The 144,179-nt window shown below is 42.5% G+C and overlaps 2 protein-coding genes across 2 annotated transcripts; both read left to right on the top strand.

The window, feature by feature from the left end:
• Window positions 1-23,118: 23,118 nt before the first annotated feature.
• On the top strand, window positions 23,119-85,727 carry MCCC2 (methylcrotonoyl-CoA carboxylase 2). Its single transcript, XM_030193304.1, has 17 exons — window positions 23,119-23,344; window positions 32,906-32,972; window positions 33,273-33,357; window positions 35,831-35,932; window positions 36,574-36,701; window positions 44,804-44,916; window positions 57,557-57,670; window positions 64,690-64,754; window positions 67,118-67,217; window positions 67,354-67,449; window positions 69,205-69,277; window positions 71,328-71,404; window positions 82,335-82,401; window positions 82,508-82,664; window positions 82,911-83,025; window positions 83,722-83,807; window positions 85,513-85,727. The coding sequence occupies exons 1-17, from the start codon at window positions 23,219-23,221 to the stop codon at window positions 85,628-85,630; spliced, it is 1,689 nt and encodes a 562-aa protein (XP_030049164.1). The 5' UTR covers window positions 23,119-23,218; the 3' UTR covers window positions 85,631-85,727.
• Window positions 85,728-97,185: 11,458 nt separating this feature from the next.
• Window positions 97,186-113,558, top strand: CARTPT (CART prepropeptide). The gene is made up of 3 exons (XM_030192304.1): window positions 97,186-97,440; window positions 100,472-100,555; window positions 113,200-113,558. The coding sequence occupies exons 1-3, from the start codon at window positions 97,291-97,293 to the stop codon at window positions 113,305-113,307; spliced, it is 342 nt and encodes a 113-aa protein (XP_030048164.1). The 5' UTR covers window positions 97,186-97,290; the 3' UTR covers window positions 113,308-113,558.
• The last annotated feature ends 30,621 nt before the right edge of the window (window positions 113,559-144,179 follow it).

Genomic DNA, 144,179 nt, shown 5'->3' with positions numbered 1-144,179 from the left:
TTTGGCTTCTTGTGCAAACTAGAAATCATTTTTTTTGATTTCCTAGAAACTTTTCTTTTCCTTCTCAGTCCCATGTGGTGTCAGTTTTGATTCTCTTTCCGGAACAAAGCTTATTACATTACTAGTAACTGTCATATTTGATATATATACTCCCTCTTGGGCTTCGAATCTGCCTTTGTAAATCTATTAAACTTTGCCCGAAGAGGTGTAAGTTCTAAACCCCTTTTTCTCACATTTTTTTAATATCCTTATCCTTATCTAGGCTACCGAAAACTGCCATTTCTTTCTGTAGCTTTTAAAAGGTTTTCCCTAACAAGTGCTGTAGTTCACTATCTCAAGGACATGAGAATCTGGGAAGCTTGCCCACTTTAGCTGCCTTATCAGTCCAGCAACTGCTTCGGCAGAGGAGGCTCTACAGTTCACTTTTAAAGGCTCAGAAAGTGATTTTTTTTCTCCCCCTTTTCCGTTCGTTTTTTTGTCCCTGTTCTATGCTGAAGTGGTACAAGTTAAACAGTCATTTACACAGGTATTCTTTTTAACCTCTCACTGCCTATCCTCTGTCAACTGTATTGCTCCTAATCCGTCTAACCACTCCCTCTCATATCGTTTTCATATCATTCAACTCCGGTTTCCCCTCGAACTTGGTACAACTTTTTCTTCAACATATTCTGGACTTATGCTAAGGGTCCTTCCCTTAACGCCGATGAGATTATCTGATTCTCTGGTATGTTTCCTTAGCAGGTACTCATAATTGTAAAATGACTTATCTTTTCATGCCTCATGCTGCCAAGTCCGTTATTACGTGCAACTCTGAGCATGTAAGATGTACGGATGTATTTCTGCTTTCACTTTAAAATTATGGCACTGCATTTTAGTCTTACTCTGCATTCTCCTTTTATCAGGGTATACTTTTTTCTCTCCTCTTTTTGTGTCATTTTATTAGGAGTTGTCCCCCACCTCTCAAATTTTCTGCTCATACTGCTTTGACTTTTGGGCGTTTCTTTCTCTTTATCTCATTTCCCTTAAACAATAGACCGTCTGATACTCTAATGCTTTCTCATTCTGTCTCTGAGCCGTGATTTTAACCCCGAGACAGGTTTTTCTTCTTTTTGTGCTGCTAAGGACAGTTTGATAGACCTTATCGTGCCACACCTTCAAACATACATTACTTGGACTTTCCCCTCTAAAAAAAACCAGCTTTCTCCTTCTTTGTCCTAGTGTGGTTTCCTGTGATCACATTACAATGCTTCTTAGCACATAAATCCTGTGGTAATCGTTAGGAAGCCTTAGTCCGGAAGCTAAAAATTAACCCTTACTTAACAGAATCAGCAATATGCTGGTAGTAATGAAATTGCCGTTTGAGAAGATGATGGCTGCGTGCCATGATAATACAGCGTTGCTTCACATCTCCAGTTATTTCCTGTTGGTTCTTTATAACCCAACCTTCTCTTTCCTTCTAATGCTGCAGCTGTCCTGTTTGTCATCATTTAGACACATAGTCACTGACTAGCATGTATGTTTCATGTCGTATCATTTTTGGTGTAAGCATCACATGTTTTAATTTGTTTTTTTCCCTTTCACCTGTTTAGCCACAAGAGCTTTCAAACTGTCTTTTTCACTTCTGACCTAATTGAATGAATGACATTGTGCTTTATGTACTACTTTCCCCCGTGGACTTACATGTGTTCTATGTTGCTCTAAAATATTTCATTTTTTTTCCTCCCCTCTTGTATTTCATCACCTTTGAGATATGCTTTTGGGGTATGACATGCTATACTTTTGTCATCTTCTTTTCTCCTCGTGTCACGCTATAGCATTGGCTTGGATACCAATGCCTGGGGCTTACATCCATCGAAGGTGACCCTTCAATGGATGACGGTATCGCAATTATTAGATTTTAAGCAGAACCCCATTCTATTTTCGGAATGGCCTGCATTCACTGAATTGGACTATTGCCCATATAGAAGTTACCGGTACAGATGCGCGCTGGGGATATACAGAGACGTCTAAAATCCTTTAGTTGCAATTTTAGACAGGTTGACTGGGGCCCTATATTTTTGTTCTCTTCTAGACGAATATTTAAGCATCTATTGGGGGTTAGTGACAAAATGGCGAGTGTATTCCATGTATGGCGAGTGTATTCCCAATATTTCTAACCGGCGAAAACCAATTAGATCGCTGCCCTTTAATTTTAGAGAACTTATTTTCGCTGTTCGCTAAAATCTTTTTTAGAGTTTTGCTTCCCCCACTTTTGGGGTTTTCAATATGGCGAGTGTTATCCCATATCAAATTCATGGCGAGTGTTATCCCATATCAAATTCATGGCGAGTGTTATCCCATGTGCGATCCAAGGCGAGTGTTATCCCATGGTCAATTTCTATAGAAGCATACTCTGGAGGGCAGTATTTTTAGAGTAGGATATATATAGTAAGTGACACAACTGACTCTTGCACTATTCTCATGTTCATGGCTATCATTTCTTTGTTAATATAACCTGCGGCAAAAGCATTGAGCTTTCCGCCAATTAGTAATTTCTGTTCTAGGTTCCGCTACTGGAACGCTCTTGAAGACGCGTGAGTATAAAGGTGTTTTCTATACGCATGATGCATGTTTTCCTTTGAATGATCTTCCTTTGCACGTTTTTATATATATATATTTATAGAGGTACCTATTATAATTCTTTGAACTAGGATCCAACTTGAGATTTAATTTGCCATTTTACACTGCACACCTCCACCTATGTGGATTGCTTTCCCCTTATTCCTAATTCCATTATGTCCACTCAGTCCTCCACTAGCCCCCTGGAAAGAGTTCTCAACTTTTTCCCCGCTGATAAAAAAGAACTTTCCCGTTTATGTCAGACCTGGCATACCGTTTGGTCCGCCTAAAGACCCGGGACTGGAATGGCCAACAAAGGGCTCATTGATCAGGGTAAGCTCCAAGCCTTGGTCTGCTACTAATGAATCCAACAAAACAGGAAAATCTAGGGAGAAGCATTTAGCTGCTATTAATAATTTATACTTATTGCACAAAACCAGCATGACAGAGCCCTACGAAGTCTGATTGCGATCAAGCCCCTTACCAAGAGGCAATAACACCTACTGCCCCACCACCTTATGATGCTGCAGGTACTACCAAGCTTCTACCATGTGCAGTGGGATATACCCCAATACCCCCAGGATATTGTGATAAACCTCAGCTACAGATTTCTCAGGGATCTCAGACACAAGATCCCCTTATCTCAGGCATCTCAGACAGTGATACCCTCGCTGCCTGCGGTATCTCCCTGCTCCTATAAGATTTGACCCCACCTACTACCGTGCACATTGCCGGTTGTAGTTGATCTATCTCTTCCCTCATCACAAAAAGACTCAATTCCTATATCTCAGGGATCAGTCACAAACTCAGACGCCCTAACCCCTTCCAACAATCCCAAGTGAGCCACGACCACCTGCCCAATTACCTACTAGTTACTGCTACTCCAACGATGCAAGCAACTAACCCAGACGCTAACCCCACCACCCCTCATGTATATCGTTCTATTGGAGGCTATGAGATTGAGATACCCCCAATCATTATTGAGCAATACCCTTGTGTCCCGAACCCATCGGTTCCGGTCCACCGTCCAGACCCTGCCATCAATCAAATTGATGTGGCTGCCCAGACCTCCACTTGTCCTGGGCTAGGATCAGGATTGACCTCACACATGACCTACCTACTACCTACCATATGGGGCACACAACTCAGAACATCACCTCCACCACTACGTTTGGACTCTTCTGTCCAAACTGGTCCCTTGCCCGCTGAATCCCTACAGTCTATCTCTATCCCAATTGCGACAAATGGGTTTCATTCCATGTAGTCCAGCTACACAGACACGGACTATTGTCAGGAACTCTATGATCGGGGTTTCCTTAAAAGCCCCCAGGCTCCGAAGTGACTCTTCCATACCCTACTCTAGAACCTGAGTGTTCTACTCCTCCTGGATGGGATCAATTGGGGCACGCCCCAAGGGTAAAATTCCCCAATAGCAGAGGATCTGGCTCTTCTCCGCCGTCGCTCTCATACTTCCAGCCAAACCAGGTACCGGGGGTCTACCAAAGTAATATCTTCTCCATTAGAAGAAGCCTGGGAAGTACTAAAACAACAACTTCCAAGTAAATCTGATTTGCAGGATATTCGAAACGAACCTCCCCCAGTACTAAGTTTCTCCTCCTCGATGGAAGGAGATTCTTCTCACCTTGACCTACCCAAGCCCCTTCCCTTGACACGCCAGTCCCTTCAGGTGCAGGCCGTCTGCCGTCACCCGGCCTCACCTTAGCCACTATAGGAGATGATCTCGTATACGTTTCAGAAGGACTTCGTTCCCTACGTAAATCCATGTCGGCACCCCCTGACACTATCGCATCTGCTACATTAAAATCCGAAATACCCCAGATACCCCAACACATGATGTTATTTCTCATCATACTAGACAGCGTCATCCTCGCAGTTATCTTACTGATGAGGGATCTAGCCGCTGCCTTGCAGTCATTAACAGTCCCCGTCACCATACAGGTCTGAATATCAGTGCAGAACCTATCTTATCTAGTCCGCCTAGCACACCTGCCCAATATGTGGCATTACATGAGAACTCATGGCATTATGTTCAACCATGGGTTGATGACCTTGCAGGATGGTCTGAGGCAGCTCCAGCCCCAGTCCGCCCTCTTCCCAGCGTGAAGGATCCTTACGATCATGACAAGCTCTCACTAGTGAGGATCTTATTTATGATCACCCCTGACCCCTCATTGGGATCAGAAAACAACACTCTACCTAAGCCAAGGCCTTCAGGTTTGGAAAAAGTATGAGAATCAGTTTCCCCAACCGCCTCGATTGATCTCCTTAAATCTTCATTGGTTAAACCTCTTGAGAAAGTAAAACTTTTCCCCTGCTGAATAAAATGTCAGGTGTGTCCCTCATACGGAATACACCCCACTTTCAGCTGTTGAATTAAATAGCCTCATACTACAGCTCCCGGATATTGCACTGGGAGGCAACCGATGGTTAAAGAATTACAGGACATAACCTGGGGACTACTCTATCAGGTCGGCGATATGAAAGCGCTCCTGGCAGAACCCCACACGCTAGTGTCACTGACATATTCACTCAATCGGGATATGCAAAGTTTGTAACAGATACCCAGTATGACGGCAACCCTTTGACAGAAATTCAGACCAAAGTATTTCAGGAAATCCGGACCATGTATCCGACCTTAAAGACTTTTCAGTTATCACTTCCCAAAGATGGGAAATGGATTCAGAACCTATTGAGGCTTATTTACTGAGACTCCAAGACCTATATAAAGAAGAGACAGAGGAAAAATTCGACTCTGATAATGCCCTCCCAGTATTTTACCATTTACTTAAGGGTACCTTACCTACAGAGATTAGAAATAAGCTGGAAAACACAGTGGGTCTCCAATTAGAAAAATGGCCTAAAATTCGTGAACATATCCTACATCATTGTAGGAGGCTTATTAAAAGCAAACAAGATGAAGAGCAAAATCGCAAAACAATACGTACTAATCTAGACGTATTGCAGACTGAAGACCTTAAAGATAAAAACACCTCTAAGAACTCTGACCCTAATAGCAATACTCCTGAGACCTCTCCCCCTGTTATTGTTATGTATGCTGATCAACGCTATGACAATAACGGCCGAAATCAAGGCCCACGGCCCTACCACCCAGACCGTAGAACTGATTACCCAGAAGAACGGGGTCGACGCTCTCTACCCCAGCGAGGTCCCCCAAGGGGCCCTCTTGGGGATACTAGGCGACAACGAGACTATCGTTCCCGGGCCTAGCCCTGATCGCTATCCTGATGTGCTCTGTTATCGCTGCCAACAATACGGTCATTATGCTGCTGAATGTCTTCAGACACAGCCATATAGATTAGAAAACCGCAGGTCCGTCAAAATCCCCCAGAATGCCAGTCATTCCCTTTGTGGAACCCGGATCAACGCCGTCCGCAGTGACCTCTGATCTAGGGATCAATATTACCCACCCCATAATGACTAGCGTTACCCCGAACCCGATTTGATTTTATTGCTCTCAGTTACTTATACTACTCAGCTCCTCATTTAGTATCCAGAAACCATTTCTCTGTATATGTATTGGTGTGATGTTTCTATTTCTATTACAGGTGACATGTTTTTATTTTATATTTCTCTGGTTTAATTGCAAGTGTATATTTATGGTACCATACAAATGACTAACTGAGTCAGCAAGTTATTATTTGTTTTATGCATACCTTCCCTGGGGAGTCATTATCAACTGCAGGGATGAAGCGATCCCCAGAGGATATCTTTAATGTCTATTTTATATATATACCTGAACTGACTGATTTATGCCATTTTACTTTATACGAGATCCCTTTTAAATAAAAGCTGTGTATTGCTCATTGTTTAAAATGTTTTCTGCTTTAGCTGTAGCTGTATAAATTGATGTGACATTCACTTCTTTAATTTTTTTATTAATATAAAGCCTTCATTTTGAAATCTCTCTATGATATGATGTGACATCTGAAACTTTTCATTATTTCCTTGTCTAAGAAAGAAGAAAGATTTAATATAATGGATATGGAATGACGCTAGAAATGTCCCCTTGAACTGGCCATTTGGGGGAGCATTTTGCGCTGATCATAGATTTATAGTATTCTTGGACTGAGAATTGGTGAAGCTTTCGGACATGAATAAGGAAAATTATGCACTCCACTTTTTACTTCCTTTCTATTTACAACAGGTTAATCACAATAACCCCAACTATTGCTTTTTTTTATCTGTCTGTCTTCACTGCGAGTGATTGTGAGACAAACTGGTGTAGAATTATTTGGGTGCACGGTCCCTGGAATTCATGCTTTGTGTATTTAACTACACCTTGCTTCAACTAACTCTTGCCGCGTAGGTGGATTTGTCTTGAAGCGATATGCTTCTTCCTACTTCTTCGTCTGATTGAAAAGGTTACTTAAACTCTATGTGAAGGTCAATCACTGGTGTCTGCACTTTTGAATGTTTTTTTTCATTTGTCTTTTTTCAAGGAACCTTTTTCTGGCATTGCCTTCTGAATATGCCTTGCTGCAATTCAGATGTATCATATTTTGTTTTTTTTATTATTAAGCCTATTTTTATCTTACACCTTCAGGGTGCTTTTTTAATTTTTTTAATTTTTCCATTCTCGATGCTTTGGTTTCTTACCAAGCCTCTTTCTGGCCCCCATTTATACCCACGACCCTCCTCCTAGCATTCTGACTTCTTTCAATAACTTAACCACATAAATTGCACTACTGGTCTGTTTAGGTTTTGCCTTTCCCCAGATGGATACAGGAATTCCGTTGACGTCCCTCACCGAGGAGACGACTGCTAGCACAGAAGAGCTACCCGATAATGTATCTGATCTGAAGGCTATGTTGCACCAAAGAATCGCTAAATTAAAACACAATGCACAGACCCCAACATTACCTGGTGTGAGAAACGAGACATTATTCAGCGTGAGTTTCGACAGATGCATCGATTGGTCCACGAGCAAAAGAATAGGCTCTCCACTTACTGGAGTTACAAAAAGCTTTGGGCTCTACCCTTCTTTCTTAATCATCTAACTCGTAAGTCCTGCTGGCCTCCTGCAGCTGAGGGCTCAACCCTTGGTGAATGTTAGTCATCGCAGGTGAAGATTCCATACCTATTGGCGATAGATTTCAATGCATTGCCCGTGCCTTTTGACTATTTATTTTTGTGCACCATAATCCTGACCCTCCATACCTCAATAACTTGAACAATCAACATCATCTCTAAATTTAAGTTTTTATTGTTTTTTTGGTACCCTTTTCTTTGTTCCATATACTTAACTATTGTTATTTGTTCAGTTCTTCGTAGTAATTACCAATCTGTCTTGCACACTATGCAAGCCAGAAGTGGGGATACATTCTGCAAATCCCAATTCCTAGTATTAAGACTGTCACTTCTACTGATTCCTTGCCCAAGTCGCTGTGAAAATCCAGCCCTGTTAGATCTTCCAGATCTCCGTCCAGATTCTTCAGCGCTTCCACCGCCTCAACCATGATCGATGAAAGAGACTTTAGAACTGATACTTAATTTGAGAATTACTGTTGCTGTTTATGGACATTATAGATTCATATTATGTTTTATTTTCAATTTAGCAGTAATCCTGTCTAGATAGTGAAAAGGTTTTATTTCCTTTATTGTTCTAAATGTTTTTCCAAGAGTTTCCCCGTTATTTCTGTTTATGTAATTTAAATTGAAGTCGATATTGCTCAGATACAAGGGTAACATCAAACCCTAATACTGGCTCTGATATCATAATGTAGGTGTAAACCCTGTTAGTATCAACCTGTTATGCAATTGTTTAACTTTGGTGTAGGCTTACTTGAGCTGCATGTCTTTCTGTAGGTTTGACTAAGCTCCAAGAGGGGTAACGGATATATACAATGCTTCCCATACTTCCAGGTCATTATGCATATGTCAAGATCCATGCATGACCTTGGTTAATATAAATTTTCCTAGGATTGACCATTTTTGCTGTATAAGACAACCTCATACCTGCTATCCTCTTTTTAGTGCTCATGATTGGATGCCAATGATGAGTACTAGTAAGGTCCAGGAATCCCGACCTGTTTAAGGATTCTGAATACCTACAACCTTAAACAGCCTATTAGTATGATCCACCTGAAATTGCTATTACCCGCATACCTATATTTCATGGGATTTTGTAAATGAGCTCATGGATTAGTCCCATTCATAAAACATTTCTCGCTACAGGTTTGAGTAAGTCTCAACCGAAACTAAACAAATTGTACCAGTTGATCTTAAGACTCAGATAATTTGATGGCCTCATAGAATACCTTCTGGAACGGATGGTACCAAGGTACGTTAACCCTGGTGTCACCCTATGGGATAGGGTGAAGAGGGGAATGTTAATATGGCCTGGCTTTAAGGCTACCACTGGAATAGTGATGGCCAAAGCTATGCAGCCTAAACAACTGAAAAAGTACTGACTAGGCCAAACAAGTAAATGATTTAATATTTGAGAATCTGCAAAAAGCAGGTCTGAACAATGAGTCCTGACACAAATTGGTACAATTTTTAATTCAAATACAGCACCTGTAATGAAAGAATGATGGATCAGATGAATAAAATGGGGCTTATTAATTTTGTATAAAATGATACAGAGGTCATACAGAGTTCTTAAGATGGTGTGAAAAGTATTGCGACAGGGAGTGAAACTGGCATCTCGACCGTGAGATGAGAAAAAGAACTTGTTCCCAAAACATGCTGATAAGACCGCGTGGGAAAGTATCATCTCAGAAAGTGAGAAAGATTAGGAGCAAGGTTTCTCACCATTCACTTCTATGGAGAGGTTTGTGTATAAAAGAGGGGAGATTTTGCCTTAGTTTTGGTCTCCTCCCCAACGCTTCTCTCAGACGGCAGGGCGCTGTGCAGATAAACCCAGAATCTGATGTCTGTATTTGTATCAACTTGAAGACTTGTGTTTGGGTAAGAAATAAAATGTACCTATCTATCTAAACCTATCTCTGTCTCTATTTTTATTGATTCTATCTTCTCTTTACCTAACATTTAGCCTACAAGGTAGATCACATACAAGTGATACTCAGTTTTGGACAGAAAGCAGTAGTTATGGGAATTAGTTTTCAATTACGGCTCCTAATGCCTTGTGATTGGGTGACAATGGAGGTTAGAGAAACTATACAGAACCTGATGTATGAAATAAGTACCTTTAGTCCCCCGTGTGACGGAGTCAGAAAGAGGTCTAGAAGAGGGGAAATTGAACACCACTTACGAGTCAACTGGGAAATATTACAGCTCAGCCTCTTCACATACACAGCAGCAGCTTCAGTGCAACACTGAACCGGCACGGGCTGCAGCACACGTCCTGCTTGCACTGCGGGGCCACAGACACTAACAGTGGGTGCATGGCACCAGAGAGCGAGGGGGAAGGGGCTCCAGGGATGACAGATGGGGGGAGGGGGTCCTGAGAACTGAGAGGGGGTCCTCACACCAGTGAGGTGGGGATGGAAGGGGGGTCCTGAGACCATAAAGGGGGGGAAGGGCATACAGGACTAGGGGGAGCGGCAGCGACCTCGGGGGGGTATGGAGGGGGGAGCACTGCCTACGATGACCTCGGGGGGGGGTTGAGGGGAGGAGCGCTGGCACCCTGGGGGGGGGGGTTGAGGGGGTCACAAGCACCGCTTTGACGAAAACCTTGGCTAGCGCCCGTTTCATTTGTGCCAGAAACGGGCCCTTTTTGACTAGTATGAAATAAATTGTAAACAAATTATTGCTAGTGAAAGTTCCTTTTATTCAGGAAACCGATTACTGGGAGATAGAAATACAAAGCTCATGTTAATTTAGCAATGTAATGCTCTGGCCTACCATAAAAGCATAACTTTTATAGGGTTTCAGAACAAAGAAACATCTGTGAACTTTAAACTAGAAAGGTGACTATAATTATCAGTCTTTCTCATCCTGAACATTCCTTTGTCACGTACATCAACAGCTTCATATGCATTGCTGTCACTTTGAATCAGGAACATAAACTACCTTTAACTTTTCATTGGCTGATTTAGACTAAAAGCAGTTTCCTTATTTTCCTAGTACTTCTAGCTTACAATTAACCCTTACATTACCTACAGATACTGCTGTAACAATTCACACTCATTTAGGATTGCTTCTGGATCTAAAATTAGATGTTTCTGAACTGGTTAACGATGATTTCTGTTCTGTTCGTGGATGAAGGACCAGAAGTAGGACTGCAGAAAACAAATGCTAATGAGAATGGATGTATGATAGACCAGGAACGATTTCCAGAACACTATGATCATGAGGCGCTGTCTAAACCTAAAAATATACAAAGCAATGGGGCCTGATGGGATACATCCGAGGGTACTCAAGGTACTTGGAGCAGTTGTGGCAGCTCCATTGTCTGACCTTTTCAATGCTTCTTTAGAGTCTGGAGTGGTCCCGGAGGACTGGAGAAGAGTAGATGTGGTCCCTCTGCACAAGAGCGGAAATGAGGAGGTTAGTCTGACCTCAGGGGTGTGTAAACAAATGGAAATGCTTTCTTAAGCAGAGGACTGTGACGTTTCTAGAATCAAATGGACCTGCAGGACTGAGGCAGCATGGTCAGAAATATCTGATTGATTTCTTTGACTGGGTGACCAACCAGTTGAATATGGGAGGGGTACTAGATGTGGTTTACTTGGATTTTAGCAAAGCCTTTGGCACGGTTTCCACACAGACAATTGATAAATAACTGAGCGCCCTCAGTATGGGCCCTAAAGTGATTGGGTTAAAAACTGGTTAAGTGGAAGGAGACAGAGAATAGGGATAAATGAAGGAAAAAGGATGTTAACACTGGTGTGCCGCAGGGATCTGTCCTTGGGATGGCTCTTTTTAACATCATTGTGAAGTGATGTTTGCTGAAGGATTGTCTGGTAAGGGTTTTCTCTCTGTGAATGATATCGAACTCTGTAATAGAAGTGTAGATAGCATGAGAGAGATCTAGGAAAGCTTGAAGAATGCTCCAGAAGTTGGCAACTAAGAGTTAATGCTTAAAAAAGCAGGGTCATGCACTTGGGCTGCAAAAATCCAAAAGAACAGTATAGTATAGGGAGTGAAGTACTGTGTACAAAAGAATAGCTGGGCTTGGGGATGACCATATCTGATGATCTCAAGAGGGCCCAAGCAGATAGAAAAGGTGACGGTCAAAGCCAGAAGATGCTCGGGGTGCATAGCGGAGGAGTGGCCTAGTGGTTAGGGTGGTGGACTTTGGTCCTGGGGAACTGAGGAACTGAGTTCAATTCCCACTTCAGGCAAAGGCAGCTCCTTGTGACTCTGGGCAAGTCACTTACCCCTCCATTGCCTCATGTAAGCCGCATTGAGCCTGCAATGAGTGGGAAAGCGCAGGGTACAATGTAACAAAAAATAAAAATAGGGAGAGGAATGACCAGCAGGAAAAAAAGAGGTGATAATGCCCTTGTATAAGTTACTGGTGAGGCCTCATTTAGAATACTGGTGTGCAATTCTGGAGACCGTACCTTCAAAAAGATAAACAGGATGGAGTCTGTCAAGAGGGCATATTACAAAATTGGTCAGTGGTCTCTGTCATAAAATATATGGGGACAGACTTAATAGACTTCATATGTCTAATATATCAACGTGTAATTAAACTCTGTAAGTCGTTGCCAGAGAGTGTGGTAAAAGCAGTTAGCTTATCGGGGTTTGAATAGCTTCCTAAAAGAAAAGTCCATAAGCCATTATTAAAATGGATGAGAAAATCCACTGCTTATTGTGGGCTAAGCAGCATAAAATGTATTGTACTGTTCTGGGACCTTGCCAGGTACTTGTGACCTGGATTGGCCACTGTTGGGAACAGGATACTGGGCTTGATGGACCTTTGGTCTGTCCCAGTATGGCAACACTTATGTATCTTAGTTGCACATTAGAATTGAACAGACCCTCACCTGATACAAAATAGTGGGACCACAAATAAACATGCAGACAACTGAAATGGAGACCCTCATCCCCTCAAATCCAGACTATAAGCAGGGCAATTTGGTTAAAAGAGAAAACAAATGTTATTGTCCTCTGTACTCTGCAAAATAAAAATAGAATAAAAATTTACATTTTACAAAGTAGGCACATCTCGTCCTTAAAGTATAAAAAAAAAATTTTCTGTATATTCTTCCTTTGTTGTCTGGGAATTTTATTTTTCTAATTAGGCTGGGCCCAGTCTCTTTTCCACTTTCCATGTGCCAGTCTTCTCACAAATTCTTTTCCAGGTTGGCCTTTCCATTCTTCTTCTCTCAGCTCTGTCTTCTTCCTTACCTTCTTTACATCTGGCTGGCACTGATTTCGTTTTATGTTTCCCCATACCACACAAACATTTGCACTTTTCTGTTCTCTGCATTTATATGCACCCATTGGATGTTACTCTCATTATCCTTTCTCTCACCCTCTAGTCTCCCTTTCACTTCTCATCTACCTATTGGCTTTTCTTATCTCTTTGCATTCTCTTTCCAACATTCCCATTGCCCCCCCACCCCAACCTCTGTATGCACCTCTAAACCCTCATTCACCCTCCACTGCTCCTATCCCTCACTAGGTCTCAGCCTTTCCCCAAACTTCATCCCTTTTTCTGCCCATCTTCTCTTATCTCTCATTTCACACTCTCACTCATTCTCCCAACCCATCACATATCCCTGTTCATAACTACCAATTGTCAAGAACTCACTATCCCCTCAAAATTTCCACTCCATCTTTTTCTATCTATAATTCCCTGTTCTCTTCCTCAACCCTCATTTCGATCATCAAGTTCCATTCATCATCTGCTCTGTTTTCCTTCTCTTTCTGCCCCCTGGTCCCATCCATATTCTACTTTGTTCCCCTTCTCCCCCATCCCATTATCAGTGCTGCTCCCCTTCTCCCCCTCCCCAAGTGCCATCCATCTTCTGTTCTGTACCTCTCCCCCCCCCCCCCCCCCAGTGCCATTCAAGTTCTGCTATTTCTAGATCTCCTCTCCAGTTGACATTTTTTCTCACTCCATGTCCACCATCATTCCCTCAGTTCTTATCTTTCCTATAAAGCATTTCCCCTCTGTGCCTCTGTCCCCCCCCCCCCCTTCCCTGCATTCAGGTATTTGTCATCCTCCCTTCCCTTACTCACAGTGTGGCATCTCTTTTACTCTTCTTCCTCCTCGCCAGTCCTCCAGTGTTTCTAAGGCTACCAGTAGCATCAACAAGCAAATTGCCTCTGGCTGACCCCGAAATGTTCCCTCTGGTGTGTCCCGCCTCCTCTGACATGTCTACCTGTGTCAGCGTAGGTGGGACACACCAGAGGGAATGCTTGTGGGGCCAGCCAGAGGCAGTTTGCTGTGCTTATTGATTCTGCTGGAAGGCATAGAAACACTGGAGGTCTGCAGAGGAGGAAAGGCCAAGACAGATATAGGACTACGCAGGACAGGGGAAAGTGGGAGAAATGATGTATCACGTGTTGTGCAACTCCCCTTCTGACTCCATAGTGATGCGTAGGCCAGTGGTTCTCAACCTTTTTTCAGTCAGGACACACATGATGGATGATGCTCGCACACATGATCCTCATGGACCCCTTGGTCTGATACAATATGTAAACATGCTCTGTGTCCACAAAAACCTTATCTCCCCCACACAGGTGCAGATCATAACTAGCACATTTTCTCCATGGAAGTTAACATACAAAAAAAAATTTTTTAATGTTCAATTCTCACAACATCTCAATAATAGCAGAATAAATCTCTCTATTACCAGGCACATTGTGAAATAACACAAAACCTGAAAAAATCCCTACTTGATATACATGTAGCAAATCTGCTATAGAACAGTAGCACTGATTTAAACAAGAATCCTACTAGCGTGCAGCATTACAAATATTAAATGGGGCCCTAGAACACCAATACATCTACTACTGGTAAAACAGAATAAGTGGACTGCTACAGAGTTGTACACAGAAACTACGTGCCCACAGAATTCCACACCCTGGTCACACGCCAAATACAGAATAAGGGATCACAAATTAGAAATATAAAAATAAAAATTGAGTGGGGACCCCAAGAATTCAAACTAAGCATGCTGCACAACATAGGAGAAATGAAATCACAAATGTAATTCCTCTTGTACTGAAAAAAAAATTGCAAAGACATCCGTGATGCACATTTATCAAAGCTAACATATTCCAACAAATAAATTCAAAACAAAACCCTTTTTTTCTACCTTTGTTGTCTGGGTATTTTACTTTTTCAAGCATGTTGGTCCCAGTTTCTTCTTTTGCTTTCCTGTCTGTCTTCTCTCTTTCCAGTGGGTGCAGACCATTTGTCCTTTCTCCACTTTCCTCTTCTATTCCCTCACTATATCTGTCCTCTGACACATTTCCTCTTCTCTGTTTTCTGTCTCTCCACCTCAGATTTTATCTTCTCATTCTTTAGGCCTCCACCTATATTTCACTTACCAGTACCTATCAACTTTCCATCTTCTCCTCTCACCCCTACCTCTCCTGTCTCACTCGTTCCCTGGCCTCATATTCCCATCTCTTTCACCCACTCCCCCTTATACAATTCTACCCTCTGTACTTACCATCCTCCTGTCACTCATCTCTCCTTGACAACTGCCATGGTCTCGCCCCACATTGTTACACCATGCCAATATCTCCCTCCCTCTCCCTTCTTACACCCTTGTAGCCCTGCATCTCAATGTCCCCCCAACCCCTATCCTCCACCACTATGGTCCAGCATTTCCCTATTCCCTAGTCCACCTCCACCTCTATGGTCCAGCAATTCTCTGTCCCCTCTCTCCCCTTTTCCTTCTTGTTGTGCCAGGAGACATGGCTACACAAATCCCCAATGCCGTGCACCTTCCAGGTTGTATAGGCAGCAAACTGCACACCAGAAGTGAAAGCCTGCTAAGTGTGGTTTATTGTGTACACAATCCAGGAAGGAGCAAGCAAGCCATCAGGGTTTGTGTAGCTGCATCTCCTGTGGGTCCAGCATTTCTCCCCTTCTCTTACTCTCTCCATCCTCCTCCTTCCCATGATCCACAATCTTCCTCCTCTCTTCCCGCTTTCCATCTTTATAACACCAGTCTTCCCAAGGCAGATTACAACAGTTTAGCATGAACCCATCAGGAAACAGGATATCTTCACTGAAATTTGCCAATCTGTATTGTATAGAACAGTGTAGAAAATGAGTACAAAATAGAGAGTTTGTTAGTGTTGTTTCTACCAGCTACAATAATTTTAAAGATGTTTTAGTGATATTTAATTATTTCATGATATTTATATCTATATAGGGGAAGCTTTCAAATAAATTAAAAAGCTGTCAAATAAGTAAAAAAAATATTTCAAAAATCTTTTGCTCTCCACCTTTTAAGGCACTGCCTTTCCAACTGGAACAGCTTTTGACTTTTTACAGATGGACCACACATAGGCAGTCCCTTATTTCTAATCTTTTTGCTATTGTTTTCAATAGCATTTACTATTGTTTGGGTCAAAAGTCTAGATAGCCTCCCCCTGTCCCCTGTTTTATCTAGTCTCCTTGCCTTCAACCCCCCTTCCCGAGTCCAGCACTGCTTTCTGCTTCCCTTCTCTCTCTTCCCCCGAGTCCAGCACCGCATTCTGTTTCCCTTCCCCCCCCCCGAGTCCAGCACCGCATTCTGTTCCCCCCCCCCCCCCCCGAGTCCAGCACCGCTGTTTCTCCCCTCTTCCCACCCCCAAGTCCAGCACAGCTTTCTGTTCTCCCCCCACCCCCCACGGACCGTCAAACCTGCTTTGTTTAGCAGCCCCTGCAGCGATAACATGCTATCTGAGCCGGCGTCAGATCTTTCCCTCTACCACGTTCCTTGCCTTTAGCTCAGACACAAGTACTTCCTGTTTACATGAGGGGTAGGACTCATGACGCAAGCAGAGGGAAGGATCTGACGCCGGGCTTAATCAGGCAGCGTGTTATTGCTGCAGGGGCTGCTAAACGAAGTAGAGTTGATGGGGGGGGGGGGATAGGCGTGCTGTGGAACAGTGGGAAGCCCTCTCTTCGAGTCACTTCACTGGCTTCCTATCCGTTTCCGCATACAGTTCTAACTCCTCTTATTGACTTATAAGTGCATTCACTCTGCAGCTCCTCAATACCTCTCCACTCTCCTCTCTCCCGACATTCCTCCCCTGGAACTCCGTTCACTAGGTAAATCTCTCTTATCTACACCCTTCTCCACCGCTAACTCCAGACTCCGTTCCTTTTATTTTGCTTCACCACATGCCTGGAATAGATTTCCTGAGCCAGTACGTCAAGCTCCATCTCTGACTGTCTTCAAATCTAAGCTAAAAGCCCGTCTTTTTGATGCTGCTTTTAACTCCTAACCTTTATTCACTTGTTCATAACCCTTATTTTATCATCCTCACTTTAATATTCCCTTATCTCTTGTTTGTCCTGTTTGTCCTAATTAGATTGTAAGCTCTGTCGAGCAGGGACTGTCTCTTCATGTTCAAGTGTACAACGTACGTCTAGTAGCGCTATAGAAATAAGTAGGAGGAGGGGAGAAAATTACCGTAAATTTAAAAAAAAAGTGCAGACCCCGCAGGTTCAGAACTGCATAGGTGCTATTTTTTTTTTTTAATGTGTTTAAGGGAGCAACTGCTCTTTCTGCGCCCCCACTTAGCTATGCCACTGAATCCAGCCCATGAGCAGGATTTGGGGGCAAAATGAAGTTTGCTTAAGGCCAGGGTACTGCTCTGTAAGGTACACCTGTGGAAAGAGGACAGCCATAAAGGACTGTGCCTACTGGTAGTGGAGTGATTTGGATGGAGGAGAGAATAACCCTGGGGTTACATACATCTGGCTGGCAAGATAAGCATCAATGGGAGACAGTGGCATACCAAGGGGGGGGCGGTCCGCCCCGGGTGCATGCCGGTCAGCGTCGTTGGTTTCCATGCTCCCTCTGCCCTGGAACAGGAAGTAACCTGTTCCGGGGCAGAGGGAGCATGGAAACCAACGACGGTGACCGGCACGCGGCACCCCCCCCCCCCCCCCCCCCCCCCAGCGGCGTGCACCTCGGAACGCCACTGATGGGAGAGACAATAAAAACTATCAATGCATTTCACAAAAATATCCCCTGTTATGTAACCACAATTGGAAAACCTCTTTTCAGGCTCCAAAAAAAAGGGCTCGCACTCCCCTCCCACAGCCCCACTGGTTTCAGTCTGCTGGTAACAAATGAAACTTACTATCCAATGACTGGCTGTTACAAAGCCGGGGTACATGTGGGTATTCTGTTGTTCTGTCGTCATCGCCGTGTTCTGGTGCTCTGTTGCTGCAATGAAACAACATAAAATAAAACTTCATATGTTGCAAACTGTGTACCAAGTTTACGAAGGTTGGAGGCTACCGTGACAATTATTGAAAAATAAAGGTGAATAAATGATCAAACGAACTTTTTGTTTGTATGTTTCGCACCCATACTTACTATTGAGAAACAGGCTGCCACACAGGGTGCGCACTGGAGGGTGTTATGTTGTTCTGTGCTCCCGGCTGCGGGTTACAGCAATCCTGCCTGCAATTAGATGAAAAAGGAAGCAGGAAAATGTAAATAAGCCTGTCTAGAATAAAGTACAGAGACAGGTCGACGGGCCACTCAATAACCCGAGATACTTACTCAGAAAGAGAGGCCCTTGCGACCACGTTTTGGCCTGCAGACCCTGCACCTAGCAAAAAAAAAAAAAGGGGGGTAACGGTATGCACAGTGTGCCAAACAGTAAAAACAAGGAATTTACAAAGGGCATTAAAATCCTGTGCAGAAAAGAAGAGGCCACAGACATTACCTATCGGAGGCTGAGAAAAAGAATAAACACGATGGCCGATGGGAGACAATGAAGGGAGCGTGGAGGTACACCTGTCTCGAAGCCTGGAAAAAAAAAAAAAAAAACACAGTAGGCTACAGTACATACATCTGGATCGTTTAACAAAGAAGTGAGTACAAAACAAGTTATTAGGATACTATACTTACTTGCAACTGCACCGTTGGTCGTCCGATGCTGCAATGGACTCCAGGCTGTTAAATTTTTTTGGAAAACAACACACACATTAGACGAACACTTTAGAACAGAGGGGATATATAATATGTGTTTGTGGATAACATATATGCAAGGAAAAATGAAAGAAATATACCATTTGCAGTGCGATAACCCCAGGCGGAGTCATCGCGCAGTACAGCACGCTGCATCCCCCTGATCTCCTGTTGGAGATCCATAAACATCTGCCGTTGCTGCTGGGAATACGCTCTGGTAAGATTGCACTGTTCGCGCAAAAGAGCGTTGTTCTGGTCCAATAAGGCGTTTGTTTTATCCTCCGCATTCTGCATTTGTGCACAAATGGCAGTTGTGGAATGACGGACACGTTGTGCCACTTTTTCAAGCAGTACGTTTATACCCTCATGCCCTGCCTGTCCCACAACTTGCATCGTACCTGCCATTCCTCCGCCGGGGTCCGACAAGGAGGGCCCATGGGCGATTCAATAGAAGAGGATGGGGGGGGGGGGGTGGTTGGGACACCAACGAGGTCTAGTGTCACAGTTTCAGAATCCTCCCCATCCTCTACTCCCACTGTAGGGGTCATCAACAGTACACCTAACAAATACAAAGGAAAAAAACATTACACGGAACATGTAAGACACACAGTCAACGCCGACGTTAAATCTTTGTTGTAAACAGGAAAAACAAGTCTGTACTCACGTGCTTCCTCTCCCTCCTGTTGTGTCGCACATGGTGTTGCACACCCTGCTAACCATGTCGAACATCCTGGGACCGGAGGCTCAGTGGCACATGGTGTTGCTGAGAGAAGATATGATAGAGGTATGCCAAAAATGCTTTAGATGGCCGTGTACATTATAAGCGACTGCTGCCGTAAATAAAAAAACCAGCGAACAGTGGTCCTACAAAAGGTAGAACACAATAGAAACTGCGATACAATACTTACGTACGTGGAACTGCATCACTGCTACACCAGGAAGGGGAAGAGTTGGAGTGACTTGTACTTTGCAGAACATCACAGGTAGTACTGGAAGGGGCAGAGGGGGGCAGGCTTCTCATCCAGGCTGTTATACATGTCAAAGAACACACGCTTGTAAATGTGGTTGCCATGCTCGAAGGATCATGACAATAATCATGTAGTTATGTCCCCTACAGCAGCCCACAGAAAATCATCAGTACTCACCACCTTCTGTGTCCTCAGATAATCTTGAATGTTCTAGATGTTCACCTACAAACGAAGACAAATACAAGGTACATTCAAAACCACCATCACAAAGAGGGTTCATACCCAAACACACCACGACTTAAGCGCAACAGTAAAATATTCAAGTTCCATACCATCAATTGTATTTTCCGACGTGTCGTCACCAGTGCATAGTCCAACCACCTGTTCACGACCAAGGGTGGCCAACACTGCCTCCTCCAGGGGAGTCATCTGCACGGCACATGGAGGGCCACCACCTGTCCCCTTTCCATGGTTCCACTTGTTCCGAGCCTTGACTTTCACCATACCCCTGAAGTCCTGCCAACGGTGCTTGCACTGCTCTAAAGTGCGTTTCCACACACCAAGAGCATTCACCTCGTCCACAATCCTCCCCCATATCCTGTTCTTCTGTCCAAGCGTCAACCGGGACTTTTTAAAGAGTTGTCCAAATTCGTCACATACACCGCGAATCAATACTTCAAGCTCTTCCTCCGCAAATTTTGGAGCACGCTTACGCTTGCCATTGACATTAGGGCCCTCAATTGTCTCCTCATCCTCCTCACGCCACGACACATTATCCTGCATTGCTTCATGAACAGAAAAAAAATGTAGACCTGAACAGACAAATAGCAGAAAACTCTAATTGTACCACATTCATAGGCTGTTTGGAAGGCCATACCTACCTATGCACACTCTGTATATGAACGAATGAACAGTGGAACAACGCAGAACACACCTTGAAAAGAAAAAAATGTAGACGTTAAACAACAAATAGCAGCAAATCGCAATCAATGCATTTCATACCTATAACGATTTTTGGGAAAACAAAAAGGATGAAACCAAATGTGGCACACACCTTACAAAGGGGAAAATAATTTATTAACGGCAAATGCAGTGAAATCACGGTTTACAACATCAGACGCTCATGACGACATCTTACCCACCTTTGTTTTAAAAAATACAACGTTGCACAAAGGAAGGAGAAAAGCGAGAAGAAAAACGAAGCAGGGCAGTAGCCTGGTGATCGCCTAAGCTGCAGCGACGCGATTCCTACACGCTGTGGATACACGCTGCGGACGCATTTTAATGACGTCAAGATGGGTCGCATATTACCCACCTCGATACCGTGTGCTTTACGAATTTGCAACAGCGCATGCGTTTTCTGCTCCGCTACGAAACTGTCATGCATCCGACTTTTGAATTACGAATCGGAGTTTGCAGGTGGGGTTTCTTGGTGCATTCTTCATTTTTAGAAATCGGTAAGTGCTTTAACGATTTAGATTTTTTTACGTTTGGTTCCTGCATCTGCCTCTATACAGTGGTGGAAATAAGTATTTGATCCCTTGCTGATTTTGTAAGTTTGCCCACTGACAAAGACATGAGCAGCCCATAATTGAAGGGTAGGTTATTGGTAACAGTGAGAGATAGCACATCACAAATTAAATCCGGAAAATCACATTGTGGAAAGTATATGAATTTATTTGCATTCTGCAGAGGGAAATAAGTATTTAATCCCTCTGGCAAACAAGACCTAATACTTGGTGGCAAAACCCTTGTTGGCAAGCACAGCGGTCAGACGTCTTCTGTAGTTGATGCTGAGGTTTGCACACATGTCAGGAGGAATTTTGGTCCACTCCTCTTTGCAGATCATCTCTAAATCATTAAGAGTTCTGGGCTGTCGCTTGGCAACTCGCAGCTTCAGCTCCCTCCATAAGTTTTCAATGGGATTAAGGTCTGGTGACTGGCTAGGCCACTCCATGACCCTAATGTGCTTCTTCCTGAGCCACTCCTTTGTTGCCTTGGCTGTATGTTTTGGGTCATTGTCGTGCTGGAAGACCCAGCCACGACCCATTTTTAAGGCCCTGGCGGAGGGAAGGAGGTTGTCACTCAGAATTGTACGGTACATGGCCCCATCCATTCTCCCATTGATGCGGTGAAGTAGTCCTGTGCCCTTAGCAGAGAAACACCCCCAAAACATAACATTTCCACCTCCATGCTTGACAGTGGGGACGGTGTTCTTTGGGTCATAGGCAGCATTTCTCTTCCTCCAAACACGGCGAGTTGAGTTCATGCCAAAGAGCTCAATTTTTGTCTCATCTGACCACAGCACCTTCTCCCAATCACTCTCGGCATCATCCAGGTGTTCACTGGCAAACTTCAGACGGGCCGTCACATGTGCCTTCCGGAGCAGGGGGACCTTGCGGGCACTGCAGGATTGCAATCCGTTATGTCGTAATGTGTTACCAATGGTTTTCGTGGTGACAGTGGTCCCAGCTGCCTTGAGATCATTGACAAGTTCCCCCCTTGTAGTTGTAGGCTGATTTCTAACCTTCCTCATGATCAAGGATACCCCACGAGGTGAGATTTTGCGTGGAGCCCCAGATCTTTGTCGATTGACAGTCATTTTGTACTTCTTCCATTTTCTTACTATGGCACCAACAGTTGTCTCCTTCTCGCCCAGCGTCTTACTGATGGTTTTGTAGCCCATTCCAGCCTTGTGCAGGTGTATGATCTTGTCCCTGACATCCTTAGACAGCTCCTTGCTCTTGGCCATTTGTAGAGGTTAGAGTCTGACTGATTCACTGAGTCTGTGGACAGGTGTCTTTCATACAGGTGACCATTGCCGACAGCTGTCTGTCATGCAGGTAACGAGTTGATTTGGAGCATCTACCTGGTCTGTAGGGGCCAGATCTCTTACTGGTTGGTGGGGGATCAAATACTTATTTCCCTCTGCAGAATGCAAATAAATTCATATACTTTCCACAATGTGATTTTCCAGATTTAATTTGTGATGTGCTATCTCTCACTGTTACCAATAACCTACCCTTCAATTATGGGCTGCTCATGTCTTTGTCAGTGGGCAAACTTACAAAATCAGCAAGGGATCAAATACTTATTTCCACCACTGTATATGTAAATAGCCCTGGGAAGTACAGTGGTAAAGGTGTTCCTCAGGAAGGACAGAAGCCTGAAATTGAGCTACAGCAGTGTTTAATAAAAACTGACTAGTAAGAATCTGCCTGTTGCGGAGTTAAAGTTTGTAATTAAGCCTTCTGGAGTGGTCAGGTGCTTCCTGGACTGAAGAGTTGAGTGGAGCCCAGATCTGGGAAAAGTGTCTCTCAAACCCCCCCGATTGGTGTAATGGTTCTTTGAGTAGCTGTCAGCGCTATTGCTTCGTTATGACTGCAGCTGCTCTTTGCAACCGCCTCTCCTTGTCTAATAGTGCGGCCCACCCTGGTTCTAACTTACGAAGAGCCCCAGGGTTTTCCAACAGAAACTGCAAAGAGCAAATTAGACGGCAGAGGGCGCCCGACGGTCCCAGGCGCAGGACCACAGGGAGGGTAGGAAGAGCAGGTCCTCCCGGGCTCAGCTGAGCTACACAGTATCTTTGCTGTAGTCATGCGGCTGCTTCTGCCCAGCCTGCGGTTCTTGCGTCGCCCGGCGACCGTCCTACGGCGCCTCTACCACGGAGACCAGGTGGCCACGGTGGGCTCGCAGCCGGATCCCAGCGCCTCGCTCTATCAGGTAGGCCCAGGCCTCCGGGGCCGATCCGGAGAGCGACTCCTCTGTGATTCCGTATTCAGGAGGCCTTGGCCTTAAGCTGGCAAACAAAAACATACAGGCAGCGCGGTGTGCAAACGGGCAACCGAAAGTAAGCCGAGCCTGCCTGTGCAAGAGTCAACATCTGCTCCCAGGCTGGCCCCAGTGAATGCCTTTTCGTGGGCTGTCTTGTAGCTGCTACTCTGTGAAAAGCCCGTTTGGCAGGTTGGAAAGCATAAAGAAGATCAGTACCCCGTTCTTAACCGGTCTTATTTAGAATTGGAGTTGTTTTGTTTAAGGGACATTTAAACATTATTGAAAGCAGAGCTCTACAAGCAAGAAGCAAGATTGACACGAGTTGATAGTAAAATGTAAAAGATGCAAACAGTGAAAAAATATTCTTGATGTGTTTGTGGCTAACTTAAAATGCAGTGAAACTTTGCAACTTATGATTGACCTACCTGGCAGGCAACTTTTAACACAAGGAGAGATTAGTCCTTTCTTGGTCTCCTTGACTTGCCTTGATCGTTCTTTAAGCCAAATTGTCCTTGAAATGCACTAAATCGTAACAAAATAAATATATCAAATAGTTTTTTAAGATAGATGTTTCAACGCCAAATGCAGTATACCTTTTTAAAAGCTTTGTTGTTGTTACACAAGCTCTCCACAGCATACAAAACGTTAAAAATAAATTTTGATCTTGCAGAAGTATTTCAAGAGATAAAATACATTTTGAAGAAGTCCTTCTTTTTCTTTTACAGTTTCTCATGGTCAATGTACACCTTTTAGCTTCTAGTACAGACTTAAATTTTTAATGTGCATAGAATGGAGACAGATGACCTTTTGCCATATGTGCTACAGTCCAGAAAAGGAAACAGGTTAGTGATGTGGCAGAAAATCAGCATTCTATGCGTTTATGGGCCTTAGGGGTAATTTTAAGAGGTACTTATGCAGGTAGAGCATCATTGGGTTGGTGTGGTGGTTGCTGAACAGTAGTATAGGCCTAGCAGTGCCCTGAAATTCTGGTTGCTGAGTTCTGCAGGGAAGGAAACCAGAGATATGAGCGCTAGTACAGCACGGTTCTGGTTTGGGTCCCAGGCCAGCTGTCTGTCTGTTTCTCTGCCCTCTCCCAGCTGATATCATGGGGCAGACAGCCAATCTAGAAGAAAGCCCCTATGATGTCAGCTGTGGGGGCAGAGAAGCAGACAGCCAATCGTCTGGGCAAAAGCCCCTATGTTGTCAGCTAAGGGAGGGGGGGGTTTCATTATGGAGAAGATTCCCAAGCAAAAATCATCCAGAGCAGTATCAGGGAAGGTAAGTAAGCTACAGGAGGAAGGTGGAGCCATCATCAGAGCAATGCAGGGGAAAGGGGACAGTGGAGCCAGCAGTTCTTTTTGGGAAAGGAGAATACAGCACAGGATTTCTGGGCATGTGCAGAACATGGACACTTACCAAGAGACTGTTCAGCGCATGTTCTAGGTGCTTTCACTACTAAGCTGCTTGCTAAATTTATGTGAATTTCGTTTGAGCATTGCTCGCAGTTTCAAAATCAATAACTTCTACTGTGGAACTAAATGGACACGGTTTTTAACGGGGGGGGGGGGGGTGCTTTTAAGCATTGGCCCCTGAGTGTCGTGTTCAGTCTGAAGTTCTTTGCTGTACAGAGTCCCTTGTGTATAGTACTCTGTGCTTGATTTGTGCAGTTTATTTTTTGGTAAGGCTGCACCCAGGCCTGATCTCTTAGCCCTCAGCTGTGGCCACAGGCAAGTGGAGAGTTGTTCCTTTTGTGACTCCTTGAGGTCGTGCATGCATAGAGGTCCCTCCTTCAGTACTTGGGCTATTCATGGCTGTTTCACTTGGCAGACAGAAGTGGAGTGGAGTGGAGCTGTACTAATTTTGTTGATGAGGTAGCTTGGGGGGGAAGCCCTTGGACTGGTGCTGTGTATGTTCTTTTCAGGGGGTTCAACAGTTATAGGCTTGCCTGGATGGCAGTGTGATCGTTGCCTTTAGATAAAGTCTAAGTTGTTAGTACTGTTCCTGTGCTCAAGCGTAGAATGGTGAATGCTTGAGGTCTGGGACATGTTGACTTGTGAAGAAGGTTATATTGGTGGTTCTTCCCACTGAATGGTCTTGAAGCTTTGGTACACCTCGCTCATCTGGACTGGTCTTGCAGAATGGTAGGAAGGTGAAATTTTGTTCCTTTCTATTAACTTAATTAAATCCTGCTAAACCAGTCCAGAACACACCTGGAAAAACCACAGCTGGCCTCTCAGTATTGTCCAGTGTCTGGGGGAACCTCCTGAAGGTGGTTTTGGGGAAAGAATTTTCCAGTCCTAGGAAGTCTTCAAGCCTAATGGTTGCTCTATGAGGTTCCTCTATGAGGCTGATCTGTTCTGTGGTTCAAGTGTTTCAGATCTGCTTTGACAATAGTATACTGGCAAGTTTCATGGCTGCACTACTCCAGTGATGGTGTAATTGAAATGTTAGTGTTCTCTGCCTACATCTGCTGGTTGGGAAGCTTAACCTGCTTGTCTGGACTGGTCTAGCAGGAATTGAGGAAAGGAAATTAGCAGATAAAATCAAATTTCATGCAGATATCACACTTTATAAAATAGTTCTGGCTATATATTCTTAAACTTTTATGAATATATCTTGTATATGGACAAGTTTATCCAACCTGAACATGTAAAATAAACTTGGAAATTTGTGTGGACCAAAGAGTAGGTGCAGATTATGTGCGAACTTCCCATGGGATAACTTTCAAAAGGGAAAGTATGTATAAGCACCGCCATACTGGGAAAAGACCAAGGGTCCATCAAGCCCAGCATCCTGTCTCTGACAGCGGCCAATCCAGGCTTCAAGAACCCGGCAATCCCCCCCCCCCCCCCCCCCCAAAAAAAAAACCCATTAATAATGTTCAATGGACTTTTCCTTCAGGAATCTGTCCAAACCCCCTTAAACTCCATAAGGCCAGCCGCTGCCACCACATTCTCCGGCAACGAGTTCCTGAGTCCAACTACACGCTGAGTAAAGAAAAACATTCTCCTATTTGTTTTAAATCTACCATATTCTAGCTTCATCTTGTGTCCCCTGGTTCTATTATTGTTTGAAAGCGTAAACAAACACTTCACATCTGTCCGCTCTACTCCGCTCATTATTTTGTAGACATCATATCACCCCTCAGCCGCCTTTTCTCCAAGCTTTCCATAATAAAACTGGTGTAACTTAATGCACATATCTGCTGCACATGTTAGGTGGCATGTTAACAAATTTAATCTCTCAGGATATCCCAGTGGTTCACAAACTGTGCGCCGCAGTGAACTCTCAGGGGTGCCACAGCGCATCTCTGCCTACTTTCCCCTCCCGCAGGTCTGGCATCTGCTGCTCCCTGCTTCTTCCCCTGCCGCCACTGCAGTGGTTGCAGCTTACATTTTCAGGCATCTGCGATTCACACAGGCACTGCAGGGACTTCCCTCTGCTGCGTCTGGCCCTCGCAACAGGAAGTTGCATCAGAGAGGGCCGTATTCGGCAGACTGAGAAGGCACTGGAGTGCCTGTGTGAATCGTGGACGGCCTGAAATGTAAGCTGCAAGCACTGCAGCAATGGCGGGGGAAGGAGAAGGAAGCGTCAGTGATCCTGAACCTGCAGGAATTTGGGGAAGGTGTGAGAGGTCTCCCTTTCCCTGCAGCACCCCCTATGTGGCGGGGGGGGGGGGAGTGGAGACCCATGTGGCCCGGGGGGGTGGGGGGGTGCCACGAACCGAAAAAGTTTGGGAACCCCTGGGATATCCAATACATGATGACTTGGATGCCCCCCCCCCCCCCCCCCCTCAGGGTCTGTCAGTGCTGCCTCCACAGAGCCCCAGCCCAAGGAGCACCACACTGGACCTGGGAATTAACCTAATTCCTCAGTTTCCAGTGAGCTGGCTTGTGTTTTATTGAAAACTTTTGTAGCTTTGTTTCACATAATTGTAAAATCATATCTGGAAAGCATTTTCTGTGCTTGCTTTTCCATTCCTCCTCTAGCTGAAATCATTTTCATGCACCTTTTCTGACTTCTCGTGCTATTTTCCCTGTTAGTCACTCTTATTTCTATCTAACGCCTGCTTATCTGTCTATATACACCATGCTGTCTGTTAAGATGTTTTAATTTGTGTTATGTTGACACTATAATACTGTGCCATAATATATACTGTTATTTGTATCTGTTTACAACTGTAATGCCTATGTTCAGTTTATTCTTGCTGTACATCACCTTTGATGAATTTCTTCAAAAAGATGGTAAATATAACCTAATTATAATTTCTGTAACAGTTTTTTGAATTGAATATAGATTTGTCATGATATGGAATGTTTTATTGTTTTACTGGGGAACCCTATGGGGAGGAGTCACATCAATATAAATAAACTTTTTATATGTACACGCAATTGCTCATAAAGTACCCAGTTGAATCACAACTCCATCCACATGCAGTGCAAAATACACACTGAGCACGCCTGCTGTTGAAGGGTCATCATCACCTCCTTTTTCCTACTGGCCATTCTTCTCCCTATGCACCCAGGCATCCTTCTTGCTTTCGCCATCGCCTTTTCTACCTGTTTGGCCACCCTAAGATTATCACATATGATCGCATCCAAGTCCTGCTCCTCTTGCACAAAAGTTCTTCACCCCTAAACTGTACCGTTCCCTCAGGTTTTTGCAGCCCAAATGGATGACCCTGCATTTTTAGCATTAAGTATTAGCTGGCAAATTTCAGACCGTTCTTCAAACTTTGCTAGGTCCTTCCTCATGTCATCCACACCATCAGGGGTGTCTACCCTATTGTAGATTTTGGTATTATCCATCAAACCTTACCAGAAAGCCCTTCAGCAATATCGCTTACAAAAATGTTAAAAAGACTGTGAACACTGACAGTGGATCAAGCTGTAGTTGAGATGCAACCAGTAGCTGAACAACTAACAAAACATTGAAAATGAGAAGAATCTGAGGCAGGGTTTTTTTTTTCAGACTTAAAGAGCCAGGAAATAGCTTGAGTGATTGACATACATACATATTGAGCTCCGACAAGGAATTCTGCTCGTCTCTTATTACCTACTAGCAACAGAAATGGCTGAAACTGACGTATGTTGCCTGCTCACTGCTTGTAACTCCTACCACCAAGCACATCATCAGAACATTCTTTTCAGTTGCAGGACAAACAGTTGAGGAACATAGAATGGAACTGAGCTGTAGATGATTTATTATTTTTGCATAGTTTGAAATGATTGTTAAATATGCAAAAACAATATTATTTTATATATATGTGAATATACACAACTCCTCCACATATATTCAGAATTGGCTTATAGTATCTACTTGTTATACTACTATCATGTTTTTCTTTTTCATTTCGACTACACAAAGACTCCAGTGTTTTTTCTTTATCACAAAAACATTTTATTGTATTGCATTGCCCGCTAACCTCACTAGCACTGCTGCCTACTATTAAAACCTCACACATTCACTCCTCCGCTCACCTTGCACACCTGTATTTAATTTAAATACAAAACAGTTGATTTTACATTTTAAACTGCATACTTACACTGTTTCGTATTGTGCATATGTTTTGCCATGCTTATACATTATATCATACTCAAATAATCAAAACTCAGTCCTGCCAGCAAAATGGTCCTTTTCCTACAAACGCCACGCCTTCTGCATGGACGCAGTGAAAATGTTTCCACATAAACGCTGGATGACTGTTCTTCATGAACAAACTCTGTATGTCCGTTAAACCTCCGTTGGCTGTTCAAATACACCACCTCCCGTCATTAGTATGCATCACAATACAGGTGCTGTGTGCTCGGTGACTAGCTCAACAGTCCACCATATGTTTCATGTTATGCCGGCTCCTCCTTTTAATAGTAGGCAGCAGCGCTAGTGAGGTTAGCGGGCATTGCAATACAATAAAATGTTTTTCTGATAAAGAAAAAACACTGGAGTCTTTGTGTAGTCGATATTAAAAGTGACTCTGGAATTAAAAGAGTTATCCCCTGATTAGTAATTTTGGTTTCTTTTTCATTATCATGTTACCCAAGATCCTTCTGTAACACTAAATGTCTATTTTCTAATATATTTCCACCGCTCATGATGTATTGTAAACCACATTGAACTTGCAAAGAGGTGGGAAAATGTGGGATACAAATGCAATAAATAAAATAAATGTATTTATTAACGTGGACTTTGAGGAAACAAAGTTTTGTCTATTTTGTGTTAAATTTAACAAGTTATAAGATGCATTTTTTGTTCTATTGAATTTACAAGATCTTTTAAATGCGAGTTGGATACAGGGATGGGAAAGAAAACCGTGGGAATTGTTTGGGATGGTACCAGTATGATGAGAATGTGGTGGAGATGGAATCGTATTGATTAGGGATGGGGACCAGATAATGTTCCTGTGCACACCCCTTTGCTTTTGAAATAAAATTTGCTTTACTTCTAAGGGGGGCTCAAATAAAGTGTGCCATGATTTCAGCTTTACTGACAGTGTCTAATCTGAGAATATTGGTATTGTGGTAGTTGCTGACCCTAAAATATCTCAAGATTTTACTGGATTAAGAAAATTCCCTTTTAATCAAATTATTGAAAAAAAAAAATAAAAGGTACTCTGTTGTATATATCTTGTCTTTCCCATCCTAACCTGCCCATCTTTCTAATGAGTGTGCAGAAACAGAGGTAAAAAAAAATAATAAAAGGGTGGATGTTTCTGCATGTCTGAATTTGCTTCCAACATTTTAGTAAAGTAGCTAGAAACAGATGGGCTTTCCCTTTTCAATGTACTTCAGTATCTGGAAGAAATAAAAAGATGTCTAAGGGCCAAGATGATACCTACTTACCTTCTAATCTAACTCGAGCAAGGGACATTCCTTCTTTAAAGTTCTGACTTAATGCTCGTAAAGATGCACTTCAATGATAATCCAAGACATTTAGTATAGCCCATCCCCTTAAGGATCTCAGGGTACACATAATTTCAAATGCTATTTTTGCTCTTTTTCTTTGCCAAATAATGTTAACAAATATCTGAATATTATGAAAAGAATGACCATGAATGCCAGTTGGAAGTTGCATAAATATAAACACCAACTGTGATAGTGCTAACTTTTTTTTTATTTTTAAGCAATTTTAACATAATTTTTCAGGAAAACTCTTGATAAGAAAAGAATGAAATATCACAAGAAAACAGAAGAGTTTTTATACATTGTAAATTGCCAATACTTTACACATCGTGCAAAACTTCACTCCCCGTTTATAGGAAAAACAAATATCTGGAACTCAAAAATATGCAAAGTAATAAGTAAGCTAATACATATTGTTATGGAGTAGGTATTGAAAGCACAGGTGAAGGGGGAAGTAACTTCTAGCCTAGAGTCCAAAAATGTCATTAAGGGCTCCTTTTACTAAGGTACGCTAGCAGATTTAGTGCACGCTAAACACTGAGATGCCCATTGTATTCCTATGAGCGTCTTAGTGTTTAGCGCACACTAAATCTACTAGCGTGCCTTAGTAAAAGGAGCCCTAAATGCATAGGTTCTACAATTTATTTATTTATTTATTTTTTTACAATTTATTGAATCAAAAGCCAAGAACAAAAAACAGTAAAATATCATTTCCATCCAAGAAATTGCCATGGCTTTCCATTGTACTGGGCCTTTCTTAAGTTTTTATAGCATTTATTTATTTATATCCCACTTTTAATAAAGTGTGTTAAAATAAGCACATTTACAAAATATAACGTAAAGATAAGAAATAAAATCTTATCATCCAGAACAGATTTGCCCTATAATGGAGCATCATACATTTAAAAAGCTTTCATAAACAAATATGCTTTCAAAGACCTCTTAAATTGCTGATGATTCAAACACAGTCTCAATTTTTCAGGTAAGTTGTTCCACCTATAGAAAAAGGGATAGATAAATTATTATTATTATCTATTAAGTGGTTGGAAATCACCACAAAAGAGAGAATTTTTTTGGTCTGACCTGACCTGGCCGTCATTTATATGGATGGTATTGGGCTATTTACCAATGGCCTGATACTATCCATATCACTTATGTTTTTTTCCAAATAATTTTTATTGACACCAAGTACAAAGTGACAATACAATCAACAAACTGATTTCTTTTTTTTTTTTTAAACAAAGCACGAGAGCAAGGTGGCCTGGCATCAAGTGTCGGTAACATTTTTCTAAACCCAACCCCCCCCCCCCCCACCTGCCCAACTCATCCCTTCACCCATCTATCAAAACCCAGCTACACGGTTAAGCATTAAGGGTACTGTTGCATGCAACAGGGGTTAAAGAGCCTGAGAAAGGTGCCTAAGTCCAAAGGAAAGCCTCTCAAAGTCAGATCTGAGATCCCCTTGCGCTCCAACGCACAGACGTGGATCATAGCAGCTTTCTAGTGAGAAACAGTGGGGGTTTCCGGGGATTGCCAAACTTTCAGGATAACTTTCTTTGCCATCAAGACTGCACACCTTAAAAAAGTGTGCAAGTCCACTGGGGGCTCCCCTTCAACTAGAAGATTGAAGGGGAGCCCCCTGGTACTATCCATATAATTTTTAAAAAGTACAAATAGTCAAGTTATACTTTTGATAGCAACTAGTACTTTTTTTCATCTTAATACCCGTGGAGATCTCCTTTTCTGGAGCTGATGTCAGCAGACATTTAAACCGTGTTTATAACATTTCAATAAAGTTTAACGATTTGTGTGAAAATAATATTAAAGTATTATCATGCCTATAAAAACTTTTGGAATAGTGTAGAAACGGGGTCAATCAAAGGGTATCTGATGTCCTAGGTGAATCTTCAGCTGTGTGGCCTCTCTGTCTCCCCCGTAGTCTAACATCTTCCTTTCTCTTCCCCATACTCTCTCCCACCCAAAATCTTCCCTTCTCCTTTCTCCCCCAGGGTGTCCAGCATCTCATCTCCTGTTCCTGCTCTCCCTCCCCACATGTTTAGCATCTCGTCTCTCCTTACCTCATCCCCTCTTCATGTTCAGTGTCTTCCCTTTTTTTATCAGCTGTCCCTGTCCAGCATCTCTCCCACATCTTCCCTTTTTATTCCAGAGCTTGCCCCTTCCCTCCCTCCACTGCTGCTGCCACTGCCACCTCCCTACATCTGCCCAGGCCATCCTTAAGCACTTGAAAGTGGTGTGCACATCATGGAGCCTCTGAGTGCAGGCAATGTGCCGAAAATCTGTTGTGTCCCACCCCTTCCAGCTCAAACTTTCCTTCTGGATGGGGGCAGGACCCAGTAGACCTTGCGCATGTGCCATGACTTCAAGTGCTTCAGGTCATCTGGAGCAGTGGTAGGGTGGCAGCAGAAGAGGGAAGGCATAGGCCCTGTTCTCATGCCACTACCCCTACTCATGAGTTCCATCACCCTAGGCGGACACCTATTTGTAGGACCAACCCTATGAGGGGAAAGGAGCAATATCTTGTTATTTTTATGTAGTTTTATTGTATATATCTTTGAATGCTTTCAGTGTAATGTTTCTGTGTTGTTCTTAGGAAAACTATGATCGTATGAAAGCACTAGTTGATGAACTGAAAGAACGGGCTGATAAAATCAGATTAGGTAGGTAACCTAAGGGGCTCATTATGAAAACACTTAGACTTACAAAGTTCAATAGGTTACTATAGGGCTCATTTTCAAAGCACTTAGACATACAGAGTTCCATAGGTTAGTATAAAACTGTGTAAGTCTAAGTTGTTTGAAAATACTCCTCTAAACATACTAACATACCTTCATTTTAAAGGATACTCCTGTTTTTGAAGGAAGATTGTAATTGACATGTGCATTTATATTGGATGTTCATTTATTCATCCATATACAATTCTTACTGATTCCGTTCTAACTAATGGACATTTGTCATAGGAGGAGGAGAAAAGGCAAGAAAACTTCACACAGCAAGAGGAAAACTGCTCCCCAGGGAACGGATTGACAGACTCCTAGATCCAGGGTTTGTATTCACTCTCAGTGCTAAACTTCGTTGATGTAGTAGCAGGCAGAAAAGCAATTCCTTTCTAGAGGAACTCAGACAAGACTTCTTAACACGTTTGTACAAGCTTCGAGAAATAAAGCAACACGGTGTTGTGTATTAATACAGCTCATATAGAGTCCTTGTGCTTATGGGGTAGGGGATTGGTGAATGACATGAGTGTCTTTTTACACCAGTCTGCAGTGTTTGCAGCTACTGCCATTGCAGTGTGGAAGATGGCAGCAGCTTACTCTAACAGAAAAGATTTAATTTAAACAGAGTTGTAACGATCTCCCACAGAGAACAGTATTAGCCAGCGAGGTTGTGATTTAGAACAATGGCTTCCAAATCTGATCTGTTCTGCTTTTTTTAGGATATCTACAATGAATTTATAACTTACTTTTCATAATTTGTTTCATTATAATCTCTCAACCTCCTCACCCCACGCACACAGTTGTTGAGGGTTACCAAGAGCTATATTAGTTGTTACTGGCTTAAAACAATCACTGGCTTAATTGACTGGTAGTAGTAATAATACAAGAGTAACTGATGCCCAACATGTCTGTACTAGTTTTGTATCCTAGGCCTAAGCTGAGAGTTTGTAGCATGAACTAAGGTCTCTGATATAGAGAATTACAATATTACTGCCATTTACTCAGATACAAATTGACCTGTCTAAAATTAGCCAGCTCAATGTAGATAAAAAGCACATGTAGGGTTCATATACTCTTTTTGTAAGAAGGAGGGGAGGCATTTTGGTCAGAATGGCTAAATAGTGCATGCAGATTATATTTTCAGATCTATATGCATTATTTCCATAAAAATTTCTACCTGTGCAGATGTAAAACTACATACTTTATAATTATGGCACTTTTTCAGAGGGGAAGTACCCTCATACTTTCTTGAAAATTAGGTGTAAGGTTCAAAGGTACAAAGTACCTATTAGCACCTAGATGAACAGTTGAAAATAACTTCCTTAATGAATAAATACTTTTAGGGACCAGAGAAAAGATGACATTATAATCAGAAAGTTTTTAGAAGTCTTGATAAGATTGTACACTCTGCCTTTTCCAAGTTCATGCTCAAGAGGTGTTAGTCACGTACACAAGTTATATCCCATCCCCAGTGATCTTAAAATCCAAATTTAAACCTGAGTCAATGGAGAATGAAGTGACTTGCCCAAGCTCAGGAGGAGAATCGGTGGAAGAAGTGGGGTTTGAATCCTGTATTCTCTGATTTTGAGTGTGCTGTTATAAGCTAGCCTATCCCTTTCTCCTTTGAGAGAATGGTTTTGTGAAATGCATTGTATAGATCTCAGAGGACAAGCAGGTCGCCTTATTCTCACATCTGGGCGATGTCATCGATGGAGCCAGGTGCAGATGCTTATTAGCAAGTACAGTAAAAGATTCTAGCAGCATCCGATAAGGCATTTACTGGTGCCTTCCCGCCCAACATGCGACTGGGGGTCCTCTTGTTTTAGTTTTTCTGCAGAGCTGAGAGGATGTGCTTTCTCCCTCATTATGTGCTTACCATTATTAAGAGTGCCCTCTCATGCAGGTATTCTTAATTTTCTCTTCATACTTTTCTCAATTTTTGTTTTTTTTCCCAACCCCTCTATTTTTTAAAGACCTTTTTCAGCTCTTTTTCCTTTATTTTTGGGTGTGGCTGCATGATTAGGCCACAGCCTTGTCCTCAATTTCTCAGTTCAAGATTGAGGAGTTTAATTTAGCTGAGATTTTTTTTCGATGTCACAGAAGATCCCCAGTGGCTTCAAGAAGTGTGCCAAGTGTAGGCACGTGATTTCTCACGGACTGTAGGGGTATTTTCTTGCTATCTCACTCTTGCTGGTTTGAGGCCCGCTTGAGCCTGGACCATCTTTTGCTGATTTAGTATGAATTCTACAGCCTGTGGCCTGAATACATCAGAAACCAGCTTTCTGCAATGGAGTACTGCTACTTGGCATAGCTATGATGACTTCATCCAATGACATGATGTTTACTGCAAACTAGCCTCCAGTTATCTCCTGGGAAGCGCGGAGGAGCGCACCTTACAGAGACACAGAGTCTCTGGGACCATCTGTGAACCATGAGGGAGTGTGTTACCATCAGACTTGTGACTGATAAAAGACTCTTAGCAGGAAGCACAAGGCCTCCTCTCATGGTCATGCCGTGGTACTCCATTTATGATTGGTCCATATGTGTCACCTGGACCAAGAGGGATGCCAATGTTGGACAGAAGAGAAGACGATTTGCCTGGTGTATACATGTCAGAAGAGCTAGAGAGTCTGATCTGCCAAAACACCGGTGAACTGAATTCCTTGTCAGCATCCCCATTGGGCTCCATCAGATGATGTCACTCAGATGTGAGAATAATCAACCTGCTGTCCTCAGAAAACACTAGCTACAGGTAAATATCTTTGCTAAACTTTTGTTTGTTTGTTTTTTTGTGCCTTTAGATCACCCTTCCTTGAATTCTCCCAGTTTGCAGGTTATCAGTTGTATGGTAACGAAGAGGTACCAGCAGGTGGCATTATCACAGGCATTGGACGTGTCTCAGGGTATGAATATGTCTAAATCTATACTAGGGCTGTACCAAATATTTGTATTTGATTCAATTCAGCCCCAAATACATTACTCGTATTCAGTCGAATAGCGATTTAAGTTTGAAGATGAATAATCTGGGGCTCTAATATGCTAAATCCTACTGAAATAAACACTTGATCTCTGATTTCACATTGCTTCTTTTATTATTTATGTTAAAACTGAATGCTCTTTATTCGTAGTCATCCGAATAGTAAAATATGCTATTCGTTACAGCTCCAATGTATACGCTAAATTTCTGAATGATAAATTTCTTAATGTAAAAGTTTTTGGCTAAGTTGTTCAGCTGTCAGTCTAGACACTGTGTTTTTACTGGTACAAATTAGTGATCGTCCCTAGGGCACTTCTGTGAACGTGGCAATCAGCTTTACTAATAAAAACTATCGCCTGCTTTATCTGTCTGTTAAATTGCCTCTCAGGCTCAACTGTATAAATGATGCTATCAAGGTACGTGATGTTACCGGCTCTCTACCCTTTCCTATCAAACTGATTTTGGCATTTTCTGGGTTTTTTTTTCCTGGTTTTGATGTGTATGCTTCTCTGTTATGCTCTCAGGAACAGTGGTATATCAAGTTCAATAACCATATTTACATTTCAGAGTGGAGTGCCTCATCGTTGCAAACGATGCCACTGTTAAAGGTGGTTCCTATTACCCAGTTACAGTTAAGAAACACATTCGTGCACAAGAAATTGCACTGCAGAATCACCTCCCATGTGTGTATTTAGGTAAGTCTATTTGCAAGTGTTAGCAAAAGTTACTGATAAGTAATTATTAGGAGCTTTGACTTCTTTAATCAGTAGATTGGCATCCATTTCCCTGTATGCCTTTGAAGTAAATAAAATATTTGTCATAACTCACAAATGTTTTTAATGTAAACAGTTTTCATTGACTATATGAGCATACAGGCAACCATGAAACAGGGATGGAATTCAATTTTAGGCTGACAAGGAGGTTGAGAGACTGTCCGGTGTGAGATTATCCCTTGATAAAGCTATAAAAGCGAAACAGGCACCCGTCGGGGTTGCAAATACACCGGGACATATAGATAAGTGTTGTAGAGTTATCTCCGCTAGCACTGAATGATAGGTATAGCCACCATAATGGACATTCGGATAAGAGACAGAATGTGTGGAACTTATGAAGTGTTACAGCAATATAGCTAGCAAAAGAAAAAATTAAAAATCATAAAAAAACAAAAAAAAATTAAAACCCAAAAAATATAACGAGAGTTACTGATATGTTAATTTGTCACAAATAGGGGTTCACCTTATTGGTGATATTAAAGTAGGCCCGGTGACTATATGAGACTTTCCCCGAGAAACCTATTTGGAAGTTTTTTGTTACTTTTGCCTTAAATTCTACTACTTTTTGTATTGTACATGTGGTATTACTAGTAGACCAGCGTCACAGTAGTTTGACAGTATTTCTAGGATAAGCAGCATAAAATGTATTGTACTGTTTTGGGATCTTGCCAGGTACTTGTAACCTGTTTTGACCACTGTTGGGAACAGGATTTTGGGCTTGATGGACCTTCGGTCTGTCCCAGTATGGCAGTACTTATATAATTAATTCCTCCCCCCCCCCCACCCCCATTGCTAGTGATAAAGGGCACCAAGATCCCAAATCCCGATCCGGCATATACCCCTCCTGCCTGCAGAGGAGAGGGAGAGATGCCAGATGGTGATTTTGGTGCCCTTTATCACCAGTGCCTCACCTGATCCATAGGTTGAGCCAACCCTGAGCACCACAACTGTAAAGATCTACATGATCATGTGGCAGACATTCAACTTGTTTGTAAACGGGGAAAAGTCTCCTAAATCAAAGACAATTCTTGCACGGTTCAAGAGCTTTCTTCCCAACAATGACCAGACATTCCAATACTACAGGCCCTATATAAGAAGCAATATCCACAGCAAGTTTTTCAACAGTTCTACCCACAAGGGCATAGCAACTGTATGCCAGACCACTGTGCCAGCACCAGCCAGCACAATCATACCCTCAGAGACAAAAGCCTGAAACCCAACCCCTATTTATGACTATACTCTTATAAAACCTTTGTGAGAACACCCTTGTACTAGTTTGCAGATTTCTTTTATTGTCAAATATTTAATATAAAAATGACAACAGTGTGAATTAGGCTGCACAATACAATAAAATAAATTAGAGGGCAGGGTTAACTTTTTGGTGGGTCCTAGGCAAACAAGTGATTCTCCGAGGACAAGCAGGCTGCTTGTTTTCACTGATGGGTGACGTCCACGGCAGCCCCTCCAATCGGAAACTTCACTAGCAAAGTCCTTTGCTAGCCCTCGCGCGCCCGCGCGGCCGTCTTCCCGCCCGAAACCGGCTCGAGCCGGCCAGTCTTCTTTTGTCCGCACTCGGTACGGTCGTGTTTCGCCGTGTCGGGCCCCGGAAAGTTGACCTCGCGCGTCCAAATTGTTTTTTGAGCGTGTTTTTTCTTCGGAAAAGCTTTTTCTAAAGTCGGGAAGTGCTCCGGAAACCCTCCACCGGGTTTCGTGTCAATCCTCCCCGTACTTCCAGCTTTTTGCCCCGGTAAGTTTTCTTTCGTCGTCGGGGTAGGCCTCTTTTTGGCCTCGGTCGAGATTTTTCTCCCTCTAAATTTTGGTGCTTCAATTTTCGCCATTTCGGCTTTTGATTTCGCCGGCGTGATTTTTCCGTCCATGACATCGAAGCCTTCCAGCGGCTTCAAGAAGTGCACCCAGTGCGCCCGGGTTATCTCGCTCACTGATCGACACTCGTCGTGTCTTCAGTGTCTGGGGGCCGAGCACCGCCCTCAGAACTGCAATCTGTGTTCCCTGCTTCAAAGGCGGACTCAGGTAGCGAGACTAGCCCAGTGGAACGTGTTGTTCTCGGGCTCTTCGTCGGCATCGGCACCGGGATCTTCGAGTGCATCGACGTCGTCAGCGTCCAGACCATCTTCCTCGGCCGCCCTTGCATCGAGCGCATCGAGGCATCGGGCCTCTGCATCGGCGCCGAGACATCGGATAGCTGCATCGACGTCGGTGGTACCAGGACCTCGTCTGCTGATGTCGTCGGACGGTGGTGCATCGGGTGGAGTGCAGGTGAGGGCTGTCCATTCCCCTGCTGGTGGCGGTGAGCCCTCGGGTGGGTCTCCTCCTACCCTGAGGGCTCCTGCGGTACAGCCCCCCCGAGATCGACCCTCTTCGGTCTCGGCCCCGAGGAAGCGACGGGTGGATTCGACGTCCTCCTCGTCGGTGCCGGGGAGCTCCGGTGACATGCTTCGGAAGAAGTCGAAGAAGCATCGACACCGGTCCCCTCCCCGCGTCGGCACAGAGAGCTCTGGGTCGCCGAGGGAGTCGGCACCCAGCAGGCATCGGCACCGAGAGGACCGCTCACCCTCTGTTCAGGAGGTGTCGATGCGCTCCGCTCTGGACAGCCCGGAACAGCCTCCACGCCCGGAACAGGTACTGACGTCGACGCCTGCATCGACCTCCATGCCTTTCTCTGCAGCCGCTCTGAACGAGAGCCTCCGGGCTGTTCTCCAAGAGATTCTGGGGGAGCTGTTGCGCCCTACCCCTCCGGTACCGGCGGTGCTTGCGCCTCCGGTACCGTCGAGCGTGGCGCCGGCTGGCCCATCGCCCGGGGTGAGGTCCCCGACGTCGGTACCGCGTGCGGTGCCGACTGCGGCCACCTCCCAGGAGGGCTCCCCGACTACGTCGGCGGAGGGAGCTTCGCCGATGCGGGCGAGGGAGTCTACCTCTCGACGCCCCCATCGTGGACGTGGCTCCACGGAGTCGAGCCGGGCCCGGTTGCAGACGCAGGTCCGTGAACTTGTGTCTGACACCGAGGGTGAGGCCTCGTGGGAAGAAGAAGAAGATCCCAGATATTTCTCTGACGAGGAGTCTGAGGGTCTTCCTTCTGATCCCACTCCCTCTCCTGAAAGACAGCTTTCTCCTCCTGAGAGTCTGTCTTTTGCTTCCTTTGTCCGGGAGATGTCTACGGCCATCCCCTTCCCGGTGGTTGTGGAGGACGAGCCCAGGGCTGAAATGTTTGAGCTCCTGGACTATCCTTCTCCACCTAAGGAAGCGTCCACTGTTCCCTTGCATCATGTCCTAAAAAAGACATTGCTTGCGAACTGGACGAAACCTCTAACTAATCCCCACATCCCCAAGAAGATCGAGTCCCAGTACCGGATCCATGGGGACCCAGAGCTGATGCGCACCCAGTTGCCTCACGACTCTGGAGTTGTGGATCTGGCCCTAAAGAAGGCTAAGAGTTCTAGAGAGCATGCTTCGGCGCCCCCGGGCAAAGACTCTAGAACCTTAGACTCCTTTGGGAGGAAGGCCTACCATTCCTCTCTGCTCGTGTCCAAGATCCAGTCTTACCAGCTCTACACGAGCATCCACATGCGGAACAATGTGCGGCAGTTGGCGGGCTTGGTTGATGCTCTTCCCCCTGAGCAAGCCAAGCCTTTTCAGGAGGTGGTCAGGCAGCTGAAGGCGTGCAGAAAATTCCTGGCCAGAGGAGTTTATGACACTTTTGATGTTGCGTCCAGGGCCGCTGCTCAAGGTGTGGTGATGCGCAGGCTCTCATGGCTGCGTGCCGCCGACCTGGAGAATAGAATCCAGCAGCGGATTGCGGACTCGCCTTGCCGTGCGGATAACATTTTTGGCGAAAAAGTCGAACAGGTGGTAGAGTCTCTCCACCAGCGGGACACCGCATTCGACAAATTCGCCCGCCGGCAGCCTTCAGCTTCTACCTCTACAGGTAGACGATTTTTCGGGGGAAGGAAGACTGTTCCCTATACTTCTGGCAAGCGTAGGTACAATCCTCCTTCCCGACAGCCTGCGGCCCAGGCTAAGCCCCAGCGCGCTCGCTCTCGTCAGCAGCGTGCGCCTCAGCAAGGCCCCGCGGCTCCCCAGCAAAAGCAAGGGGCGAACTTTTGACTGGCTCCAGCAGAGCATAGCCGACATCCAAGTGTCAGTGCCGGGCGACCTGCCAGTCGGGGGGAGGTTGAAAGCTTTTCACCAAAGGTGGCCTCTCATAACCTCCGATCTGTGGGTTCTCCAAATAGTCCGGCAAGGATACACCCTCAATTTGGCCTCAAAACCTCCAAATTGTCCACCGGGAGCTCAGTCTTACAGCTTCCAGCACAAGCAGGTACTTGCAGAGGAACTCTCCGCCCTTCTCAGCGCCAATGCGGTCGAGCCCGTGCCATCCGGGCAAGAAGGGCTGGGATTCTATTCCAGGTACTTCCTTGTGGAAAAGAAAACAGGGGGGATGCGTCCCATCCTAGACCTAAGGGCCCTGAACAAGTATCTCGTAAAGGAAAAGTTCAGGATGCTTTCCCTGGGCACCCTTCTCCCCCTGATTCAGCAAAACGATTGGCTATGCTCTCTGGACTTGAAGGATGCCTATACACACATCCCGATACTGCCAGCTCACAGACAGTATCTGCGATTTCAGCTGGGCACACGCCACTTCCAGTACTGTGTGCTACCCTTTGGCCTCGCCTCTGCACCCAGGGTGTTCACAAAGTGCCTAGCTGTGGTAGCAGCGGCGCTTCGCAGGCTGGGGGTGCACGTGTTCCCATATCTCGACGATTGGCTGGTGAAGAACACATCCGAGGCAGGAGCCCTGCAGTCCATGCAGATGACTATTCGCCTCCTGGAGCTACTGGGGTTTGTGATAAATTACCCAAAGTCCCATCTTCTCCCAGTGCAGAAACTCGAATTCATCGGAGCCCTGCTGGATTCTCGGACGGCTCGCGCCTATCTCCCAGAGACGAGAGCCAACAACTTGTTGTCCCTCGTCTCGCGGGTGCGAGCGTCCCAGCAGATCACAGCTCGGCAGATGTTGAGATTGCTTGGCCACATGGCCTCCACAGTTCATGTGACTCCCATGGCCCGCCTTCACATGAGATCTGCTCAATGGACCCTAGCCTCCCAGTGGTATCAGGCCGCTGGGGGTCTAGAGGACGTGATCCACCTGTCCACGAGTTTTCTCGAATCCCTGTTTTGGTGGACGATTTGCTCCAATTTGACTCTGGGACGTCCCTTCCAAATTCCTCAGCCACAAAAAGTGCTGACCACGGATGCGTCTCTCCTGGGATGGGGAGCTCATGTCGATGGGCTTCACACCCAAGGAAGTTGGTCCCTCCAAGAACGCGATCTACAGATCAATCTTCTGGAGTTGCGAGCGATCTGGAACGCTCTGAAGGCTTTCAGAGATCGGCTGTCCCACCAAATTATCCAAATTCAGACAGACAATCAGGTTGCCATGTACTATGTCAACAAGCAGGGGGGCACCGGATCTCGCCCCCTGTGTCAGGAAGCCGTCAGCATGTGGCTCTGGGCTCGCCGTCAGGGCATGGTGCTCCAAGCCACATATCTGGCAGGCGTAAACAACAGTCTGGCCGACAGGTTGAGCAGGATTATGCAACCTCACGAATGGTCGCTCAATTCCCGTGTGGTGCGACAGATCTTCCAGGCGTGGGGCACCCCCCTGGTGGATCTCTTCGCATCTCAAGTGAACCACAAGGTCCCTCAGTTCTGTTCCAGACTTCAGGCCCACGGCAGACTGGCGTCGGATGCCTTCCTCCTGGATTGGGGGGAAGGTCTGCTGTATGCTTATCCTCCCATACCTCTGGTGGGGAAGACTTTGTTGAAACTCAAGCAAGACCGAGGCACCATGATTCTGATTGCTCCCTTTTGGCCGCGTCAGATCTGGTTCCCTCTTCTTCTGGAGTTATCCTCCGAAGAACCGTGGAGATTGGAGTGTTTTCCGACCCTCATCACGCAGGACGACGGGGCTCTTCTGCATCCCAACCTCCAGTCCCTGGCTCTCACGGCCTGGATGTTGAGGGCGTAGATTTTGCCTCTTTGGGTCTGCCAGAGGGTGTCTCCCGCATCTTGCTTGCTTCCAGGAAAGACTCCACTAAGAGAAGTCTCTTCTTTCATTGGAGGAGGTTTGCCGTCTGGTGTGACAGCAAGGCCCTAGATCCTCGCTCTTGTCCTACACAGACCCTGCTTGAATACCTTCTGCACTTGTCTGAGTCTGGTCTCAAGACCAACTCCGTAAGGGTTCACCTTAGTGCAATCAGTGCATACCATTACCAAGTGGAAGGTAAGCCGATCTCAGGACAGCCTTTAGTTGTTCGCTTCATGAGAGGTTTGCTTTTGTCAAAGCCCCCTGTCAAGCCTCCTACAGTGTCATGGGATCTCAATGTCGTTCTCACCCAGCTGATGAAACCTCCTTTTGAGCCACTGAATTCCTGCCATCCGAAGTACTTGACCTGGAAGGTCATTTTCTTGGTGGCAGTTACTTCGGCTCGTAGAGTCAGCGAGCTTCAGGCCCTGGTAGCCCAGGCCCCTTACACCAAATTTCATCACAACAGAGTAGTCCTCCGCACTCACCCTAAGTTTCTGCCAAAGGTCGTGTCGGAGTTCCATCTGAACCAGTCAATTGTCTTGCCAACATTCTTTCCCCGTCCTCATTCCTGCCCTGCTGAACGTCAGCTGCACACATTGGACTGCAAGAGAGCATTGGCCTTCTACCTGGAGCGGACACAGCCCACCAGACAGTCCGCCCAATTGTTTGTTTCTTTTGACCCCAATAGGAGGGGAGTGGCTGTAGGGAAACGCACCATATCCAATTGGCTAGCAGATTGCATTTCCTTCACTTACTCCCAGGCGGGGCTGGCTCTTGAGGGTCATGTCACGGCTCATAATGTTAGAGCCATGGCTGCGTCGGTAGCCCACTTGAAGTCAGCCTCCATTGAAGAAATTTGCAAAGCTGCGACGTGGGCTTCTGTCCACACATTCACATCCCATTACTGCCTGCAGCAGGATACCCGACGCGACAGTCGGTTCGGGCAGTCAGTTCTTCAGAACCTGTTTGGGCTTTAGGATCCAACTCCACCCCCCGAGGGCCCTGTTTGTTCTGTTCCAGGCTGCACTCTCAGTTAGTTGGTAAATTTTTTAGGTCAATCTCAGTTATGTCCTCGCCGTTGCGAGGCCCAATTGACCAATGTTGTTGTTTTGAGTGAGCCTGGGGCTAGGGATACCCCATCAGTGAGAACAAGCAGCCTGCTTGTCCTCGGAGAAAGCGAATGCTACATACCTGTAGAAGGTATTCTCCGAGGACAGCAGGCTGATTGTTCTCACCAACCCGCCCGCCTCCCCTTTGGAGTTGTGTCTTCCCTTGAAGTGTATTGTCTTGCTACATACTGGACTGGCCGGCTCGAGCCGGTTTCGGGCGGGAAGACGGCCGCGCATGCGCGGTGCGCGCGGGCGCGCGAGGGCTAGCAAAGGACTTTGCTAGTGAAGTTTCCGATTGGAGGGGCTGCCGTGGACGTCACCCATCAGTGAGAACAATCAGCCTGCTGTCCTCGGAGAATACCTTCTACAGGTATGTAGCATTCGCTTTTGGGCCTCACATGGTATTATCAATACTCTAAAACTTGCATAATCAGGGCTTACATGTTTCTGACTTGCAGAGGAGGAAGCAGCAGGTAAAAAGCACAGCTCGCTGATTACTTCCTGCCAATTGGAGGACAATGCACAGGAGAAGGAGAGAATAGACAGATATATGTGGTGAAAGATGGCTGTGGACCCCCCCCCCCCCCCCCCCCCCCTTCTGCTAGTGACTGACTTACCACAAATATCTAGATTGGGAGTCATTGAATTAGCACGTGTCTTAATTCTACCCTGCTGTTTTCATGGTTGAAAGTTGAGCTTGTGGCAGTGTCAAAGTGCCTAATATCTAAAGATGATTATGTGTGTTTAAAATGGTATGATGCATGTATCATTGTAATTTCCAGTGTCTGTTCATTGAATGTGTCATGCAGTGGATTCAGGAGGAGCAAACTTACCCAGGCAAGCAGATGTGTTTCCAGATCGAGATCATTTTGGACGCATTTTCTATAATCAAGCTCAGATGTCATCAGAGGGAATTTCTCAGGTAATTTCCTTACAGATTAGGGCATAGTTATCAATGCGGGCTACTGTTAAGACGTGTTATTTTACCACTAACTCATGCTATTTTAGCACAGATCCCTTATGCAGTTGACACCTAGTTACTAGTTAACAGTAAAATAACATCTTAATGGTAGCCCACATTGATGATTTCCCCCTAAAACGAAAGGACTGTGCTGTTGTCTTTACAGTTGTTTGCAAAGGTGTAGGCACCCCTGGTCAAATAGCACATTTTAATGATTCCTTAAGTGTCCAGGAGCTGGCATATCTTCTGCATGCTAATGAAAAATATTTTTATAACATTTTCTAAAGACTATGGACCATCAAATTTAAGAAGCTCTTTAACTGTTATTTAGAACGCATCCATAAGCTTTATTACTGATATCATTAGTTCGTAACTTTGTTGTATATAATCTTAAATCAACAACAAAAAAAATAGTGGCTTACATCTGTACCAGCAAAAATAATTTGTCTTAACAACAAAAATTTATAGAAACAATTGTATGTTCTGCTTAGCTTTAAAATATGGAGTGTTTGGGACTTTTGATTTGGATGTTTTGCATGAGTGTCACCACTAGAAACCTTTTCGGTTTATTGCTAGATTTATTAGAAAATTAAACATGACCTATTTCTGTAAATTATAGTGCATAATTACTATTTATGTGCAGTGTTTTACAGATTCAAAATAATAAAAAGTTTAGCTTATACAAAAGTTTAGACACCCTTCCATTTGATGCTTGCTTTCTTTAAAAAGAAAAAGGTTGTTAATAAGGTCTGAAAAGTTGATTAAGAGACAGAATATGTTTAACCACAAAACTGGGCTCCTCTAGGCAGCTCTTCTAACCTCTCAACTTGGGCTCCTCTAGGCAGCTGTTTCAGCATTTGAAAATGAAGATAATTCATTCTTCAGAAGGGAAAGCTATAAAAAATGTTTAAACACCTCCAGCTAACAATTTCAACTGTTAAGTATTGTTAACAAATGGAAGGTATGTGGAACTGTGAAGTAAAAGAAAAGTTTGAAAGACCAAAAAAAAATCTTTCATAGAACTATATGAAAACTGGTCAGATCTGCAAAATGGAAATCACAGGTCACCATAGACAACCTACTGAAAAGTTCAGCTGACTCAGTAGTAGTTGTGCAAACAGTATTCTGTGGACAACTGTGATATCCACATTGAAATCTCTTTTATTTTGCTGTTTTGGTTTAAAGTGCTGTTTGCACAAGAACCTACTGTACTCTCCTGGACAGCGATGTGTTTTATTAATCGGATCCTGATAGTTTGGAGGGCATAGAAAGATGGTCCCAGTTTGACTGCTGGTCCTCTGAAGTTTTCCTTCTGATCTTTTTTTCTTCCAGGTCTGGTATCATTGAGACTTCTGACCTATGAAGCCCCATTTTAGGTAGAAATCAGAATTGAAACATCCAAGTCAAGATGTGTCCAGTTCCAGTAGATTTTTAGGAAAGGGTCTGCTGATGTAGAGGAATGGAGGAGTAGCCTAGTGGTCAGTGCAGTGGACTTCGATCCTGGGGAACTGAGTTTGATTCCCACTGCAGCTCCTTGTGACTCTGGGCAAGTCACTTAACCCTCCATTGCCCCTGGTACAAAATAAGTACCTGAATATATGTAAACCACTTTGAATGTAGTTGCAAAAACCTCAGAAAGGTGGTATATCAAGTCCCATTTCCCTTTCCCTTCTAAAATACATTCAGGAATGTACATGTATATATGTTTGGTGGGGGCAACCATTTTACAACTGTCAACGTGTAAAATAATAAAAGGAACAAGGTGATATGCACTTATGTGATCATCTCTGGGAAAAGGTGACTAAAGTCACCAGAAGCAATAAATGAGGTTTTAATGAATTCTGTTAGAGCAAACAATATACTTTTATGTGTAAAAATGAAAATGTTACATAAGTACAACTGTACAAACACATAATTTTTGCAGACTGCTTATGGACTTGTGACATGAAAAATTGCCCATTCTCAATATTTTGGATCTGAGACTTGACTCAACTTTTTCTAGAGACAGTCACATATATGCCAGCACTTACACATGTATGTTGGTATTTCCAAAAATAGATGTGCAAGTGCCAACAGACACTTGTGTGCCATTTTGGAAACTTAAGCATTTAAATGCTCCCACTGAAGTACAGAGACATCAGTTGTGCAGTATTATCGATTTTTAGTGGGAATTAAATAAGAGGGTTAAGGGCGAGACCTCTCCTACTCGTCTCTGTAGAGTGCTACCCAAAATGAGCTCATTGATGAAACCTAGATGTACCCAGGAGCAGCTTTAACTCCTGAAGTAGCTGTCACTGAGAACAGATAAACATTCCCCTTCTAAAATGAGGAATGCAAGTGCTTGTTTTTGCCCTTCTTTAGTCTACCCTTAGTCTAGCTAAACCTTGTGCAGACTATGCCCTGTAGTCATATGCACATATTTTAGATTTACATGTGTACATTCCAGTTTTCTAGAATCAGGTTTTCTGTTTTTATTCAGTAGACTTGTATAAATGCTAGTATTTAGATGTGTAAATCATGATTAGGACTTCTATAATCTCCTTGATCTTCAGGAGAGACCGCTAAAGGTCCAGGTAGGCCTTTTGAATATCGGATTAACAGCACTGTTTTGTATGTTCTTGCTGTTTTCGATCTAATCCAGCAGTATCACTGAGACATGGTTGAAGTGGGTTAGACTAGTTACTTGGCTCAGGCCTGTCCCCTGGGTTTTAATTATTTTCTAACTTACAGGTCTCAGAAACAGTAGATAGACTTTATTGCAGAGAACTTGAAACTGCCTTTCATTTCAGCTGAAACTCTTTTAGCCCAAATTTCAGGGCTTGTCCCCTTTAACATGTATCTATCCGAAGGGGCTCCTCCACCTACATCTTTTACCTAGGGTAAGCTTTTGAACGCTTTGAGGTGTGTACTTGCAAAAGTATTCTTTTAGTTTTAAAAAAGATTAATATATCTACCATAAATGAACCTTATTCTACCACAATTACATCTTGTATTTGTTCATACTGGAACTGGCGAACGCCGTTACGGTACTATATAAGCCACATTGAGCCTGCAGATAGGTGGGGAAATGTGCGATACAAATGTAACAAATAAAATAAAAAATAATATAAATGCTGAGTCGCCTACAACATGTCTTGAATAGGAGATTTTTTTTTTTGTGATCTCTCTCTCACACTGTTGTCTTCTGTGCCATCACATGCACTATAATATTGTATTCACCTTGTTCTTTCTTCTCATGACATGTTAGTTATTCATTGTTCTTTCACCTCTATTCTGGTATCCTGGTTTGACTAGTATAATATATCTTTAGGATCAGGTCTTCTCTTTTTTTTAATTTTTAGAAGTCTTTATTGTACTTATTCAGATACATAACAGAATAGTTACAGCTAATAAACATTACAAAATTATAGCGGTAGTAGGAATACAAAGATAAACTATGATCTGAATTTGTGTCGAAACAAACTGAAATCTGTAAGCAACTTCAACTTTTTCATTTTTGTACAATGAAAACTCTCCCCCCCATCCAAACCAACCCCTCCCTCCCACCCCCCCCCTTCTCCCACTCCCCGTGTCCAACTATGAAGCCCTGTGTTTAGAGACGTTCCGGTGGCACTACCCCTACTCAGCGTTCAAGAAAGGCCCCCATATTCTCTCCCACTTAGGCAGGACCTGGGCTTTAACTGCAATCAATCTCTCCATCTCGCACACATATCGTAACTTGGTAAGCCAGCGTGTTAATGGTGGTACCAATGGCGACTTCCAACTCTGAGCCAGATTCGCTCTGGCTGTCTGCAAGGCTCCCCTTGTCAGAAGCCATTCATGTTCTTTGAGACCTGCTGGTCGCTGGCCCAGTATGTATACTAATGGATGCCACCGCACAGGTCCCCCTATCCATCTCTGAAGGCGCGCCTGGACTGCTCTCCAATACGCTCTAGCCTTTGGGCAGGTCCACCATATATGGCCCATTGTACCTAGAGCGTCACATCTCCTCCAACATCTATCTGAGACCTGCCCAAACATATGGTGCAAGCGCGCCGGAGTAAGATACCAGCGGAAGAAGACCTTAATTGCATTTTCTTTCATAGGTATTGATCTCGCTGCACGCATTGTCCCCTTTTCCAGCTGTAACCACTTTTCGTCCGTTAGGGTGAAACCCAATTCCTGCTCCCATTTTCTCCTATGTAACAAAGATGGCTTTTGGTGCCCGGCTAGCACCGCATAAAGATAAGTGATCATCCCCCGTGTACTGTGATATCGCACACACACTTCTTCCATGGGGTGCGTTTCCCTCTTAAGACAAGTTACATAAACAGACCCTTTCAGAAAATGTCTCAATTGTAAATAAACATAAAAGTCACTCTGCTGCACCCCAAAATCATCCTTCAAAGCCTCAAAGGTAACCACCTCCCCTCCGACATGCAATTGGCCCATCATATCTAATCCGGCTTCAGCCCAGCGTACCAACACGGGGTTCCCCACACTCGGCTCGAACAACGGGTTGTCAAGTATGGGCGCCAGGCCCGAAACAGGCGGTTGCCGATCGATAAACATCCGATCCCAATAATAAAAAGTGGCTTGTACCGCCGGTGGAAAGCACTCAACCCGCCCTCTATACTTGTTGGGTAGCCACATCAAGTTACCCAACTTACGGGATCCCACCATGGATTGTTCCAATTGTACCCAGAGCTTATGATCTTCCCCCCGGAACCACTCTACCGCCGATCTAGCCTGTGCCGCCCAATAATACCAACACAGATTCGGCACTGCTAAACCTCCCTGATTTTTATTCCTATAGAGAATTGCCCGTGCCAAGCGGGGTCTCTTTTGATTCCAAATAAACCGCATCAGACGGTCCTGTAAATTAGACAGATAAGCCCGGGGTACCTTCAAGGGAAGGACCTGAAAAAGATACATTAGCCGAGGCAAGACGTTCATCTTAATTGCCGCTATTCGGCCCAGCCAGGAGAGTCCAATGAGGGACCATCTGCCCAAATCTCTATAGATCTCTTTTTGCAATATCGGGTAATTATCTGAAAACAATTCCGACTGGTCCGCAGGGATCTGTACCCCCAGGTATTGTATAGATCTGGTTGACCATTTAAAGACAAATGATGCCTGCAAGGCCTCATACACTCGTGGCGACACTCCCACCACCAGTCCTTCTGACTTATTAGCATTAAGCTTATAGCCTGAGACCCGCGAGTATATCTCAATTTCCTTTAGTAAGTTAGGCAATGAGGTTAATGGGTTTGTTAACGACAATAACACATCGTCCGCAAACAATGCGATTTTGTACTCCTGCCCCTTCACCTCCACCCCTGTTACATTCACATTCTCCCGGATTGCAGCAGCCAGTGGCTCCATTGTCAAGGCAAACAACATTGGGGACAGCGGGCATCCCTGTCGGGTGCCCCTCCCCAGCGAGAACATCTCCGAGTTCCCTCCGTTAATCCTAACACATGCCTGCGGTCTTGTATAAAGCGATTGGGTCCAAGCTCTAAACAGGGGCCCTATCCCGAGCCTGTGCAGGACCCTATCCAGGAATCCCCAATGGACTCGATCGAAGGCCTTCTCCGCATCCAGCCCCAACAAGACCAACGGACAGGCCCTCGACCGAGCCCAATGCATCAAGTCCAGAGTTCTGCGCACATTATCCATGGCCTGTCTCTTTGGCACAAATCCCACTTGGTCTGGGTGAATCAAAATAGGTAAGAACCTCCCCAGCCGATTGGCAAGGACTTTTGCCAGGATTTTAACATCCGTATTTAAAATTGATATAGGGCGGTAGGAAGCACAGTCCGTTCCATCTTTCTGAGGTTTAGGTATTACTGCCACCCAGGCTTCTAACATAGTTCTAGGCAGCGCCTGTCCTTCTCTAACTGAGTTAATGACCAATGTTAAGCAGGGCGCCAACTCTCGCGCAAATTTCTTGAAGAACTCATTAGTAAAGCCATCCAGGCCTGGCGTCTTTCCCGTTGGTAAATCCCTAATAACCTGCAATACTTCTTTTAGTTGCACTGGGTCATCCAGTTCTTTTTTCTGCTGTTCGGATAATACAGCCAGCCCTCTATCTGCTAGATATTGGTCTATCCCCCCAACCTGTACGGCAGCATCTTCTCTATACAGAGACTCATAGAACTGGGCAAAACGATCTCTAATTTGGGCAGATTTATACAGCATTGTACCATTCTCAGCTTTCACTCGCATAACATGTCTGTCAGCTCTCATCTTTCTCAATTTCCGTGCCAACAATCTCCCTGGCTTATTAGTCCCTTCATAATACACCTGTTTCAGTCGAGCGTGCACAAACTTCAAGCTTTCCTCATGCAGCGCAGTCAGTTCCAATCTCACATCCTGTAACTTACGGTAATCAGCCACCCTACCCGACGCCCTGTATTTGGACTCAAGGTCCCCAATGAGATCCATACATTTCAACAAGCGCTCTCTGTGTATCCTATTTCTGTGACTGGCACACTTAATAAAATATCCTCGTGCCACCGCCTTAAAGGCATCCCACACAGTACTCAAAGCTGGCCCCGAGTCCATATTTATTTCAAAATATTCCTTCAGGACCGGAAGGAAATCCGCTACAATCTGAGGATCCTGCAACAGGCAATTATTAAATGACCACCTGCATTCTCTTCGCTCTCCCTCTAATGAAGGAACCACAACCCACGCCGGAGCATGGTCTGAGATTGTAATATGGCCAATAGCGGATTCCCCCCCCCCCCTCCGAGAGGGTTCTGTCCAGAAAGACATAATCCAGTCTCGAATAGGACAGGTGCGCTTGGGAGTAAAAAGTATAATCTCGCCCCCTCGGGTGACACATTCGCCACCAATCACACAGACCCATTTCTTCTACTAAGTTCCGCAAAGCTTGGGAAATGTTGTAATCAGCTTTAGTAGGAGATGCTGACCTGTCCAGACCAGGTTGCATGGTTGCATTGAAGTCTCCTGCCATGAATACCCTCCCCCGGGAAAACGATTGCAATTCCCTATGAAGTTGTCTGAAAAACCCCTCCTGGTTTTCGTTAGGGGCGTATATATTGGCCAAAGTAAACTCCTCCCTCTCAAGCTGCACATGCAAAAAGAGATATCGCCCCGCCACGTCTCTCCTCAGGTGGAGAACCCGTACCTGGATATCTTTATGAAACAAAATAGCAACTCCTCTTTTTTTCCCCCCTTTAACATCAGAAGCACAGTATACCCCTGGATACATTTTAGATGCCAATAACCCCTCATGCTTTGGCAACATATGCGTTTCCTGTAAAAACACCACCTTCGGGCACATTAAGCGTAACTCACGCTGAAGGGCATGGCGTTTGTATGGGGAATTGAGCCCCTTTACATTGTAAGTAAGTATCTTAAAGTCAGACATTAAACTTGTTCAGTAAATCATCCCTATGAAACAGTGTATGAGGAACATTCAAACCGTCTGGTATCTGACCCTTCTTGCCCCTTCTCCGGATTCTCCCCAAGTAGTTTAGTTCTTGATCCCCCATTCTATACTTCATAGTACCTTCTGTCCCTAATAAACAATCTTCCCCCTCCCCCCCTATACTCCCTCCCTCCCATCTCCCCCTTCCCAGGAAACCACTAGCGAGGTTTTTAGTCCCTCGACTAGGAATACAGAAGGAAGAACCCATTAACCCAAACAGCTACCCAAGGCCCCCTCCCCCATCCCCCATCCCTTCATATCCCTGCTTTTTACGCTATGATCCCTCCTCAGTGTTATAAAACTTTTCGCCCCTGTGGGAGTGGTTCATCTATTTCCAATACTACTTTAACATCGTTCAAGTTATCCCATTCCCAGCACTCTTACTTTTATAGGCATACTTAACAAATACAAATTGACATGACTCTCCACTGCCACGCACAGCACAAGTTCATTTTACAACTTCAGGTGCCTGTTCGTGCCTTTTTCCCCTTGCCTTGGACTCTCTGCCATCTCTGCAGCTTAGCTCGCGTGGTCGGATCCAGTTCAGTTGGTGGGCCTTCTGTGGACACCAGTCCCTCGGTTCGTAGTGTCTTCCACACTTCTTCCAGGGTCCGGGTTCGATACATATGTCCACCTGTTGTGAAGCAAAGGGCAAATGGAAAAGCCCATCTGTAGGGGATTTTATTCTTTGTTAATACTTCCAGTGCTGGTTTCATCACTTTCCTCAAGGACAAGGTGTGAGCAGACAAATCCTGAAAGACTTTAATTTGTGCATCATTATATTCAATGTGCTGTACTTGGCGCGCTTTCTGTAGCAACTGTTCCTTTGCGGTGAAGGAGGTGAAGCAAACCACAATGTCCCGTGGTCTATTGTCTGTCCGTCTCCCCAATGCTCTGTGTGCGCGCTCAAATGTGATATCTAGAGTGTCTATCAACTTGCTACATAGCAGCTTTACTATGGCGCCAACATCCTCCTGGTCCCCCACCTCCGGGACTCCACGAAAACGCAAGTTGTTACGACGCCCTCGGTTTTCTAAATCGTCCAATTTAAGCTGCATTTCGGCATAGGAGGTGAGTATTTTCGAAAGACGGGTTTCAGTCTCGATCAGTTTTTCCGCGTTCTCATCTACCCGCACCTCCAATTCTTCCACGCGGCCTCCCATCTCCCGGAGGTCTACGCTCAGCCCGTCCATCTTTTCTAGGATTTCCTCCTTTGACGCTTTGATTTCCTTGCGGATCTCCATTAGAAAACGCGTTAAGTCTTTGGGCAACCCCCGCTTACCGGTTGATTTTCCCGATTCGCACAGGGATGGAGCGGAGTCCGAGTCAGAATGTGAGGCGGGTGCCGACGAGAGCACATGGCGCCGCGTGGTCCGGAGCGCCGGCTTCTCCAACGTATGTTCACTCTCCCTCCGTGACGCCGCCATGTATTTCAGCGGGGAATGTCGCGTTAGATTCCACACACCACAAGGAACGTTGCAGTAGCTAATTTAGTTCGTCAAACAAGCAAAGGAACGCTATTATTGCTCAGTTACGGAGGGTGGCAACGGAGCTAGCTCTCTAGGCAGCCATTCAGGTCCGTGACGTCACTTCCTCCTCAGGATCAGGTCTTCTCTAATCCTCCTGGTTTATATGTCAGCGAGCATTCCAAGAAACTTTACAGACTTGACCCACGAATTATTATGAAAGGAATGTAATTCAATACTGGCAGACTTTTAGGCGCATTTTCAAAATAAGGCTTTGGCTGGTGGGGGTTGGGGACCCCTGCCACCCAAACCAGGGGCCCGGATGAAATTTGTGGGGGCCCAGGCCCTCGTGTCCCCCCATAGCTATGCCCCTGGTGTTGAGAAAGTTGAAATCCTTCAGGGAGATTTTTTTTTTAAATCCTTATCCAGAATGCTCTTCTGATGCCATGAGTGTTAGTCTTGTCAGCTGCTCTCAAGAGGCTTCTTTGCTTGTCAGCAGAGGCAGGCATTTAGGTTTTCATCCAGTATCATTTTTGAGTCGGGTATAGCTGGGAAGGGTGGGACAAGGGATTTTTAATATAAATGGCATCTATGTGCCTTTCTGCCACTTCCCCTCCCTGCTATCTCTTTTCCCTTCACCATAGGAAAGGCATCAACTCTCTATCTCACCCCCCAACACAGTCCAGCATCTTTCTCCTCTCCCTTCCCTCCCCTCCCTCTGCTGATCTTATAAAGTAAACCTATCCTCAGCCGGTCCTGCACTCCTCTGATGCAATTTCCTGTTTCCGCGAGGGTGAGACTTGGCTGAGGGAAAGCCTGAGGCAGCCTGCTTCAGTTACTGAATGCTGCTGGAGAGTCAAACAATTTTTAAATGCATGGCAGGAAGTAGGAGGCAGCTGGGGCTGGAACTGGGAACTGAAAGGAAGAGAGGCAGGTGGGAGAAGGTGGTGGGGCTGGGGGCTGAAAAAGGGAATAAGTAGGAGAAGGGAGCTAAAAAGGGGAGCAGGTAGGAGAAGGCTGGGGCTGAAAAGAGGGGCAGGTGGGAGAAAGGGCTGGATCTAGAATTGGTGGCTGAAAAGGGGAGTAGGCAGGAGAAGGGGGCTTGGTCTAGAGCCGGAAAGAGGGGCCCATCCCCGCTGGAATCTAACCTGTCCCCATCCATCCCCGTGGAGAATCTAACCTGTCCCCATCCATCCCCGTGGACAATCTAACCCATCCCTGTGGAGAATCTAACCTGTCCCTACTCAGTCCCCCAAGAATTTAATGGTGCATTAAAAAAAATTCCTGTTGTCTCTGGGTTTGAGCCGCAGCAGTGCAGGCAAGGAAGGAACGGAAGTTGGAACACTCTGGTGCGCACATGTAAGACTTCTCTGATTCACTGGTACTGTGTGTTAAGAGATCGCCACATGCACGAGCCAGTAGGTCAGGTGACATCTTATGCTTGTGCCTATGTCAGAGCTGAGGTCTTCGCATCAGCCTGGGAGCATAGTAAATGACAGCAGATAAAAACCAAAACGGTGCATCCAGTCTGCCCAGTAGTCACAATCATTATCAATTCATGATTAAATCAACAATGAATGTGATATTATATACTTGATTATGGTCTTTCTGTGGCATTTCTGGGACATAGACCATAGAAGTCCGCCTGGCCCAATCCTTATGTTCCAACTGCTAGAGTTGCCCTCTAAGCCCACTCCAGCCTATTCATCTTCTCATTTGCGGGACACAGACCGTAAAAATCTGTCCAGCACTGTCTTCATATTCCAGCCACTGAAGTTGCTGTCTAAGCCCTTTCCAGCCCATTCTAAACCAGATTGCCATATATGAGACACAGACTGTACAGGTCTCTCGGTATCGGCCCTAGAGCTAGGATGAGACGTAAAACAGCTGGATGGTGTGAGAGTTCCCTTTGATGAAGCGTTGTGAAACAGGCACCTGTCAGGGGTATACAGGCACACCAGTTATAAAGGAGCGCATTTGTTCACCAAGCCAAGTGAAGCTAAGTGTCTTACCAGTGTATTTACATGATGAATTGTATGAGTGCAATACACATGACAAATGTATTGTAAATGAAGATTAGCATAGGAAGGAGGGGGTAGGAGTCGATGATTGGAATGAGACACACGAACAAGGATTCACCACGGGAGTGAAGTGAGCATCAGCCGTGTGCAATAATAGGAGACTCCACCTCACCTATAAGATATAAGTGGTTTACATAATATCCTCCTATATATTTTTTTGTCGATAGAATTGTGAAGGAGTAGATATAAGCCATATATATATTTCTAAGATAAGCAGCATAAAATTTATTGTATTGTTTTGGGATCTTGTCAGGTACTTGTAATCTGGATTGGCCACTGTTGGAAACAGGATGCTGGGCTTGATGGACCTTCAGTATGTCCCAGTATGGCAACACTTGTGTTCTTATGAAAAGTGACTGGGATTGGGCTGAAAAGTAGAGCAGGTGAGAGCATAGGGCTGGAATTGGGGGCTGAAAAGGGGAGCAGGAGGGAGAAGGGGGCTAGAAACTGAGGACTGAAAAGGGAAGTAGCTGGGAGAAGGGAGCTGGGGCTGAAAAGAGGGGCAGGTGGGAGAAGGGGGCTGGAGCTGGAACTGGGGGCTGAAAAGGGGAAGCTGGGGCTGGAACTGGGGACTGAAAAGAGGAGCAGGTGGAAGAAGGGGGCTGAACTGGAATTGGGGACTGAAAAGGGGAGCAGGTAGAAGAAGGGGGCTTGAATTGGGGACTAAAAAGGGGAGCAGGGGCTGGAGATGGAACTTGGGACTTAAAAAGGGAGCTGGGACTGAAAAGGGGGCAGTTGGGAGCTGGGGCTAGAACTGGGGCCTGAAAGGAGGACAGGTAGGAGAAGGAGGCTGGGACTTGGAAATGGACATAATTTAGGGGCTAGGAGAAGGTGGATGGGGATAGCAAATGGGAGCTGGTAGATGTGACAGAAATTGGCTGATACTGGGGACAGATACAAGCAAGGGCTGATACTAGGACTGGGGCAAAATTAAAGGGGGGCTCAGAGCTAGCATACTGGGGATGGGGTAAGTGAAGGGATCTAATACTAGGCATGGGGGCTGAGGTCTAACAAGGGACAGATGGAATATAAGGGCTGGAGGCTGTTGAAGGGACTGGGAGAAGGAAGAGGACAGATACTATATGAGGGAGGGGAGAACTAAGGGCATATGCAGGGGAAGGTGAAGATGGATGGGTACTGGGGTTAAGGTGGGGTTACTGTTTCTCCTTTCTGCAGTTTGATCTCTCCATCTCTCCTCTTTCATTCCTCTAGTGTCTTCTACCTGTCCTTCCTTTCCCATCATTTTGCCCCTTCTGCATTTTATCCCTGTGTTTTCTTCCTTCTCTCCTTCCATCATAAGTTCTTTACCCCACTGGAAGACAGAGTAGCAGGAGGGCAGCAGTATCAAGTAGCTAACAAGAGTCTAGTCTGTATGGAGCTGTAGGAGGAAGTTTGACTAGTTTCAGTGGAAGTGAGGGAAGTGGGATAGCATTCTGGATTGTGATGCAATATTGCTGGGCATTCGCACAGACAACATTAACTGTAGAAGTTTGTACGGGCTTCTCTTTTAGAAAACCAGATAATTGCAAATTAACTATCTTTTCTTTAAACTTACTAGTTATGGTATGTGCGTTTTGTCTTATTTTGTTTGTTTTTTTTGTTTTTTTTTAATCCAGATAGCAGTAGTAATGGGATCCTGTACAGCGGGAGGAGCCTATGTGCCTGCAATGGCTGATGAAAGTATTATAGTCAAGAATCAGGGAACAATATTTTTGGGTGGCCCTCCTTTGGTAAGTAAATGTACATATTAACATTTTTTGGCTGTGCTTGTATATGCTTCATAGGAAGTCACCGCCCCGGATATAAAAGCTGATTTTATTGAAAAATGTTGAACATAGCCATGCTTCACCCACAGGCTGCATCAGTGGCAAGAATTAGCAAAAAACAAAACACATAAATACAAATAGTATAACAAATATGAATAAATAAAATTAACTCATATAACACAGCTAATACGTAATGTAAATAGTTAATTAATATTAATGTAAAACATTCATGCAATTAAATAACCAAGTCTATTATAAAACAATTGATTGAATAACTTCACATTAATAGACAAATGTATCAAAATAATGTAGTTTCAAGCAGCAAATATAGGTCAGTGAGGGGACATTGGACAACTCCGCTTGGCTATCCTCCACGAGGATACATGGGACTCAGTGGATTCATTTCAGGCCTCACCTCTAGCAGCTCGGGATCGGGAAGATATTTCCACTAGGGAGGATGAAGACTTCTTGGTGATAACCCTTTTTAGGAAAGAGTTGCTGAGCCATATTACTGACTTACTATTCTTGACCCTACAGATTTAATCATCCGGCCAATAGGAACCCTCAGGAATTGCATCCTAAAACTATAGAAGCTGCCTAGGGCCTTTCCCTTGCATAAGGCGCTCTTGCAGATGCTTCAACCTCAAGGGCTCAAAGTACCAGAATAGGCTATATCCCTTGCAGTGAGACAAGCTGGACAGGCTGTTTTGTCTCTTGAAGGTGGATCCTTAGTCACTGTATGACCAAGAAGACCCCAATCTTGGTAGAAGAAGGGCACAATGTTGAAGGAGATTAATGACATGCTGAGCAGCTCCTGAAGCAAGCCTTTGCTTTCACAGCCTGTGGGGGCTGTGTCACCTGGGCTTCTTTTCTTGGGGCACAGCAGCTACTAGTCACTGGAAGACTTGCATCTGGAGTTGGGTGCCTCATCCCAAGTGGATGTGCTCTATGACCTGATTTGAATTTCTTTCTGTTTGGTGGTGGTAGTGGCACACAGATGGCTGTGGCTGAGCCACTAAGCAGTGGATTTGGCCTCTAAATCACACTTGAGCAAGTTGCTTTTTTGAGGCTGCCTCCATTTTGCAGCAGATTTAGAAAAAACTTGTTAAGGACCTGGGAGAAGCGAGATTTCCAGAAGACCGTCCACTGTCTACTGCTCAACTGGCTACAAACAAATTGCGTCCCAGGGATTAGGGGTGTTTTTGTTTTGGCTGGCAGGCTACGGGGCCCTCCATGGTCAAAAGACGTAAAGTGGAAATCCTTTTGTGGTGCAAGAAGGGCCAGAGACTCTGGCCTGGGGCTGCCAGGACCCCTTAATGAAGGTCAGCAGAGTCCCTCGGGTGAAGGTGGGCAGCAGGCGCATCTGTTTCTACCATCACTAGGCTCAGATCATCTCAGTCCAGTGGATATTGGAGGTGGTCCATCAGGGCTACGCTCTGGAGTTTGCAGCACCCGTTTTAGATGCCTTCATGATTACCCCGTGCGGGGGTTCCCATCAGGAGGGAAGTGCTGTAGACAGTGTTGCAGTGTTCCCTTAAGTTGTGGATGATTACTATTTTGTCTTATTTTGATCCCAAAGAAGGGAGGCCCTTTTCACCCCATTTTGGATCTGTTCCATTTCACCTCTGTGTTCCCCACTTCTGGATGGAAACCGTGCACTCTATGGTTGCCTCAATCAGGCCATGTGAATTTCTCACCTCCTTAAATCTCACGGAGACACATCTTCACACTCTGATCAGGGAACCCCACTGTCACGGAACGCCTAGCACCCACCTGGGGTTACCCTGCAGCCACCTGGAGGGTCTGCCCCCAGCACTGCTCAGGCTCGCCGGCACCTGGACATATGCTCTATACTGCACCCTCTTCCCACCGTCTGAGTTCCACTTTCCTCTGGGCTAGTCTCCCAAGTTATTCCCCGGTGATTTCTAGGATACTGGGGCTACACTCTCAGGGGTCCCACAGTTCCTAGAAAGCACTCGCAGACCACCAGGATTCTTAGTTCATGACAACAGAACCAATAAGCTAACAGGTTTATTGTTACAGTAACACAGTGAACATTTCAAAAACCAGATAAATAAGTATATCAAGCAATAACAGATAACCAAAACAAGGATGAACATTAAAGCTATCTAACACTTGTTACTACCTGGGTAGCACCTGGGGATTTCAGGCAGTTATCTGCTCACAAGTCTGAACAGGGTCTCAGGACAGAGATGTCTCTCCTCTGTATCTCCACACAGAGACTAAAGAAAATCTAGTACCTCTTGGCTAGATTTGAACTCCAGGATCAATCAGAGCCCAGAGCACCAACTTTGAAAGTTTCTGGCCAATTGTACTGCAAGTACGACTGATAGAAACAAGTATCAGTGGAAAAGCCTGTTCTTCTAATTTTTGTGGATCACTTCTCATATTGTCCACTCTCTCTGGGGTGTCCACTCTGTTGCAAATCTTCATGTCTTCCAACCCTTTGGCAATATTGTTCACAAAGACATTGAAAGAAATTGTCCCAGGACTGATCCCTGAAGCACTTTGCTACTCACCTTTCTGTCTTCCAAGTGTAGTCTATTTACCACAACCCTCTATCAGTCAACTAGTTTCTGTCCAGTTCCACCACCTTGGGTCTCATTGCCAGCCTGCACAGTTTATTCATGAGCCTCCTATGAGAAGCTGTATCAAAAGCTTTGCTGAAATCCAAGTAGACTACATCTATTCCTCAATCTATTTCTCTAGTAACCCAATCAAAAATAGCCTGCTTCATTTGGCACAATATTCCTTTGGTAAAGCCATGTTGCCTCGGATCTTGCAACCCATTGGATTGTAGAAAACTCACTATCATTTCCTCCAGCAGTATCTCCATTACTTTTCCAGCTATTGAGGTAAGCCTTTACTGGCCTGTAGTTTCCTACTTCTCTGTTACCACTTTTGTGTAGAGAGACCACAGATGCCCTTCTCCAATCCCATGAACCTCTCCTGTTTCTAAGAATCTATTAAAAAAGAATCTTTAAGAGGACCTACCAGATCTTCCAGAGCATCCTCGGATTCCTGTGATGTATCTCATCTGGCCCCATGGTTTTTTCTTTCAGTTTGTCAAGTTGTTCATAAACACTTTTTTCAGTGAATGGCATTGTATATCTTCCGTTGCCATATATATTTCTGTAGCCAACTGTGGTCCTTCTCCAGGATTTTCTTCCATGAACACAGAATAAAGATAGTTGTTTAGCATTTAGCAAAGAGGGAAATAAGGCTAGCGAAAGCTTAGGCGAAAGAAAAAAATGGCGAAAGACTTAAAGAGAGGTGACAAGACCCTTTTTTAGATATATTGGGATACAACCCAGGACACTGAAGGAGCTCAGAGAAATCCTGGCGGGACCTTTTAAGGATTTATTTGATAGATCTTTGAATCAAGATAAGGTTTCCCAGGAGTGGCGATGGTGTATGTGGTCCCTCTTCACAAAAGCGGGGACATGGAAGAAGTGGGAAACTACAGGGCAGTAAGCCTCACTTCATTGGTAGAAAAAATAATGGAGTTGATGCTGGAGGAAAAGATAATTAACTTTCTAGAATCCAACGGGTTGCAGGATCTGAGGCAACATGGTTTTACCAAAGGAAATCCTGCTAAACAAATCTGATTTCTTTCACTGGGTGATCAAAGAACTGGATTAAGGACATGCTGAGGATGTAATCTATTTGGATTTCAGCAAAGCCTTTGATACGGTTCCTCACAGAAGATTCCTGAGTAAGCTAAGAGGGCTGAACTTAGGACCCAAAGTGGTGAACTGGTTTAGAAACTGATTGACCGACAAGTGTCAGAGGGTGGTGGTAAATGGAATCCGCTCGGAGGAAAGGAAGGTGAGTAGTGGAGTGCATCAGGGGTTGGACTGGGGCCAATTCTGTTTAATATATTTGTGAGAGACATTGCTGAAGGGTTAGAGGGAAAAGTTTGCCCTTTTGTGGATGACACGAAGATAACCAGTGTTGGGCAGACTGGATGGACCGTAGAGGTTTTTATATGGTGTCATCTACTATGTTGCTATGATATTTTTGCTTTTTCCTATTACACTGCACATGGTGGGTCTTGGCAACTTTGTCTTACATTTCCATTTCCAACCTTTCTGTACCCGACATACTTGAAAAAGTTATTTTTACCTTTCTTTATATCTTCAGCCGTTTTGTCGTCTTCTGGAGCGGAGGAGTAGCCTAGTGGTTAGCGCAGTGGACTTTGATCCTAGGGAACTGAGTTCGATTCCCACTGCAGCTCCTTGTGACTCTGGGCAAGTCACTTAACCCTCCGTTGCCCCTGGTACAAAATAAGTACCTGAATATATGTAAACCACTTTGAATGTAGTTGCAAAAACCTCAGAAAGGTGGTATATCAAGTCCCATTTCCCTTCCCCTTCCCTTCTTGTCATCTTTTTTTCCCCCCTTTATCTAGTATTTTTCTTGCATTCTTCTGTGTTGTGTGAATTCTACTATTTTTGCCTTTATTTATTCAGCCACTTGTTTGGAGAACCATATCTGTTTCCTTTTTCTCTTGCAATTATTTACTTTCCTTACATAATGAGATGTTGCCATTTTTATAGCTGCTTTCGGCTTGGTCTACTGTCTTTCCATTTCCCTTATTTCCTTCCATCCTACCAGCTCTTTCTTCAGTACTTCCACATTTTATTAAAGTCAGCATGTTTGAACTCCAGTACTTTGAGTTTTGTATGCTTGCACTCTGTTTTATCTCTTGTATCAAACCACACAGTGTAATGATCACTACTACTCCAGGTGGGCACCTATCTGAACATGAGAGACATACTCTCCATTTGGTGAGTACTAGATCCAGCATCACTCTTCCTTCAGGGGGTTCCATCACCATTTGTCTGAACCAAGTATCTTGGAAAACATCCATGATCTTTATATTTTCTGGTTCTGCAGGTGGGATATTCCAATCCACATCTGGCAGGTTAAAATTTCCTCGCAATAGTCTCTCCCCTCTTATTTCTGACTTCTGGATATTTATGACCAAATCTCTGTCTAGCTTCTTTGTTTGAGTTGGAGGTCTATAGACAACCCCTGCGTGTTTGGAAGTTCTATCATTTCTTTACAAAATGATCTATATTCCTTTCTCCTTTCCCCAAGCCCCCTATATTGTTATTCACAAAAAGGGCTGGTCCTCCACATTTTTGGCTATGTCTTTCCTTCCTAAAGAGATCATAGACTGATATGGTTGTGTCCCGTTCATGGGTTAATGTGTCTGTTTGAACAGCATTAATTACCAAGTAACTATAAGATACAGTTTAAAATTCTCTTGCTAACATATAGGGCACGCTACACTGGACGACCATTGTGTTTATCTTGTATGCTTATTCCTAATTACCCTTCCTGCACATTACGGTCCTCAAATACTAATCCTCTAGTGATCCTGTCCAGGTGCAAGATTAAGACTAGAGTCTTCATGATCCTCAGCCTTCAATTGCTTTGCTCCTTCCGTATGGAATTTTCTTTTTTGAAAAATTAAAACTGGGCCTTTTTTTTTTTTTTTAATCAGGCCTGTTCTTAGGTTTTTTTTTTCTGTTTTTTTTTTTCTGTTTTCTTTTTGGAAAAAGTTTTGAAATTTTACATGTACTGAGCATATGTGAACTGGACAAAGCTATGTGCTATGCAGTCCCTCTCTACTGTTCCTTTTGATTAGGAGCTATTTTAGTGCAACTGTTTTAACAGTTGACTTTGAACTTGGTCTGTTTTTAAGTGTAGCTGTTACATCTATGCTTTGTACACTACCTTGATGTGTTGAACGAATGGTGGTCTACCAAATCTCACAGATTTAAGTACTGTTTCATCTACACACAAGCAGTGGAATTTGTTGCCAGAGCAGATGGTGTCAATCCTAGGAGTATAGATTCATTTTAACTAGTCTTGATCAACTTTGTGAAGAACATGTTGCTACTACTTGGGTTTCTTCCAGGTACTTGTGACCAGGATTGGCCACTGTTGGAAACAGGAGACTAAGCTAGATGAACCATTGGTCTGACCCAGTATGACTATTCTTATGTTCTTATGACATCTCTGTTAACAATTATTTATCAAGTAGACGGATTGCTACCTCTTAACATCTGGGAATTCATAGGGAATGCATCTCCACTTTAGGATCTGTGGTCAAGATTGGCTACTGTTGGAGACAGGATGTAGGGCTCAGACTATTTGGTCCAGTTTGGAATTTGTTACATTCTTAGAGTGAATGAAATTCATTTGTAGTGCTAGGGTTCCATGATATGTGGGTAGCTCTATTGTCATTGCCAGATGCCATTATGAGACAATACTTCAGAACACAGTTCAACACATACTCAGAAGAAAAATATTTTATAAATAGTATAGAAGGCCCATGAAAATTGTGCAAGTATGTTCTATTGCTTTTTTTGGTTGATCGGTGTTGGAAACCTTTTAATGTAATATACAATATGATACCTTATTTAGCTCAACTAAACAAGCGGTTTGATGTGGTTTACAAGAAAGAGATCGGGCAGTTCCTAGGAAATACAATAGTTAGAGTTAAAAACCATAAAAATGATTTTAAGAGAGAGCTATTCATCCAAAAATCATTTAAACAAATGCATTTTTAAACTGTTTTCTAAAACTCGAGTTATCTGAATTCAATCTAAGATTTAATGGCAAACTTCCATATCTTCACAGCTTGATATGAAAGCAGAGAAAACTAGAATTTGCATTTTGTTAGTTGCAAATGGAAAATGTATAATCAATTAGCTTACATTAATTTTTTCTTTAAACAGGAAGACGGATAGGCTAATGGCAGTAAATAAGATGCTGACATGCCTTGAATAATTCTAAATACCAGTGAACAAAGTTTAAACAATCAATGAGGTTGTATTGACAGTCAGTGTAGAGATTTCAAGAGAGGAGTAGCTGGTTCCCATTTTCGTGCATTAAAAATAAGTCTTTAGAAGTCCCTAACCCTGATTTGCTTGTTTTCGATGTTGCAGGTTAAAGCAGCAACTGGTGAGGAGGTATCAGCAGAGGAACTTGGAGGGGCCGATCTACACTGCAGGTGAAGGAGAGCAAATATAGTAACATAGTAGATGCCGGCAGAAAAAGACCTGCATGGTCCATCTAGTCTGCCCAACAAGATAAACTCATATGTGCTACTTCTTGTGTATACCTTACCTTGATTTGTATCTGCCATTTTCAGGACACAGACCGTAGAAGTCTTGTCCAGAACTAGCCCCATTTTCAGGACACAGACCGTAGAAGTCTTGCCCAGAACTAGCCCCACCACCCAAACACCAGCCCCGCCTCCCAATCTCGGCTAAGCTTCTGAGGATCCATTCCTTCTGCACAGGATTCCTTTATGTTTATCCCACGCATGCTTGAATTCCATTACCGTTTTCATCTCCACCAAATGAATGCTCTTTCTTTTCTTAGTCTTCATTATATAAAAAGGCGTTTAAAAAATGAATTTCAGAAGGATCAGATTTCTTCAAAGAGGAAATACATACAGGAATATATTCTATATAGTTCATTTAGTTAGGCGCTGGGATACCGATTCTGTATCAGTTAATGTGTATACAGTTGCCTTCAGTTAAATGCCTAACTTCAGGTGCGAGTACTTATGCCAGTCAAATGGCCCCAGTAAATGCTCATGCTTAATTGTAGGCAGTTATATGTGCATAGCTGCAGGTATTCTGACTTGTGCATGCAAGTGCAGGGCACGCCCCTGACCCGCTTATGCCCCTCCCAGATCCACACCCCCACCCCCTTGCAATTGCATTCTAGAGAATTTGAGCAGCCAAGTTACAGAATCCTGACTAAGAACAGTTATCCGCGTAACTGCCAGTTGTTGCCAATTAACATCAGTTAGAGCCAGTAATTTGTTAAGGCCAAATAACATCTAATCCATTAAGTTATGCGCACAGGTGAACTTATTCTATAACTTGGGCACATAACTTTGTGCTCTCGGCATGAAGTTGGATGTGCTAGTTACTATAATTGGGGGAACAGAGGGTAGTTCTATAACAGGATGCCTCATAGGGGCCTACTTTCCTTTATAGTGAAACCAGGTATATTTGTGCAGTATTTAGGCACAAGCACTAAGCCAGCTGTAGAGCTTGTGTGTTAGCACCTAAATGCCAGAGATACGCGCATAACTTTAGTATTCTATAAGTTATGCGTGCAAATGTGTGCCCTGCTAATGCTTTGTCCCTATTTATCATACTATGCAAGAGAGTGCCAATTTACAAAATAGTGCTAAGGCACAACTCTGGCATTAATATGTGTACACATACGTATACTTATGGTATTATTCTAAACACACGTGTAAATGTTACCCCCCACAATGCTGAGAGCAGAAAGATGCTGTCTGAATACTCAGAATTATCTTTGGGTTACCCCTAACAGTTTTCACATTGTAGAAAGATACAATAATATGAGGCTTCACAGCATAAGGTAGTAAATAATGTGCATTTTTGTAATATGTTGTTCTTTAAGCTTTGAAACATATGGCGTGATGGGAAAAATTATGTTTTTTGATGGCAGATAAAAATTGAAATAACTTGTCTGCCCACTTGCCTTCATTTAGGATTGTAATTGTCTCTGTTTTCTTGGAAGCACAATAGTCATTCCCCTGTTTTGAGCTGAAGCTCCATTCCATGCAGGTTACCTCAAACTTTGTTTCTATCCTCTTGCTATTAAGGACTTTTCTGTGCATTTCAGATATACACTGTTCTTTCTGTGAAAAAATATTACCTGATGTTCTTGAGTAGTTTCATCAAACAAAAAGCGGAGAGGAAAATCCTCACGCAAATTGAAGACAATACAAACAAAAAAGTGAGGACAAATGTGGAGGGAATCCAAAAAGCTTTATTAATAACCATAAAACGACCCGACACAGCCGTGTTTCGGCATGTGAGCCTGCATCAGGGGTCAAACAAATCTCCTTTGGTTGTTACTTGATAAGAAACCAAGAAAAAATCTGGTTATGGACTTCCTGCAAATTCAAAAATTAGAGAGCTCAACATATAATGCGCCTCAATGGCAGTATACTGAAGTGACGTCAATAGTACTATTGCGGGAAGTCCATAACCAGATTTTCTCTTGGTTTCTTATCAAGTAACAACCAAAGGAGATTTGTTTGACCCCTGATGCAGGCTCACATGCCGAAACACGGCTGTGTCGGGTCGTTTTATGGTTATTAATAAAGCTTTTTGGATTCCCTCCACATTTGTCCTCACTTTTTTGTTTGTATTGTCTTGAGTAGTTTCATATCATCTCTCTTATTTTTGTGTTTTCTTTTCCTTTGGAAGCCTTTTTGTGTTTCTATGTTTCTATTAATAAGGGTAATTTCCTCCCTAGATGTGGGCTGGATGGATTCTGATCTAAATGCATGTTTTTGTGGTTTGGCTTTCATTTGTACAGAAAGTCTGGAGTAACTGATCACTATGCTTTAGATGATGCACATGCACTTCATCTGGCCAGAAAAATTGTGAGAAGTTTAAATTATCAGAAGAAATTAGATGTAAGTATATTTCACAATATGTGTATAATGTGTTGTTGCTAGCTAAAATATTTGCATGCTTCCTTTAAGATAGTATTATTTATATGTAGTAAAGTAGTATCCTCATTACGGCTTATGCTCTGATGAACTGTTGCAGGTGACAACAGAAAAACCCGAAGAACCTTTGTTTCCTGCTGATGAGTTGTATGGAATTGTTGGGGATAACCTGAGAAGAAATTTTGATGTCCGAGAGGTATGAGTAAAAACACACAAGAAGTATCATATTTGCACAAACATATTTCTTATTGGATAATAACATAGTAAATGATGGCAGATAACGACCAGTCTGGTTCACCTAGTCTGCCCAGTAAGATGGCTAGAATTTTCCTGGCTGATATTTGATCTGTCCAGTGTTTTGTTCTAACTTTATGTGATTATCTAGCCAGTTAGTTGCCGGAATAATACCACTATCTGGCTAGGTTGCTGCTATGTCTCCTGGCCCACCCCTAATATAGCTGGTTAGGGAAAGGCTGGTTAGTGGCTTATGGTTAAGTTCTGCTCAGTATCCTCACATAGCCCTGGTCAAGCGATTTAAACTGCCGGGAGCCTCTCCTGGCCATTTAAATCACTTTGAATATTGGGCCCATAGTTGTTTTTTTTAAGTACTACTTGGCAGAATTCAAGCTACAAATGAAAAAAATGGGGACATTCTCTGAAAATAGTGCAGATTTCTCATTGATGAGCACAGTCGAAATCAGGCACACAAGTGGCTGATATCATTAGACAGTATTGGGACAGAACTCAGTACTAGTCACTATATCAGTACAAGGTCCCCTTCTTTTCATTCAACTCCAGTGGGTTCACCAGATGCAAGGTAGTTGTTCCAGCTCACCTACTCAGACGGGTTCTTCTTACTTTTCCATATCTGGGCAATCGACTTAACAGCACCATCCCAGGATCTGGCAATATTGTTGAGAAACAAAGCCTTAGCCCTACTTCAGTCCTTTTGGTCCTCAGTTCAACAAATCCACCACCCTCCTGCCTAGTGGTTAGTGCAGTGGACTTTGATCCTGGGGAACTGAGTTTGATTCCCACTGCAGCTCCTTGTGACTCTGGGCAAGTCACTTAACCCTCCATTGCCCCTGGTACAAAATAAGTACCTGAATATATGTAAAGCACTTTGAATGTAGTTGCAAAAACTTCAGAAAGGCGGTATATCAAGTCCCATTTCCCTTTCCTTTATATAGAAAATTTGCTTCACTGGGGCACTTCTGGAGACAACTCAGGCAAAGTCAGCAGCTTGTTTATTTTTTTTTGTATTATTATTAACTTTTTTATTGAGACAGCAAGCTTGTTTAGTCTGTTCAAATGGTTTGATGTGACTCTTGGGTCATAGTCAAAAATTCTAGAGCTTATGGCATATTATCTCAAAGTGAGAAGATCACAGTGGGGCTAAGTTTTAGTGGAATCAAACTTTCCAGTCTTTGTAGGTTATGCTGTAGTGGGGACTCACGGAGGACAAGCTCATCAAGGGACTTTCCTTCGTGCTGTAACCACAGATGCTTAAATCATTGGGTAGGGAGCACCCTTGCCACACAACATATGCAAGGAGCCTTTTCAAAGGCTGGGAAACGTCTACATACCAATCACCTAGAGCTGAGAGCAATATTTTTTTGCACACGACCTTCACTGTCAGAAAATACCGATCAAGACAATCAGGTGGCAATATTTTATATCAAAAAACAAAAAGAAGTGGGGTCTCTATGACACTGCTGAGGGGCAGCTTACATGTGAAATATTGTAATACTCAGTCATATGTCCATCCAAGTAGGTTCTTAGATTGTAACTCTGGGGACAAGGAAATGAACTGTACCTGAATGTAATGTCCCTTGATCTACCAGTAAGAGGGAGTGAGCTAAATCTAAATAATATATAATAGCTTAATGCAGACATAGCAATTAAGAGAACCACTTACCTGATAGCTCCTCTGTTTTGTTACCTGTTTTAGGTCATTGCTAGAATCGTAGATGGAAGCAAGTTTGATGAATTTAAAGCTCTCTATGGAGACACATTAATTACAGGTATAGGTGAATGACATCCTTCATCATATATGCATTTTCTGCTCATGATCAAAGGTCCTATAAGTGTAAAGTTTAAATTCTACTATGAACTCCAACCTTGTGCACAAAAGGGCAGTGGCGTTCCTAGGGGGGCTGACCCCCCGGGGCGGATCGCCGGTACAGCACGCCGCTGGGGGGGGGGGGCGGGAGGTGCTGCACGCCTGTCCGCTTCGTTCGTTTCCATGCTCCCTCTGCCCCGGAACAGGAAGTAACCTGTTCCGGGGCAGAGGGAGCACAGAACGAACCTAGCGGACAGGCGCGCGGCACCTCCCAGCGGCGTGCACCCGGAGCGGACTGCACCCACCGCCCCCGCCCCCCCCCCCCCCCCCCCCCCCCTTGGTACACCACTGCAAAAGGGTTTTAGCAGGGTTTTCCTTCAGGGGACCATAGAAAATAACATAATTAGCATGGCAGTAGGTTTTCTTATAACTCTATTACTGTAATAAGTGAAATTTAATGTCTTGTGTATTCTTTGGCATTGCTGTGTGCTGGTCTAGTTTTACGTATGAGTCCTTTATTCCTGCAATTTTAGTTGCTGGATCTGACCATTTTTTGACTCTGCAGTTTCTCTCCTGCTCTTTTTGGTCTTCCAGCTCAGTTGGAATCCTGGCTAGGAGGAACTGGTGTCTTGAGTCTTCCTTTGCAGTTATCTAGGGGAATGTTTCCCCTTTTATTTCTTCCCTTCCAACTTATTTTGTTCCAGTCAGTGCAGCACCAGCCTTCACCTGGGGAGGGTCAATATACTAGGGCTCTGCCTGTGATCCTGCAGTTTAATTGCTTGATGCTGCTGTTGCATGATGATTGTGACTCACTCACCTTTAACTACCATGAATGATGTCTCTGTAACATCCCCAGCCCTGGCCACCGCAAGAGGTGGAAGAACTGAGGGGCTGGTGCTTAAAAATAACGCCAGCACTAAAAGGGGGTTAGCGCTGGGTTTGCACATACGCCGTGCACTCAATGTTCTGCTATTAGCACAAACCATATTTAAATGCAGTCATTATTTACTCTGCAGCTATGCCCCCCCCCCCCCCCAAAAAAAAAAAAAAGTTTCTCAAGCCCGTTTAGCATGAGAAACTTTCTGCCGGGTCTAGGGCAGCGTTGGAAGGATTGGTTGAGTGGAGAGGTGTCTGGCAGCACCCCTTCTCTCCTTCCAACCTGACTACTCTGCATCAAAGACCCCCAACCCATTTGAAAATCCCCCCCCCCCCCCAATGCCTCATGGTCCAGTGGTTTGCCTCTCTCTCCCATCACAAGTCCTGGTGGTCCCATGGTGCCCCCAGCTAGGCTAGGCCCAGCCCACCCAATGACCCTGCCCTCCCAGCCACCTTGACCTGGTGGTCCAGAAGACCCAACGCACCCCCCCCCCCCCAGACGCCTATACCTTGTAGAAAGCAGAATCAATGTCCACTTGCTTCTACTTCTCCGGATACCATCTTGAAAATGATGTCGCCTGCCCCATGCGGAGCATAATGGGAAAATGTTTGAAGGATGTGTGGGAAGGTGGTTGGGTACTAGACCACAATGGAATATTTTTAATTGTGGATTTTGGGGGGGGGGGGGGGTGTCACTTCACGTCAGGTCCAATCATTGGGGAGAGGAGGGCGGGGGGGGGGGGGGTCTGATGGTCAGCCATCAGGGGGTAGGGTGGACAGGTTGGGGGAGAGAGGTAGTGCCGATAGACACCCAGTCCTCTTAACCCTTATACACTGCCCTGGACCCTGGGGTTATTTTTCCTATGGTAGTCACGCAGGCAAAATTTATTTATGTATTTATTTTTTTGCATACTATGTTGATAGCAAATGCATTACATTTGCATTCATTTCAGTGCAGTTGTGGTCAGGGTTTCCACCAAGTTGACACATGCACTGAAACCCTTTCTGCATTATTATCCCATGGTAAAACTGTATTAAACCTGCGGGAAGCTTTCTGTATCTGCACCTTTGTGATCTTTTCAGACTGCAGAAATTTTTAGGGTCATTTAATAATACTCAACTATTATTTGTTAAAGGATTTGCCAGAATATTTGGCTACCCAGTGGGAATTATTGGTAACAATGGAGTTCTTTTCTCAGAATCCGCAAAGAAGGCAAGTACACTGTCTGGTTTTCAAGTTTTAATTATAGTATGTCTCTTTTGCATTTTCAGGAAACACATTGAACCAGACTTTATTGAAAAACACTTTGGGCCCTGTTTACTAAGCAGAGCTAAGGGCGCACTAATGTTTTTAGCATGCGCTAAATGCTACAGTCACCCAAAGAAACATATGGGCAACTCTAGCGTTTAGAATGCGATAATTTTAGCGCATGTTACAAACACTAGAACATCTTAGTAAACAGGGCCCTTTGTCTCTTTAGATTAAACCCTATTGACTTAACCACTCAATGTGAAAATAACATGAATAACAAAAATACTTTTTGTCAGTGCAGAAAACTGGCATTAATTTGGAAATAAAACTGAAGATTTTTGACTCCTTTTATATATGTATGTATCCGTTTCTAGGCCACCTATTACCTAGGCAGGTTATAATAAAACATGCGTAGTTTTAAAACAACACAGAACTATATATAATAAAACTGAGTCATCCCATATCCAGTTTCCAATTATCAGAGCTGCACAGTAAAAAAAAAAAAAAAAAATACCATATGTCTAGCACTGTACCCAAAGACTCTTTACAGCACTATTGCAAAATCCTGTAAAAGCAGATACGTTTTAAGATGTTTCTTACACTGAGAAAATTCAGTAAATGCAATCGTTCAGGCAGCTGATTCCACAAAGATGGCCCAACAACAGAAAATGGGTTACCTTCGAAAGCTAATCAAAATACATATTGGTTAGTCCAATAAAAAAATGTATCATCTTATTTTCATTTCTCTATTTTGATTTATTTCTGTTTATTACCTAATAATCACTCAGTTTATTTTAACATGATGTGACACAGACAGCTGTCACCGTCCCTCAGACTGTAAAGCCCTAGTCGGGCAATAAAACTTAAGAGCCTGCACCAAATAAAAGTGAGCTGATCCAAGCAAAGCCTTAAAAACAAGAACCACCAACTTGAATTCTAAAACAAACTGGAAGCCAGTGCAGAGAAAATTAACACTGGAGTAATCTTAATTTTTATGTTCAAATCTGTTTATTGAACTTTAATAGAGAACATGCAACAATACCGTCAGCATAGAAGGATCATCTATCAAATTAATGCGTGAAACCACTGTACATTAAGAGTGAAACAGTCATTCCTCTAAGAGTTGGAATCAAATGTAAGTAAGGTATAGTATGTTTTATTGAGAAAGCTGGACACTTATACTCTCTCGGCTAATAGATAAACCAGTCCTTCAACCGCCCTCCCCAGGAAACCAGGAAACAGTTATATTAGGATGACAAGGATGCCCTTCCCCCAGTCAGAAGCAGAAGGATTAGAAGGAATTAAGAGTAAGACTTTGAGCCCTATGGGTAGCAACTGAATATATACCTCAGAAATAGTTTTTTTGTGCTGCAAACTGGCATTTTGCTGTTCCATCAGCTCATGTAATTAATTACACGAGGCCCAGAAGGAAGGCGCATCTGGATTTGTCCAAACACCAAATATTATATTTTCCCCAATACCCCGGCCTTTCACATCAACAAATGATGACCCCCGATTGGGCAATCTAAATATCTCATATTTACCTGGAAGAAATCCCACTGGGGAAAGGGGAATCGGATGATTTAGCAATCTTTACAAATAGCACACCAACACCAAAAGATTTTCACTTTTTTTTTTTCATGCATTCTGGTCATGTTCTAGAGTTAGTTTCCTGAATACATTTAAAAGAAATCAGTGTATCTATTCTGCCCTATTTGTAAGCCTGTTCTTGAGAAAAATAGGTCAGTTGAATAACCTGGTATTGACATTCTCTAAGTGCTACACTAACTGAAATTTCTGGGATTCTCTTAGGTAAACTGCGGAAAAAGGCGGGGTATAAATGATCTGAAATAAATAAATAAATGATTCAAATCTAAAACCTCTACAGGCATGCCTAAATCTGTACTCCAGCGTGCTGTTAATGCAAAATAATCTTTTGCCACATATAAATTACACAGCTCATGATGAAGTGGAGACACAGAAAGTCCATCCTCTGGAAATCTATCAAAAAATTGGTGCAAATGCTCAACCAAATAAGAGCATAGACCCTTAGTATTCAAGGACTGCACATAATGTTGCATTTGTTTACAGGCAAAAACAATCTCCTAGACCTGAGACATGCTGATATTGAAATCATTCCCATCTTCACACAAGACATGCTTAAATAGGGTAATGCCTTTTCGGCTTCCAGTGACTAAAACTATGATTCTCTACAGCTGGTAAGAATGAAATGTTACCGGAAAACCACTAGATCACCTCCTAATAACTTCACTGATGCACTCCAAGCATCCCTCAGAAGGTGTAGCAAAACACTGGTATGCAAGTATTTTGGTAGAGTATTCAGAGGAGCATGTAATAAAAGAATTAAGTGCCATGACTTCAAAAACTCTGTTTTGTAATTCTTCAGAGTTAAACGCTTGACAGTTTAAAAAACACTCCCCAAGATGCCGAGTTAAACATGCTAAATTATATTTACTAATATCTGGAAGTCCCATCCCCCTCTCTTGCAGGAACCATATAGAAATTGTAATTGAGACTTTGGCCATTCCAACAAAATTTAGAAATTAAGTCATTTAAGCACTTAATATTGTTCTTTAAAAGACATATAGGCAATAATTGAAAGATGTACAGTCAGGGAACAAAATCTTACTAAATAAGTTTATTCTTCCATGGATGGATACGAGAAAAGCTGACCAGTTATTGAAAAGCTTTTTAGTGTGTTCCAAAAGAGCCTCAAAATCCACTCTATCTAGCTGTGAAGTGGATTTAGTTAACTTCATTCCCCAAAAGCAAAAAGAACAGTTAGTCCATTGTAAAGGGAAAGCTCTCCTCCAATATCAGTAGCTAGTGCCAAAATGTGTATGAAGATTAAGTTTAAATCCTGAGAAGTCACCGTACTTGGAGAAGCTTTCCATCAAGATCCTTAATGATTCTTGAGGTTATGTGAGATGGACCAAGAGATAATTGGCAAAAGCATATATCTTAAATTCTTGCTGGCCAATGCATATTCCTTTGATCTCCAAATTATCCAGAATCTCTCTTATTAAATGGTCTAAGATTAAATCAAACAAAAGTGGAGAAATAGGACAACCTGACAAGTACCTGTTTGAATAGAAAAGACTGGAGATAACAGATCATTTACCCAAATCACAGCCCCAAGGGCAGAATATAAAGCCCGAATTGCAGCTCGAAAGAATCCATCTATACCATATCTCTCAAGGGTTCCAAACAAAAAAAGTCCCAGGCTACCCTGTCAACATGAAAACTGATGAGAAAGGAAGACCCTTTACATCATTCAATATATTCTATAGAAGTCAAAATCATCCTTAAATTTTTGATGAGAGTGTGACCTCTAACAAATCCCACCTGCAGTTCCGCTATCAAAGAGGGTAACACTCGTGCTAATCGGTTGGTCATGATTTTTCAAATAACTTTGCCTCCACATTGAATAAGGATATTGGAAATTAAGAAGCTGGTTGCATCGGGTCTTTCTCCTACTTCGACAGCACTACAATTTGAGCCAATTGAAGCAAAGTAGGCATCTCTCCCGTATCTACAATGTAATTAAACATTTGCTTAATAGCTAGGGCAAGTTCATCTGCTGAGAACAGGATATTCAGGAATTGTTTAGTATACTCTGAAACACAAGGGTGAGGCACACTTTCTAAATACGTCGTGCTATCTAAGAAAGTGTCTGACGGTTTAGTATAGAGTTGCTGAAGATACTCCTTAAAAATATTATTGATCTCCCTGTCAGTTCGTACCAACATACCTCTACCGTTATCCAGTTGTTGAGTAGATGATATCCCGTTTGCTTTCTTGACTAATCTGGCAAGCATTTTCCCACTTTTATTGCCATGAAGGTAAAACTGAAATTTACAGTAAGCTTAAGATTTTAAGTTCAGGTATGTATGAGTTCATTGAGTACCTGTTGGGTAGAGCAGCTTTTTGCTGGGGAGTGGGATAGACTCCGTAGAAATGACGGTCCATTCTGATCTGTCATTCCAATCATAAAATCTCACGGACTCTTGCCCTCTTCTTGAAGTTGGAATATGCTGTAATTTCTCCCCTAAGTGCAGCATTTGCAGCCTTCCAAAATAAAACAGGATTTATCTACATGAGCTATATTGTGTTCCTTATAGTCATTCCATTTTTAATCAAAAAGTCATGAAAATCTGGATTATGATAAAGTAGGGAGGGAATTTCTATTGGAATGGCCTCTATGCTGCGCTTCCAAGCTCTATAATCAAGAGCATCACATGATCAGAAATATTATATGGGCCAATCTCTGCACTCTGTACATGTGGGAAGAATACTTCAGAAAGTGTAACCAGTAACCAATTCTTGACTGTGTTGCATGTACACACAACAAATGCGTGTAATCCCTGTCACTTGGGTGCAGTACTCTCCAAACATCAATCAAGTCCAAGGTGGAACATAACAAGAGCAGCCCTCTCTTGAGGCAAAGGATGAGAGTTATCTATCACAGAATCATAAGCGCTATTAAAATCTCTTATCAAAAAGAGGGAGATGCTGCTGAGAGAGTAAAGTTCATGTAAGAGAGTGATAAAAATTATCATCAAAATAAATTGGAGCATAAATATTACACAATAATAATTCCTGGTATTCTAGCATAACTGTAGCTAATACATATCTGCCAGCTGGATCAGACCAGACCTTATGGACAATAAAATTAAACATCTATCTTTTTGGACAATTTTCAGCATTCTTAGTAGACTGGCCACACAGACATCCCAGCAAAGCAGCGGGGAACCCTAGGGAGCACTGCAGTGGATTTCACATAAAAGGTCCCTGGTACACATTTATTTATTGCATTTGTATCCCACATTTTCCCACACGTTTGCAGGCTCAATGTGGCTTACATTGCTCCGCCAAGGTGTCACCAAAACAGAATAGCATATACAATTATTAATTTCATAAGAACATGGGAAACATAGTGTATAAAAGCATCATATATAAAGATAACATTATCGGAATAACAGGTAACGCGGCAGTGTATTAATGTTCAAATGATGGATCGTTATGGTATATTCTATTAAAGAGGTGAGTCTTCAAGGATTTCCGAAAGTTAAGTAGGTTGTGCATTTTTTTCATAGCAGTTGGTAGTGCATTCCATAGCTGTGTACCTATGTAGGAGAAGCTCAAATCTCACCGTTACCCCCTGGTATGGTGATCCCTCCAAAACCCACCAAAAACCTACTGTACCCAACTGTATACCACTACAGTAGCCCTTATGGCTGCAGGTGGGTGCAGTAGGTTTTTGGTGGGCTCACACTTTCCATCACAAGTGTAACAGAATGGGTTATGGGCCTGGGTCCTCTTCTCTGCAATGCACTGCACCAACCACTAGGCAACTCCAGGTATTTGCTTGCGTCTCTGATAGGACTAGTCATAAAATCTGAAGCTGTCATAGAGCCTGGTATGTACTATTTCTTTTGCGTCTTTGGAGGGTCGGAGGGGGTCAGTGATCACTGGGGGAGTAAGTGTGTATGTGTGTGTGTGTGGGGTCATTTCTTAATCCCTCCAGTGCTCATTTAGGGCTCCTTTTTGTGACTTATTTGTTATTAAAACAGGTCTAGCCAAAAATATCTAGGTTTTAGCCTTGGATATTTTTAATTTGTTGCATTAAGGCCCGAATCCTGCCTCTAACATGCCCCCAACATGCCTCCTTGTGATTTGGACGAACTTCAGACAAACTGCATAAAAAAGCTTCTTAAAATGGATTTCAAAAATAGCGATTTAGATGTTTTGGGGGGAGGGGGGAGAAAACCGTCCAAAATGCCTCTTTATGCTTCTTTTTGAGCCCCATAATCCTTCAGGAGGAGAATAAGTACTTTTTTTATTCATTGAATATTTTGAAATGAAGTTGAGCTCTCTTAAGCCTTAGTTTTAGTTTTTGAAAAAAAAATTGACTCTGCTCCTGGGAATGCATCACACATATAAGTTCACACTTAATTGTTGGTGCACATACTTCTATGCGTGTGTACAGTTGCATGATTAAGGGGCTCATTTTCAAAGCACTTAGACACACAAACGGGCTCATTTTCAAAGCATTTAGACTTACAAAGTTTCATAGGTTACTATGGAACTTTGTAAGTCTAATTGCTTTGAAAATACGCCTCAAAGTATGCCCCCTTGGTCTTGTCTATGTTTAAAAGAAGTTTAATCTGTGGAAAAGCCTTTTAAAAATAACTTCTATTGTGTGTTACGTTTTGTTAAATTAGTTTTTTGGGTTTAGAAGGTAGCCCTGTAGAAGTCATTTGCCCCTCTCCTCCTGCCCCCACGCCCAGCATCTGTGGCTGAGGCTTTTCTTTTCCCTTTATTGGTCACAGGTCTTGTTCAGTTACTGTTCTGTGAGTTTAAGGTTATCTAATCTGGCTGACTGGCAATTAAATTAACCTCAGACATATCAGAAAAGCAGCTGGGAAGATGAAAGATATAAAAAAAAGCATGGTATTCACTGAAAATCAAAATCTACCACTTGTGACCTTGACATTTTAAAGTCTTTAATGAACAGCTGCATCCAACCTCTTCAAATGGCTACTTTTCCATCCTTATTTCTATCCAAGAACTGAAGTGCTGCTTTAAATAGGGAGAGGGAATCGCAGAGGAGAAAATGGAGAAGGGATCTCAAGTTAGAAGGTTAAGAGGAGGATGGGAGATGAAGGGAAATGGGACTTGATATACCGCCTTTCTGTGGTATTTTTTGCAACTACATTCAAAGCGGTTTACATACATACAGGTACTTATTTTTTTGTACCTGGGGCAATGGAGGGTTAAGTGACTTGCCAACAGTCGTCACAAGGAGCTGCAGTGGGAATCGAACCCAGTTCCCCAGGATCAAAGTCTGCTGCACTAACCACTAGGCTACTCCTCCACTATAGAGGGAGGGGAGGATAAGTAAAATCAGGGCGTAGAGAAAAAGGGAGGAGGGGAGGGAAATGGAAAAGGAGGTGATTCAGGATCAGAATTAGTAGAAAGAGTTTATTCCATACCTCTCTTTCCAACATGTCTTTTTTTTTTTTTCATTCATACCATACGCACACCCCAGCCATCCTTTTCCTATAGTTCATTTGATCCACACCCCTTTCTCACTCTCCCTTATCTTCTTTTTTTCTTTCTCTTGACGTCCCTCCCACGTTATCCTCCCACTCTCTCTTTTATCCTAGCTTCACTTGGTAGGAGGAAGAACCACAACGCAACCAAGAAACTGGAAACAGAACCCCTACGTGTAGACCAGGAAAATCCAAGAGTAGAGGTGAACCAAAAAGACACTTCCAGCCAGATAAATAATGTGTGAATCTTTATTGGGCATTCAGAAGATCCGACACAGGGCCGTGTTTTGATGGAGGACACCTGTCTGCCTCAGTGGTCGCTCACTCAAAACAGGGTATCTTATGTAAGTTGGTCCAAAATCAACTCTATAGAACTGTGGACTGCTCAGCTCTGCATTGTGTAACAAAGATGCCTTCAGAACTGCTAAAATCAAAAACAAGGAGGAAGAAACCATTGACGATACAGTACCTCAGATCACGTCTTCCTCCTCTCACTTTTTTTTTTTTTTTGCTTTGTATCATTGTCACATTTTGTACCACATGATGCTGTGAGCTGGAAAGCAGAGAGGGAGAATGCATCTTAAAGCATAATTCCACTTCTGTGCTCAGGAGCCGAGTTTGCATTGGGTGAAAAGCGACTCTGTAGCCCTTGAATTTCCTGCTATAAAGTTTGTTAGACTGTTCCTACCATCTGCTAGCAGGGGCTGCTTTGGGCCTGTCAGCGCTCTTGACCTGCACTTCCTGATGGTGTCCATATTGTCTCCTGGACACTATTTATACATTCCTAGTACAGCACTTGCCAGAAATTAGTCATCATCTGCATCTTTGTTGCAATAAATTTTTATTAGGAAGAATTCTTCAGAATTAACAATATACCATCCAAGAACAAAACTCAGAGAATTTCTGGAACAATCAAACCTAAAATCCTGTCTCCTCCGCTCCCCCATTTTCAAGTGACAAACACAAAGAGAAAGGGCATACTGTTTTATACCTTGGAAACCCCTTATCCCCGCCCTGTGTCAATAATCTTTAACAAATAGGACCATTCTTCATGTGTCGGGTCATAGTTTTCTTGACTTCTGTCCTTAAGTTGCTCCTTCTCCCCCCACCCCAGAATTCTCATCTTCAAAAGCCAGTCTGCCAGTGTTAGACCATTGTTTTGCTTCCAGTGAGCCATAGTAGCAGTCTTCGCTGCAGAGAGGCACATCCTTTTCAGCTGTCTCTGCCATTTAAGTCCTTGGCTTATTTCCAAAGCCCAGTAAGCACCACTTTGGATCATGCAAGAACATCCCTCCCAAAGCTGTGGACCATATGCTGTGTAACTGCAGTTTAGAACTGCTGAATCTTTTCACCGGACCACAAGATATGAAAGAGAGTACCATGATCAATACCACTTCTCCAGCACGTCAGTAGTTGTATTGGGAAACATCGCATTTAATCTTGTACACAGTTATATCTGGTAAGTATTTTATAAGCATTCTCTTTCAACAAAACGCAGATTGAAGCCTTCTTAATTTAGAAAAAACAATTTTCCATTCTCCCGCACTCAGTTTTACACACACATCTTTCTACCACTTAAACATGAATGTATATTTCTTGAATTCTGTTTCTCTAATAAACTTATAAAGAACTAAAATCTGCCCCTTTATTTTTCTCATTGTCACCCTCAAATTCTTAAAGTTCCATATCCTCGGGATCTTCCCTAAGCCAGCCCTGCTTAATAAAATATTTCATTTGCAAATATGAAAAGTGGTGTGGTAGCCGTGTTAGTCCACTTTTAAAGGTAAAAGAAATAAAATAGAGAAAAGAAAATGATATCTTTTTTTATTGGACGAAATACATTTTTTTTATTAGCTTTTGAAGGCAGTACTTCAGATCAGAAATGAGCAGAGATTATAAGATGGATGTAGAATAAAGGATCACATACATTTACCATTTGGTGTGTCTTCCCTTGAGTAGAATTTAAGTTGGCATTTATATTCTTCGTAGGTCTACTAAGAGTTCAAGGTGGATAACAGTTATTAAAATAAAATACAAATATAATCAAATCCAAAACAATAAAAAACAACAAATTACAATTAATCATAACATGTTAAAATAAGGGAAACACAATTCCAAAATTCACTACCCCCAAAATGAATGGATTTGATTTATTTACTTTTATATTCATATTCAAATATAAGCATCAAAAAAGAGTGCAATAAAATATCCATAATGAATAACCAGTCAATAATAGTTCATTAATCGATAAAAGTAATTTCAGTGTGTAAAAATATCGAGGACAGTATTCATTGGCACTTAGGGTAGGAGTGGCTCCTACCTGGATAAATGCCGCTCACTAAGGCCAGTTGGTAAATATTAGCAATGTGCTGCTGAAAATGGTCACAGCCTATTGAACCACTGTCCAGATAGCTCTGTCCCTGGACCATCCTGGCACTAAAGTGGAGCTGGGAGTTACCTGGTTAACAGCTATATTCAGTCTGCTAATCGGTAGCTGTCTGGATAAAGTTAGGACAGAAAAAAGGCTGTCCTTACTTTATCCAGGCAGATACTCAGGTATTGGCCTGAATATTACCAATACCTGGATAAGTACCAGCAGCTGTTGTACACCTGGATATTCAGTGCCAGTATCTGGGTACAGCCCAACACTGAATATCTAGGTATAAAAAACTTGAAAAATGCTGGCCATGCATGCTGAATATTACCCCTATTATTTTGTTTTTGGAAGGCAATAATATTTTATGAAAGATGTCATGCAGCTTATAGAGAAAACTGCTATGTGGGAAAATGTGGGATGCAAATGTAATAAATATGACTTGAGACATCACAAATATGTTTATAGCTCTAGGGTGATTTTGTTGGCAGCTGATGCTTTGATATGATATGATAAAGTCTGGTATTATTTACAGTAGATTTCAGGTACTGTGTACTTTTTGGGCGTAAATAGTATTGCAGACCTGACATGAGGTCTGTAATAGTCACAAAAGAGTACTCAAATTACTTTTGATTATAATGTCCTTTGACTTTCCTATCTTGCTTTATTTTGCATAATTTAATTTAAATTAGTAATTAGATTTAACTGATGGCTTTAGAGGAATATTATGCCCAACAAGAAACCTGCTCTGGTTTGTTCCATCTGGAACAGACGTGAGGTATTAGGGATGAGGAGTGCAAGATAGTGACTATTGCTGAACTGTAACCCATGATATTCTCCATGTATCACCTCTTAGACTGTGTGGAGGAGACATCATAGAAAATCTAGCTCTTGCCGAACAACAAAACTAGTCCACATTTTTATTTATATCCTAGTCCACATTTTTATTTATACCTTGCTGGCTTCAGATTTTGAGGCACAGGCAGAGAATGGTAAGGCCCTGTTTTTTTTCCAGTGCTTTCCTCAAAGACAGGGAGGATCTTGGTCTCTGTAATTCTGTTTTCAAGGATGAATGCCACAGCAGCCTGTACTGCTCAAACACATCATGTGATACATTTTTAATGAAAAGTTGATATACTTGACAACAGCTGTGAGGGACCAGATTGTCTTCACAAAGCTGCATATAGGGGCTGTAGCTCTGTAATCCAAATACGTCCGACCAGAAAACACAGTTTTAAGGAACTTTGGATGGAGTTTATACATTTTGTTAGCCTGTATTGACTTTTACAATAATATGAATTGAGATAGATTAAAAATGTTAATTTTCTCACATGTAGTCCTGTTAATGTGCTAACAGGAGTTTCACCTTGCCCAAGCAAGTACTGTAGATGATTCTTTGGCACTTCAGACTTTCATTATTTAACATTTACTGTCTTCACAGGGAACACACTTTATTCAGTTGTGCTGTCAACGAAATATTCCTCTCCTTTTCTTGCAAAACATTACAGGTGGGAAAACCCTTTTCTCCTTCAGGTTCACACAAGTAGAATTAGTAGCATTTTGAATATAATACAAAAAGTCACAGCTAATTTCTGTTCATTCCCTATACTTTAGGGTTCATGGTTGGTAGAGAGTATGAAGCTGGAGGAATAGCAAAGGACGGAGCAAAGATGGTAACAGCGGTGGCTTGTGCCAGTGTGCCGAAAATTACGTTAATTATTGGTGGCTCCTATGGTGCTGGAAACTATGGAATGTGCGGAAGGGCCTATAGGTAAGTGGTTGTCCTTTAGAACTTCTTAGAGCTAAGTGTACAGTAGATTATTGGGTCTCCTGCCTCTTGGGTATAGCAGGGTTGAGAATGGAGTACATGGATTTGATACTTAGTCCTAGGTGAAGGGTTCATGGATGTATGCAACTTGGATCCATTATGTGCTTCAACAATTGGGGATGTAAAAAAAAAAAAAAGGTCATAATGTCTAGAGAAGAGGACTAATGAGTTTGATTTGGTACCTTCCAGTCCACGATTCCTATACATGTGGCCAAATGCTCGTATTTCAGTGATGGGAGGTGAACAAGCTGCAACTGTTCTAGCTACTATAGCTAAGGACCAAAAAGCAAGAGAGGGGAAACCGGTAAGTTTTGTTTAATGGATGAAGTTTGTTTGCTAATTGGAAAGTTGGGCTTGACAAGTCATATTGTGCTACTATATAGGCTTTACAGTGGTTGAAGGTGTGAAGGTGCAGTTTCCTTAAAGACATGCCTTGTTCTTTTCTCCTTTCTATTAAGACATTCTAGAGTGCAACTATTCCTCTTAGCCACCATGCTTGGAACAGACATAGAGAGCCATGCTGGGTAAATCAGGTGTAAGACAGGACAGTGGAAGGGATGTGGAATTGGGTTGCCTGTGGGAATTTACATGCTTATCTACAGGACCCGAAGTAGAATAATCTTAACTAAGCTAATGGGCCAATGTGGTTTTTGTCTGCTGTCATCGCCTTTGTTGGTACCATACTACTGGTATATTTTCACTCTTAAAAGAAGTCTAACTTCAGAACTGCTTTAGTGTTGTAGCCATAAATACATTTGTTGGCAAAACATTCACCATATTTTATGGGGAAAACATCCCTTTCTGTGAAGTTGGTGGGATCTGTTACCGCACAATAAGCAGAAAGTTATTTTAACGTATATTTTATTGAGAGATGTGTAACCTTCCTGTTTTGGAAGTATTTGGATACTAGTTTGGGGAAGGATAAGTTTTATTCTTTAACTTCTTCTGTGGCACAGAAAGACAATAACACCATTATGAACATGTTTTTTATTAATCACAGTTTTCTGAAGCGGATGAAGCAGCTTTAAAGGAGCCCATCATTAGGAGGTTTGAAGAGGAAGGAAACCCTTATTACTCCAGTGCAAGGTAATATTTATCAAGAATGCATCAAGCAACCAGGGAACACACCCCCTACACTAATTGTGGGTGCTGCTATATTATATCCATGAACCGTGTAGACTCGTGTGCTAATTGACAGCCTGCTGCTGCCATGCATTCATTTTTAACCTTGGATAGAGTTCTTGTTACAATGAGTTTGATATTTTTGAGGATGATGATAAATAGCTTTTTCTGCAGTATGTAAAGCATCATCATTAACAGGGGCTGGGTTGGCTGCTCCCAGTTATAGAGCACATGTAGCAGTATGTTTTTTCCCAGATTTGCATGCTTATCTTTATGTGAATAATTACATAAGTACATGTGTTGCCATACTGGGACAGACCGAAGGTCCATCAAGCCCAGTATCCTGTTTCCAACAGTGGCCAATCCAGGTCACAAGTGCCTGGCAAGATCCAAAAACAGTACAATACATTTTATGCTGCTTGTCCCAGAAAGAAGCAATGGATTTTCCCAAGTCCATTTTAATAATGGCTTATGGACTTTTCTTTTAGGAAGCTAGCCAAACCTTTTTTAAACCCTGCTTAGCTAACTGCTTTTACCACATTCTCTGGCAGTGAATTCCAGAGTTTAATTAAAAATGAGTGAAGAAATTGATTCGTTTTAAATTTACTGCTTTGTAGCTTCATTGCATGTCCCCTAGTCCTAGTATTTTTGGAAAGTGAAAACAAGTGATTCACGTCAACCCATTCCACTCCACTCAGTATTTTATGTAACTCTATCATATCTCCCCTCAGCTGTCTTTTCTCCAAGTTTATAAATTACTGCTCAGTGCAGCAGGTTGCTATGGGCAAATTTCTAAGCAATGCAACTTTTGTAACTTCCAGCATAAACCTTACAAATGTAGATCATTGTTTTCATCAAATTTCTATGAGGTCCTTTTACTAAGCTATAGTAAATGGCATCCTTAACCACAGACTGCAACTGAGCAAATCTCTTCATCGTTTATATCAGCAGATGTCTGCAGTTCATCAAAACATATATATTTTTTCTCCCAGGCCTACCTGTCTTGTTCTTGAGCTGGTAGATTTTGTAAGACGTGGCACAGATTGTTTACTGATGTAATGGTTTGTAATTTAGAATTATGTGTGCTTGTGTAACCATCCTAATTAATAGGCAGGCTAGAAATGAGACAGATAAAATATATGCCTGAACAAAGACGGTGCATTCCAGGTTGAGACTAGTCCACTGTTGCAAGTTATAGGGGCCCTTTTACCAAACTGTGATTAAAGGTGGCCTCAGTGCGCCCTTATGGGATCTTTCCCACACGCTTGAGGCCATTTTTACCGCATCATGAAAATGGCCAAAAATCCTTTTTTCTGTATTAATTGGCTTGTGCTAATTCTCCCATTAGTGCGTCAGCCCCTACCACCACCACCTATTTTGTAGATGGTAAGGGCTCATGCACTAATTGGTTTGCACATGGCAATGTAGCTGTGTACTAATGCGCCTACTCTGCCCTCAACCCACCCCAACACTAAAAAAATCAAGTTTATTTTAGTATGTGATAAGCACACGTTAGTGCTTAATGCAACTTAGTAAAATGGCCCATAGTGTTTTATTCCCATGCTAGATAATTGATTTATTCCAGGGGCTAAAAAAACACTGTTTGTATCTATTTTATGTATTTCCTGTGCTAATTACTATTTGCTGGGTTTTTTGTTTTGTTTTGCAGGTTGTGGGACGATGGGATTATTGACCCAGCTGATACCAGATTGGTTATAGCTCTCAGCCTCAGTGCAGCATTAAATGCACCTACCAAGAAAACCCAGTATGGAATCTTCAGGATGTGATTAGGCTACAGTTGAAATTGATTTGAAATATTAGTTATATAAATTTGAAGGTCCAATTATTTTAAAAATCTTGTAAAATAAAGTTTAAAATCATGTTCATATTTATTTATAATAGTCTTCCTTTTATTTGATGATAAAATAAATAGAAATGAAAGGAATCCACCCTTGTGACTAGAAAATATATTTCATGTATCTTCTCAGTTCTCAATACATCCAAACCCCTCTCCTTGTCAGCGATGCAGTGATATTTCAGGTACAGCATACCCCTTTGCCATCATAGCTGAACCCCCTGAATCTGCTTTTTTTAAGTTTAATTTTTACTATGCTCTGCTGCTCACTTTGTTTCAGTTTCCCATGCTTGTTTCCTTATTTCTCTGCACTGAGTCCTTCTGAAATACCACTATCCTTTTAGAATTCCTGTCTGTGTTTTTATATGCTTCTGTAGTCTTGCCTCCTCTTGTTTTCATGCCCTCCACTGCTATATCCCTTCACATTCTTTCCAGTTTTCCAATTCTATGTTGCTTCTGCCCCTCACACCAAAAAATCCTTTCCTTGATTTTGACAATTTTATTTTACTTCATTGTCTTGATATACTGACTGTCTTACACTCAACAAGGAAGTGGGTTTACAATGAAATAAAATGAGAAATGGGGGGAAAGAAGGAAAGAAATAAAATATAGGTAGAGATTGAGAGGGAATGAGAAGGATTATATATTCTTTGATGAAGTCGAGGGAAGCCGGTAAGGGAAATGTAGAAGAGGGACTTAGACTTGGCAGTAGTTTGATTAAGGCTGCCAACTGGATTCGATTCACAGTCTCTGTGCTATGACTGGGCCAAAAGGTAGATTGTTTTGGGTGGAGTATATTATTTTTTGCCCACAAAGTTGAGAAGATGTTGTGACATTTTTCTTCTGAGAATATTTCATAAACTATTCACCTTAGCCAAACATTAGCCATAGAGATTAGAAATTGGATGATGATGGGTGAAAAAAGCACATACTCTATCATGTTTTCAATCATTTAGAACCTAGCCCTCTATTCACTGCTTTTTTCTTTTCTCTGGAACAAGATCCCAGCATCTGTCCAGGAAACACCTCCAAATCGCTTATTAAAAATCCATTTATTTCACTTAGCCTTACATGAAACCTTTAGTGACTTACTTTTGTAATCCATTCCTATACATGGAGGTGTATTTTTGAAGCACTTAGACTTCTATAGTAACATTGAGTCTGTACTTTGTTACAGCCTCAAGCAATCACAGTCCTACCATGGTTATTTTGACATTCTTCGGAGAATGGTGCAGTGATTTGTTACATCTTTCTACAACCTGCAGCAACAAGTCTTGCTTAGGTAGTTCCCCCATCTGAAGAGGAGCCAAGCCTGACTCTACCAAGCTTCCAAGATCCGCACTGAAGCTTGGTAGAGAAGCAATCACAGGTGGAACAGTAAATATAATTTCATCTTTGATGGTGTCTTTTAAAAGGCACGTACAAGAATGCAATGAAGGGAGAGCTGCTGTTGGAGAAGCATTCCTGCTGCAGAAATAATTGTTCTTTTCAAACAACTGATAAAACCCATAGCATTGCCATTGGTATATTGATCAGTTGGAGCTGCGGGGCACTCTATGGTTCAAGCCACCGCTCTCCTGTTCGTCACCGGTCGCCTTTATTTTATCAGCGAGAGACTGTTTTGTTCTGATATGGGGAACCGTCCTTGAGACAGCCAGGAGGTGAAACATGATATTGTCGGATTACACATTCCCCATGGACCGATTTCATTTAAGTTAAGTGGGATCTGATTCTATTACCCTTTAAGATTCAAAGTACTTGAAAACACTATGTTCACTTTGCATTTGCACATGGAATAGAGAAATCTCTCTCTCTATCTATATATATATATATCTATATATAATAAGCATTGTGAAGATGAGGAGGCTATTGTGAAGATGAAGCTCCCACCTCAGGATCCCAGGTCCCTCTTTCACTCAGGGTGAGCTGGTTCACAGTATGCAGATTTTATCCAAATTATTCTACTACCTCTTTCTGCTCAGGGTGACCTGCTTCTCAAAAGGCAAACACAGTCAGGTCTCACCAATAGGATATTTCTCATACAAATCTTTATTCCCGCCTCTGGGGCACACATCTTTTAGCTTAAAACACTTCTTCTTGCACAGTTCAAACCCAACAGATTTCTTCCCCCTGAGCCCTCTCACACAGGCATTTGGGCTCAGTACTAACTCAGTCCTGGACACACAGTCCCTCCTTGTAGCACACAGCTCTAGACACACAGTCTTTTCATCTTGGACACACAGTCCCTCTTTGAACACACAGTTCTTATACTTGATACTCTAGGGCCTTCTTACCCCAGCCAGCTTCCTTCTTGGGAACGCACAGTTCTAGACACCCAGTCTTTTCACCACCAGGCCATAGGGCTCAGCCAGTACTTCTCATGGGGATCCTCCTGCTTCAGCTACCAGCTCTCTTCTTTAGCTGCTAGCTCTCCTCCCTCCCTCACAACTCAGGTGGGGTATTAAGTGGTTAATGGCCAAACAGGACCCAGCCCATAACCTGCTGCACCTGTTTCCTCCTCCAGGACTCTCCTCAGTCCTAGCGACCTCCTGCTATACACCCCTTACTGGCTCCCTTTAGTGACTCACCCAGCCCTTCTCCCTGGACATTTTAGGGGAACAGCGCCCTCTAGGGGCCTAACCAGGGTAGGACAGCCTCTTCCTTCTCACAGCATTTTTTGCATGAGTACTATTTGGATTACATTTTACAATTTTCAACTTATGCATGATATTGAGGCCGTGAAGGTAGTTGATTGGTATATTGGTAGCATGCCTGTATTTCAGGGCATAGCCTTTGGGAGAGGCTGCTGTTGAGTACTCTGAACAGGAAGTTAAGTTGGAGGGTATTTCCATTGCATGTGACAGTTGACCATTCTTGCAAAGCCTGAATATAGAAGAAAGGTTTTATAAAACTTGAAATGAATGTACTTGGGAACAACAGCGAGATAAAAGGGAGTATATGCTGTGAACAAACTGGATGAAATGACAGAAAGGATAACACAGCAGGTTTCTTGCCAGTGTGCCACAAAGAAAAGAAGGAGAGAAAATGAGGCAATGCATGAAAAAAACGCATACACATGAGCAAGGCAGCATACTTGATGATGATGGCCAACTCTATACTCATCCTTCTCAATCTATCTGCTGCTTTAGACACTGTTGATCACAGCCTACTCCTTAATACGCTGTCCTCACTTGGATTTCAGGGCTCTGTTCTTTCCTGGTTTTCTTATCTCTCCCAGCGTACCTTTAGCGTATACTGGATCCTCCTATCCCACTGTCAGTTGGTGTACCTCAGGAATCTGTCCTGGGACCTCTTCTTTTCTCCATCTATACTTCTTCCCTTGGTACTCTGATCTCATCCCATGGTTTTCAGTATCATCTTTACGCTGATGACTCCCAGATCTACCTCTCCACACCAGAAATCTCAGCAGGAATCCAGGTTAAAGTATCAGCCTGCCTGTCTGACATTGCTGCCTGGATGTCTCAGCGCCATCTGAAACTAAACATGACCAAGACTGAGCTTCTCATCTTTCCCCCTAAATCAACCTCTTTTCCTCCCCCATTCTCTATTTTTGTGGATAACACTCTCATCCTTCCTGTCTCATCAGCTCGTAACCTTGGGGTCATCTTCGACTCCTTCCTCTTCTTCTCTGCACATATTCAGCAGACTGCTAAAACCTGTCATTTCTTTCTCTATAATATCAGCAAAATTCGCCCTTTCCTTTCTGAGCACACTACCAGAACCCTCATCCACACTCTTATCACCTCTCGCTTAGGCTATTGCAACTTGCTTCTTACAGGTCTCCCACGTAGCCATCTCTCTCCTCTTTAATCTGTTCAAAATTCTGCTGCACAACTAATATTCCGCCAGTGTCATTAGGCTCATATTAGCCCTCTCCTCAAGTCACTTCACTGGCTTCCTATCCGTTTCTGCATACAGTTCAAATTCCTCTTATTGACCTATAAGTGCATTCACTCTGCAGCTCCTCAGTACCTCTCCACTCTTATCTCCCTACCAGGGGTGTAGCCAGACAACAGATTTTGGGTGGGCCTAGATAAGACTTGAGTGGGCACCAAATGTTCTCCCACCACCACCAAAAAAATATCTCAGCTGGCAGGAAAATGCTTCTTTTACCTGGGCAGTCTGCAGCGGGCATGCATTGAAAACTGAGCATGCGCAGGTGCCAGTATTGTGGAGAGTAGAATTTTGTTACTATCAGGGGAAAGTCTTCAGCTGACAGAGATTAGGATCTCCACCAGCTACCGCTAAACATGTGCTACTGTTGGGTGGGCCTGAGCCCTAAGTGGGTGGGCCCAGGCCCACCTGTGGCTACGCCACTGCTCCATACATTCCTCCCCGGGAACTTTGTTCACTGGGTAAATCTCTCTTATCTGCACCCTTCTCCTCCACTGCTAACTCCAGACTCTGTTCCTTTTATCTTGCTGCACCATATGCCTGGAATAGACTTCCTGAGCCGGTACGTCAAGCTCCATCTCTGGCCGTCTTCAAATCTAAGCTAAAAGCCCACCTTTTTGATGCTGTTTTTAACTCCTAACCCTTATTCACTTTGTTCATAACCCTTATTTATCATCCTCACTTTAATATTCCCTTATCTCTTGTTTGTTCTGTCTGTCCTAATTAGATTGTAAGCTCTGTCGAGCAGGGACTGTCTCTTCATGTTCAAGTGTACAGCGCTGCGTACATCTAGTAGCGCTTTAGAAATGATAAGTAGTAGTAGTAGTAACTTTATCCTGGATACATTGTGCTTTTTGCTTCTCTGTAAATTTGGTTTTATACCTAGATTTTAGTGTTAAAACTGCACTCCTAGATGATTGTACTTTTGAAATTGGACTTGGACAAGATGTCTCTTATTGTAGGCCATGACATCCTTTACTTCATATTTTTGAATTAGGTCTTGGCTGGGTTATGTTGAGATGTTCCAATCATTTCTAACAGGTCACAGTCTAATCTATTCTACCTTTTCTCCTAGTGCAATGGTGTGGCGAAACAGGAGTTTTCTAGCCTGTGAATTGTATTAATAATTTTATAACATATGTATTTCTCTTGTTTGGCCAGCTGTTTTCTTTTTGCAGCTTAAGCCTGTGGAAAGGCAACTTGCAGTGCCATTGGCCAGATAGTTTTAAAAGTTAATGCTCTGGGCTTTGATTGGCCCTAGAGTTCAAAATCCAGCTAGCAGTTGCTGGGTTTCTTCAGTCTCAGATAGGAAGTGGAGAGAGACATATTTCTGCCCTGAGGCCCTGTTCAAGAACTGTGAGCAGTCATTTTCCTGAAACTCCCCAGGTGCTACCCAGGTAGTAACAAAGTATTTAGATAGTTTTAATATTAAACCTTATTCAATTACCTGGTATTGCTTGTTTTTCCATCTGTTTCATATTGTTCACTGTTCAAATTTTTCATGAAAATAAATCAATTCATTTATTAGCTCTGTTTGTTCTGGACTGACTTAAGAATCCTGGTGGTTTGTGGTTTGTGTCTGTGAGTGCTTTCCAGGAACTGTGGGACCCCTGGGAGTGTGGCCTCAGTGCCCTAGAAATCACCAGGGAATAACTTGAGAGTGGGAGACTCGCCTAGAGGCAAGAGAAACCCAATGCTGTGGAGGGTTGGCTAGTATAGAGCATGGGCACGGGTGCAGGCGAGCCTGGGCAGTGCTGGGGACAGACCCTCCAGGTGACCACAGGGTTAACCCCAATTGGGTGCTAGGTGTTTTGTGACAAATGGTTTGTGGGGTTTACCAAGGGTCAATTTTTCATTTCCTTGTTTAATTTCTTCATGGCACCTTTATTAAAAATCTTCCAAATGTAGAATTATCAAATTTGCAACAAAAGGAACTATCAGTGACATATCCTATGTCATTGCATGTCGTTAAAACAAGCAGAAACCACATAGCATTTTATGACTTTTTTTTACATTGTTAATAGTGTACACTATTTTCAAAGAGGATATGCTGTTTGCAAATAGTGTGTATTGTTTTGGAAAGAGTACACTTTCTTTGCTAAAAGTGTGAACATGCACACACTATTTGCAGAGGACACACAGCTGACTTGTTTCTCCAATATAGCACTCTTCTCCACATTTTTTATATTGAATGATATATACCACTGTCACAAAATGCCTAGCACCCGCCTGGGGTTAACCCTGCAGCCATTTGGAGGGTCTGTCGCCTGCACCTGGGCACATGCTCTATACTAGCAACCTCCTCCCACTGACCGGGTCCCGTGTCCTCTGGGCTAGTCTCCCACTCTCAGGTTATTCCCTGGTGATTTCTAGGACACTGGGACCAGACTCCAGGAGTCCCACAGTTTTTAGAATACACCCAAAAACACAAGCCAGGATTCTAAGTCCAGGACAGCAGAGTCAATAAACTAATAATGTTTATTGTCACACAACTTGAACAGTGAACAGAAAAAGGTGGCAATGATTGGCTTTTTCACAAGCAATTATTGGCACTAATTAGATTTAATTGGAGCTTATGCATGTAAATTTAGGCATGAGTAAAAAAAAAATAGCAGAAATGGGAGAGTCATGGGCAGAACAAGGGATGTTCTTTACATTTATGCATATTGTTAATAGAATATGGGGGATATATGCCCAATTTAGGCACATACATCTGTACCACATTTTAGTTAGTGCAAATGATCATGCCTAAAGTTAGACATGAGTCTAACATAAGCATTATTGTATAAACCACACGTAATTGTGCAGCTTATAGACTAGCACTTTTTTTTAGTGCCATATACAAAATTCACCCCCTAGTGAGTAGAGATGCAAGGGGGAGTTCACAGAGGAAGGCTTAGCATGCTGCATGTTAGGATCTTACTTATAGCAGCCTTTATAGATTTGCCACATATGCGCCAAGGGGCCCTTTTACTAAAGTGTGATAAATAGGGCCGTGCGCTAGTGGCAGGGGCCATTTTCACGTGCTGAGGCCCTTTTTACCACAGTGGGTAAAAAGGCTGAAAAAAAGACATGGCCATGCGTTAAGATTGCTCGTACTGCTTGGCTGTGCGGAGGAGGGAGCACTTTACTGCAACCCATTGAGATGGTGGTAAGGACTCCATTCAGCAGTAACTGGGTAGTGCGTGACGCTGCCTGAGAGGAATATTTCTGTTAGTGCCAGAAATGCCACACATGGGGTGAAACTACCTCTGGCACCTGCATTGGGCTGGCAGTAGCTCGATTGGCACTTGGCCCGTGGTGGGCTTACCGCTGCTTAGTAGAAGGGCCCCCTAAAAGTAAAACTCGTACAGTTTGGTGTGACATAAGAAGCCAATGGAGTTCTTGAAACAATGGAGCTGGACAGCTATAGAAGAGGACCAACTTAAGATTAAAACCGCTGAAAGGGGCTCTGCGCTGGCTGCTTCCTCTTCAGAAATCAAGTGTGAAAAATGAAGGGAAACAGATATATCATTAAAATGTAAGGGGAGGAATCTATCCATAGGTGCAACCAACCAACAATCAATCAACCTGCATTATATTGAATCAGTTGGAGATAATAAATGCTCTTTTATGGAAGACCCAATTACAAATTATTGCAATAACTGAGAAATGAAAAGTTATGGTTTTAAATCAGAATTCTGAAGAGAGAAAGCAATGGAGGTTAAAGTATCCACAGCTTGCAACCAAAATAGTATTAGCTGTTAAGATACTTGATCTATGCAGAGTGAATGTTAGAAAGTAAAGCATTGATTGAAGGAGCCCTAGTTGTCTTTTCTCCACTGTAGGTGGATACCAGCTATTTTGCCAGGAGTGCTAGACAATTGCAGATTTTGCCAGGAGTGCTAGACAATTGCAGATAGAGGTTTTAAACCAAAAGAAAAAGTGTAGTCAGACATATTACCCATCCTTCAACCCTCTGGCCATTAATGTAAAATTCTACTTTTGAAAAAATAAAAGTGACAGCTGGCAATGCTGACCTGAGTACTGAGGTCTTCTCAAAGGACCCACTTAAAAATGTGAACACAAAGTATGTGCAATGTTATCCAATGGCTTAATCTGCCCTTGCCCAGGGCATGTAGGGGTAATAGTGGAGGACTAATGTTTGGGGCAGGGCAATTTGTGAGATGGTGAGGCAGTTGCAGGGGATAGTTTGGGGGGGGTTGGGAAGTTTATGGGGTGTTGTGTCAATTGTGAGAAGGGTAGCTTTTGATAACGGGGTAGTTTGTGGGATGATGGGGTAGTTGTGGAGAATTTTTTTAAGGGGGCAGTTTGCAGGGGTAGTTTGGTGGTAGTATGGCAGTTGCAGGGGATATTTCTCGGCTTTGGGGACAGTATGTTAGGTGTTATGGCAATTACAGGGGTAGTTTTCAGGATAGAGTAGACTGTGAGGTGGTGGAGCAGTTGTAAGGGAAGATTCCAGGTATGGGGCAGATTGCAGGGTGGTATGGCAATTGAGGAGGAATAGTTTCTGGACTATGGATACAGTTTGGGGGGGGGGGGACTAAGGGAAGTTTGGTGGTTTGGAAGAATGTGAAATTACACCTTTTAGACTGTCTTGCCCTATTCTCTGCTACATTTGACTCTATTTGATTCAACACTACAGCAGCTGATTCTCCTTTTCCCACAGAAGTAATTTGTACCATATTTCAGGGTGGGGGCAGGCTCATTTCGCTGGAGCCCCTGGTCTGGTTTTCCCCTCATGCCAAATTTTGTCCTATTCCATGAAATTTGGGGGAGTTGTTTTGACCCAAAACAGACAGACAGACAGACATTCTCCATCCCTTTCCAATCTCCCTTCGGTTGGAAAGAATAAAAATCTCTCTTTAAAGAAATATGTTTTATATTCCTGGTATTATGTTTTGAGCTTGCACTCTTATTTTTGTAATGAGGATAAATATGTATATTTTCCCTTAATATTGAGTATTTCTATTGAAAATGTTTTCGTAATATGTTTGTGGTGTCCAGAGGCATACTGGGAAGGAGGAGGGGCATGGCTATCATCATAATACTGAGGTTGGCACTGGAGGAACAGCTGGAAGGTCAACAAATAAAAGCAGGAGGATTTACTTATGTAAATTTTCAAAACAAAATACTAAAACTCTCTCAAAGAGAGTAACCAAAATATTTCATACAAAGCACAAGTAAAGCAAGGAATAATGTAAAAACAGGACAAAAAATGGAGAATTGGGTCTAAGACACAAAAGGGCAAGATCCAAGAAACAGGTACATTGGTATTTAGAGCACTCCATCACTAACTACTTCAATCCTGGATGTAGTGTGTATATTCTTCCACTTTTCACAGGAAGATTTAGGGTTCATTTTACTAAGCTGTGGTAAAAGCAGTGGCTTAGCAAGGGCGGTGGGCGTGGTCCGCCCCGGGTGTACGCCGCTGGGGGGTGGGGGGGTGTCGGCTCCGCTTGTTCCCTGCTCCCTCTGCCCCGGAACAGGTTACTTCCTGTTCTGGGGCAGAGGGAGCAGGGAACCAGTAGAACCGACACCCCCCAGGGGCATGCACAAGCAGGCAAGAATGCACTCGGGGGGGGGGGCTTGGGTGATGCGCCGAGGGGGTGTGTGCAGCGGCAAACTGCCCTGGGTGGCAGCCACCCTCGCTACGCCACTGGGTAAAAGGTGGCCTTAGCATGCCCTTACCTGGGTTTTTCCTGTACACCAAGGCCGTTCTTACCACAGCCTTAAAATGGCCAATTTTCTACTTTTTGCATTAATGGCCATGCACTAATGTAGCAATTAGTGCATGGTCATTAAAAACATTTAAAAACAATAGTATAAGCATTTTCACCAACTGTTTTGTAGGCTGTAAGCACCCATGGGCTATTCCTGTGCTAAGCAGTTTGCATGCTAATGTGGATGCACCAACTGTTTAAAAATGCCCATTTTCAGGCACTGACATGCCCCTCCCCCCCCCCCAAATGAAATATTTTTTTAGTGCACAGATTAGGCTCACATGAGTTTGTCAGTTACCTAAGCAGCTCCCACAGTATTAACACCCTACACATTATATGCAGGTACTTTCTCTGTCCCTAGAGAGCTCATAATCTAAGGGGTTGTGTTTGTACCTGTGGCAATGGAGGGTTAAGTGACTTGCCCAAGGTCATAAGGAGCTGCAACAGGAATTGAACCCGGGTCTCCAGGATCAAAGCCACTGTACTAACCATTAGGCTACTCCTCCAGCCGCTGTGCCTTTTTAAGCTGTATTAGTGAGGTAGCACCTAGAGCAGCCTCTTAGTGTGTTTCACGTCCTCTACATTACACTGAAGTCGGTATTTTTTAGACAGTAGTATCTGACACCACAAACAATTAATTAAAAATACTCCGGCTCATCACCCCTCTTATTTTGGTATGATGGATCTGTTTCCCTTCATATTTTACGTTTGATTTCTAAAGATGAAGCAGCCAGCGCAGAGCCCCTTCCAGAACTCCTAATCTTAAATTGCTCCCCTTTACTTATTAAGAAATCTTAAAATTAAAAACACACAGTAGGAATAGCGCATGCGACCAAGCAGATGACAAGGATTTTACTAGTTAGAAAAGAAAGAAAAACGTGATATCTCCATACACGTATACTTTAACATTTATTTCAAACATTTTGCCACAATCGGTGCTCGGGATCCTATCTAGCGCTGAGGAATCAGGACAGGCATAACTCCTTTTCGTACAGATATTGCTGGCAATGTCCAAGTGCATCTTGTAAGACATTACACACTATATACACTGCAGATTGTGTACAACCCAACCATATGATGAACACTATATATTACACAAGGGATAATGCACTACATACTCCTATACACAGTCATACACAGTGTACAAGCTATAATCACACTACATACTTCCTCCTGCCTAGTCACTGGCAAGTCCACCAACAAAGATTGCTTTCCACTTTTGTTTTCCAGACTTTGGCACTGGGAAAGGCTGAGGTTCTGTCGTCGACTCTCCTAGGAGTGCCTCATCCAGTCTTCTTTCCCCTTCCCAGAAATGTATCCTAGCTCCTCTGTCTTGTACTGTTTCATTCCTCCTCCTCGCCTCCAAAACTATTTTATGCCTTCTCTCTATCTTACAGAGGGGATGGATCATTCATTATTCTCCTTATTCCAAGAGCGGTCTCGGGTCTCTTCTTTTAGGGTCTTTTCTTTCCAACTCATCTTCTTTGCAGGAGGTGTCTCATCACTTCTCATCCCCTCATCCCTTGAATGTGTCATTTCCTCCCCTCTCCCCGTCCTTTCCTAGGTGTCTGTTCCCTTCTTTTCCTCTTATTGGAAGTTGTCTCGTTCCTCCCTCCTCTCTTCCCTGGACGTTTAATTCTCTCCCATAGCCTTCTGTGCAATAAGTATCTCATTCCTTCTCCTCCTCTCCCGAAGTCTAATCTCTCGCCCTCTCATTTGGGTGTGCTTCATTTCCTTCTCCTTTCTCTTCTCGGGGGGGGGGGGGGGGGGGGGGGTCCCTTTTCCTCTTTTTGTCACCTTCCCACCTCATTCTGGAGTGTCTCTGATAAGGCCAGAATCCTCGATCTCACGTCACACAGTACTGGGTTCTGACGTGGGCTCCGCCACCCTTTTTCGGACACTATATAAAGGAGCCCAGGTATGTCTTGACAAAACTCCGCAGAGTTTCAGCACTATGGAGAGCTCCCGAGTGTGCGTAGTCACCTGCTGTTCCGCCTTCCTGTTATTACTGCTTGGGGCGAGCTGCCAGGAAACTGGGGAGTTAGAGCCCCGATCCCTAGACTTCTACACTACCGTGGAGAGCACGTCTCGGGAGAAAGAACTGGTATGTTCTCTTTTGCGTGAGTTTTTGTCTTCTATCTATCCTGTTTAGCACAGAACTTTGTAGCTACTTTCCATGTTGAAATTGTACCAGCAATTCACAATAAGTTTTAAAAGACGAATGAAAAACAAACCTGATAATTAGCTTGTGCCACAGTTTCTGAGTATACCAAACTGGTTGAATGGGTAGTCTTAGTTTTATAAGCTATCCTTGCCCTCACTGTGGGAGAGTCTGCTAAATGCCCAGTTTGATTTCCTGGTGTCCAGAGTAGAGAGATGTGGTAGCCGTGTTAGTCCACTTCTAAAGCCAGTCAAATAGAAAAATAATAAAATAAATCATAGAAAAGAAAATAAGATGATACATTTTTATTGGACTAACTTAATACATTTTTTTTTTTTATTAATGTTGGAAGGTAGCCCTTCTTCGTCAGATCAGAAATAAGCAAATTTTGATAAGTAACAGCATATATAAGTGAAAGATCAAAGTATTTCAGTGAAAGGATGAGGGAGGGGTGGGCTAGGTGAGAAACAGAAAGGGCTGAGAGGATTAGGGACAGGGAGATATGCATGGTGATCAGAGGGTGACAAAGCAGTGAAATTTCATGGTTTATAATGGGCTAAAAAAAACCAGATCTTTGTTAACTCCTGTCTGGTGGGTGTCAAAATATTTAATCATTTTGACTTCAAAGGTCTTGTGTTCCTGTATTGTTTTAAAGTTTCCTTTAAGTATTCTCACTATAAAATCATTAGTACAGTGTTCTGGTTTTGTAAAGTGCTGTCCCACAGAGGTAACATCTTCATTGGCACTGGCATTTTTCATATGATGTCTATGTAAATTAAATCTTTTCTTCAGCATCTGGCTTGTTTCTCCAACATAGCACCCTTTGGTCACATTTTTTACAATGGATGACATATACTACATTGGAAGATGAGCATGTGAAGGATTCCTTTATGTTGAATATTTTTTCCTTTGTGAATGACTGTGGGGTCTTGTGAAATGTTTTGGCATAGTTTGCAGCTGGATATATTGCAAGGATGTGTGCCATTCTCTTCTTTTTGGGTCTCTGTTGAGAGCTTGCCTCTCACTAGCTTGTGTTTTAAATTGGGTGGCTGTCGGAAGGCCAGCACTGGTGAGGATGGGAATATCTCTTTCAGTAATTCATCATCCTGGAGTAGTGGCTGCAGATCTCTTATGATTTTCCTCAGTTTTTCCAGCTCTGGGTTGTATGTCACTATAAGGGGGATTCTGTCCGTGGCTTTCTTTTCCTTGTATTGTAGCAGAATTCCCCTGGATGTTTTGAGGGAGGAGGCAATATTCTTGGAGATTATTTTGGGGTTGTATCCTTTCTGTTCGAAGGATGCAGTCAGGATTTTGAGGTGCCTATCTCTGTCCCCTGGGTCAGAGCAGATACGGTGGTATCTTGTGGCTTGGCTGTGGATAATGGATTTTTTTGTATGTGAAGGGTGGAAGCTGGAGTTGTGGAGGTAGCTGCATTTGTCTGTGGGTTTCCTATATATGGATGTTTGTATGTAGCCATTGCTGATTGAAACTGTGGTGTCCAAAAAATTGACTTTTTCTGGGGAGTAGTCAATTTTGAATCTGATTGTAGGATGGTATGTATTGAAAGAACTGTAAAATTGTTTTAGAGTTTCTTCCCCCTCGGTCCAAATCATAAAAATGTCATCAATATACCGGTAGTATTTTAGGGGTGTGGTCTGATATGTATTCAGAAATGTCTCTTCCAGTTCAACCATAAAGAGGTTAGCATATTGGGATGCTGCCCTGGTGCCCATCGCAGTGCCCATGATTTGTAGGTAGATATCATTGTTAAAGCGGAAATAGTTGTGAGTTAGAATAAATTTGATTAACTTTGTAATAGTTTCTGGTGAGTATTGATGGTCCAGTGTGGATGTTTTTAGGAGCTTCTCACATGCAGCTATGCCATCCGCATGGGGAATGTTGCTGTATAGTGATTCTACATCCATCGTGACCAGAAGGGTACCCGTTGGTAATTGCTTCATATTTTTGAAGTTATTCAGAAAGTCTGTGGTGTTTTGAATGAAGCTGTTTGTCTTGTGCACAAGAGGTTTCAGAATCCCCTCTATAAGTCCAGATATTTCCTCCATGAGTGTGCCAATACCCGATATGATTGGTCTGCCAGGGTTTCCAGGTTTGTGGATTTTGGGTAGCATGTAGAATGTGCCCACAGAGGGCTGGTTTGGTATGAGTTTCTTCAGATGTGGCTGTACTTGTTTATGAAATATTCTGATAAGGTCTTTCAGTTGTTTCGTATAGTCCTGTGTGGGGTCTTCAACTAGTTTCCTGTAGTATGTTTTGTCTGAGAGCTGTCTGTGCCCTTCTTCGATGTATTTTTGTGTGTCTATAATCACCACTGAGCCCCCTTTGTCTGCGGATTTGAGATCATGTGTTGGTTGTTTTGCAGGTTGCTTATGACTGCTCTTTCTGGTGGAGTAAGGTTGTACAGGACTTTCTTTTGTTTGCTGGAAACTTGTGATTTTACCCTGTACCTGAAACTTTCTATGTAGCTGTCTAGTTTATTGTTTTGTCCACATTGTGGGGTGAAATATGTGTTCTTTCATTTAATGATTAAATATTTTTACACCCACCAGACAGGACTTAACAAAGATCTGGGTTTTCTAGCCCATTATAAACCATGAAATTTCACTGCTTTGTCACCCTCTGATCACCATGCATATCTCCCTGTCCCCCATCCTCTCAGCCCTCTCTGTTCTCACCTAGCCCACCCCTCCCTCATCCTTTCAGACCATCACTGAAATACTTTGATGTTTCACTTATATATGGTTACTTATCAAAATTTGCTTATTTCTGATCTGACGAAGAAGGGCTACCTTCGAAGTTAATCAAAAAATGTGTTGTTAGTCCAATAAAAAAGGTATCATCTTATTTTCTTTTCTATTTTTTTTATTTTATTCTATTTTTATTGACTGGTGTCCAGAGGGAATCGGTTTTCATTCTTCAGGTATTGTGATTATCCTGCACTTATGTTTTGCAGCTTGAGGCACTGCAGGAAGTGCTGGAAAAGCTGAAAAGTAAAAGGATTCCGAGCTATGAGAAAAAGTACGGGCAGGTTCCCATGGTGAGTTTTTAAGTTTGTTTGCAGTATCTTGCCAAATCTTCTTCACAATAGGTTGTTTATTCACATTGTAATGTAATTTTAAAGTGCTGTAAAAATGCTGAAAAATCTAATAATAAAATATTTTAGTTAAGTGAAATAATAAAGACTATACACTTGGCAGGCATTCTAAACTTTTGAAAATAAAATGCTAGCTTTATTCTGTTGTACAAGTTAGGACTATGGTCTGACCAATATGACCTAGAATTCCAGAAAGGATTGCTCCAGGGTTGTATATTTTCTTAATTTTTTTTTAAGATGTGCTACTGCTTCAGAAGTGTATCCTGCCATAATTGTGCTTCCTTTCTCTTGGCTGTTGAATGTTACAAGTCATCAATAGCATCGGTGTTCCCTTTTTATCAAGGACTGATATGCAATTATATGTTTCTGCCATTATCTTTGGACTAAGCAAATGTTATTCATTAAATAAGGATGTTATTTATACTAATCAAGAATGGAAAGGGTCGTCTCTAGATCAAAAGTGGCAAAGTTTTGGAAATCCCTTTCCTCAGAAGTGGACAGTGAGAATAAACCCTAAATTAAATGGAAAACCATCACATGTATTAATTATACTGCTATAATTTTGTTTAAAAAGTAAAGAGAAAATTAATAAGCATAGCAGGATGAGAACCAGGGCAACCAGTGTTAAAATCCTGCATCTGGAACTAATGCTCCTTGTGACCTCTTGCAAATTTTAGATTTTTGTGCACACCTTTTTCAGTAGTAGCTCAAGGTAAGTTACATTCATGTACTCTGGATATTTCTTTGTCCCAGGAGGGCTCATAATCTAAGTTTGTACCTGAGGCAGTGGAGGGTTAAGTGACTTGTCCAAGATCACAAGGAGCAGTAGTGGGATTTGAACCGGCCTCTTCTGGATTGAAAGATTGGTGCTCTAACCACTAGGCCACTCCTCCACATTACTCCACAAATTACTTCCAAATATATTATCTAGGGTACAAATTAAGGGCCAGATATACTAAAAGGTGCTATTTTGGTTCTGTGCACTAATATCAATTAACGTGTTATTTACTGGAGGCATGATTTTATAAAATAGCACCTATTTACTAATGACACACATTAAAAGGTATTAGTGTGTGAAAACATGGTTGTTCACTTTAGTAACTCTAGTCCTTAGAATGTATCCCTCTGGAATCTACTATGCCTAAATTTAACTCACATTTGGAAAGATGAGTAATTAAATCCAATCCAGACTAAGGCCTCAGGCTTTTGTTGGTTAGCAAGTAACTGCTAGAGTGCTTTAGGATATTACCATCTACTAATTCTGATAGATCAACCTCTGATTGGCCAGTGAATCTCCACTAGGGCTTTCAGTTATGAATAAAAATAAAGCTACATATATATTACTTCTGGAACTGTAGTTAATGGTATATAAAATTTTACATTAATCATTGCTCAAATACATTTTAATAACATGGTCACTAAACCACTAATCAGCTTATAAAGAATATATAATAGCTGACTATTAGGCAATGACAATATATAATTCCCTCCAAGAATGTTAAAAAGAGGTTTTTGTGTAATTAATGAATAAAAAAATCATATACTAGTTAAGAAAAGGAAAAGGAAAATCCTGCATCTCGGACTGATGCTCCTTGTTACCTCTTGCAAATGACTTCCTCTGGGAAAGAGGTGAATCTATGCAGCAGCTTTCTAGTGGAAGTGATGGGGGTCAAACATAGTAATGGATTTCAAGATGGCAGCAGAGAAATTGAAGCTTATGGTAACTTTGCATAATGGTTCAGTGACCATGAACTTTTTTGGGTTTGGGGATGAAGATGATACATTGAAGGAGAAAGAATGGTGGAAACTAGATTGGGATCGAGGGAGAGACTGGAGACATGACAGGATGTCCCCTGGGCCCAGTCCTACCTCATTCCTGCCGAGCAGGAGCGGCTGACTTGGAAGTGACCACTGCAGGGCAAAGAGACACGGGGAATTGCTTCTGCAGTGGCACAGTGCCCAGGCTTGGGGGCAGCAAGACAAGGAGAGAAAGCAGGAAACGGTGATGGTGTTAGACCCCTGCAAGAGAGATGGGGAAGAAGAGTGGAGAGGAGAGAGCAGGGGTTGGTTATGGTGATTGTGGTAGAGCCTTCTGAACTCCTTTGCCTGGCAGTCATTTACAGGGAAAAAGAAGACAGGCAATCTTTAGTAGTAAGCAGCCTATCATATTTGCAAGCCTACTGGCCTGCTTAGTCTTAGTTAATATTAATTGTGGACTGCAAGCAACTCAGCAGCAGTCAAAAAGTGGACTGCTTGACAAAACGTTTTACCCTTGCCTACAGGAACTGCAGTAGATCTTAGCAGGGAACCCTAAAAGTTTGCTTGTCTCCCTTCCTACTCTTCAGTCTCAGTGGGGAAAACAGGGAGGCCAAGAAAGCCACTGGCTCCTACGTTTTTGGGCTATCATCTAGCTCAAAATAAAATTGTCAAGACCTGCCTTATGATCTTCTCAATCTATTCTCTGTTTCCTCATGAATAATTCATAACATTCTTTTTTTGACTGGAAATTGTCAGGAAATTCTTTTTCATGAGATGGTAGTTGATGCCTGGAATACCCTCCCGAGAGAGGAGGTGGAGAAAAAAACAATGACAGAATTCAAAAAGGCATGGGATGAACACAGAGGATCTCTAATTAGAAAATGAGTGGTATAAAAAACAAAACTTAAATAATTGCACATGTGTTTGTATGTCAAGTGGTGCTTAGACGGCGACTCTGGCTGTAAAAAATTAAGGCTGCTGCTGGGCAGGCTTGTAAGGCCTGGGTGTTGCATATGGCAATCCAGTTTAGGATGGGCTGGAGAGGACTTCAACAAACTCCACTAATTTGGAACATGAGGACAGTGCTGGGCAGACTTTTATGGTCTGTGTCTCTCAAATGACAAGATGGATTAGGATAGGCTGAAGTGGGCTTTAACGGCAGCTCCAGTAGTTGGAACATAAGGACAGAGCTGGGTGTACTTCTACAATCTGTGTCCCAGAAACACCAAAGAAAGACCATGATCGAGTATATAATATTATATTCATCGTTGATTTAATAATGAATTGATAACAAATGTGACTGTTGGGCAGACTGCATGGATCATTCAGGTCTTTATCTGCTGTCACTGTTACTATGACTGTTGTTGCACACTGAGCCAAGGATTTCAATGTGTTGCCCAGGATGGCTCCAAAGTCCTTTTCCTTGCCCTTGGGAAAGGTAAATGACAAATTAAAGTTGTATTGTATTGAATTACAGTGCACTCCATTTAAGTGCACGTCGGATAAGCGCATGCTCTGTTTAACTGCATGCCGTACTTCGGTCCCGTTTTTGGCGCCATCAATTTCTATAGGGACAAACTTCAGTTTAGCGCACCACTGATTAGTGCAAGATTCGCTTATATGCATGGTTTAAGACCGCTCCTCTGCAGGAAAGACTCCGCATAAGCACGCGCACGGAATATGGAGACAAGAAGGTGGTAGAATTAGAGGACATGAATTTAGGTTGCAGAGGGGCCAATTCAGGAATTATGTCAGGAAGTACTTTATCACAGAGAGGGTGGTAGATACCTGGAATGCCCTCCTGTGGGAGGTGGTGGAGATGAAAATGGTAACACAATTCAAAAATGCATGGTATAAACACAAAGGAATTCTGCATGGAAGAAGGGAACTAAACAAACTTAGCAGTGATTAGGTGGTGACTCCAGTAATTTGGAAGCAAAGCCACTGCTGGGCAGACTTCTATGGTCTGTGCCCTGATCAGGTCTAGACAGACTTTGATGACAGCTGCAGTAGTTGGAGAACATGGCCAGTGCCGGGCAGACTTCTATGGTCTGTGCCCTGAAAATGGCAAGGACAAATCAAGATCACATTATACCTTATGCTATGAGTTATCTTGTTGGGTAGACTGGATGGATTGTACAGGTCTTTATCTGCTGTCATCTACTATGCTACTGTGTTACTATGATCCAGAAGAAGAAGGGACATCAATGTCTAAAAAGATGGACGTTGTTATTTAGACCTGATACTTGGCACATCCAGGTTACAGAAAGGTGCTCTGATTGACCAGCTGTCCACTGGAGGGATTAAGGCATGACACCTCATAATGTCAGCAAGCGCATTACCACTGTGTTCTACACATACTCACAAATATATAAAAAATACAATAACAAGAATTCTAATTGTGGCAAATAAATGGGCCGCAGCTTTATTCATCCCAAATGTCTCAAAATGAATACAAAACAGTTGTACTTCAAAATATAACATCAGTAAATAACTTCCGAATACAATACAAACATCCCACATGAAGCTAGTCGGTGCCGAACTATCTCCATCCTAAAATTACATTATCATTCCCAATCCCACCCCCCCCCCCCCCAAGAGGTCAGCGGTGTCCCCAACTACTTGTGGCAGTGCCGCATACAAGCACAACTGTTACATTCAGACATTGCAAAAATTTATAAACCCCAATGCATTTGTTTTAATCACCCCAAAATGCCACAAACTGAGCTGCAACCAACCTACTCCACCACCCACAATACTCAAAAAACCTTAAAGCAAATCATATCCAGGGCAGGATGGGTGGGATAAAACTAAGCTCTTCACATACTTTCCTTCTCAGCCATCACCCTCCACAGAATACCCTTTGCTCGCCAAAAACATACACAAAACAATGCACCTCCATAAACCCCTCCCCTGCAACTTCCATGCCCCATCCTATCACCTACAATTCTTTAACCTTATCCATCCTTACATTTCTAGCCAATCCTAAACAACCTAAGATACTACACAGCTCTGCTCAGCTGACATTATATGCCTTCCGCTATAAACTATGGGCTCCCTTAATCCTCCAGTGGTTGCTAGCCCCTCCCTCTCCCTCCAATGTGAAACCAGCAAGGGAAATCAGGTTTTTTGTCAGCTTCAGCTACTATGGACATTCTTAAGAGCATAGCACACAGATCTGAGAAGTAGTCTAAGGGGTTAGTGCAGTTAGCCAAGGGACTCAGGTGCAAATCCCACTACAGCCCTTTAAAAAAAAAAGAAATTGTGAGCCCTCCAGTGATAGAAAAAATACACATGGTAAGACACCTGCAAGGCTGAAGGCTATTGCAGTAGTGTACATTCAGTTATTGTAGCTATTTTTCTGTTTATGGAGGGATCTCAATTTAAAACAAAAATCAAAAACATCTTAAGTGAGATTTGAACCCTGGTCCCCTGATGTGTAACCCACTACGCTAACCATTAGGCTACCCCTCTGCTCTGTCTGAATGACTGTGTAGTCTAAGATGGACATTCCTATACTGCCACACAGATGTCCTTGTCCCTTGTTTTCCCCAGTCATAATTTGGACATTTCAGTTTGTAAAATGGGTTTTCATGCTGAAAATTTCTAGCACATGGATATCCATTTAATATGTGTTTTAGAACAGGCTGTATTCTGTTTTAAAATGCATCTGAGATGGAGTCCATTTATGACATATTGGCTTAGATGCCCATATGAGTTGGACATCCTTTCTAAAATGCCACTGCACATATCTGACTCAAAGTTGGCCAAATTGAATGACTGGCTTGCTCTGAGTCTTTGTTTGGGAAAATATTGATTGGGGTTGACATGGCAGCATTTTAGTTTTGAACCATTAAATCTGTTTAAGAAAGACTGGTTGACCAACTTAGCTGTGAAATCAATCTTACAGTAATTGTTTATTTAATCAGAATGATTATACAAGAGTGGCATAATGAATTTTACTACATTTAAATGAATGTGAAATAGAGCTGTATTCTACTATTTTGTAAAACAAAACAATGTTTTCAAAATATATATTTTTATTTAACAAATAGAAATACTGTATATTACAAACCAGCAAAGAAACAACACATATACAACCATTTCAACACACAGGTATAAGCTTTCCCTATCCAAAACTTCAGAATTGCAACTTAACAATAAATGAAGGAGTAGAGGCTAAGTACAACCTCACATTCCAGTCTTGTTATGCTTTAAACTATTAAAAAAAACCCCAACAAATTATCACACCCCAATTACAAGGAAACTCCATACCAGCATAGTGGGAGAAGAACTCACCACATCCCCAAGTGGCAACTGCAGTAGTTAGAAAGGACCAGGGCTGGGCAGACCTCTACAGTCTGTGCCCCAAAATTGGCAAGGAGAGATGGAGATTAAGTATGTGTATATCATACTTCTTTTCAAGCATATGCTCTTATTGCATGTGCTCCATATCTCTTGGGGAGGAGGGGGTAGAATCATAAAGCTGATATTAGAGAATAATTTGTGCCAGTTTGTGGTGGGGGAGGGGAAGGCACTCTTAGGGTTGAAAGCAACAATATTGTGTTCCAAGATTGCATCATATAACTGCCTGTATGAGTTGGCAAGGTAGCAAGTTGCCAATTTCCCTGTTTATGATGCCAGTGCTTAATCATGAAGAAGTGTAACCAGAGTGCCAGATACAATTCTGGCCACCTTGTTGGGTAGACTGGAGAGACTGTACAGGTCTTAATCTGCTGACATTTTACTATGTTACTATCAGGGGCATTTTCGAAAGAGAAGGGTGCCCATCTTTCGACACAAATTGGGAGATAGGCGTCCTTCTCTCAGGGTCGCCCAAATCGACATAATCGAAAGCTGATTTTGGGCATCCTCAACTGCAGTCTGTCGCAGGGACGACCAAAGTTCACGGGGCATGTCGGAGGCATAGCGAACCCAGGACTGGGGCGTGCTTAAGAGATGGGCGTCCTCAGCTGATAATGGAAAAAAGAAGGGCATTCCTGACAAGCATTTGGTCGACTTTACTTGGTCCATTTTTTTCACGACCAAGCCTCAAAAAGGTGCCCAAACTGACCAGATGACCATCGGAGGGAATCGGGGATGACCTCCCCTTACTCCCCCAGTGGTTACCAACCCCCTCCCACCCTAAAAAAACTTTTTTAAACATTTTTTTCCAGCCTTTATGCCAGCCTCAAATCTCATACCCAGCTCCATGACAGCAGTATGCAGGTCCCTGGAGCAGTTTTAGTGGGTGCAGTGCACTTCAGGCAGGCGGACCCAGGCCCATCCCCCCTACCTGTTACACTTGTGCTGGTAAATGTGAGCCCTTCAAAAACCACCCGAAACCCACTGTACCCACATGTAGGTACCCCCTTCACCCCTTAGGGCTATGGTAGTGGTGTACAGTTGTGGGGAGTGAGTTTTTGGGAGTGGTTGGGGGGCTCAGCACACAAGATAAGGAAGCTATGCACCTGGGAGCAATTTGTGAAGTCCACTGCAGTGCCCCCTAGGGTGCCTGGTTGGTGTCCTGGCCAGGGGCGTATCTGCGTGGGGCCACAGGGGCCTGGGCCCCCACAGATTTCGCCCTGGCCCCCCTCCCACCGCCAGCCCTCCCCCGCTGCCATTTCTTACTTTTGCGTCCGCTTCCTCCTGCGCCTTTAAAAATATTTCTTCAGCTGGCGGGGGACCCCAACCCCCACCAGCCAACCTGAGGTGACAACTTGCAAATTCTTCCTCCGCCGTGGCCAACATGCTGGAGTTGAAAGCGTCTGAATCCAGTTCGGAGTCTGACGACAACGTGCTGCGACGTCAGACTCTGAACTGGATTCAGTCGCTCAACTCCAGCATGTTGGCCACGGCGGAGGAAGAACTTGCAAGTTGTCACCTCGGGTTGGCTGGCGGGGGTTGGGGTCCCCCGCCAGCTGAAGAAATATTTTTAAAGGCGCAGGAGGAAGCGGACGCAAAAGTAAGAAACGGCAGTGGGGGAGGGCTGGTGGCGGGAGGGGGGTGGAGAGAGTCGTTGGTGGCGGTGGGGGGGTCCGGTAATGGCGGGGGGGGGGGGGGTCGGTGGCGGCGGGGGGGTAAAATGTGCCCCCTCCCTCTGGCTCTGGCCCCCCCTACCGCCGGAGGCCAGATACGCCCCTGGTCCTGGCATGTTAGGGGGACCAGTGCACTACGAATGCTGGCTCCTCCCATGACCAAATGGCTTGGATTTGGTCATTTTTGAGATGGGCGTCCTCGGTTTCCATTATCGCCAAAAACCGGGGATTACCATCTCTAAGGAAGACCATCTCTAAGGTCGACCTAAATGTTAAGATTTGGGCGTTCCCGACTGTATTATCGAAACGAAAGATGGATGCCCATCTTGTTTCGATAATAGCTCTTTCCCCGCCCCTTCGCCGGGACGTCCTTAGAGATGGGCGCCCTTAGAGATAGTCGTCCCCGTTCGATTATGCCCCTCCGCGTAGTTGTCCTTCAGGAGGAAGGCCCACATTTAGCACCAAAGGTTCAAATAGCTTACACTAAGGAAACTAAACACAGTCATCCAAGAACATAAAGTAGCAAGTGAGCCTCAGAGTCTTTCCCATTTAGCAATTGCTCATAGCTTTCCCATAACATAAATATAACACAACTGAGACTTCCAAGTCTGAAAGGAAGGAGGTTCAGCACATTTCCAGTTTTGAGCTTAAGTAATCCTGCCTGCAATTAAACACTGCTGACCTTAGAAGTTCTGTGGCCTAGTAAAAGCAGGGACTGATCTGTTAAGCAAGAAAATACCAGGATCCCAAGAGATATTGTGCCCCCAAAGCACTTGTATTCTACATTGAAAGTCTTCCAATGTGCCCAGCCTTTGCCCATTGTGACCAAATATGACTCATGGTGCCCTTAGTTCCACACTATCTCCAACAACTGGGGGAGACCCTGGCAAAACATAAGAGCAGTTGCACAGAGGTAAGGTACTGACAATACATTATCTTGACAGAAATTTCCTACAAGTTGAGTGCTTTAGTAGAAGTGTACAATGCTACTTCTATTTTATCTCAAGTTTCTGATTCATATCTAACCCATAGTTTTGCTTCTGTTAGTATAACAGGTATTTTAACATCTTTTTTCTTCTATAATATTGAGCGCAAAAGGCATCTAACCATGAACACTGTGGGGGAAATCTTCAAAATCATACTGTGCAGTTGTGAAGTTTGTGGACATATTTATCCCTGGATCTTGCACCAATTTCAAAGGAAAACTAAGTGCTTATTTTCTCATTTTCAAATTGCCAGGGCAAAAAGTACCCACAGAGACTTGCTCCTGCTTTGTCAGTAGATACAAAACATGTAGCTGACCCCCACACATATATTTACCCAGGGAAAGGGTCAGCAATTTTCAGCTGGCTTCTTTACCCAGCTAAAGCATTTTTGAAAATTCTCCCCCTCTCCAAGACTTCACTTGGAAATGGGTTTGTTTATTTATTTATTTATTTAGATTTAGCTCACATCTTTTTCAGTAGTAGATATCAGCTGGCTCCCTATCATCTGGTCAGTCCTGGTTTCTTCTCAGTGCATCGATGAGATTTCAAGTTTACAGATCAGGTTGATGCAATGGGATAAAAGAAATCCGGAGATAACATACATACAAAACAGAAAAGCTATTGGTACTCAGCCCCAGTTGATAAGAAACGTAAATATTTCATAAATAAAAACTAAACAATGAAATCTTGTCTCAGGTAGGTCATTCAACTTAAAGACTTGTTGTATATACTGTATAATTCATCAGAGTGTGTCGGGTTAAATTACAGTGAGTACAAACAACTTCTGCATCAGTAGGATTTCCTGGGATAATAGCAGAAGGGTTTTTTTTAGAGGTTCTGGTAGGCTAGGCAACATTATTCATGTCAGCAGCTGTGGAAGCATTACTGGCCTTGCTCTGTGCTTGTCTGAGCAATGTCTGGAAAAGTTCATCTCCCTGATATTTAAACGTCATGGTCAGTGTTGCTTTACAACGCTGACCATGACATTTAAACTTATGCCTGGATATTCAGTGCTGACTGGTACCTGAATGCTGGCATTGAATATCCAAGTATAAGCTGTCCACCGGAACTATGTTGATGTCTGAATTTACCTGGGTACTTATCCACTTACAGGCATTGACTATCAGCAGTACCCATATCTGGCTTTGTTTTGGCTCTGCCCTCAGACCACAACTGCACTCTCTGGATAGCGCTAGGGTGGTCGGTAATAATTCTCAGCGGCGTTATCCAGATAATGCAGCTGAAAACAAGTGGCTAGCCCTGGTGAGCTGAATTTATCTGGCTAGTAGCTGCTCCTGCCTTGGATAAGTGCACCTAACTATCAGGGCAGGCTCAAGGGACAGTGGTGCCCTGAGCCAACTTGATTTGGTGACCCCCCCCCATCGCATCACTTCCACCCCAGGACCAGTCTCTCTTTCCCCTTCCTCTTTCACTCTCCCCATGGGTCCAGCATTCCCTTCCTCTATCACCCTCCCCACCTTTCTCACTGCCCTGTGATCCTATGAAGTTTGTCGGTCACCAGCAGCAACAACAACATGGCAGGCTGCCTGTGGCTACCTCCTGGGTCTTCCCTCTGCTATCTGTTGCCTCCTCTGATGCAGTTTCCTGTGGGTGGGACATAGCAGAGGGAAGATGCAGGGGCTGGCCAAAGGCAGCTTGTCATGCTGTTGTTTCCACCGGCAACCGACAACCAACAAACTTTACAGGACCACAGGGCAGTGAGAGAGGTGAGGGATCAGTGCCAGACCTGTGGGGATGGGGAAGAGAGAAGGGGAGAGACTGGACCCTAGGGGGGGAGAGGAGGGGGAAGAAAAGGCTTAACCTGTAGACCAGGTGAGGTCAGAGGCTAGGATTTTGGAGCCCTTAATTGCCGGCACCCTGGGCCAGAGCCTCACCTGCTTCAATGGTTAAGCTGGCCATGCTAACTATTGGAGTCTAGATCTTTTTTCAGCCTTGTTCAGAGTAGCAGTTCCTTTATGCTGGTAGAGTCAGAGAATTGGGGAGCATTGTGTGATTGTAGACTATGGATCTTTTTACTAAAAGGAAGCAAAAAAAAAAAAACCCCGAAAGGAATCCCACGTTGAGCGTATTCATCAAATGACAGTAGGTAGGTGGAGAAGGCTTGAGATGAACCAAGGACACAAGATGGTCATCAATGAAAAAAACACTTTTATTTCTGATACTTGTAAACTTGTTTATACTGAAGTTTGCTACTGGCGCATCACTACCGTTAAGGTCTTTTTAAAGACCATTTTTACAATCGCTGTAGCGACCCTATAAGTGTTACACCTCAATACTATCTTGGATACGTCTATACCTAATGACCCCCTGAGGCAGGCACTCCATGCTGAAACACGATGCCGTGTCGGACTTTATATATGTTTACAAGTACCAGAAATAAAAGTGTTTTTTTCATTGATGACCATCTTATGTCCTTTTACTAAAACGCATTAATATCCGGGCTTAACACATTTTAACATAGAGTTTCCTATGCATGATGCCCAGATGTATGGACCTTTTTACTAAGGCACAGTAGGCCTAACATGGGCCTACTGCATGGGAAAAGGGCACTACCTCAGGATGCCTCGGCACATCCCGTGGTAGTTTGGCCATCAGTGTGCGCTACTCCCACGGTAAAAAAATCTTTTGTGTTTTTTGCCACGGGAAGCATGTCGGAGGTTGAGAGTAGGCATGCCTGTGCTAATTGGATAGTGCAGCCACATTGCCATACGCTATCCGATTAGTGGGGGAGTAGCGCGGGAGCCCTTGTCATATCTTAAATAGGTGGCAGTATGGTCTCCTGACAGTAATGGCCACACACTAATGGGGAAATTAGCACATGGCCATATAAAAACCCAAACACAGACATTTTACTGCTGTGCTAAAAGTGGCCACAGCATGCAGGAAACCCACGCACTGACAGCAGCGCCGGCCAATTTTTAGCATGGCTTAGTAAAAGAGCCCCTTAATGGAGCAGTATTTAGGGCTTTTTGTTTTATTTTATTTTTTTTGCAGGTGCTGCATAAAATTTTTCATTAGCGAGCAGGACTTGCAAAAACGTAATGCAGGAACACTTTCCACCTCCAATTTAGGAGGCACTAAGTACTCCTGCTTTAACTCTGCATTATCCAGTAAGTGCATGTCAATCAGAACACATCAGCTGGATAATGCTTCCATGCCCATTCCCCTGGCCCTAGTGAAGGGTCTAAATCAGTAGGGGTGAGTGGAGAAGACTGCATGACTGTGTGAGATGGAGAAGTCCCCTGCACGGGCCGATTTACCTAGCAACGTGCGAGATGTAAATCAGGAGTACTTGAGGGAGTATCATGAGGGAGATTTCAGGTCAGTCCTTGATTTCTAACAATCCTATCCTGATGCATTATGGGACCTGGAATACTGACTTCACTGTGTAGAATCAGGGATTACAAATATCACACTGCTCTGAGCTGTGCATTCTAAACCAGGACTGGCCAAAATGCCCCCCACCCCCCATTTGGAACTGAGTCATTGACAATTTTGCAAATTTGGCCCTGCAATCTGCAACAAGATTCTGTAGTCATCAGTCCATCAGATCTGTAGGAACCTTGTCAAAATGTTGTTTTGCAGATATATTGTTGGTAAATTCAGTAAGCGGAAGGTGTTTCTCAATGGAAGAAAAAGTCTATGAATAAGATTCAGTAACTAGGTAATGATCTCAGGTGTATAACAGCGCGAGTTGTTTTGATGCTTCTATTTATTGTAAAGATGAGTGTTTACGATGAAGTGCATTGCTCTGTTTTCCTGAACTCCTTTTTGCTATTGGCAGTGCGAGGCGGGAGATCAGTGTGCTGTAAGGAAAGGACCCCGGATCGGGAAGCTCTGTGACTGCCCCAGGAGGACCTCATGCAATACTTATCTTTTGAAATGTCTATAAAATACAAGAACACACGGAAAAGAGCAAGGACCAAGACTCCCCCTGGTTTATCACAGAGCAAAACACGTGAAAATGTCTGTTCCTTATGCATTACTATCTCTACAGCATCCAAACATGTGCAATGTCTTTTTTTGTTCTGATATGCTTTTAAGTTCTGTTGCAAAATGTATGCTGATGTGGAAAGATGTTTAACATGCTCTTGAGAACTGTATTTTTTATGTCAAATATCTTTAATAAAATTGTAAAATGGAGGGAGCAGTGGGAAGGCAATGATTTTGCTACAGATCATGTGAGGGCCTGTATGTGCAAATTGTCATCATTGATCTAAGTTGCTGTGGTTGACATGAACTAGTGGTTATGATCAATTTTTTAAACAAATTTAATTGAATCTACTATATTCTACCTAACCCAATAGAGCTGAAGGCAGATTACAATATAAACATAATCCATAAACATAATAAATGTTTACTTGGGTAAAATCTTTTAAAGTTATTCTTCCCCAGAAACAATGATAAATTATAGCCATTACTATACATGTGAAAACTTTGATTATATATATAAGAATATAAGAACCTAAGTGTTGCCATACTGGGACAGACCGAAGGTCCATCAAGCCCAGCATCCTATTTCCAACAGTAGCCAATCCAGGTCACAAATACCTGGCAAGATCTCAAAACAGTAAAACAGATTTTATGCTGCTTACCTAGAAATAAGCAGTGGATTTTCCAAAGTCCATCTTAATAATGGCTTATGAACTTTTCTTTTAGGAAATTATCTAAATCTTTTTTAAGCCCTGTAAAGCTAACTGCTTTTACCACATTCTTTGGCCACCAATTCTAGAGTTTAATTACACATTGAGGGGGTCTTTTACTAAAGGTTAGCTCGAGTTATCTGCAGCAGGTCCCATTTTATTCCTATGGGCCCTGCTGCAGGTATCTCGGGCTAATGTTTAGTAAAAGACCCCCTGACTAAAGAAATACTTTTTCCGGTTTCTATAAAATTTACTACTTAGTAGCTTCATTGCATGCCCCTAGTCCTAGTATTTTTGGAAAGAATAAACAAGCAATTCATGTCTACCTGTTCCACTCCACTCAGTACCTTATAGAACTCTATCATATCTGCCCTCAGCTGTCTTTTTTCCAAGCTAAAGAGCCCTAGCTGCTTTAGCCTTTCCTCATAGAGAAGTCATCCTATCCCCTTTATCATTTTTGTTGCCCTTCTCTGTACCTTTTCTAATTCTGCTATATCATTTTTGAGATGCAGTGACCAGAACTGCACATAGCATTTGAGGTGTGGTTGCAACACTGAGCAATTTCATTTTTATTTGCCATTCCTTTCCTAATAATTCCTAACATTCTATTTGCTTTCTTAGTTGCCGCTGCACACTGAGCAGAGGGTTTCAACATATTATCAACTATGACATCTAGTTCCCTTCTTGGGCTTGACTCCTAATGTTGGAACCTTGCATCACGTAGCTATAGCTTGGGTTCCTCTTTCCCACATGCATCACTTTGCACTTGCTTACATTAAATGCCATCTGCCATTTGGATGCCCAGGTCTCCCAGTCTCATAAGGTCCTCTTGCAATTACTCACAATCCTCTTGTGATTTAACAACTTTGAATAACTTTGTGTCATCAGCAAATCTAATTACCTCACTAGTTATTCCCATCTCTAGATCATATATAAATATGTTAAAAAGCAGCAGTCCTGGCACAGACCCCTGGGGAACCCCACTATCTACTCTTCTCCATTGAGAATACAGACCATTTAACCCTACTCTTTGTTTTTTAAATCTTTTTAACCAATTTCTAATCCACAATAGCAATTTACCTCCTATCCTATGACTTTCTAATTTCCTCTGGAGTCTTTCATGAGGTACTTCGTCAAATGTCTTTTGATAATCCAGATGCACAATATCGCCCGGCTCACTTTAATCCACATGTTTATTCAGCCCTTCAAAGAAATGTTGTAGATTGATGAGGCAAGACTTCCCCTGGCTAAATCCATGTTGATTTTGAGGGGCATTTTCGAAAGAAACATCCAAGTTGTGATTTGGACGTCCTTGCAAAACGGCAAAATCCAGGGGCGGAGAAACCTGTATTTTCGAAAAAAGATGGACGTCCATCTTTCATTTCAAAAATACCATCACAGACATCCAAATACTTAAATTTGGACGTCCATAGACATGGATGTTTCTGACGTTTGGCAATTTTCGAAACCAAAGACGTCCATGTCAAAAATGTCCTAATGCAAGCCATTTAGTCGTGGGAGGAGCCAGCATTTGTAGTGCACTGGTCCCCCTGACATGCCAGGACACCATAAAATGCTCCCAGGAACATAGCTCCCTTACCTTGTGTGTGGAGCCCCCCCCAAAACCCACTACCCATAACTGTACACCACTACCATAGCCCTTATGGGTGAAGGGGGGCACCTAGATGTGGGTACAGTGGGTTTGTGGTGGGTTTTGGAGAGCTCACTGTTTCCTCCACAAATGTAACAGGTAGGGGGTATGGGCCTGGGTCTGCCTGTCTGAAGTGCACTGAAGTACCCACTAAAACTGCTCCAGGGACCTTCATGCGGTGTCATGGACCTGAGTATGACATCTGAGGCTGGCACGACATATTTTTAAAGATATTTTTTGAGGGTAGGAGGGGGTTAGTGACCACTGGGGGAGTAACGGGAGGTCATCTCCGATTCTCTCCTGTGGTCATCTGGTCATTTCAGGCACCTTTTTGTGCCTTATTCGTAAAAATAACAGGTCTGGGTGAAAACGTCCAAGTGTTCGTCAGGGATGCCTTTGTTTTTTTCAATTATGGGTCAAAGACATCCAAGTGTCAGGCACGCCTAAGTCCTGCCTTCGCTACGCCTCCGACATGCCCCATTGAACTGTGGACGTTCTTGCAATGGACTGCAGTTGGAGACGTCCAAAATCGGGTTTTGATTTTACCGATTTGGACGTTTCTGGGAGAAGGACGTCCATCTTCCGTTTTATGTCGAAAGATGGACGTCCTTCTCTTTCGAAAATGAGCCCTTTTGTCTCTTTAATCCATGCTTATGTGTATGCTCTGTTATTTTATTCTTTATGATAGTCTCTATCATTTTTCCCGGCACTGACATCAGGCTCGCCGGTCTATAATTTCCTGGATCACCTCTGGAACCCTTTTAAAAAACTGGCTTCCAGTACTATGCTTGATTTTAAAGATAAATTACATATTACTAACAATAGCTTTACAAGTTCATTTTTCAATTCTATCAGTACTTTGGAATGTATATCATCCGATCCAGGCAATGTGCTACTTTTCAGTTTGTCAAATTGCCCCATTATATCTTCTTGGTTTACAGAGGATTGTTTCAGTTTCTCTGACTCATCAGCATTGAATACCATTCCTGGAACTGGTATCTCTCCCATATCTTTCCCGATCCTATTTAATTTTACATTATCCAGATTGCAATGGCCTCAAATACAAATCTACCTATGCATCAAGCTTCTTCTTCATAGTAACTCAGCTATGGAATGCACTGCCTAAACTCTTAAAATCAACTCAGAATCATCTGAACTTTAGGAAATTATTGAAGACCACCCTGTTCAAGAAGGCGTACCATCCAGACGTTACTTAGTTTCTTTCTTATCTGTTCAGCAAAATTTATGGAACCTAATGTTTTCCCATCATCTTTTATTATCTTTGTTGTTTTAGACGATACGTTTACGATTAATTTTTTTACTATGACATTGTTTAACGATATTATACTGAACTGTAGCCTACCCATGTTATTGTGTAAGCCACATTGAGCCTGCAACTAGTGGGAAAATGTGGGGTATAAATGTGTTAAATAAATAAATAAATATATATATATCTTCCTCGGTGAAGACCGAAGCAAAGAATTCATTTAATCTCCTGGCTAAGGCCTTATCTTCCCTGTGTGCCCCTTTTACCCCTTGGTCATCTAGTGGACCAACTGATTCTTTTACCAGCTTCTTGCTTCTAATATACCTAAAAAGGTTTTTACTATGTGTTTTTGCCTCCAATGCAATTTCTTTCCAAAGTCTCTCTTTGCCTTCCTTATCAGTGCTTTGCACTTGACTTGCCATCCCTTATGCTGTTTCCTATTATTTTCATAACACAAAATATAGAGAAATAGGGAATATATAAATTTACAATTATACCTCTTAATTAGAAGTCACAATCATGTGGTATAAACTGAATTGTTGACTATATACATACCACTTTAACTTAAGTAGAATTAAAGTGTATACTAGTACTAAAAAAGATATTTAGATTTTTAAATTTTTGTTATAAAAATAATAATAACAAAGAAATTTCTTTTAGATTTGAAAAGTACTCAGTTCACACGTCAGTCATACATAAAGTGACTGGCTGAGTAGAGAACCATCATCGCACTTTGGCGTTCTCAATCATAGGAGACATTCAGCGTACTCCCCTAACCAATTACCAATGGGACAAGCAAAATCAGAAGCAGATTTATACCAAAGGTGGCTGACAAAAGATCAATTATATATCACCCAGCAGATGTGTTTAACTAATGATAGAGTGATCATATCTAAACAAATGATTTCATAATCAAATATTAAACCTATAATGAATCATTACTTTACTGCCATGGTAAAAGACCACCAAAGGAAATGTCACTAGTGTCAGAAGGTGCTGTCCTCCACTTTAAAGCACAAGAATCTTATAAACAACCACAAAAATTGGTTACTTACCTGCAAATGTTTGTAGCGTGCCAAAGTGTTGGGGCGGTTCCTAACTCAGTCCAGTGTGTAGTTCCTCAAGACGGTGTCACAAAATCAAGATAAATGAAAAAATAGTGTCAAACACGGGGAAACTCCAAACATCCCAAATTATTCGTCCTCACGGATCGAAGGACTCAATCTGCTGATAACGCACTGTTGCATATTCATCTTAGTACTCGGATCAGCTTAGTTTCAATATATCTTCTTCAGGAGGAAGTAACTATAAACCATATAATGAGGACTACAACTTAAAAAAAACTATACAGCTGTTTAAGTCAAATCTAACAAATTTAACTAATGAAAACCACATTGATTAAAATAACCCAAATTATATATCATTAAACTTAAATTTTATAACCATTTCATAACTTAACACTATAATCTTCAATAATTTGGCCACACACCAAATGGGAACTCCAACCACAATTGATCAGTGTAGAATGCTTTAGCAAGAAAAAACATGGGTTTAAATAGCACCGGGAATTGAACACGCCCACACAGTTGTGCGGGAGCATGATGACTTCATCCTGCTAATCCCCTCATGTTTTTAATAAGATCATTGATCATATCCATTCAACTTCTCGATTTAAACCTTTAGGGTAAACCGTGTTCCAGGTATATATAAATTGCTGTTCCTTGATGATTAATGTATCTGAAACATTTCCCCCATTAGGCATATTTATCTGTAGAAGAACAATAAACTTCAAATCATGTTCCGTGTGGCTGTGTTCAATCCAGTGGGAGGTTAATGGAGCTTCCTCCCTTCGATGTTTTAAATTGCTCAAATGTTCACAAATACACACTTTAATAGTACGTCTGGTTTGACCAATGTAATAAAGGTTGCATGGGCATATAATGCAATATATTACATTTGTACTTGTGCAGTCAGTATGTTATCTTAACAGAAAGGGAAAGGAATGCCATTTTTGATAGTAAAGAGAACAGAGACAAAGGAGCATACATTCACATGATAAAATAGGCTAAAAGCATATTTAAGAGTTTAAAAAAAGGGGCAGACTCTTATGGGGAATTTCCTATGTAGTCTAGTGAAAAGCAGGAGTGATCCCCAGCCAAATAAGGGCAGCTAGGGGGTTTAGAGGGAGAAGGAATAATCTCCAGTTGTTCCAGCTCCATTGAGTGCCTGGAACCAAAATGGTGCATCTGAACCCTACTAGTCTTAAGGTTCTACCACTAGAGGTAAAGCTAGACCCAATCAGTTGCAAGATCCAGCAGCCAATATTTAACACTCAAAAGTTGCTGGAACTTCTTTAGAATTTGCAACTGAAGAATTATTTCTTAAGTTTTTCAAAATATAGAAGTTTGGAAAGAATTGTATGAAGAGGGCCAATGTTGATCCATTTGTCTGTCTGTCTGTCTATAGATACAATAACCCTCCAAAAAGTATGGAAATTTATCAAATTTGGCAAGCAGGATAAAAATATGAATGTTTTAGATGAGTCATGAATTCAATACAATGGTGTAAATTCAAATTCTGGGCTCCAAAGTAAAAGTTTCATACAGGGTTCCCACAGCAGAAGAGAAGGGGGCCATTCCTCTTTGATTTGGAAAGTGGGGGGAATAAGAAAGATTCCTTCCTTTCTCTCTTCGTTTAGGAACAGTGGCTCTGGGGACAGCTCCCAGCCTAACGTGCCTATGACTGATAGGTACCTGAGAACAGGGCCTTGTTTAATACCAACTTCATTGTATGTGTCACAGAGCAAATACTCTCTCTTATTTATATCAGGACTGCACTGCATATACTTAGTAGTGCTTTAGAAATATTAAATAGTAATAAGCAGACATAGGCAAGCATTTATATGAATGCTTCTTTGGTCTATGATCTAAAAATGGCAAAGATAAATCAAGATCAGGTATACATATGATGTATCACTTCATACCATATGTAATGCGTTTATCTTGTGGGGCAGACTGGATGGACCATACTGGTCGTTATCTGCCATCATCTACTATGTTACTATGAATAGATACAAATATACGTGTACACATACACTATGGACCTGATATTCTTTGTTTCTCAGCCCCACTCCAGCCCATCCAGATCTGTCCATCCATGATCAGGGCACAGACTATAGAAGTTTGCCTGTCACTGGCTTTATTTCCCAATTACTGAAGTTGCCATCTAATCAATATATGATACAATTACCTGAGTTGATGTAATTCATAAATGACACATTTCTAAACACTTCTGGGTCCTCCCCTTATTCCCCTCATGGCTTAGTCTTGGGTGCTACTTAATGGCCTATATCTGAGTGCTCTTTCTCCTACTCCAGCCCAGAAGCAGTCCCATTCCTTTGTTCCACACCTGTTTATTTACACCTTATATGTGTGTAAACAAAGAAACTGACACCTATTATGAAGAAGAATAATCAAAAAAATTTTATTTTTTCAACTGTCCTCCCTTGGACAGAGGCAGCATGAGAACATCACACTGGAAGCAAAGTATACTCACAATATATATTTAGCAGTAATACAGAGATATATGTTTGCTCAGCAGTAATACAGAAGTATATGTTTGCTTTGCTTAAGATACATATATTCTCCTCAGTTTATATACACTTACATTCGTGCTGCACCCAATGCCTGCACGTCAGCAACCCTTTTCTTTGAAGCCTGCCTGTTCTTTTTTTTTCTTCCTTATCTACAAATGCCAGCAACATTCTTTCTGCCTCCTTGCACAGACTTTCTCTGCTTCACACAAGGTTACCCAGCTCAAGGCTGATTCTATGACTCCCTTATTATTTTCACAGGTGTGTGACTCATATCTCTTTTGCCTTAATACTTGCATTCCACTGACCATAGGAACTTTCTATTTTCTCATTATATTTAACACACACCCCTAACCAGCAAGAAGTCAAGTCTATCCACCCCAGAGAGATAGGGGAGATGCTGGATTGTGGGAGGAAGGATAAACAAGAGAGAGAAGAGGGGGGATGTTGGGCATGGTGGAACCTTTATGGGCATGGAGGGTGTTGGCAAGGAGATGAGTGAGAAGAGGATGAAAATAAATCTGTCTGTGGAGGTTGTAAAAGGGGACAGCCAGAGACTGGGTGGGGATAAGAGACAGACGAAAGGGACTGGAAAGAACATCTGATAGTGAAGGAGCTGGGGCTGGTGAGGGGATTAGAGACAGAAAGTAGAAGAGTGCTGGGGAGAGAATGAGAACAGAGAGTGAAAGTGGAGAAGGAGAGGGAGTATGTGAAAGACAGAAAGGAATAAGGAGCTGGGGAAGGGGTGAGGCAAAGGTATTGAAGGGCTCAGGAAAGTGTAAGAGTGGGAAGATTGGCTGGAAAAAGATGAGAGAAGAGAAAGGATAGCTGATAGATGAAAGAGAAAAAGGGAAAAACTGAGGTCTCAGTGGCAGAGGAAGGCAAAATTTGAGTAGACAGAAAAGAAAGAAATGGGGTAAGACTGATGTCAGAAACAGAAGTAAGAGAGAAATGGACAGCAGACCCAAGAAAGAGGTAAGAGAAACCAAACAGAGGAAAGGAGAAAAAGAGAGACTGAGACCAACATGATTGAAAAAAATAAAATGCCCAGCCAACAAAAGTAAAAAATATTTTATTTTGAGTGCATTAATTGGAATATGTCAACTGAGAGAAATATGTATCTTTGGAGTCTTTGTATTTTGCTCAGTATAAGAGGAAATACATTTCTCCTTTCATTAATCTAGTGTGGCACTGAATGCAGAGTCTGATTTCTTGAGTTTTCAGTTACAATTTTTATTGCATATTTTTTATTTCTAATTTGTAGTCCCTTGTTCTGTATTTGGTGAGGGATTGTCACTGTTTTGCATGCGCGACTAAGGTGCAGTATTCTGCTACTGTTAACTGTGTTGGGATCTGTAGCAATCCTGCTTGTTCGGTTTTCCCAATAGGAAGTGTATTGCTGTTCTAGGGCCCAATATAATATTTGATGTGCTGCCTTTGCATAAGTTGGGTTGGTGCTCTGTGAATGCTGGCAATGCTGTTAAGGTATGGCAGGTTTGCTATGGGCTCTGAATGAGCAGAGTTTTGTGGTACATCATAATGTACCTGGTAGCTCGCACTGAAGGGAAGTCTTGTCATGTAGAGAGTTTATTGCCTTCTTCTAATCCCACTGCATGTGTAGACAGTGTTCAGACACTTATGAAATTATTGTTGGGACAAAAGAAAGATCTGTGAAGAGATCCGCTGGAATCCATCTGGGGGGGGGTGGGGGGGAGAGGGTACCATTATCATTGCACAGGGCAAGAAAAAGGTAGCACTGGCCCCGTTGAGCATTCAATCAGTCTTCCACTTTTTGTAAATTACTTTTCATTTTGTCTGCACCCTCAGAGAGTCATAAGAACATAAACATTGCTATACCGGGACAGAATGCATTACCAACAGACTTGAAAGCAATCAACGAAACAACTATCTTTCGAAAATCTCTGAAGACATTCTTCTTCAACAAGGCCTACAATGAGAACCTACAGCCTCACTAAGTCACTTCACCAACCCACTCAATTATGAACGCTTACCTTCTACAACTACCCTAATCACTCTCTTCCTTCGTCTTTTTTCCCTTCCTAATCGCTACACATTGCTAACTGTATCTGATCTGATCTGATATCCTGAAATGACAATGTTAACAAATCTATGTAAGCCACATTGAGCCTGCAAATAGGTGGGGGAATGTGGGATACAAATGCAATAAATAAATGAAGGTCCATCAAGCCCAGTATCCTGTTTCCAATAATGGCCAATCCAGGTCACAATTACTTAGCAAGATCCCAGAACAATAAATGCTGCTTATCCTAGAAATAAACAGTAGATTTTCCCAAGTCCTTCTTAATAATGGCTTATGGACTTTTCTTTAGGAAATTATCCAAACCTTTTTAAACCCTGCTAAGTTGACTACTTTTACCACATTCACTGGCAATGAATTCCACTCACCTCGTTTGCAAAAAGGCAAGTTTTTCCTTATAACCATTCTGAAGTTCCACTCACAAAGATATTGAACAGAATCAACCCCATGTTTGATCCCTGAGGGATGGGGCTTCAGCGAGTTGCTCTTTAGTACATGGGGAGGGCATGAGCAAACAGTTCATTATCCTTCATTATAAGGCCTGTTTCCAAATCTGATCTACAGCCACAATGGTGGCATTTACCAAACCCGTATGTGACAGATGTGGAGATCTGTTAGAAACAACAAAGAAGAGGATTTTCAGCTTAGACTGGCCACTGGAAGTTGAGAACCGAATCAGGCACATTGGAAATAAATTCAGTCCTTTGGGAAGCATGCCTCCTGACGCAGCTACATATGAGCAGGTGGTGTGCTGGAAATGATATTTTAAAAGACCTCGTACAGATGAAAGCTTCTTAGATTTAGTAATTATTTGTTTCTTGATGAGTCAGTCCTTTAGTTCCTCCATATAGTACAAGGAGATGAAGAACACAAGGGCTGTCGTTGCTAATATGGAGTTTCCTGGCTCCAGCTGTGCACCAACAGGAGATAATGCACAAGCCCATGGAGCAAACTCTCATAAAGTGGGTTAAACAGAGAAAAGTTTGAAGTGAGAAGGATGAAACCTGATTGAATTGTTTACCTTTTTCTTGTTCATTTTTACCTATACAACACACATTACTGAAATATGTACAACTAAAGGTTCAACAACCTTTAACAGCTCACAGATTACCCTAGGCACCCATATATTTCCAGAAGAATCTTCCTGATATTGAAGATCAGTGATGATTTACATAGTAACATAGTAGATGACGGCAGAAAAAAAGACCTGCACGGTCCATCCAGTCTGCCCAACAAGATAAGTTGTTAAATCGCGACAGGATTGTGAAAAATTACAAGAGGACCTTACGAGACTGGGAGACTGGGCGGCTAAATGGCGGATGACGTTTAATGTCAGCAAGTGCAAGGTGATGCATGTGGGAAAAAAGAACCTGAATTATAGCTACGTCATGCAAGGTTTCACGTTAGGAGTTACGGACCAAGAAAGGGATCTGGGTGTCGTCGTCGATAATACACTGAAACCTTCTGCTCAGTGTGCTGCTGTGGCTAGGAAAGTGAATAGAATGTTGGGTATTATTAGGAAAGGTATGGAAAACAGATGTGAGGATGTTATAATGCCGTTGTATCGCTCCATGGTGCGACCGCACCTTGAGTATTGTGTTCAATTCTGGTCGCCGCATCTCAAGAAAGATATAGTAGAATTGGAAAAGGTGCAGCAAAGGGCGACTAAAATGATAGCGGGGATGGGACGACTTCCCTATGAAGAAAGATTAAGGAGGCTAGGGCTATTCATCTTGGAGAAGAGACGGCTGAGGGGAGACATGATAGAGGTATATAAAATAATGAGTGGAGTGGAACAGGTGGATGTGAAGCATCTGTTCACGCTTTCCAAAAATACTAGGACTAGGAGGCATGCGATGAAACTACAGTGTAGTAAATTTAAAACAAATCGGAGAAAAGTTTTCTTCACCCAACGCATAATTAAACTCTGGAATTTGTTGCCGGAGAAAGTGGTGAAGGCGGTTAGCTTAGCAGAGTTTAAAAAGGGGTTGGACGGTTTCCTAAAGGACAAGTCCATAAACTGCTACTAAATGGACTTGGGAAAAATCCACAATTCCAGGAATAACATGTATAGAATGTTTGTACGTTTGGGAAGCTTGCCAGGTGCCCTTGGCCTGGATTGGCCGCTGTCGTGGACAGAATGCTGGGCTCGATGGACCCTTGGTCTTTCCCAGTATGGCATTACTTATGTACTTATAAACTCATATGTGCTACTTTTCGTGTATACCTGACTTTGATTTGTTTCTGCCATTTTCAGGGCACAGACCGTAGAAGTCTGCCCAGCACTAGCCCCGCCTCCCAACCACTAGCCCCGCCTCCCACCACCAGCTCTGCCACCCAATCTCCGCTAAGCTTCTGAGGATCCATTCCTTCTGAACAGGATTCCTTTATGTTTATCCCACGCATTTTTGAATTCCGTTACCGTTTTCATCTCCACCAGCTCCCGCGGGAGGGCATTCCAAGCATCCACCACTCTCTCCGTGATGCAGATTACTGACTTGGAACCTTTTTCAACCTGCTTTCTTTCCTCATTGTAGGAGGAGTAGAAAGTGGAGGCCTCACTGGGGCCAGTCTGTTACCTTTAAAAATTTAGAGATTATGAAAGGAAATCTGCCAGTAAAATAAAAGCAGCTCAACAGATTTATAGCCAATCGGGCCAATTTACTCATGCATGACAGTTGGATACCATCCCAAAGGGGAAGGTACTTTTTGGCCTTGTAAGGAGTTTTCAAAAAGGGGAAAAGTTTTCAAAGTGACAAATATCTGTATGAAGACAGGGAAAAACAGAGAGCAAACAATGAGCTGTCCTTGCACCTAAGCTTAATTTCCATGAAAAGAAAAGTATGAAAGGGTTTCTGTGTGAATGTATTCAGAAAAAAAGAACAGAGTGAAGGTAGGTGAGAGATTGAACAAAGCTTAAGGATAATTCAGAACAGCCATAATTTTGACTGCTCCAGAAGCAATTGAGAAGAGGTTGAGTGTGGGAAAAAAAAATTAAAATTATCATGAAAGAAACTGGCATTGGCAGGGGCTAATAAAGAGAATATGGACAGATTTCTGATTTATTTTTGAAGAATATGTTGCTTATTAGTCTGAATAGTCTAAAATGTAAAAAAAAAATAGAAAAAAATGAGAGAAAAAGTCATTTTGAGAAGTTCTCAGTATGCTTCTAAGATACAACTGATAGATAAATATTGATAGACAAATAAAGGGCTAGATTTACTAAAATGCAGTCAGATTACCATGTGCTAACATGCATTAAAACATATTGGGGTCCTTTTACTAAGCTGCAGTAAAAGGGGGTCTGCGCTAGCATCACCACTTGTTTTTGACACACACTGATGCCCCCTTTTACTTATCCTTATTCCTAAAAAGTTTAATTTAGATTCTACACTTTCACTTAATTTTAGACTGGTGGTCAGCGTTCCATTGTTGGCTAAACTTTTAGGGGCCCTTTTACTAAGCCGCGTAAATGCCTAAGCACGCTCAACGCATGCTAATTCCGAGTTACCACCTGACTACCACGTGGCCTTTGTGGTAATTTCATTTTTGGCGCGTCTGCTACCTGTATCCAAAAAGTAATTTTTATTTTCTGGCACGTGTCAGTTAAGTGCAGCAAGTGGCTTTTGATGCATATAGGTCATTACCGCCCAGTTACCGTGTGAGTCTTTACCGCTAGGTCAATGGCTGGCGGTAAGGTCTCAGACTCAAAATGGAAACGTGGCAATTTTCATTTTGCTGCATGTCCATTTCCGGCAAAAATGTTAAAAAGGCCTTTTTTTACAGGTGCGTTGAAAAATGATTCTGCGCACACCCAAAGTCCGCAGCTACACTGCCGCAGGCCATTTTTCAGCGCACCTTAGTAAAAGGACCCCTTAAAGTCTATCGTGGCCCCTCAACTAACTTCTTATTTGGATAAACACAGTTGTTTACAATTTGGATTTTGATCTTTCCATAGTACAGAATTAGCTTTACTTTCTCTTGTTTCAGATGCTGTGTCTTTTCTGGGTATAGGTACAGTGCTCATCCTACTTCAATTTGATCTCACAGCTACATTCTGTACAGTGGATTATGAGATTCTTCTTTTTAAGCTAAATTCTATCGGTATTTCTGATAATGTTTGCACAATGGTTTAAAGAATTTCTGTCTAATAGAATCCTCCGGATTCTATATAGCGTGCCTAGAGATCCGCACCATAATCCAAGCGGTTTCTATAACAGCATGCGTAACTTAATTGGCTTAACAAGCTAATTAGCATTGATAACAGCTCTTAACAAGCAATAATGAACACCAATTGGCGATAATTAGAATTTACGCACACAACTCGGTAAGCAAATTCTATAATGCAGTGTGTCTAACTTCTAATGCAGAACAAACATAACCAGGAAAATGTACTAGATCTAATATTAAGAGAGGAGTGCCCTCAGAGATTTAAACATCCACGTGGTAGTACTGAAGACCACTAACGGGTGAAACATTGCTCTTCATTCATTGGGTCGCTCACTCACTATTTTGTGCTTAATTGTGTGCCCCATAACTGCTAATCAGACAAATGCACTGCAGTTGACCAACTCAGCCAGCATAAATGACAAATCAAATAAAGCTAAAAAAAATTACCGTGTATCACTTATGAGTCCTGCGTCGGTGAAACCAGACACTAAGGGCTCCGATGATTGACTTGCTCAATGGTCATGGAGAAAAGACTGCTCTCCCGTGACATGTAACTGTGCGCCTGACACCGTGGGTTTCAGACTAAACTTTCCTCAGGGACTTGGGTTAGGGCCGTCTCTCCTTTGAATTTGAAAACTTATCTGTTCAAGAAAATCTTAGGCTAATTTTGTTATATCATGTTTTTAGTTGTTACCCACTTTGAACCACTTTTGTCGGAGTTTGCGGGATACAAGAGCTGTATTACATTACATTACAGATAATATGGAAACAGTAGATGAGGGATGAAGGAAATGCAAATTGAATGTGGATTTCAAATCGTGTTTATTAATACTGTTCAGTAACCATTTAACTGTAGTGTACTTATATTGTATTATAAATTACTACAGATATAGGTTCATAACTTCTTTTTTAAAGAAATCACAGTAGTTATTTGAACAACATATATTAACTTACAATAAAGTTTTTGTATTTACAACAAATAAAATTAAAAATTAGGAATTTAGCTCCACCTGATTTACAATCAATAGTTGAGCAATCTATTTCTGCTTCTGAGACTTTTTCAGGCGTTCCTGCTGATAAATAGAGTGGAGGAGTGGCCTAGTGGTTAAAGCGCCAGTTTCGTAATCCAGAGGTGGCCAGTTCAAATCCCACTGCTACTCCTTGTGATCTTGGGCAACTCACATAACCCTCCATTGCCTCAGGTACAAACTTTGATTGTGATTCCTCCTGGGATAGAGAAATATCCAGTGTACCTGAAAGCAACTCACCTTGAGCTACTACTGAAAAAGGTGTGAGTAAAATCTAAATAAATATAAAATGGCCTGACAAATAGTGGAGAAAATATAAAATGGCAACCAAAAAGTTATATTAAAAATGTGGGTGCCCTTTTACCAAAATGCAGGAGGGCTAACGCACAGGCAGCGTGTGCCAAATAGACATTACCACCAGGCTAGTGCGTCCACCTGGCAGTAATTCTGAGTTTGGCACACACCAAATCCCACGGTAGAAAATAATTTTCTATTTTCTACCACAGGGGCATTGCTGGCGGTAATCAGCAGTTGGCACGTGCTGCATGGTTTCTGCGTGGATAGCGCGTGAGCCCTTACCATTAGGTCAACGGGTGGCAGTAAGAGCTCAGGCATTAAATACGTGCATACTAGTTTTAATTTCAGTGCACGCCCATTTTCCAGCCCAATAAAAAAAGCCCTTTTCCCAACCGTGGTAAAAAATAGCCCAGCGCATGCCCAAAACACAAGCCCACACTATCACAGGCCACTTTTTACCACTGCTTAGTAAAAGGACCCCTTAGTTATTAAAGTTTATTATCCTGTTTCTATTTCTCTTCCTTGCAGCGAGGTTGTGTCAGTGTCTCAGTAACATAACATTAATAGCAGTAGCTCCCTCTTGTTGATCCAGGTAAGCTAGTGCCACCTCGAAGACTTTGACCCCTTCACTATGAATCATTTTCTCTGTTTCATCTAGTCTAAGCTCACAGTGCAATTTTCGTCATCATCATTTTCATTCTCACTCCCATTCACCATAGCAATCATGTCACTGTCAATCAGTTCTTCTTGCTCATCTTCCTGTATCTGTGTATGTTTTCCCTCACCTTTTATCCTGTAGTAATCAGCGGCAGCAGCAAGCAGTGATCCAGACAGCCTGCTTGCGCCAACCTGAGCCCTCTCTCTGACGCTTCCTGCCTATACAGAAGCGGGAAGTTACGTCAGAGAGAAGACTTCAGAGAGCAGGCTGTCTGAACTGCTGCCATCGAGTGCTACATAAGAAATCTTATAATGCTGGATTGCTGGCTGGGGACAGGATAGGAGTGACAGAAAACTCCTGTGGCACATCGGTTGAAAACCGTTGCGTTATATTGTGTTGCCGATGAAGTCATTTTAAGATAGTTTTTTCTATTCCTGATACAATATAGAATGAGAAATATATTTTCAATTGCTCTCAGTGGTACAATAATTGAGTGTCCCTGTGCCCAGACAATTCTCAGAGCCTCTTTCTATTTCTCCACAAGTAGATGACCTTTTTCCCTTCCATCAGTCTAGTGGCTCTTGCACAATGCAATCTCCCTACTTCAACAAATAACTGACGACTCTCATACCAGCTCAATCAATAGATTAGATATTACCAGAGTGAACTGAAGCTTGTGATCACAGTTACAGAACAGAAGAAGACCTCATGTCACATAATTCCAATGTTTGCTTTTATGATTTTTCTCTAGGAAAAGCAAAGTTAGAATGTCAGGTTGTTGACTTTTAAAACTGTCAGGGAACCTTGGGAGTTATTTGGACAAACCGTTGGCTTTTTATTTCCCATCTCCTTCTCCTCCCTCTTTATTGGCTGGGCAAAATTTATTGGGTTAAAAAGAGAGACAGTTGGAGGGACTTCTGTAACTTGGTTACAATTTAGCCCGATAATTGTGTTCACAGCAGAGGGCAATCCTAAAGTACACTAGATAGGCCCAATATTCAAAAGGCACTGAGACATTTGACACCACATCAAACATGTGTATTTTAAAAATTAAATGCATCACATATATAAGAAAAGGGACATGCCAAGGCTGCTACATGGGATGTACCATTTTAGGACTCTAGGATGCTAGTATGCTTTGCCGCACTTCGATTCTCCGTGGATGAGACACATTTAACTTGTTTGGTTTTGCTGACTGTATGGTTTTTAAACACACTATTTTAGATAGACTAATTTATCGACCCCTGACACAGGTGTTTGATGCCGAAACACAGCCCGTGTCTTCTTTTACTAGACCTAAACAGTCCTTGTTGCTTCTTTTGTTTTTCTACATAAGTATTGCCATACTGGGACAGACCGAAGGTCCATGAAGCCCAGCATCCATTGTCTAACAGCGGCCAATCCAGGTCTCATGTACCTGGCAAGATCCCAAAAAAGTACAATACATTTTATGCTGCTTATCCTAGAAATAAGCAGTGGATTTTCCCCAAGTCCATTGTAAGTGTAGAATCAAATCATATATATATGATGATGCTAATATCACTTGTTTTTTTACCTTATTTTTATAGCTAATAATTTCCAAATTTAAATGTGAGTTTATGGGCTTTTGACTCAGTATGTCTATTGTTTTGACCAAATGCAGATCAATGTTACTATTGTATAAATTCACTGCAATTTATGCAATAGAGAGACAAAGCTACAAAAATGGTGTGTGATTCGGGTTGCAAACCATACGAGGAGAGACTTCCCGACCTGAACATATATACCTTGGAGGAAAGGAGAAACAGGGGTGACATGATACAGACGTTCAAATATTTGAAAGGTATTAATCCGCAAACAAATCTTTTCCGGAGACGGGAAGGTGGTAGAATTAGAGTACATGAATTGAGGTTGAAGGGTGGCAGACTCAGGAGTAATGTCAGGAAGTATTTTTTCACGGAAAGGGTGGTAAATACATGGAATGCCCTCCCACGGGAGGTGGTGGAGATGAAAACGGTAATGGAATTCAAATATGCGTGGGACACCTACCTCATTCGACCACTATATAACCTTCTATTTGTTATCAACCGACTTGGCAAACGCCTTTACGGTACTATGTAAGCCACATTGAGCCTGCAAATAGGTGGGAAAATGAGGTATGGGCCTGGGTTCACCTGTCTACAGTGCACTGCACCCATCACTATACTACTCCAGGGGCCTGCATTCTGCTCTAATGGACCTGGATATAATATATGAGGCTGTCACAGAGGCTGGTGAGTACTATTTTTATTCATATTTTTGGGGGGTGGGAGGGGGTTAGTGACTACGGGAGGAGTAAGGGTGGGGGGTCATCCCTGATTCCCTCCAGTAGTCATCTGATCATTTAGGGCACCTTTTTGTGCCTTATTCATTATAAAAACAGGTCTATACCAAAACGTTGAAGTTTTTGCCCTAGACATTTTCGTTTTGTTCCATTATGGCTGTAAAACATCCAAGTGTTTTACAGCCCTAAGCCAGCTCTACTCCTGCCTTCAAAATGCCCCTGACACGCCTCCTTGTGATTTGGATGCACTGCAGATGAAATGCATAGATAAACGTGTGCAAAATAGGTTTCAAAAATACTGAATTGTACAATTTGAGAAGAAATCTGTTCAAATGGTGCTATATGACACTTCTTGCATGCTTTTCTGTTTTGAAAATGAGGCCCATTGTCTAGATAGCTACCATTTTTGAACACAGTACCCATATATCCATTCCAATGAGCATAATGTTCATTCTATTCCACCAATGGATTGTTATCCGGTGGGCTCCATTTATGGGCTAAAATTCCGCTGAGGAATATTTGCTTATATCCCTTTAATCATACCATATAATCACACACACATAGCTATATACTCACTTGTACCAGTCCCCTCCCATCCCCCCCTACACCAGTAGGTTTCCAGCTGTCTCATTTGATCATACCTCACAAGACTGATGAGGATTGATTTTCATCCTCTGGTGTTCCCAGGTTTTGGGTGAGCTTACAGAGGAGCTTATTTCACAATGTTTGATAGGCCTAGAATTGCGTTCATAAGCATACAACTTAAACATATCCAATCTTGCCATTCAATAAAGCCATGTCTTGGGATTTGGTGCCATTCCTTCAAGATCAGTTTCTTAGATAAGAGACTTGCATAAAAAATTTGACCCTCCTTCACCCCTTCATCTGGCTCCCAATCCCTCAACATGAGCAAAAAATATATACAGGGAATTCACTTACCCAATACATCCTTTATGGTCTCTTAAACACATTCCCACAGTCCCCTATACCGTCCATTCTAAGAAAGAATGAAGCCACGTCCCTTGTTCCTGTTTGCACTTAAGACAGTCCATGTTCTATAGTTTCATCTCAAAACCTTTTTGCCTCATAATAGAAGTTCTAAGGGGGATTTTGAGTATTATTTCTTGCAATGGCACTGAGGGGAACAGTTTATAACTATCCTCTGTGTTCTTATCAAGTACTACATAGTCCTTGAGTAAAGTGATGTGATAGATGTGTTAGTCCACTTTTAAAGGTAATAAATAGAAATAAAACAAAGCAGAGAAAAGAAAATAAGGTATCATCTTATTTTCTTTTTTTCTGCTTTGTTTTGTTTTTATTTATTACATAGTCCTTGAAACTTAAACTAACCTTACCATTAAATAACAGTGCGGAATATTATATCCAACTATGGACCTGTAGCCTCCATTCCCCTACTTACCAAGGTAATGGAGGGCATTGCTGCTAAACAACTCATAGATTATATGACACACTTCTCCATACTGCACAGCTTTCAATCGGGCTTCCTTCCAAACCACAATTCTAACATCACTGGTGTCAGACCTGAGATAAGTGATCAGCACGGGTCGCAGAGCCACGATCCTCTAATTCAACGTGTAATCAGCTTTTGACCTGGTAGACCACAGGCTGCTACTAAACATGCTAGACAACATAGGAACTACTGGCAAGGCCCTATCATGGTTTGAGGGATTCCTGAGCAGCAGTTCCTATAAAGTGAAGATGCCAGGATCCCTATCTACGGAATGGATCCCATACTGTAGAGTGGCTAAGGGCTCCCCCATCTCTCCATCACTATTCAACATCCTGATGGCCCCCCGAGACACAAACTAGAAACAAACGGCTTTAAAACATACATCTACACGGATGATGTAACCATATGCGTCCCCTTTGCAGATGACACCATGGCTACAAAAAGAGAAATCAAATGTGCACTTAACCTGATGAATCAAGGAGGAGGTGATCCACCAAGGTGGATGAACACTAACTCCCACGAGAAATCAACAGACAAAGGGAAGTGGGAAGTGGACCAATGACTCCAGGGAAACGGGATACTGGTGTACAGAGTACCACTTTATTCACAGACTCGACACAGTACCGTGTTTCGGCCACAGGCCTGCTTCAGGAGTCTTAAATGATTCTGGTATTTAGAATCGGAATATATATATTCTTAAATGATTCTGGTACTTAGAATCGATCTGATGGTAGGTAAATTGGTCTTTAGAAAGACCCTTGGAGATTTATACGTCGCTCTGTAGTCTGTTAGAGAACAGAACAGCGTGTGAACTGCTGGTCAGTAGTAAACAAAACTTAACCTGATGGAAACCTGGGCCACAACTTTCAAACTGAAACTAAATAGAAAGAAAACAAAGTTTATGGTGATGACCAACCCTTCTAAACCAAGAACAAGCAACACAATTCAAATAGATCAAACGGAATACACACTAGATACAAATGTCAAAATACTAAGAATACTGATTGACCAACACCTGACACTTGAACCACAAGCGTCCACTTTAACATCAAAAGTATTCAGATCCATTTGGAAATTACGATGATTAGGAACATATTTTTCAAAACCTGCCTTCTGAATTCTAGTCCAAAGCTTTGTCTTGTCCCAGATAGACTACTGCAATGCAGTCTATGTGGTATGCAGGGAATACATACTCAAAAAATTACAAACAGAACAAAATACCTCAGCTCACCTGATCTTTGGCGCATCCAAATATGCCCATCCTGTGCCACTGCTGCAATACCTATACTGACTACCAATAAGAGCAAGAGTAATCTTCAAAATTTGCACCTTTGTGTACCAGATTGTATATGACACCACACCAAATTACGTGATATCACTAGTTGAACTACCGCAACCAACCTCAAGGAAAAACTGAGAGACTACCTTATCATACACCATCCCAGTTGTAAAGGGGTGACATAAAAAGCAGCACACACCGTAATCTTCCCATTTAATGCTGCCATATGGTGGAATACATTACCAAAGGACACACGACACGAAATGAAGTCTGAGTTTTCACAAAAAATTAAAAACATTTCTATACAAAAAATTCCTGATGATCGACGCAAACTAGATTGAAATGTCACACAACAAATATACCCAAATCTTGATATGTTAGCTTGCATGTTTCTATTCTCCCTCTTCATACACCCCAGACCTGTTAATGGTCTATCAGATTTGTATATCTGATTTGTATATCTGACTGAAACGATTGCTATTTCTGACCTCTATTTGTATATCTGAGAAAACTTAATATAAGCCACATAGAACTGAGTCCCCAACTTGGACTTATGTGGGGTATAAATCCAATAAAGTAAGTAAAAGTAAATTGGATATCTCACATATCCACCAGAGGGTACTACAGGATAAGATATTGCTAGAAGTAAATCAGAGGTTTTTTTTTTTACACTACCTGTCCTTTCGGATGTTCTATACCATCCTCCTCCAAGCAGGTTTCAGACAAAGAATGAAAAAAACAAAACAAAAAAAGAACAACACAGTTCTCAAAACTTTCTGATCCTTAAACCTATTTTAAATCATGTTCATTGTTCTCTTTCACAGTGATCAAGACATCATAGTGTTTCTACAATCAGCTTATGTCTCAGGAAAATATTATAAATCAATTTTATTGAACAAATTGACAAGTGATGCTTGTAACTTACAGAATACTATCAGTTACATTTGTCACTTGGAGCATGTAGGTGTGCCCATTTACGTGGAGGGGCATTTTCAATATGATGTCTAAGTGTGACATTGGATGTTTTGCTAAAAACATCCAAAATTCAAGTGGAGAATATAGCCATTTTCAAAACTGAAAAACATCTATCTTTTTTTTTCCGAAAATGGCCATTTGCTAGATGTTTTTGTGCTCTGTGCATTTATCTTTTTGGTCCATTTTTGAAAAAAAAAAAAAAAAAAGTCCAAGTGAAAAACGCACAAAATCGATTCCCACTTCAGGCACAGGCAGCTCCTTGTGACTCTGGGCAAGTCACTTAACCCTCCATTGCCCCATGTAAGCCGCATTGAGCCTGCCATGAGTGGGAAAGTGCGGGGTACAAATGTAACAAAAAAAAAAAAGCCTTTCAGATATAGGAGGGGCCAGTATTCTTAGTAGACTGGCCACACAGACATCCCAGGAGAGCAATGCAGCACCCTAGGGACCACTGCTGTGGACTTTATACAAATTCTCCCAGGTAAATATCTCACTGTTGCTCCCTTATCTTGTCTGCTGAGCCTCCCAAAACCCACTACCCCCAACTGTACAGCCCTTATGGGTGAAGAGTGCACCTATATGTGGGTACAGAGGGTTTCTGGTGAGCTTGGAGGGCTCACAGTTTCCACCACAAGATAACTGGTAGGGGGAGGTATGGGTCTGGGTCCACCAGTCTGCAGTGCGCTGCATCTACCACTAGGCTACTCCAAGGATCTACACGCTGCTCTAATGGACCTGAGTATAACATCTGAGGCTGGCATAGAGACTGGTAAGTAATGCTTTTAATCACATTTTTGGAAGGTTAGAGGGGGTTAGTGACCACTGAGGAAGTAAGGGGAGGCCATCCCTGATTCCCTCCAGTGGTCATCTGGTCATTTAGGGGACTTTTTGTGGCTTATAATAAAACAGGTCTAGACCAAAATGTCCAACTTATAGCCCTGAATGTTTTTGTTTTGTTCCATTATGGCAGAAAAACGTCCAAGTGTTAGGAACGTCTATATCCCGCCTTTAATACACCCCTGACATGCCCCCTTGTGATTTGAATGCATGTCTAATGGATTTCATAGAAAAACATCTAAAAATTGAGCTTGAAAATACCAATTTGAATGTTTTTGTGAGAAAAATGTCCAACTGCAGATATATGCCATTTTCTGGATGTTTTTCTCTTTTGAAAATGAGCCGCATAGTAACTTAGCAAATGTTGGCAGATAAAAACCAATGTACACACAGAAGAACAAATCCCCGCAAGAATATGCAGTATAGAGTTTACCCGCAAGAATATTTGCAGTGTCATCCATTGTTGTTGAGTCATCTTTGCTGTTTTGCTCTAAATGGTAGATAAAAACATTCACAGTCCTTCAAGGTGGCCAGAGTTGAATCTGGCACTGTGCACACATTCCACTTCCTCATGATTACACCAACTAAGAGCTATTAGAAGTAAGGGAGAAGAAGAAGAAGGGGATGGGACTTGATATATTGCCTGATGTGTTAGGTGTGTGCAGGAGTTGGGGAGGAATGAAGACTAAACTAGGCCCTGCTGTGTCTTCTAGAAGGCTATCTGTTAATGCTGTAGGCTGTGGCAGAAAATTCAAGTTTTAAATCTATGGGGAAAAAGGTGTGGAGACTAGTTAATAAAGTTTGCTTCTTTAAATTCTAACTGTCTTTATCAATAAACCTACAATACCTTTTTTAAACCCCAACCTTTACATCACCTAAGCACAGAGTAAAAGAAATGTTCACTTACCAAGAGAATTGTCCTCTTCTTTCAGAACTTCTCAGAAAGAAAGTTACCTGGGACCTTTCCTCTCTATATAATTTTGTTTCGGTGTGGGTCCTAAAGTGACTGACTTGATTAGGAACTGGTTGAGTGGAATGTGACAGAGGGTACTGGTAAATAGAGCTCATTCTGAGGAAAGGGATATTACCAATAGTTTCACTTCTTGGGCTGGTTCTTAACAATTTTGTAAGTGATATTGCTGAAGGGCTGTCTGGTAAGTTTTGCCTCTTTGCTGATGATACTAAAATCTGCAATAGGGTAGACACCTCTGATGGTGTGGATAACATGAAGAGGGTCCTAGTGAACCTTGAAGAATGCTCCAGAGTTTTGCACCAAAGATTTAATGAAAAACAAATTCAGGGTCATGCATTTGGGCTGCAAAATCCTGAGGAAGCAGTACAGTTTTGTGCATGAAAGAGGAATAGGACTTTGGTATGTTCATATGTGATGATCTTAAAATGACCAAACAGGTAGAAAAGGTGGCGGCAAATGCTAGAAAGATGCTTGAGTGCATAGGGAGAGGAATTGCCAGCAAGAAAAAGGAGGTGATAATATTTCTGTATAAGACTCTGGTGAAACCTCATTTAGAATACTGTGTACAATTCTGGAAACTGCACCTTCAAAAAGATATAAACAGGATGGGATTTGTCCAGAGAATGGCTACTAAAATGGTCAGTGGTCTTCATCATAAAGTATATAGGGGCAGACTTAAAGATCTCAATATGTATATTTTGGAAGAAAGGAGGAGGGAGGGGAGATATGATAAAGACATTTAAATACCTCAGTGGCATAAATACATAGGAGGTGAGTCTCTTTCAATTGAAAGGAAGCTCTGGAATGAGAGAACATAGGATGAAGGTGAAAGGGGCAGACTCAGGAGTATCTTGAGGAGATACTTCTTCATGGAAATGGTGGTGAATTCATGGAATAGCCTCCCGGTGGAGGTGACAGACAAAGAGGAAAACTGTAACTGAATTCAAGAAGGATTGGGGCAGGTACAAAGGATCTCTAAGGGAGAAGAAGGGATAGTAGACGGTATGGTTGAACAGACTAGATAGGCCATATGGTCTTTATCTGCCTTCATTTTTCTATGTTTCCATTTAACCAGCACATAAATTTTAGCTCCTACTTTATAGAATTGACCCCTTATTACATAAATGAAAAAAGGAGGCACTATAAAGGAAAGTTAAAAAGAGAGAGCCAGTATAGCAATGGGACTCTGTTTACTCTCCATTTGCAGAGGTTAACCTCCCCCCCCATGTATTCAATATTGGAACATTTTTCATTTTCATTCAGTGAAAAATATTGGTAACATCTCAACCTATAACGAGAACATAACCATTATTTGTGATACCAACTGCCCCTATGTATTTTGGAGTTTTGAGATATATTTTGGAAGTAAAGCCTCCCAAAATAAGCTGCACTGAAGAGCTGTGGAGCAGATAGATATTTCAGAGCAGCTGGAACAACAGCATGAAAAAATTCTACTGCCCTTCTTGTGTGGTTTGGGCGATGATTCAATCAGGAGGCCAGAGACAGGGCAACAGGAAGGAACAAGGCTCATTATGAGTGCATCCTAGGCCTGCCTGTGTTTGTTAAGACTTCTGTTAGAAAAAGCATACAAAGTGAAATAATTGCTTTGCATACAGAGAATTTATACCATTCACTGGATCTGGCTGGAAACACACATACTGTTTTACATATGCACAGTGCAAGTAAAACAGACATGACACTAAAAATCTTGTTTTTAAACATATGACAGGCCCACTACTTGTCACAATATTTTCTTAAAAAAAAATTTTTTTTTATTTATCATTTTACTTAATTACATTCACATTTATCATGTAAATGTAAGGAAAGACAGAAATTAATATAAGGAAAAAGAAAAAACATTTTCTCTCAACAATATATATAACTAGTAAAAAAGGCCCATTTCTGGAATGAATGAAACGGGCGCTAGCAAGGTTTTCCTGGGAATGTGTATGTTTGAGAGAGAGAGAGCCAGAGTGAATGTGCGGGTGTGTGACAGAGTGAGACTGTCTGTGTGACAGTGTGTGTGTGAGAATGAGAGTGTGTGACAGGGCCCCCTCCCCTGTTCCTAATACCCCTCACCCCGTTCCCTCCCCTCCTTTTCCTCCTTCTTCCCACACTTTGGGTTCCTTAAGACTTTCAAAAGTCTATGTACCCCCGTGGCCCTAATGCCCAGTATCCGGATACCCCACCGCTTTCCTCCTCACCCCTCCCCCAAGATGTAATACTTTCACGTCCTTCATTTTTTAAAAAAAAGTGTCCTATCTACCCTGTGTACAAATGCCCGGCATTCAGATTGTGTTCCTCTCATAAATTTTCATTTCTTTCATTCATTCAGAACTTGCTCCCCCCCCCCCCCCCCGAACACTTTTGGTTCCTTCAGTCTTTTAAAACTCTCCTATGTACCCTGTGTGCTAATGGCCAGCATTGAGATTGTTTTCCTGTCCCAAATTTGCATGTCTTTCAGTCATTCACAACTCCCCCCCCCCCTTCTCCAGTTTAACACTTTTGTTTCCTTCAGTCTTTTAAAACTCTCCTATCTACCCTGTGTCCTAATGGCCAGCATTCAGATTGTTTTCCTTTCCCAAATGTTCATGTCTTTCAGTGTTCAGAACTCCCCCCTCCCCCCATTTAACACTTTCGGTTCCTTCAGTCTTTTAAAACTCTCCTATCAACACTGTGTCCTAATGGTCAGCACTCAGATTGTTTTGCTTTGCCAAATTGTCTGTCACTGATGTCACTGAGGTCAGTGCGTGCCTGCCTAGCAGACCACTTCCGGCAGGCACGGTCCCAAGCACATCCTGTTGGAGGTGAGAATTATTATATAGGATTGTCCACAATTGGGGGATCCAAGATCAGGAAAACAATCTCAAAGAAAATAAGAAAAACACCAAGTGGTTAATCTTACAAATTCATATTTTCTGAGGAAGGAAGGTTAATCGGTAATTGCAGCTGGTACAGTGGTAACTAAAGGAAGTTGCTGCAGATGGTTCTTCATCTGTTCTTTTAACTCCACAAACTCTTGTAATTTCTTGGGTTCAACAAGGTTTTGGCCTCTGAATGCTAATTGAAAAAGTATTAGTCCAATAAAATGGTATTAACTTATTTTCTCTGTTTTGTTTTATTTCTATTTTTTAATTTGAAAAGTGGTGATTGGTATTTGTCATTTTTTTCAAATTTACGTCTGCTATCTTTATATTTTGCACAGTACTAGGGATATGCATCACTGTTTCTGTGGTGTTGCATTGAATGTGGAATCTGGCCTCTTGGGGGTTCAGTTTAATTTTTGTCTATATATTTCTATTTTAGTTTGTGGTTACTTATTCTATACTTGGTGAGGATGTATCTGTGTTCTATGTGTTTTTGATGACTTATACTGTGCCAAAATAGAAATTTGAAAACTGGTCGTTAATAAAAGGAGCTCATTGTGAATACCATCCACCCTAAAATGATGATTTGTGGCTGTACATGAGAATTGTGATATGATTCCTTGTTTCATATTGTCGACGGTCTGTGATGTTGTCCGTATGGGTGGTATATTGGTGAATTAGGGTCTGCCCAGTATAATATTTATGGTAGAGTAAGGTTCTGACTGTGTTTTTGAACAAGTTTGTGCATAGTGTTTTGCAGTTGAGCGATTGTGGTTAGGATATACTTTGAGCAACCACTTTATTCTTTGACATATGATACATATCTAATATCTAAATTTAATAAAAGGTATTAATTGTGACTTTTATTTTTACTTTTTTTTTCTGTGTGTTGTCAGACAATTATGGATGTAAGCTCCACCCCTGGCCCCACCCCTAACCCCATCCCCATTAGCCTCCCCAAACAGTTGGGCCACCGACCGCCTATGACTGTAACTGTTTCACTTGTGATGGAAAATGTGAGCTCTGCAAAATCCACCAAAAGCCTACTGTACCCACATATAGGTGACACCTGCAGCCATAAGGGCTATTGTAGTAGTAGTGCACAGTTGAGTACAGTAGGTTTTTGGTGGGTTTCAGAGGGCTCACTATACAATATAAGGGAGCAATGATGAGAAATGTACCTGGGAGCTTTTAGGTGGAAGTCCACTGCAGTGCAACCTAGGGTGCCCCACTACTCTGCTGGGATGTCTGTGTGGCCAGTCTACTAAGAATGCTGGCTCCTCCTACATTCCGATGGCTTGATTTTGTGCGTTTTTCACTTGGACTTTTTTTTTTTTTTTAATGAACCAAAAAGATAAATGCATAGAGCACAAAAACATCTAGCAAGTAGTCATTTTTGAAAAAGATAGACATTTTGCTGATTCGAGAATCACTATAGAGGCATATTTTCAAAGCACTTTGGGAGGCTAAGTTCCATAGGTTTCTATGGAACTTTGGGAGGCTAAGTGCTTTGAAAATGAGCCTCTATAGGTACTATTTGGATTTTGGGCATTTTGAGCAAAACGTCCAAAGTTAGATGTCATATTGAAAATGCCCCTCCACATAACTTTGTAAGTCTAAGTGTTTTGAAAATACACCTCAATGTCCACTAACTAAAAAGAAAAAACACCAAATCAAAACATGTACATACAAACTATACGTTAGTCTGCTAAGTAAGACCAAATCCATTTCACACACAGTTGATCCAATCTAAAGTATCATGAAATCATATCATTCAGAAAGCTTCAGTAATCATATAGCAACATTTTTCTTAGAATCTAGAAATAATTTCAATTGTTTAGGGTTTCAAAAGACATATTTTTGTCCACTCATATTTATCATCCACTTTTACATTAGCTGGAAAGCATAGGAAGAATTGGCTACCAAAGGTCAGCACTTCCTGAAGCATTGTAAGAAATATTCTTCTTTCATCTTGTAACTGCTTGAACAGATCCTGAAAAAGCCATGCTCTATGACCCATAAACTGAACCAGTTTTATTGTCAGAAAAATATTCTCATAATTGAGTCTTTATCAGACTCAAAAACAAAGGAAAAAAGGAGAGTTCACACAATCGTTCACACAATCAACAGAACTCTCCAAAAAGGTGGCAAGGTTCAAGCTATCAGGAGAGACATTGTCCAAACCTCCTCAAGTCTCTTGTCCCTCCTCTTTTTTCTTATAAGATAGATAGAAAATCCTTTGAAAGAGAGGTATAGCTTTCTCAGTCAAACCCAGAGACTCTAAAAATCTTTTAAAGAATTCTCTGGGTGACAACAAGAGAATCACAGGAAAATTAATAACCCTTAGATTCAGAGTCTTTAACTTATTCTCCATAACCTCCATTTTATTCTGTTGTGCTGTAAGATGTTTAACAACAGCAGTACAGATAGGCTCTGTCTGCTTGATTCTGTCCTCTAAGTCCTGCAATTGGGCTCCTTGGGCTGGTGTTATATTCTCTAATACATTGGCACAATCTTCTAGTATCCCTAAAGAGACATCTGCCACATTCAGTTTCCTACCTACAGTTTGTTCCAAAGCTACTAGAGCAGTCCAATGTTACTACCTCAAGCTTCGCAAGCTGCACAGAGTTTGCTTCTTCATGGAGCTGCATAGGGCTAGAATGGCTCAAGCCTCTAGCTTCTCCCCTCTGTGGTACTGAGGACACCGCTTCCCTCTCAGCTCCCTGAACACCATATTCTATGATGCAAGTGCTTATGGGTCATCTGGAAACGCTGCCGGTACTTGCACAGCTTCTAAGACAAGAGGCAAAATGCCCCCCATCTTCGGGCCCTGGACTGCCACCAGCCTGCTCAGATCTCACCACAGGCATTCCCAGTTGGGAAAGTGGTCTGCGATCTTCGGGGATCAAGGATGCCTCAAGATGGAAAGAATATCCTGGCTCAATTCCAGCAGGAAGGCTTGCACTCGAAACCTTAACTGCTGCCACAGCTCCAACCATTTGGCTATCATTTTCTGGGTCTTCAGAAGAGGTTTTCCAAATTTAACCTTGGAGTCTCCTTTCTTCTTCCCTATATTGGATAAAGTCTATGAAAAACTTCATAAAAGGTAAGCAGCAGTTGGAACTCAACACAATGTGTCCTACTTAGTCAGTGCCATCTTGCCTCCAACAAACATTCTTTAAATGGTTATGTGTGAACACTTATCAGAAATAGTTTCAGAGTAAACGCAATCCTCTAGGCCCACTATTAGGACTGCCTGCCTGCTTATTACCCACTAGCACTACAGAGCTTATATACCACTTGGCAGTGAAACAAGTTTCGTCTCATTCAGGATGAAGGTGTAGGTCAAAAGGAGATCTGGCTGGCAGGAGACCTCTGAAGTGTCCCAGCAATAAAGAGATGAGTAGAGAAGATCAGTGGAATTTATAAGCTGATAGGAACACGAGACAATGTCAGGTTGTATCTGATGGGAGCACCAGATAAATTTTGATCCTCTTTTACATAGTTCTGACAGGGGCACTGTTCCCAAAGATAAGGTAAACAATTCATTTTGTTCTGCACATTCTGATTTGAAAAACCACAAGATGTCCATTTTAAGTCATCGAAGATGCAGATCTTGGAATTCAGGAAAGTCTCTGTGAACCCAGGCTCACAGAAGACCCTCGTAACAATGATACTAAATTCAACATATAATCAAGAATTTCCCTGGTAAAAATTTTAAAATTGGTAATACCTAATCAGTGGCATAGCGAGGGTGGCTGCCACCTGGGGCGGTTCGCCGCTGTGCACCCCTCCTCGGCACATCAACCCCCCCCTTGGCACATCACCCAAGCCCCCCCGAGTGCATTCTTGCCTGTGCCGTGTGCACGCCGCTGGGGGGGTGTCGGTTCCGCTGGTTCTCTGCTCCCTCTGCCCCGGAACAGGAAGTAACCTGTTCCGGGGCAGAGGGAGCAGGGAACCAGCACAGCCGACACCCCCTCAGCGACGTGCACCTGGGGCAGACCACCCCCACCGCCCCGCCCTTGCTACGCCACTGTACCTAATTTGAACTGTATTCTCTCAGCAACTAATAACCAATGGAGCTTAGAAAAGTAAGATTGACATGACTCAAATCGTGATAATCCAAAACTCAGTCTAACAGCAGAATTTTGTACCAGCTGTAATCAATTGATTAATGATTTAGAACAAACAGCTAATGTTAGACTACAAAAATCTAGTCTACAGAGAATTTAAGATTGACCCATGCTATAGAATAGGGCGTAAGGCAGATCTGTACATAACCCTTAATTACTGTCTATTAAGTGCTTATTAACACCAATTATTAATTGTTAGTACCTAATTAGCTAATTAGGTAACATGTGGCTCTGATACTACGCACAAATTTACACACCCACTTTAGGGCAACCTATACAGAATCTGGCAGAAACCCAAATTGTGGCAACACTACATACTACAAATCCCAGGGAAAGCAGTTGTTTCCCATGTCTGTGGACTTTTCCTGCAGGACTTTGTCCAACCCTTTTTTAAACCCAGATACACTAACCATTGTTGCCACATCCTCCGGCAAAGAGTTCCAGAGTTTAACTATTCGTTGAGTGAAAAAATATTTCCTCCTATTTGTTTTTAAAAGTATTTCCATGTAACTTCCTTGAGTGTCCCCTAGTCTTTGTACTTTTGAAACGAGTAAAAAATCGT

This window comes from Microcaecilia unicolor, chromosome 2, assembly GCF_901765095.1.
Source record: "Microcaecilia unicolor chromosome 2, aMicUni1.1, whole genome shotgun sequence".
Taxonomy (NCBI): domain Eukaryota; kingdom Metazoa; phylum Chordata; class Amphibia; order Gymnophiona; family Siphonopidae; genus Microcaecilia; species Microcaecilia unicolor.
Note: the sequence above shows the minus strand (reverse complement) of the source record. Positions and strands in the feature narration are given on the sequence as shown.

Excerpts from the sequence above, each read along its gene's own strand:
- CARTPT (XM_030192304.1), top strand. The coding sequence starts at position 97,291 with ATGGAGAGCTCCCGAGTGTGCGTAGTCACCTGCTGTTCCGCCTTCCTG. Across the intron at positions 97,441-100,471 it reads CGTCTCGGGAGAAAGAACTG|CTTGAGGCACTGCAGGAAGT; the intron begins GTATGTTCTCTT and ends TATGTTTTGCAG. Across the intron at positions 100,556-113,199 it reads AGTACGGGCAGGTTCCCATG|TGCGAGGCGGGAGATCAGTG; the intron begins GTGAGTTTTTAA and ends TGCTATTGGCAG.
- MCCC2 (XM_030193304.1), top strand. The coding sequence starts at position 23,219 with ATGCGGCTGCTTCTGCCCAGCCTGCGGTTCTTGCGTCGCCCGGCGACC. Across the intron at positions 35,933-36,573 it reads GGCATTGGACGTGTCTCAGG|AGTGGAGTGCCTCATCGTTG; the intron begins GTATGAATATGT and ends TTTACATTTCAG. Across the intron at positions 67,218-67,353 it reads ATTATCAGAAGAAATTAGAT|GTGACAACAGAAAAACCCGA; the intron begins GTAAGTATATTT and ends GAACTGTTGCAG.